Source organism: Schistocerca serialis, chromosome 6, assembly GCF_023864345.2.
Source record: "Schistocerca serialis cubense isolate TAMUIC-IGC-003099 chromosome 6, iqSchSeri2.2, whole genome shotgun sequence".
Taxonomy (NCBI): domain Eukaryota; kingdom Metazoa; phylum Arthropoda; class Insecta; order Orthoptera; family Acrididae; genus Schistocerca; species Schistocerca serialis.
In genome coordinates, this window is record NC_064643.1 from 553,615,329 (window position 1) to 553,759,507 (window position 144,179).

Consider the following 144,179-nt stretch of genomic DNA (forward strand, 5'->3'; position numbering starts at 1 on the left):
CCAGCGACTGCATCACACGCACTGAGAATGAAATGTGCTGAAGCTTCATCATTCATAAACCATATGTTTATTCTTATTTGGAGGGGCATATCTTCTAGTAGGTCTTGGAGCGTGTTGCGAATAAAGTTCCTGTAGACAGCACCTGCAACATGCGCTGAGAGAAAGTATGTCCCTGCCAGTCACCTACAATTCCAGCTCACACATTAATATTATACTGATGCTGATGTCCAACCTGTATTGTACCATTAGGATTGCAATTGTCCCATACAGTGAGGTGACAAAAGTCATGGTATAGCAATATGCACATATACGGATAGCAGTAGTATCGCATACACGAGTTATAAAAGGGCAGTGCATTGGCAGAGATGTCATTTGTACTAGTTGTTGTATGTGAAAAGGTTTACAATGTGATTATGGCCACGCTGTGGAAATTAAAAGACTTTAAATGTCGAATGGTAGTTCAAGTTAGACATATGGGACATTCCATTTCGGGAACTCAATATTCCAAGTACCCCAGTGTCAAGAGTGTGGAAAAAAGGCTAGATTTCAGGCATCAACTCTCACCACGGACAACACAGTGGCTGACGGCCTTCACTTAAAGACCAAGAGCGGCAAAATTTGTATAGAGTTGTCAGTGCTGACAGACAAGCAACACTGCGTGAAGTAACTGCAGAAATCGATGTGGGATGTACGACGAACGTGGCATGCAGTGCCTCTCCTGGGCTCGTGACCATATCGGTCAGACCGCGGACGACTGGAAAACCGTGGCATGGTCAGATACGTCCTGATTTCAGTTGGTAAGAGCTGATTATCGGGATTGAGTGGGTGCAGACCCCTGGAAAAGTGGACCCATGTTGTCAACAGGGCAGTGTACAAGCTGGCGGTGGCCACATGATGGTGTGGGCTGTGTTTACATGGAATGGACTGGGTCCTCTGGTCCAAATGAATCGATCACTGACTGGAAATCGTTGTGTTTTGCTACATGAAGATCATCTGCAGCAATTCATGGACTTCATGTTCTCAAACAACGGTGGAATTTGTGGATGATAATGCGCCATGTCACCGGGCCACAACTGTTCGTGATTGGTTTGAAGAACATTCAGGGTGTTTCACAATCCGAATTACAGAATTTTAGGGTTTTGTAGGGGAATTAGTAGATACAGCTTCAATGTCGTTGATGTCAAACACATGCTGCTCTCTTGCTAGTGGAGACGTAAGAAAACCACACATTTTTAGTAACAGGACCCAAAGTTTTAAAACTGAACTGAAAAGTATAATGCTTATATTCTGCTATATACCTGGCCATAGATGATGACTCACGGAAGAATGCATTAAATGTAAAGTTTGATCTGAATGGGAGACTAGATTCCATACAGGAAGTGGTCCTCATGAGATTGCTTTTGGAAGACTGCATGTCTTTAATGAATAGTTAAAGTACAGAAGATATTCTTTGGCCATCATAAGTATTCCTCTACTTCGCAAGCAGTAAGAAAATGAACCCAGTTTCACTGATCCAATACGTGAGACAAAACTAGAGTCTATAGCAAAAAGGAAATGATAAGACTGCCAAAACCAAATCCAACTACAGATAAGAGCATTTTGTCTGAACTAAATAAAGCCGAGTTTCACTGTCCGCCAAGTAGGAAGTTTCTCTGACATGAGTGTCTGTACCGCAGTTGATACTGACATCATTAATTGCGGGTACTCCCTCTGCAAAAATTAAACGAGTCCTAGAAAGAAGGGGCACACGGCACTCAGGAACAGGGCACAACAGCATTAGAGTTGCACCAGAGCTGCCTATGAAAGAAATGATTCTCAAGCCGTCACTCGATTTGACACTTCGATAAGGTGATGGGAAGCCTCTCTGTAACATTGCCAGTAGTTGATGGAAGTTAACGACTTTAACGTCCGGTCAGTGAGAATTTTCGGTCTTTTTATTCAGAACAAGCTGACAACCAAACCTTGATCCTATGAGAGGTGTCCATACTGGATTCGGACATGTGAAGTTGCAGTACTTTGATCAAAACCTTAAAGTTTTCAAGGCAACTTAATTAAATTTCGCACTGTTGTTAAGGTATGTTATATGGATACCCACATACGTTTTTCATGCTTATTGAAGTTGTAAGTTTTTAATTATAAACAAATGAATTTTTTTCAGCAAGGCGAGTACAAGTGTTCCTTTTTTGAAAAATCTGTCCGAACGAATTTAACGTATTTTTATACAAAGATTGACATACCATTGCTACAAATATCTGTGGACCAGAATAGTAATACCTTCTTTTGATACATTTTTTCTCCAAATTTCTGTGGAAAAAAAACAAATTTAGGGCTTTTCTCTTACATAAAGACCTTACTCTTACAGTAAATGAATTTTTTTTTCACAGAACGTTTCACAAGAGTATTGGCTAATTGCGTGCCAAATTTAAGTACTATAATGTCAGTAGTTGTAGGAAAAGATACATAAAGTTACCAAAATTTAAGTTAGGAAAAACCTGAATCGAAGATTTGACAGGGTTTGTTTTAGGTATTATCTTATCTGAGTGAACTAGTGCACACCATAAGCATGCTACTCCTCATACAAAGGCACTCTTTTCTTTGCTTGTCCTCTTATGTTAACCTGATTTTTAAACTGAGAAAGGCCGGCCACGGTGTCCGAGCGGTTCTAGGCGCTTCAGTCCGGAACCGCGCGATTGCTACGGTCGCAGGTTCGAATCCTGCCTCGGGCATGGATGTACGTGATGTCCTTAGGTTAGTTAGGTTTAAGTAGTTCTAAGTTCTAGGGGACTGATGACCTCAGATGTTAAGTCCCATAGAGCTCAGAGCCATTAAACTGAGAAACAATACTGTCAGCTGCATCAATTCTCCTTTATCGATTTCCTTCAATATCGTCAGTGTGAAAGCTCCTGGATCAACTCCTAGCCCCGTTAGAGTCCGTAGCCTGCCAAGATTAGAAGAGTTAAAAACTAAACAAGCATCGTACGCTGCAACTTCACCAGTAGTTGGGGAAACAAATTTTGTCTTGTGGAATGGTTTTCCTATCAGAGAATTGTAACTTTCACTAGAATTTTGAGTTTATCAAGAGCCCACATTTGGAGAAGTTCTGGATCTGCTAAACACCTAATGTTCCCCACATAGTGACTGCATGAAACTGGAAGGAAACACCGCACGAATAAATTATATGAGGAAAGACAGGAAAACAAGGGTTGTTGCCCTGTGCAAGCTTTTGTTAATTATTACTTTTATCACACTTAGGAGTGGGAATGAAACATAAAATTCAGGAATTGAAATTTCAATACCAGGTAGTTACTTAAAATAAAATAAAATTTCATTCATAATTTTGATCGCTTTCGCGTACGGAAGCAGTTGCACAATTTTCCTCGGTCAGTAACAGAGCTGAAATACAATAAAGTTTGTTCTGAAAAGTCGAAGAACATGGGACAGGTAAATTAGAGCCGCAACTCCTCTGGACAAGTGTATATAGGGATACTAGAGGGGACTTAGTAGATACAGTTCTTAATAAGGAACACTTTTCCAGAAATGTACCGCCTGTATGTAATATAATTTTTAAGGCCGGATCACTCTTGAGTCTCCCGTTTAACAGTTCGTGTGCAGCGGAGACAATAAGATCCGAGCTGAGTGCTCCACAGTAGTCCATCAAATGGAAGATGTTTCGAGTTGTCGTCGCCGGGTTCTCTCCTACGTAGACGGAGTACATCCTTTTCAAAGTCGAAAGTGTGGCGCGTTCGTAGAACACGACAATCAACCCTCCCAGCGAGACCTTGAGAGGTGGTGGTACAGATTGCTGTACACACCGGTACCTCTAATACCCAGTAGCACGTCCTCTTGCATTGATGCATGCCTGTATTCGTCGTGGCATACTATCCACAAGTTCATCAAGACACTGTTGGCCCAAATTGTCCCATTCCTCAATAACGATTCGGCGTAGAACCCTCAGAGTGGTTGGTGGGTCACGTCGTCCATAAATAGCCCTGTTCAATCTATCCCAGAAATGTTCGATAGGGTTCGTGCCTGGAGAACATGCTGGCCACTCTAGTCGAGCGATGTCGTTATCCTGAAGGAAGTCTTTCTCAAGATGTGCACGATGGGGGCGCGAATTGTCGTGCGTGAAGACGAATGCCTCACGAATATGCTGTCGATATGGTTGCACTATCGATCGGAGGATGGCCTTCACGTATCGTACAGCCGTTACGGCATCTTTCATGACCACCAGCGGCGTACGTCTGTCCCATATAACGCCAGCAGAGAATCTCCACCTTGCTGCACTCGCCGGACAGTGTGCCTAAAGCGTTCAGCCTGACCGGGTTGCCAACAAACACGTTTCCGATGATTGTCTGGTTGAAGGCATATGCGACACTCATCGGTGAAGACAAAGTGATGCTAATCCTGATCCGTCCATTCGGCATGTTGGGCCCATCTGTAACGCGCTGCATGGTGTCGTGGTTGCAAAGATGGACCTCGCCATGGACGTCGGGAGTGAAGTTGCTCATCATGCAGCCTATTACGCACAATTTGAGTCGTAACACAACGTCCTGTGGCTTCACGGAAAGCATTATTAAACGGTTGCGTTGCTGTCAGGGTTTCTCCGAGCCATAACCCGTAGGTAGCGGTCATCCACTGCAGTAGTAGCCCTTGGGCGGCCTGAGCGAGGCATGTCATCGACAGTTCCTCTCTGTATCTCCTCCATGTCCGAACAACGCTTTGGTTCACTCCCACCGGCCGGTGTGGCCGAGCAGTTCTAGACGCTTCAGTTTGGAACCGCGTGACCGCTACGGTCGCAGGTTCGAATCCTGCCTCGGGTATGGATGTGTGTGATGTCCTTAGGTTAGTTGGGTTTAAGTAGTTCTAATCTAGGGGACTGATAACCTCAGATTTTATATCCCATTGTGCTCAGAACCATTTGGTTTACTCCCAGACGCCTGGACACTTTCCTTGTCGAGAGCCCTTCCTGGCACAAAGGAACAATGCGGTCGCCATCGAACCGCGGTATTGACCGTCTAGACAAGGTTGAACTACAGACAACACGAGCCGTGTACCTCCTTCCTGGTGGAATGACTGGAACTGATCGGCTGTCGGAACCCCTCCGTCTAATAGGCGCTGTTCGTGCATGATTGCTTACATCTTTTGGTGGGTTTAGTGACATCTCTGAATAGTCTGTGTCTGTGATGCAGTATCCACAGTCAAAGTTTATCTTCTGGGGTTCTGGGAACTGGGGTGATGCAAAACTTTTTTTGATGTGTGTATGTGGTGTCATAGTTATTGACGATGATGTCTCCTTCTGAGTTTGTGTACGTACTATGAAAAGAGATATGTGTCAGTGATTTGATTTTCAAACTTATCTTACACCCATCGGTACATTTCTAGACATGAATTCTTTTCAGAACTTCATCTACTAAGATCCTCTGCAATCCCTAGAAAAATGTAATAGGAATTGTGACACACCGTGTATAAGCAAAAGTGTACGATATGAGCCAGATGTTTATTTGATCACATAGCACCCAACAGTTTCAACCTATACCCTTTGTTTCCCAATGTAGGTGATTGGACTACTTCTAGTAGCTGTGCAATTCATTCAGTAAAAGCAAAGCATAGATCCGCATTCTGGCCACAGACCGGCGGATCGGGATCAACCGACCGCCGTGTCATTCTCCGCCAATGACATTACTTGAATGTGGTAGAGGGAGGGGGGGGGGGGGGAGGTCATGAGGTCAACACACTTATCTCCCGATCGTAGGGTTTCTTGACCTTGGAGCATTGAAGCTGAGAGATGTACCTGTTGACGCTTCCTACTCCATTCGGTAGCACAGTCCATGCCCAAACTAACATAGGGAGTTCGAAACAGTACTTAGCATATGGTACAAGGTGTCCATTTGGGCATTGATGGTATTACAGAACGGAGTAGAAAGCGTGTAGTGTTTCAATTTTATTAACTGAAACACCGCCGTATTTCTCGCCTGAGCACCGCCAGGTAAGTAGAAGTTTTTATTTTGTAATAGTTATGTCGTATTTCTAATGTTGTACTAAAGCACTGTGTCTATTACATGTACAACACACATGTGACGATCTCCCGACATGGCCAACGTCCGGAAGACAAACAAAAAGACATTGTCATGGATTTCTGAAAGAGTAGTGTGTAAAAACGAAATGAATGTTTATTAAAATTGTAATGCTTCTGTATGAGAGCTCTAAGAGTGAACATTAAAGCTGTGTCAAGCTTATACGTTGTCGAGAACATTAGTTCTCATTGTGTGATTTATACGCTCAAGTAACTACTGCTCTGAATCTTAAAATTTATTCATGAAGGATTAGGAATTTATGTGCTGATTTTCTTATGCACTCGGCTCTTATGAATGAAATATAAGAAATAGTGAAGCTGATTAATGTATTATGACTGCTATAAATAAGTACCAACTACTTATAGCATTAACAGCTATTCAAGAAATAGCTTCGAACATTAGTGAAAAGTAAAATCTCTAGAAGTTATCGATATGGAAGACGACGTTTGTTTGTTTCTCAAATTCGAGGAATTTTTGACTGAACGTTTTAGAAGTTGCAAAGCTGGTGTCCATTCTCTTCGAACTGAGGGGAAAAAATGCTTCAAATGGCTCTAAGCACTATGGGACTTAACATCTGAGGTCAGCAGTCCCCTAGACTTAGAACTACTGAAACCTAACTAACCTAAGGACATAACACACATCCATGCCCGAGGCAGTAGCAGCAGCGCGGTTCCGGCCTGAAGCGCCTAGAACCGCTCGGCCACAGCGGCCGGCCGAACTTCGGGGAAAAGAGCTTACTATTGTATTGGAGCCGCGCGGAATTAGCCGAGCGGTCTCTGGCGCTGCAGTCATGGACCGTGCGGCTGGTCCCGGCGGAGGTTCGAGTCCTCCCTCGGGCATGGGTGTGTGTGTTTGTCCTTAGGATAATTTAGCTTAACTAGTGTGCAAGCTTAGGGACTGATGACCTTAGCAGTTATCTCCCGTAAGATTTCACACACACTTGAACATTTTTTATTGTATTTGAAGATTAAGAGGTGAATCCTGGTAAACACCAGAGAGATTAGAAACATAGAACACTATCATGAATGTGGTGTTGCTACGTGGCTACTCATGGTCAACCATCTAACTACTTTTAATTCAAGATTACTTATCCGTTCCCACTGAAGCAAGGAATTCGCAGTAACACCGCAAGCGACAAGATACTTCGTATTGATTCCACAGCTTCACTACGTTGTAGCAATTCATGCCTCTTAACATCATGCCTTATACTGTAGGTTTATACAACAGATCTGATTATGGGGTTCTCATGAAAGGCTTCAGAAAATGATACACAAAAAAAATTTAATGGCAATCAAGAAAAATGTATAATCATTCGTTATTTTGCTAGAAAACACGTCTGCTGAGTTCTGAACAACGGTTTATCTATGCCAATGTACGTTTAGAAGTCCCAGTTTCGTTATCAGTGCTTTAGTTCTTATGTAAAGTCCTTCATTGTCATTGCAACACGACAGAAATACGTATCGCGAATTTTGTTGGTTTCATTTGTTTACGATATAACAGCGAAGTGCCCCCCCCCCCCCCCACCCCTTACACACACACGTTGCTTATAATATCAACAAAGTTTCTGAAAATGACACTGCGTTATGCTGATATAACAAAGTAACACATGTGGTAGAAACTTCATAATTATTTGCCGATACGTGTTTCTGGGAGTATTAGCACCGCAGTGAAGCTCCTTATGTAACAACTGAAGCCCTGATTACGAAGCTTCGACTTCGAAATATATACTGTCAAGAATGTTGAAAAGGCAGGAGCAGGTTTTGATAAGTTTTCCATTCGTTTCATCGCCTTGGTTTTGCCTTTGGTTACCATGAAATTGCTGTTTACATCTGACCTAGCAGAATTCATCCACTTCAACACCGCGTTGATGTTAAATTTGTCGTTAATCTCATTCTTGCTTGTCTTTAGTATTTTCGTTTTTCTTTGGCTCACTCTAAATCCACGTTTTGTGCTCAGTAGATTGTTCATCTCATTCAACCGGTCTTGTTCACAGACGATAGCAAAGTCTTCAGTGAATCTCGTTCCACATTCTGCCTTTGCTTCATAGTGTTTTTATGGTGTAATTTGTGCAATCTGCAGTCAAAAGATCTGGTATAGATACAGGTGTCTGGTATTCTTTAGCAGCTGGTCACCGTCTTTTCGAATAAATTCGAGCTCACGCAGACGACTCTCTACCGATGATGCGGAAACGGACCACGGCTAACCCGAAAATTCCCCGCAGACAGACGGCGGGCGGCAGCCTCTTCCCTTCTTTTTTTTTTTGCCGAAGGTTATGGAGGCTCCATGGCCGAACGCAACTGACGCCAGCTCCGAAGCAGAGAAGACGCTTTTCGGTTTCCGCCATCTCCGCTTTAGGCCGTCCAGCGCCGCCGCTGTCGGTCCAGCCTCCCGCGAGAGGCGAAGCGTCCAGAAGCCGGTGACGTCAGCCGGCGGCATTCGAATCGCGCCAATCAGAGGTTCCGCTTGTATAAAGCTGGTGGGAGGCGGCCGCAGCCGGTCGCAAGGCGATGGCCATTGGGCGGCGCCGCAGTTGGCGGTTCGTCGCCTGTCCGCGCGTAGCAGTCTCCGGGCCCCGGGCCCCAGTCGGCGTTTGCGTCTCGTCTCGCCTCCGCACCGCACCGCTCTGTGCAGGTAAGACCCAGCTCCATTACATCACCCACCACTTAGCCTTTTTAGCGCGGTCTGCTCGAGCAGGGGGCAGTGAACTGCTGCGGCGTCGACGTCCGTCTTCTGTTACGTGTTGACCCACTACAACAGTGGTTACAGTAACTGGATCAACCCGTATATACTTCAGCATTAGCCACGTCTTCATTGCGAGAGACCTCGAGCAACGCGACATTATCAGATCTCTAGCACTTCTGATAATGTAAATTTGTCTGCTGCTACACCAGTGGACGCTAAGTAATTGCTCGATCGGTTAGGCTACGTAAGCATGGTGTCTTTATTCTGTTGCCACATAGTGGCAACGATCGCTTTTAACTGTGATTTCTCAAATTGGGTGCGGAATTAACAATTTTTGTCAGAATTTGATTGTGATGACATGACTTGCATCGTAGCCTGAGGCTTAGATTAGGTTGGAAGATGGCAATTTGATTGAGTGCTGGCGAAGTTATCGAATAAAGATGGTGATAAGAGGCTGATCTGTGTAGCAGACGGAGGTGTACCTTCTTTCCGTATTTAACGCACGTTTCATTATAAATAGAGCTGCGTGGTACAGTGAAATCTTTCATTACGTAAGATAAATCTCACTAATATTTCGACGCATATTATGTTCATATATCGTAGGTCACTAATGGAAATGTACTATGTAATTCTGAGTTTACAGAATAAATCTGACCTATGATGACTGAGGACTAGGCCTGTGTGTTTGACTGTCCAGACAATTCGCATGAAGTTATCTGCTCGTTCCAAAAACTAGGTGGCTTTATTTTTCGTTCGTAGAGAAGGGTTAGAGATATGTTCGCTTACGCATTCACTTAACTTCATATTCCGTGGCTATCTGGAGATAGTACCTTAAAGTACCGCGCCGCAACTATGAGGATCATAAAATGGGTTATTTGTCACTTGCTATTTCATCAGGAGATGCTCAGGGGAAAAGACTAACCTCCATACCAATGATAGGTCTTTATTTTTCGCAGACTCAGCTTAAAACCGATAGAAATACTTAAATGTTAACAGCGGTTTACTATGTGTGGTGACATTTCAACAGAACGGCTACGTAGCGTACCCTGAGGGCTAGATGAGGTTCTGAGTTGGAGAAGCGAGCAAATGTGAAGACAAAGTAAAGGTCGCTGTAATAAGTTCATCTGTAACGTCACTGAACTGCACAAGACACATCTTCGGTGTGTATTTTGCAGCATGTTATGGACACGTACAGTACTTAAACTATGAAAAATGCGCAATCTTTATGAAGTCTTACTGTGGAGTTGGAATGAACCATGAGTTTCCGATACAATATTTTTTTTTTCCTTTATAATTTCGGTTTATTTCCGCGACATTGGTTATGTTTTTGGGGGAGTAGTAGCATTTTTTACGAACTTACTGTTCACGGAATGAAGCTGCTTTAGATAATATTTGAAGAGCGTTGTCTGGGTCAATTCTGAGAATAGTAATAAATACCGTTGCGTATGTAACTCGTGAGTGGTGACAAGTTAGTGAGGAACATGTGCTGTTGGACTTCGTTCTCGAGCCGCTGCGTTTGACGGGTTACAGGACCAATTGGAAACAGTTTTCGTGGTCTTGATGCCACGTAGAGCAGTAGTCGACCTTTCCGCTGGCTATGATTTCCATGTAGGGCAATAGTAGGAATGTATCAGAAGGTAAAAGAAAAATGTCAAGCTCTGTGTTGGACATTAAGACCCACAACGGTGTGCTGATACTTTCGTGACCTTTCAATAATGTTTGACGTGTAGTCCTGGCGTAAGGTTCGAGGATGATTTCTGACAGCGTAATACGGGCCCTAGGAACAGGCAGGAAAGTGTAAAGAGTGTGGGAGTGCAGCGCCGCCATGTTTAAGAACCACCCGCGCGCCACCGGGCTTGCGTCTATCACTCCGGAATAAAATCGTTCCGGATGTACGAAATGACCCTCTACTGGAAGAAGCAATATGAGCGTTCCAGAATGAGTTTTCAGTCTGCTTTAGTATATGCTGATTTGAAACTTCATGGCAGGTTAAAGCTGTCGGACGGGGACTTGAACCTGGGGCAAGTGCGCTATGGCATGAATTTCAATCACGGCACTCCTGTACTTCCGCCGGTACCTCATTTCATAGTATCGAAACTTTAGTAAAGTTCTCTTGCATAAAGTTAGGAACTCCATCCTAGAAGAAAAGATGTTGTGGAGAGGTGGCGTAACTACAGCCTGAGGGATTGTTCCCAGAATGAATTTTCACTCTACAGAGGAGTGTGCTCTAATTTGAACAAAAGTATGTTTCAATTTGACGGGAAATTTCAATATTCTCGCTGCCGCTTTAGCTTTCCCAACGCACTGAAACGGAGGACGTTAGGGTTACTCATTGCACAACGTTGCTGAAAATTTTGCAATTTGAAAGATGGCCCATAATTAACATAAACCAAGCACACTTCTCAGTGTGGTTAGTGGGACCTAGCCACAGGTTAAACAGCTTGACTATTAGTTCTTTTCTGTTCTGTTACAAAAGATGTCACCTCTTGAGGGAACCATTCGTGCTTCAGTTCTGGGATCTGGAAGGAGCCTACCGTTTTTCATTCTATATCAAGTTGCCGCCTTTCGCTATTCGATGTATAGGAAGCAGGCGAAGCATTAAGCTCCATGATCGACCCAGAGTTTGAACGCAACTCCTCAGGAATACGAGGGTATGGGTTTGCGTTAGCCATCTCGCCGACTCGATTTTTTGAAATGTTTAACTGTTGCGGACAAAAATGTAAATATCGTTCCTAGTAGCAGGCAGTTGCTTAAATCAAAGGTATGATCAGGTACGGCGGTGCTTCCATAATCTTCCCAGTAAAGATAGAATGATGCACGGAAATTAATGCGGTCGGCTGCAATTCCACTTTTAACTCATCGCTAGACGAATTATTCTTACGAAGTCTAATAACGTGTAGAGGGCGTCAGAAGACTTGGAAAGGAATTCGTATTTCTCGAGTAAACGAGCATGAGCTATATTAAGCATCTAAAACTACGCGTTTCTCGCCCGCTTACATGATCACTTTTACCCGTCAGAGTATACAGTACAAAAAAACTATTTTACGTGCTTGTTCCCATAGCGCCGAAAATATACGTTCAAGAAACGTTGTGTTCTATATGTCTGTAACGGGCGGCAGTTTATGTAATCTTCTTGTCGATCTTGGAGTAATACTGACTACAGCACAAGGTAAGGTTTTTCTGTTGTGTTCAAGTCACTCGCGAACTGCAGAAAGCCATCAGAAACCCATTTATCTAGGCATCCTTTATTCTCTGGTATGGAAATCTGAATTTGTAGAGATCTGAAACGGTGTTGCATTTATCGGGGACCACTCCTACCAGTACGCATATTAAGTACTCATACTCTGTTCATAGCTCAGTTGACGTTATTTAGATTTGACATACAAAGTTGGTTTTCGGGAAGAAATTGCAATGAAACGATAAGCAGAGGAACGCCTGTTCAGTGTCTGTTAAAAAGACTGATCACTTGTATGCGTTGCGTGGCTTCATAGAATGTAGTCACTTTCAACTGTTTTATTGCGTTTACTTCTTTTAGTTGAACAAAAGTTTCGTTGCCTGTGTACACTAAATTTGAGTAACTTAGTCCTTCCCATTGTTTAAAGATATGAAATATTTTACTCCTTCCATGTAGTAACTTAGATGTAATTATATTCGTTGAAATGGTCATTTGTTCTTGACATTAATCACGCCAGCAGTAACATGAATAAAACATCACGTACTGCAAAAACTTTTATCGATTATGAACGTGGAACGCTGTGACTGATGGAAAAAGGTTTTCAGAAATCATTCCAACCACTCACGTTCTGGGATGGTGGAAACTTTTTTCCATGATCGGTCTCAAGTCGCCTAGAGACTCATCAGATGGTAGCCTATAGTTTTTAGATTTGTATTGTGGGGATCGATGAACGGCTCTGGCAAGATAGATACAAGAAAGCACCGAATGTGGCTAAGTATCTGGAATTATTCACATCATATCGACTTGGTTACGCCTGAACGGAACAATAAATTCTGCCGGCACAAAAGGCGACTGGTTGCAGTGATATCTGATAACCTTCATGTACTTTCGTTATATGTTGTCTTGGAAGGCAGCTGTATTTTTAGTTAGAACAAAAACAGGACGGTGATTTTTTGTTAACCGAAGAAAATTAACAAACTGCGCTAAGAATCTTAAGTTACACTGCTGCCTGTACATTAATACTTTTATCAACGTTTAGACGAAAGTGTCGCATTGTGTAACGTGTGTGGAGTAAGTTTAGAGGTGATTCAGTAAACCCAGATCGTGCGTCATTCTGGAGCGCGCTACATGTGTGTTTGACATGGTATACGTGGCAGTCTGGAATCCAGTGTAGGTGCAGCGCTGTGGAAGTCGTTCCTTCTCGGACAGCGCACTGATAAAGGGTGCAGTTACTCTTCAGTCTTAACAGGTACTGAGACACTTGTAACGACCCGCTAATGTCGGTCCATTTCCCACATGAAATGTGCAGAGCTCGCTGACCGGATGGCAACACAAAGCGAGTCTACGGTGACGGAAGTTCATTGGTAGTCCTGACGGAGTCATGTGAACAGCCATTTCAAGTTTCAACGGAATCGCTGGCAGAACTCTCCGGTCAGTTCACGCAGGTCGTCAATACGTGTTATACTGGCGGGCGTCCAGATCACGCCTGGGAAACGTGTCCAGTATGTGAAAAGTCTAGTTATGACTCAATGTCACTACCGATATGTTGAATCCCGATTACTTCCGGCGGCTGTACGGAATTTACCCCCAAGACAGCATTTCTTGCAGTGAGATACTAAAACGCAAGGAATAGTACCTTTCGGGTAGTTTTTACTGATAATATGCCGTCCTCTATAAATATTATGTTCAATGCTCTTCGGAGCTAGTATTAAGAGGACTACTTATTTTTGAGCGTAACTTCTGGCCCATGTTACCACCTAGCAGTGAATAAACGTCACTTATTTTACGAGAACAGCGTCTCTGATCAGATTAACGAACAAATGTATCATTAATGGTTACTTTCATCTGGCCTCAGTTTTCTTATTTTAACGAAACTTCCTGGCAGATTAAAACTGTGTGCCCGACCGAGACTCGAACTCGGGACCTTTGCCTTTCGCGGGCAAGTGCTCTACCATCTGAGCTACTGAAGCACGACTCACGCCCGGTACTCACAGCTTTACTTTCATATCAGCGCACACTCAGCTGCAGAGTGAAAATCTCATTCTTTCTTATTTTACTTTGGTAGGTCTTCCATACTGCAGTAGCACTTGAAGTGACAGTTTTAACAGTACTACACAATTTGTCGCTCAGATGGTTTAAAGTAATAAATGGATTACTGTCTTTTGCAGAAAGTAAACGCTCGTAAGAAGTCTTTCAACCCTTTTTCCTTAAATCGTAAGTTTTGTTGCGTAGTATAGGTACATACGTCGGGGAAATTGACGTGTAAGAGCAAATATAGGCAAAATGCAGGTAGCTGCCAACTGATTTCTTCGTTAATCTCGTCACTCTTTCCAGGTAAAACTTACCATTCGTTTTCGTTTACACATAAGTGGTAATGCAATAGATGTAACGTCCACGTTCTACCATGTGCAGTCATTCAGTATTTCACTCAAGTTCATTTTCAGGCTTCATTTTTAATTTTGTACATGTCCTCTGATTACTTACGGGTGGGTTTTGAGTGAGGGATAGTTCTGGTTCAGTAATTGTTTCGTATCCAGACAATTCTTGTGCCTTTTTACCTTGTTCGGTCATGTCAGCGTTGTTAATATATTTGTCTTTACCAAATGATGTATATTTGAATGTAGTCGACCCTTTTGTATATAGTTGTGCTACCCTCCTTTCGTTCTTGATCTACGTTGATGCTTGCTCTCCTCCACTGAGACTGGAAAGATTAATTCGGTACGTTCGTGTACGAATACGTGTGCAATTTGAGTTGTCGACTTTAAGATTACGGAAAAATTCTGGCTGGTCCATCAGGTTAGCGTGCATGCTCCAGATAGCATGGCGTCTAGAATGCACTAACAATTTCCGTGGCTCTTACGCTGCGTGCTGATGCTGACACTGTTGGTGTTGGTCGTAGCCAAATTGGTGATAGTATGCAGCAGCCAATGAGAATCTCTAAATCTACTTTTGTCGGTGGAAGATACGAATTACATTTGTTTTCGATATGAATATGAAAAACTGTGCTAGACCTGCAGTGTAGCTCGAGGTGGTGTTTAGAATGGGATGTGATAACTTGATTCAGTTTGGCGAAGCTAACGGATTGTAGCACAAAAATGTTGCCGTAATAGATGGATATCTAGCGCTGCCAGAGATATTCGTCCGTCATTTCATAATCCACAATGTCTTATTTCCGATTTTGTTGAAAATTCAGGCGATGTGGCTAAATTCTAACCTAACAGGCAGTAACCCCCCACCCGAAACATGGTGTATAAAACGCTTCAGAGGCTGATTGCTTTTGTGTTCAGTTAAGTTCTCTCATTATCAAATACTGGATGATTAGACCTACAATCAGTAATTTTCACGCAGTCCTGTTTTAAAGCTTTAACATCAGAATACGTCTTAATGATTAGATTAGGTGTGGTGTGCGTACTGTAAGACTTTCAGTAGACACACCATCAGATTTGACTTGTCGCTCTAACGAAGTGGGCGAGTGTCAGCAATATGTTATGTGGTCTTATCGTGGCGTGTTTATCTTCTGCCGTTAGGTCAGACGATAGAAATGCCACTTGCACGCTTAGACTAGCAGACTGACAGTGACCAACTTTAAACAGAACTTGATTAATTTTCAAAGACATTTATTAAAATAATAAGCATAAAAATAACTTAACTTGGTGCTGGATGCTATTTACAATTGACAATCTGAAGTTCCTTTGGTATTGGTACGTTAATCTTATTCTCACATATCTCTGATACTTGACAGTGTCTACACATTTCTCTTCATGGCTATGTGCAGGAATATGATAATCTTATTAGGCGCCGACTGAAACTTGACTATAGACTGACTAATCGGAGGTCTGTACACTCGTTATACCTCGCGTGTTCATGTATCACTGCGCGAGTGTGATCCACGAGGAGAAAAGGTTCTACGTTAGCAGCAATCTCATTGGCTGCGTTACATATTAATACGCGGATCGGCGGAAGCAGAATTTGGTCCGTCTCTAAGACAGCGCCATCTCGTAGTGCGGAGACGGACGAGCGCTGCGCCTGAGCTGTTGTGCTTAGCGGGGCGCGCTCTAGTGGGAAAGTTGTGTACGCGCTGACTACGCGGAACTATGTACACAACATTAGGATATAATTTTAAATTCGGTAATTATGAAATATTGAAAATATAACTTCAAAATTTTGTACTTAGCTGGGGGATGAAATATTCCTGTAGAAATATAATTATTTTGCTCTTGAAAGTCGTTACGTGGGCAACCTGCAATTTGGGTCGTGCATCGGTTAGCCGTTCAGCAATATAGATGCCAACTAACTTCACTTACCAGTCAGTTAACAACGATCATTGTGATTGGCTGCCGACAACCTGCTGAATGTGCGTCGTATTCAGTTCCCATCGTTCATCACTCGAACTGTCAAAAGTACCGGCAAGCAACGCAACTGCCACCTACACAAAGTGCACTTTCGGCTCGAGGTGCATGCCGAGGAGGCGGTGTGTGGGGTGGACTCAGGTGCCCGCCGTAGATTAGCCACTAGTTGCGTCTAGCTGTCCCCGCCATTGAATGCTAATTCCAGACTCAGACGCTTTGCGTAACGCAGCGAGACAGGGCGTCTTCCCCGCCGAAGGCGCAGACGCCGCCGCCGCCGTCGAAAGCGGGAGAAAGCTCATGAATAGCCGCCGAGCTTTATGTAAGGCGAGCCGAGAAAACTCGACCGACCCGGCTCTGCTGCTGGCGGTCGTACTGCCGCTTCGTTTCTCTCCGTTAATATCTGCCGCTGCCGGCTCCTCTAGTCCGAGGTGGTCAACATGTGACAGCTAGCTGACTAGACGGCTCCCGCCACAGCGCACCAATGGTGGCAAAGCTTCGCCGGCTCCTACTGTGTCGCCCCTTCTGCTGCGCCAACTATTACGCCTACTATATCTGTCTATAGCTACATTTGCATCCACTATGCTCTGCAAAGCACTGCGGAGTGAATGGAAGAATGTACTTTTACTTTACCAATTGCTAGAGCTTCTTTCCATTCCATTCACGAATAGAGCGCGCGAAAGATAAGTGTTTAGCATCCTATGTGCGACTTATAAATGTCCTTACAATCTCTTCGGGGCTGTACGTAAGAGTTGCGGTATATTCCTAGGGTCGCCATTTAAAGCCGGTTCGTAAATCTTGGCAAGGATTTTCTCTAGGTGGTTTTCATCTATCATCAAACGTCTGCCATTTCGGTTCATTCAGAATATCTCCGACGTCCACAGATCAAACAAAACTGTGATCGTTCTTGCTTACTCTTTTGTGTACGTTGAGTCTCTTCTTAATCCTTTCGGTAAGCATCCCACACACACAGAGCAGTATTCTAGGATGAATCGCACGAGTGATTGCTTAAAAATCTTCAGTGCGCTGATTAAACTGTCCTAGAACTCTACCACTGAACCGATGTCTGCTTCCTGCTTTACCTACCTATGTGATTGTTACATTTCATCCTGCTTCCTGCTATACCTATGTGACTGTTCCATTTCGTATCCCTACAAAATAACGCACATGTATCCCAGACGTGACTGGTTGGTACTGTAGTCACTGGATACGTTTGCTTTTTCTGTGTAGACTTCAGTTTTACATTTTTGAACATTCAAAGGAAGTAGCAGAGCTTAACCATTTTCACATCTTACCAAAATTCCACTGAACACTTGTGCAGCTTTTTCAGACTACTTCATTATACATAACTGTCATCTGCGAAAGTTTGAGCTTATTATCTGAAAGCTCATTAACATACAAGAAGTAGCCATTTCCGGACGCGAAATACCCTATTTAAAAAGTATTTTAAGTGTATTTGGGGAGATAGATACTTTGGACTTCATAGTTGTCACAAGTACTGAAAATACTCTCAAAAAGAAAAATTGTCCGAAGCTTCCACATAGCGAATGTAGTGCGATACGTGACTTGGGAAAGAGCCGTTGCCAATCAAGGTATTTTGGTAATAGATGAGAAAAAATACGTGTTTAACAGTTCCCAGATCAGAACGTCAAAGTAAGAGCTTTGCAGCAAGTTACAGTTAAGACACTTCTGAAAGAAATCAGTTTTTGAAGTGCCCATTTCTGTTCTATTAAGCTAGCACCACTGCAGGTTGCACGATTATCATTTTTGTGGTTAATAGTGAACCGCTTGACTGAGGACAGGGTGTCGTCAGAGTGAAAATATTACAACTGTGGCGAACTTCGTGTAGGCTATTCGCAGACGACGTGAAAAGTTTGGTCGACGTGACGCACCGAAGAGGTAGAATATGATGACTGACTGCTAAGTTTGAGAAATCCGGTTCGGTTCTAGGAATAAAACCCCCGACGTGTCCTCGTGTAAGTCGTTCTGCCGGAAACATCCTCATCGTGAGTGATAATGTTGGTGTTACTCCGGTGAAATCTGTTCGTAGACTTTATATATTCCCAGAACCAAGGTAAGACTAAAGGTTTAAAATTCAATCTTCAGCTGGTCGTTAGATTTCACCTATCGCTTCTTCCACCCCTCTCGACGATTTATATATGTGAAAAAAAAAAAAAAATTGTATCGTGGTTCTGAGCCCACGTTGAACTGTTCGTCACTCCATACCTGGCTGGGTAAATGTTTCCTGGTCGGAGGAAGGTAATCCCATTTAACCCGCAAACGGGCAATGCCTAGGAAAGCACTGCTGTTCAAACCAGCCTAGGTCCTGATTTGATTCACAGAGAGTTGCCTAATCTGGATTCTCGGTCAACCAAAACAGAACCACTGTGGCATGTATTTGGTAAAAGAATTGCTATAACGTGCGTTTAAGGCTGTACGCACTCTGTGATTGAGTAACCTGAAGTTGAGCATCTGACACCGGTTCAACTTATTACTAGGTAAATAACTTTTTGTACATTTCTCGTTATGGAACTACACGTACTAGGTGCAGAAACTTGTACTGTCATCAGTTTCAATGTGAAGGTACGATAGTTGTACCCAATAACCATAATGGTAGATGTGCAGGGATGTTACTGTCATATTGGACGAATTGTGTGCGGTACTAGATTGTGGCTTGTCGGACTACGCGGTCTGAAACAGTCCGGACAGCAAAATAAGTAGCAATTGTGTTCTAAACGTCAAAATATCTTTCCATGCTACAGAGCGCCGGTTAAACAAAACAGTTTACGTGCCTTAAATATGATTTATGTACGAAACCAGCCAGGCAACAAAATACTTTTCTTGCATCAGGACCTTACAAAATAAGGTACCTACATGGCAGCGACTTCTTGCTCTAGCTCGTCCAGCCACACGTAACATAGTTACTGAAGGACGATGCAGGTTTTTCATAAACAGCTTGTCAAATATAGTTCACACTACACATTTTGATGCAACATACTGCGGGCATAGTACCCTCCCCAGGCGTTCGGGAAGAATGGGTATTGTATCGCCGTAGCAGAGGGAAGATTTGCTTTCATCGCGTTCTTTTGTGTTCTACTTATTAGTGAAAATGACTAAAATTTCGATCAAATTAGTGTAATAAGTATCCAACAATCGTAAATTCGATGACTCGTGTAATAGATGATAAGCTTACCCCAGTTTCCAAATAAGACAAAGTGAGGGCAGAAGTACTGAGAGATTAGAGCGAAACGGTGAAGAAATTCTTTTTGCGTAAGCGGTAGAATCAGTTTCAGCCTTTCCTCTAAGTCAGACTGCTTTGATGCGGCGAACCACGACTTCCCGAAGTTCTTGAATATTTGAGTATATTCCAATCTTTTCCTGTTTTTTACCATCTGTAGGCACCTCTAAAATCATGGAAGTTACTCTGTTGCCTTAACACATTTTTAGTATCCTCTTCCTTCCTATCAGTGTTTTGCACACATTCCTCTCCTCACTGGTTCTGTGGAGGACATTTATAATTTTCAATATGCTTCCTTAACACCGTGTCTCAAATGCAGAAATTTTATTCTTTTCTCGTTTCCCACCATCCATAATTCACTTCTATACATGCAATCAGACTTTCATCCACCATTAAGAGTAGATAACTTGGGCCCAAATAATATTCTTACTCATTTTTCGCAGTAAATTTCGTTTCGGCAAATAATTTGACTCAGTAGGCTTTCTGCTTCGGGACAAAGTGTCAACATTCTTTCGGGATGTAGGTCTGGAAACAAAACTCGTATTTTGATTAATAAAACTCACCTTCATTTCGTCTTTTTTTCTTGGTCCAGTTCGTTGCTATGCAACATTGAACAACAATTTTGTCGTTTTTTTGCATATGTCACCCTACAGACTTGCACGCAGTGGCAGATTAAAGCTGCTCTAAAACAGATTACGACTAAAGGGGAGCAAGAAGTCGAATGTCTGATTTACTTAGATTGCGTTCTTGAGTTAAGGGGAGGTTTACTATCTTTGGCCCGAAAAAAGCATGTTCTTCGAATTTTTTCTCGGTATGTTATAGATAGCAATGTCAAATTTGGTCAATGTTTATTTCCTGCACAAACTCCAAATTTTTCGAACTGAAATGTCGAAGAACAAAGGCGGAATTGCCGTTCGGAACGAAACGAAATTTTAAAGTAGACGTTCACGCGCGGTATGTCACAGATCAGCTGGCAGGTCTGAAATCAAAATTGAGTTTACGTTAGCAAAGTATGATTCTTTAGGAGTTGTACCTCGCTTAAGTTATTTGGACCATAGAAAAATAAATGGCGGCCATTTGAAAAATAGGGTTTTTCACGATTTTTCGACTTCGTCGGCTAAGTAAAAATATTTATAATTGATGGATCGGAGTAAGTGGTACAACTCCTAGACAACTTAGTTTTCTTCGTCGGAAACAAAGAATCATGCCAACCGGTTCAGTAGTCATTTCGAGAAAAACGTTTGAAGTTTTGACTACATATAAATGCAATATTACGCAACTTAGTCCAATCTGCTATTCCGGGTCCATAAACTAGTCCCTCTTCCTCATAGAGGGCGTTCTGCTCGATCTGGGCCATCCTGCGCTGCTCCAGAGCCGCTCGTACGACTGGCGACAAGCTGTTTTCGGCCGCTTGAATCCGGTGGTCGTCCGAATGCTTGGCGAACTGCGTCGAATAGTTTACCAGGGTGACGTCCATCGTTGTCATGGTCTTCATAATTGCTGAATACCCTTCGTTGAAGCTGCTTACTGCCAGGAAAGTCGCAATCTCCAGTCTTTGCACAAGAATGCAAATGCTTGCGGGCCAACTTCCAAACACACGCGTTCAAACTTTCATTTGAATTTTGTATGTTTACTCCCAAGCACCGGTACAATAAATCGTCCTTAGAAAGAAAAAACCGGTACGTGAAAAAAGCCGATTTCAGGCAGGTGCATTTTTTGTTCAACCGCAAATAACATTTCCGTTCCGTATTCGGAAAAAGTTACAGGGGTGGATTCCAAACACTTGTATGGATCCAAAAGTGCAATTTAAAAACAATCGATTTTTTGAACCAATACACTAAACCTCCCCTTAAACTCTTGCTAATCACAATCTTCGGAAAAAGGAAACCGAAGGAAGGAGAAGATTCATTTACCTTGTTCCACGTGATCTTAGGCTGTAGTTACTCACTCTCAAACATTTATTGAATAATCAGCATTTCAGTTCCTAGCTACTATGGAGGCAGAAAAGGATAAGAATTAAAAATTATGAAAGTAGGCAAAATATGTGAAAACCTTATCATGCGTCTTAGATGCACAGATACACAGAAAATAAAGTACAAAACTGGAAGATGGAAGACGGCATCAGATCGGTCGAAAGAGTATGAGCGAAATGTGTTGCTAATAGCGCTTGCCTGCTGAAGTCCGTCGCATCCCTCCGGCTAGTTACAGTTCGCCAGCCGACAAACAGGCTGTTGCTCAACTGGGCAGCAGCTGGCCTTTCGGGCCGTCGGCGGAATTCCTTCACGCCGGTTGCCCAAGCCGAAGACCAGAGGTGTTCCCCGCTGGGATACGCGGAGCCACCCGGCGGGGCCCTCTATTTCGGTCTCGCGTAACTGAATTGCAATCCTGATTCTGCACAGTTTCCCTGGCTGCGTTCCGTTCTGGTCCCCTGCTGTACCGACGAGGGGATTTCGCTTTCCACCGTAATGGACGAAAGGAAACGAACAAAGTGACTTCGGCGACTCCTTGGATGTCGAATTCATTGCAGCGTCGTAACATTCCACAGGTCCAATTCCTAAGGTGAAAAGGTTTGGCTTGTTTTTCCTACGATATTTGGAGTGTCCGTCGGCTAGATCGAAATGTCACTAGAGACTGAAAGCAATAAAGGATTGGATCTGAGAATTGGTCGTTCCACGTGTCTATAATAGCATTTAATGTTGACAGGAACAAGTGATCATCGAAGGCCACGAATTGTCGGTCACTCCAGCGAACAGGCTCAAAATAAGCTTACGCTTTTCTGTTCTCGCGCGGCGAACAGGCTCAAAATAAGCTTACGCTTTTTTGTTCTCGCGCGATATTGCAGAAGTTTTAATTCTTTCACATTGGTTGCTTACACCATACAATACAAAGAATAAATTTTTCCATGATGAACACGTACACTGTGCAGCTGTGCAGTTTGCGATTGCCCCAGAGATCCCAGATATTGAGCAGTTTCAGTAACAAGACTATGCAGAGTGGTATTCGAACTCTGGCTTACGCCGTTGTTTCAGCATCATGTAATCCCATTATCACGTAGTCAGAAACTTTCAATTTTCTTGTTCGCACCCCACCTCCTCCAGGGTTGGGCAACCAGCGGTACAAATACTGTGCTCTTCAACCGAAAAATGTAAAATATACGTAAAGACGAAATACAGAATTAAATGGCGAATCATTTACAAACGTTTTTAAAGTTTCGTTGATGGTAGTTGCAAAAATTAAACATTTTATCTTCCTTCTAATTCACACTAAATAGTAAAATAAAGCAAAAATTTATTTGAAACACGTTGCAGACTGTATTTTCACTAAAAAGGTGAAGGATCTGCACTGGAGGACCTTCTGCGGAGAGCACGTTGTGTGTTCCGTAGAGCTGTAGGCTATGGGTGCAAGTGGGTTGTAGGATGTGGGCATAGACATGCGTTGCGTTGTTTCTTGCGGAGATGAAGGTAAGGGCTAGGATGTATTGGGAGAAAACAGGAAGGTGGTTGTTCTGGGTTGTGGACAGGGCCGTAGTCTGAAGACTAAAGATGATGTGGAAAGCTGAGAGGCAAGAGGGGAGGGGACACTCTGATGTATGTGATGGGCGAAGAGGAGTTAGAAATAAAATTAAATCAAAACTAAACTCCGCCCGAATAGGCCATGAAGGCGCAACGGTACCGACCGGCCGCCATGTCACCCTCAGCTCTCAGGCGTCAATGGATGCTGATATGGAGCGGCATGTGGTCAGTACACCGCTCTCCCCGAAGTATGTCAGTTTACGAGACCGGAGCTCACTCAAGTAGCTTCTCAGTTTGCCTCACAAAGGCTAAGTGCACTCCGCTTGCCAACAGCGCTCGGCAGAGCAATGGTCACCCATCCAAGTGCTATCCCAGCACGAAAGCGCTTAACTTCGGTGATAGGACGGGAACCGGTTTTACCACTGAGGCAAGGCCGTTGGTAGGAATTAGTTTATAGGAGTGGGAAATTCGGGATGGACTTCATTATTCGTCATAGTGAGCCAGTTTGTTGGGGGTGAGATATCGATATTACACCGATGTAGATTTCGTGGTATGTATAGATGCCATAGCGTACAAAGATTCGAATTAGAGGAGAAACAATAGGATTGTTGGAATAAAGTTCACGACTGTAAGATACACGGATGTGTTCAGGAAGGTGGGAGTGTTTGGTGGTAAAGCATCCATGCACTGTGGGGAAAATTAACGTATTTTGAAAGTGAGATGGAGAGCTCAGCTTTACAGTATTTAGAGGAACTGGTATATCTTTGCAGTGGACATCTTTCCAACATTGCTGTAGGAAGGGACACAGTGGACCAAGGTATTGCAGGAGATTTTTCTATTTACTGTTTCTTTGTCCTTCAAGAAATTTCAAGTTATCTCGAGATCGTCGGTAAATATCAAGGAAGATACGTGATCAAATGAGCGCATACCGTTTGACAAATCCAGAAGCGATAAGTCCCACTAGTAACACAGCAAAGATCAGCAAAGCGACAAATCTTGACCGAAGCAGATAAAATGGGTAACTGAACTATATTTGGGGCACGGCCAGTAGGAAAATTTCCTGGATGCACGCAACGAACTTAATCACACCTTGTATTCGCTGTCTGCATACCGGTCTTAAAAGGAATTGGAGGCACGCGTGATTGCAGGTCTTGTGACCGTGGCAGACAATGGATGGCTGATGCACCTCAATTATCGGGCTGGCACGGAGATTTTCAGGGGCTACGGTGTCAAAGTTGCAGCCAGAGATTCCTGGATAGAACGCACCCCCTGAAATGATTACCAACTCACGTAGTCTGCGTCTTCGGCGCACAGCGGTTGGCGAACGCGAGAGCAGGCCTCAGCCAGTCCAGAGGAGAGTCGTCGTCCCGTCAGAACCTGCCCCATGGCAGGCAGGTAGGCAAACCCGTTCCGCCTCCATCTGCTGCTGCCGCCTGTCCGGGCTCGCATGGAGTGGCCTGGACCCCGTGTTAGCCAAGCCGCTACCTGTCCCGCAGCTGCGCTATACAGGATATTTCAGGAGAAGTAGTACAGGCACCAATGCGCAGAGCTCGCGGCCGAAAGAAGCTTTAGCATGTCTCTACGTAACATAGCCCGATGAAACTTGGACCTTACATAGAAAAACATGTACAGAACGTAACTGGAAGAAATACGCAGGGATACGAACCGATATGACGCTTTTAGTCAAAGAATAATTACGCTTAAGTCACCGCAATTCATTTTGTCCTGGACAATACAAATTGCGAGACTAGGTTCTTAACACTTCCGCTGTTAGACTCGCTTTCTGCATTCCGTACTGAGGGCGGCTTTTGTTACGGCTGTACTGCTCGCTAAATGCTTGTACCTGTGTTGCCGACGAGAGGGCGTTCTGATTGATATTAAATACTTCCCATCAGATAGTAAGAAAACCACTAAGTGAAAAATTAATTTTTGTACTCTAACTGAATTTTTACTTATTGGCTGCTGCATCAAATTAATACTTCTTGCAATGTTTTACTTAGTTTGCAGAGGTGAAAAAGCATGACGTGGAATTTGTGCATGATTTTAGTTCATGAACTGCACTTAATGAAATTAAGATATCGAAATTTTATTTAAAATTGAGAACAGAATGATCTGTTCGTTCTCGAGTTTGAACGCTTCCATTAAGTCCTGCAGCATCCTGAATCATATAGCAATCGTCATACCTCACGGGCGATTAGACATAGAAACGAGGTTTCTTGAGAATACCACGTAATGAGGCACATTTTGTATGATAAATATTCTAAACTTTTTTATTCCCAGAAGCATGCCAGTAACTAGTCCGCAGCAGTTGGAGTTCAGTAGGGGTCCGACAGCCGATAAGTTAGTCATTCCACCAGGTAGGACGTACACGACTCGTGTTTGTATTTCAACCATGCCTAGACGGTCAATACCGCTGTTCGATCGCTTCCGCATTGTTACTTTGTGCCAGGAAGGGCTCTCAACAAGGGAAGTGTCCAGGCGTCTCGGAGTGAACCAAAGCGATGTTGTTCGGACATGGAGGAGATACAGAGAGACAGGAACTGTCGATGACATGCCTTGCTCTGGCCGCCTTTACTACTGCAGTGGATGGCCGCTACTTACGCATTATGGCTCGGAGGAGCCCTGACATAAACTCCACCATGTTGAATAATGCTTCGTGTAGCCACCGAACGTCGTGTTACAACTCAAACTGTGCGCAATAGGCTGCATGATGCGCAACTTCATTCCCGACGTCCATGGCGAGGTCCATCTTTGCGACCACGACACCATGCAGCGTGATACATATGGGCCCAACAACACGCCGAATGGACCGCTCAGGATTGACATCACGTTCTCTTCACCTGTGTCACATATGCCTTCAACCAGACAATTTTCGGAGACGTATATGAAGGCAACCAGGTCAGGCTGAACGCCTTAGACACTGTCCGGCGAGTGCAGTAAGTCGGTTCCCTGCTGTTTAGGGGTGGCATTATGTGGGGCCGACGTTCGCCGCTGGTGGTCATGGAAAGCGCTGTGTACGATACATGAATGCTATCCTCCGACCAATGGTGCAACCATATTGGCAGCACATTGGCGACGCATGCCTCTTCGTGGACGACAGTTCGCGTCCCCATCGTGTACATCTTATGAAAGACTTCCTTCAGGATGACATCGCTCGACTAGTGGCCAGCATGTTCTCCAGACATCGGCCTCATCGAACATACCTGGGATAGATTGAAAAGGACTGTTTATTAACGACGTGACTCACCAACTACTCTGAAGGGTCTAAGCCGAACCGCCATTGGGGAGTGGGACAATCTGGACCTTGAACTTTTGGATAGTATTCCACGACGAATACAGGCATGCATCAATGCAAGAGGACGTGCTACTGGGTATTAGAGGTACCGGTGTGTACAGAAATCTGTACCACCAGCTCTGAAGGTCTCGCTGTATGGTGGTACAAAATGCAATAAAATGGGCGGAAATGCTTGTTGATCTCTCTTGCAATTTTCTGTACGGGTTCCGGAACTCTCAGAACCGAGGTGATGCGAAACTGTTTGATGTGTGTAATTATTTCGAGTAAAAGTGTCATTTATTAGTCTCATTGCGTATTTCTTTGTTACCTTCTATACTACGATGTATCAGTTGTCATTCCAGCATGGCAGGCCTATTTACAAATGCTGAGTAAGACTGTATGGTATTCGCGTAGGTGTTTCGTTTGGGACTGGGAATATGAAAGTGCGTAACCGTACAGTTGCAATGGCCTCAAGGTCGTGGAGTCCCACCGCTCTGCGTTTAGAAGCGTGGCTCACGCAACAGGTGATGGGTCAGGGTCCGCTGCAGCGGGGGAGGGAAGTGTGTGTGTGTGTGTGTGTGTGTGTGTGTGTGTGTGTGTGTGTGTGTGTATTAGCGGACAGGTGGCCTCGTCACACGATGTCGGCGTTGCAGCCGGCGTCGTGTTTCAGGGCAGCCCCACCATACCGCAGCAGAGGGGCAAAGCTTGCCGGCACCGCTAGGGCTTCCCTCGGGCGGGGTCTGGTTACCTGTCGCTCGCCGCCTAGACCGCGGCCGCGACAAAACAGAGGCTTGATTAGCTCCGTGCCTCATCCACAGTCTATGCAGCCACTCTTAGCATTTCACAGACATTAGTTTCAAACAAGGTTTCCGTCGACTGAAGTTAGCCAAATGACGCTGGCTGTCTCATATTGACCGCACCAAATCTTTCTGTCCAAAAGCAAATAAAAAATTTATCGAGCGAATGTTCATTGTTAAAGATTAGCCAACATGATTTTCTTGTAAACTTGGTCTTCACGAAAATATGAAGTACACTGTCTTTCAAACACCCTGTATATTTTAATCGTTAATCCACTTTTCTCCTCAAGACATACATTAAAAATGTGTCAGTGTGGTATAAAAGTAAACATGTTATTAAAAAGTAGCAGAAAAATATCGTTCTTGTACTAGAACACAGTAAAAGTGCCCTGCGTATTGCAGCTAGCCCACTTGATCTGGTTACCAGTAAACAAACAGAAACACTAGGTAACACCCCTCACTGTCAATCTTCAGTTGAAAGTTTGAGAGTACGAGGAAATTTGACCACAACTTTTTTCTACGCTTACGTTTTACTTATTGTGCATGGCCTCCTGAGAAATAATCTCCACAGTTGACACATCGCTCTGAACGCTGTTTCCACTTCCGGAACCAATCTTGGTACGGCTGTAGTTAGATCGCGCGAAGCGCCATCTACCACTTTTCTTTTATCTCGGTCCTTTCAACAGGGCTAACAACTTTGGAAAGAAGTCCGCAGGGGCCAGGTCTGGAGAGTACGGAGGATGAGGCAGCACAGTGGTTTTATTTCTTGCGCGATACACACAAACAGCCATTAAGGTTGGGGTGCGTTACCTTGATGCAAGAGCCATTTCAGGCCGTTCCCTTTTCATAGGATTTAGTAACTGACCCAACCGAATTCTGCAGTCTCTCGGACTGTCCTGCATTGGCATGCACAATTTCGTTGGCGTTCCTGTCCTGAGCGTCGTAGGTAGACGCCGATGGGCGTGCTGAACTAGGGTCATTTTAAACTTCCGCCCGGCCATTTTTAAACCGTGTAACACCGAGCATGGCTTACGCCCTGTCCACCGTAGGCTTCCTGCATCATTTGCTGTGTCTCTGTAAAGATTTTGCAGACGCGTTGCTCGTTCATCTCGAAATTGGCAAATTGTGGGGCACAAATTTCTACTCAGTGCAACACTGAACAGTAACTGACATAAAACAATGAAACTTGTGGCAGTTACACATTCAACACGGGCCTGTGCAAGAATGCTAACCGCATTTCGCTCCAACACACCATTAGCGCCAAATTACAAATGTTCTGGAGTTTTTTGAAACACACACCAACGGATAGAAGGTAGAAACGTTACCTAAGGAGAACGTAATTTAAAACAGTAATTGCAACGTTTTCTGATTTACAAGAAGAGTGCACGTAGTATAGGGTGACCAAATTATTTTCGGTGAAAACCGGGACACATTCACCCGGGTGCCAATGGACACCTCATTCCACATGTACCCAGGTTTCTTAATTTTAAATATTAATGTTTTGTTGATACATTTTGTTAACCAGATTATTATAACTAATAAAACGATACAAAAGATTGATATAATGTAGATTGTATAATTGACATTTAATAAACGTATACAGTAATAAAGAAATGTATTAAAATTTTACAAAATTTTACAGCCATTCAACTTTTAATCAATTAATATTAACATGAGCTTTAATATTACTGAGTACTTGTAGATGGAATTGACTGCCTTTGGAGAAAAGGGTATTTTTCACTGCCTCCAGCCTTCTTGATCATGTTTTTGTTCTTTGAGACACAGTGATAAAACTCGGCACAATCCATTTTGTAGTTGTACAAGATCTGCAGGATTGCTTCAAGACAGTCCACCTCCATTCTGTTTCTTTCATCAGTCCACTGGATATTCATGAACGAAAATATTCTTTCCACATTGGCATTATTGGCTGGGATTGCAAATAAATACCTTGCAATTATTACCAACTCAGAATAATGCTGAAGACAGTCATAGCTTTAAAAAAAAAAAACTCACCCACTTCTCATGACATCCCAATGTTTTTTTCATCATTCCACTTCTGAAGACTCAACAAAATTTGTCAGTATGCCGAACTGATCAAAGAGAATGGAATCATCGATTTCAATCTCTTTACTCTTCAAATAAGAAACTGTCTCTTCAACACTTTCCTATTTTGGCATTCTCTTCAGTAACATCCAATCAAACACCGGCGATGAGGGTAAATATGAGGCGCTCCACTTGCTCAGATATTCTACACAATTGTCATAAAACTTCTCAAGATCAAACATTTCGATAGTATTTATACAAACTCTTGAAATTTCGTCAGATGTTTCATTAGGTAGGTAACTCACTTTCAAAAGTTTGGTCTGAATTCCCTGATTAATATCGAAAAACTGAACAATAAATGGAAATATTTTATGATTGCTGGCATCAGTGGATATCCCGTAGAAAGATGATTTCTTGATGTATTCAAGGCTTTCCTTTACACTCTGGGGAGCAATAGCTCCTCTCACTAAGGCTGACACTTTAGTTCTTGCTGAACTAAACTTTTTTGCAATGGAAGAATCATCAAACATAATGCTGCTAAGCTTATTAGTACAATCACTAGATCTATAAGTTTGGTGATGTTTTACCGTGTGGTAAGCTAGTGTAAGCTCGGCTGCTCGAACTTTCGCCTCTTCACTTGACTGATGTTTCACAAAATAATTTGTAGAGTTTTACTGCAGCTCGGAGCACTGTATCTGTTAATGTTTCTTTGACCTGATGTGATCAACTATGTCGGAACGTCCATCATGACTTATACTAATAAAACAGCTACATACGGAACACTCTGCTTCGTAATCAAAACGACCTTTCTCAATGAAATTCCATTCTTTGGAATAAGTCACTGAACTTGCAGGCACGTTTCGGCATTGCGTTTCACAGTACTGCAGGAGTAACACCACTAATATGAGAAAAAACTATTACAGTTTGTCTGACAAAACATCAACTACTACACTGTTCTGACAATGAATGTGAGTAAGTGGCGCGACAATCGGTTTCATAGCTCTGTTATAATAATACAACTTACTACATGTTGGCCAAAGTACCGCTCAAGTAAATTATTGCCTGAGTGTATCAATACTGATACTGTGATTACTAGTATGGGACAATGGACGTTTTAGACAAATGAGCTTAAATATATTAATTTCTTGTGTTGTATTTCCTTTAATATAGCGAAATCCCAAAAATCTGAGAGTTTCACGAAATGTATTTAAAAACTGAATTCCGGGACTTTCGAGCGTCCCGAAACAAATTTTCGGGACACCGGAACACAGGGATGAAAACCGGGACAATCCCGGTTTTCCGGAACGTTTGGTCACCCTAACGTAGTACAGTATTGTAGTACTTCCAAACGTTATGTAGCTTTCTACTTTGTCTTCGTTAGTGTACTTCGTACTCGCACAAACCTCCAACCGAAGACTGTTGACTCACTTTCATTGTTTCCATTTGTTTCTCACTGTCAAATGGAAGAGTTAAATTACTCTCGGTATCTCTACTGTGTACTAGTAGTGAAGTGTCTGTTTTCTGTTTTAATGAAGTAATGTGAAAGTGAATGCTACCTTGCGATATTTTTCAGAGGCCTTGAGACGAGGAAGTGGAATAACGAATCAAAAATACGCGGCGCTATGTGAAAGGCCGTACTGCGATTCATATCTTCGAAGAGAACGGTTACGAGAAAGGCAATCACGTTGGTTAAGTCCCTTGGTAACTAAACATAATTTTCTTGATATATTTATTTTGCATGTAGACAGTTATTTGGAGTGGTAAAGTTAAATGATACCACCTGTGTAGACCGTACTCAACATTTTACGCACTTTAAGTAATGCAGCAGATTAGACGTTATGGTAACTGCCTCAGTGGATGCAGTATCTAGGAACACAGTAAGCGCCACCATCTCCTAGCCATGGTCAGCTTTCGTGTCTTGGAGAAGCTGCTTCAGTTGAGAAGCGTCTCTCGCCAGTGTTACAACAAAGGAAAGGTCGCTGGCGTTGCTGCTGGATCAAAGCATGACTCAGACACGGTGACCACTCACCTGTGGTGCGGCATCAGCTTGTTAGTGCGTTGTACGGTCGTAACTGGTGGAAAAGTGACAGCCTAACGCGCTTCATTGTTAACTCGCAAGCGCACCAAGTTTCTATATTGTTTACTCGATAATATTAATCTCGTAAATTAGTGATCTGTAAACGTAAGTCATCCACTAAATGGCAACAGGCGTCTTACAAACTTATTCATTGTTTGACTTCAAAAGGCCATGTACAAAATATTGAGTCCATTATTGGGATTTGGAGTAGCCGTAAGGAAAAATTATGCTGCAGACTGGTGTAGCTATACAGCCGTCATACTAGAAGGAACGAACGTGTCCTATCTATGTACTGCATCTACCATTACTAATGCCTAATAGTAATTATCGTAGTTGCAGGACAGTGCATGGCACATGACTCGTCATTCTACCGAAAAAATTAAGCACTGATGACATCTGTCGTAACTTCCAAACAGTTTCTGAGCACCCGACGTTAAATATTTTTACAGCAACTTAATACTTTTAACAGTCGTGTGGGCATTCGTATAGAGAAGTGCAGGGCAATTCTTTAATAGCAGTCGTGAACTTTCGGAAAGAGTGAAAAGACGAGGGCGATTCTAAATTTCTCTTAAACCATTTAGTAGTCACGAAACGTTCAGCGTTCTGTAACATATTTTGCGACAAGAAATGGAACTGGATTATCCTTAGTGATATTTCCTAAACTAACGTTACTTTTTGGAGCAAAGGTATTTTTGAAGTATATTCATAATGTTTAATCTCAAGCTACGACAGTCTTTAGTGAGACACTATCTGTGCTGTACACTGATCATTATGGTCAGCAATAGTAAGTTTTGGGTCAGATCCTCTGAATTAATAATGTTCCTCGCACACTGAAAGGCCATCAGAAAGTTCTGTACATTCCTACAGAATTTTCGTGCAGCGAGATCTATCGGATCGGAATTACAGCTCTGCCGTTCCAGTACGGGGTTATGAGAGCGTTTTTAGGTAACATTTTCCAATGGAGAATGATGGGAAAGCCGCATACCAACGTGGAGCTCTTCAGACAGCCCTTTCATTTGGAGTAAGGCACAGAAAAGCTACCTTCAAAACGCTGATGTCTGTTGGATAATGTTCGATCCAGCAGTCACACTCAAGACTGCAGATTGGCTAAGGAAAAGTACCGACAAGCAAGCAAAGTGCTATATTGTGGCCCTAAGGGGCTAATCGGTACCGACCAATGGCAGTGTCAGCCCCGCAATTGGCAGCACTGGATACGGTATAGAGGGGCGTAGGGTCACCACATCGCTCTCATGGCCGTAGCCGGCTTTCTTGACCTTGTAGCCGCCTGCTTCTCATTCAAGGAGCAGGTCAGTTGGCTTCGCGAGACTGAATGCACCCTGGTCCAGTCCTCCCATTGCCATAACCCAGACAGCATCGGGAATCGAACCCAGGCGCTCCGTATGGCAAGCACGTTGATCACTCGGTTATGGAGACGAACTAAGGTACCCACTGGGTGCACATAACGAGTGCAGTCCCCATATAAGCTGCTGAGCCCTTACGGGATATGCCAGTCAGCAGTCCTTTCCTTTTCAACAAATAGATACGAAAGCCACCTCCACTCTTCACATCACTGTAGCATGTGAAATACGTACTGGCGTCGCGTAGGTGACGGTGTTGAGTTCAGGGCAGTTGTAAAAGTGTAACAGAGATCAAAGTAAGGCACGGAAGTGCTGCTACAGTGCTTCATTTTCTTTTATAGTGACGACGACCAGATACCCAATAGTATCAAATGCTCCACTCCATGAGACTGCAGATGGATATGGAACTTAAACTGGACATCGTACACGATACTGTGATCAGTCTATTCCCCATTTTACTGAATCTGCATATAAGGCAAGAAATAAAGAAAACCAAACGGAAATTAAGAATATGAATTAAAGTTCAGCGAGGAGAAATAAAAACTTTGTTAACCAGTGACTCTGTAATTCTGCTGGAGAGCAAAGAACTTATCAGTTGAGAGTGAGTAGATTTGAAAATAAGATGGATATCAACAAAAGTAAAAACGCATTGTAACAGAATTAAATTGTATATTAGAAAATGACAAATTTCGTACACAACTAGCTATTTTGGGAGAAAAATAAGTAATGGTGACAAAAATAAGGAAGATATAAAAACGAAAGTTTGCAGCTGCAGAAGAGGCTTTTCTTGAAAAGTGTTAACATCGAATATAAACGTATGTTAGGAAATACCTTCTGAAGCCGTTTGTCTGGAGTGTAACCTTGTAAAGAAGTGAAAGGTAGCGATGAACAGTGCAGAGTAAAAGCTTTCGAAATGTGGTGTTACAGATCAACGCTGAAGGCTAAGTGGATAGAGTAAGTCATGAAAAGGTACGGAATCGGACAGGGGAAAGTAAATTCATGGCACAATTTGACCAGAGGAGAATCAGTTGATAGGACATAAACTGAGACGTCAAGGAATCGTCAATTTGCTAACAGCGGCTTGATGGGGGTAAAAATGTTAGGAGGCAGGGTCAGGTGGATACAGGATGTAGTGATGAAAGGGACACATTTACGTGATAAAGTAGCGTGAGGAGTCTTCGGTCTGACGATCACAAATGATGTGGACCAAGCGAGGTGGCGCAGTGGTTAGTTGCTCGCATTCGGGAGGACGGCGGTTCAAACCCGCGTCCGGACATCCTGATTTAAGTTTCCCATGATTTCCCTAAATTACTTGAGGCAAATGACGGCATGGTCACTTTGAAATGACACATCCGATTTCCCCATCCTTCCATAATCCGATGGAACCGATGGCTGACCTCGCTGTTCGGTCCTTTCTCCCATACTAACCAACCAACCGATGATCTGGAACTCTTGTCAGCACCTCCCCTCATGCAGACCAAAAGCTAGTGATGATAAGTTTTTCCCGTCGACTAGTTTCCGAACCAGGCACCTGTGGAGCTGAGCAATACTCGTGCGTATTGCGCTATCCCAAGCGTTCGTAAGACTCCAACGGAGCTTCCTTCAGAGGCACTGGGCGTGCGCACCCAGCAGCGGTTGTGCCGGATTTCTTGCCGTGTGGTTGTCGCCGCAGCTATTAATAAACAGCCTGGCGGTTTGTCGGGCGCTTCTGGAACTGATGGCCGGCGCATTCCGAGACATACGGCTCCCCTCCCCCCTCCCCAATGCGCTTTCCACCTCGCGTAGCGTCGCGCCTCGCACGTAATTTGGCTCAGCCTGGCGGAACCACCGCCGAGTTCCCGGTGCGCGCCCGGCCGTTACCTGTTCACTAGTCTCCACTTAGCGCCTTCACACAGCTGTCTAGCTCTCCCGTCACACCACTGGGAAAGATACGCCGACTACAGCACAAGACACAAGTGCGCAGCCCATCGTGTCGAATACTGTACGTTCTGGCGCTATCGGAGAGTATCAGTAGCTTGCATTCCTAAACAGGCGACCCAGCTTCTCACGTATAGCACTAAAGATCTACGGCCATACGACTTATCTGGTGTAATAGCGGCAAAATAGATAAAGAAACCTTCCGGGTGAATCAGCGTATCTATTAGTCAAAACCATATCAAAATCTCTACAGTAATTCCTGAGATTAGCTGTCACACAAATGGGGGGGGGGGGGGGGGGGGAGGGAGGAGGGAGGGAGGGAGGAATGGGACTTTAATGTATGTATAGGTTCACAGCGATGTTGACACTGTGTACACTTCCATCGAGGCATCTCGTATAATCTCCTAATGTTACATCCGCATTCCAATTATGTAATTTATTTACTTAGGCTTTTGTCTCACCTGTTATAATCAGGAATTTGAGACACATCTTACATCTGGTCAGACATCTTTGTTAGTCAACATTACAATTAGGATAGTGCAGGAGCAATAGATGGTGGTGACGAAGCAGAAAAGTAGAAGATACAGGAATATACGAAATTTCGGTCTTTTTAATGTATTAAGCAGTTTAGCCACTATATCCCTGTAGAATGAAGTAATATCTAGCAGAAACGTGTGGCAACAGTGCAAAAGGAATCTGTTAGAAACTGGACTAGTCAAGAAAAGAGCGAGAAATGATGCGGTAGATGTGAGATGGAATGAAGAAAGGAAAAATACACAGGTATGAAAAAGCAGTTTTTCTTCAATGGAACATACTGGTTTCCTGTTAAACAGAAAGAAAAATCAGGAACATTGAGAGAGAAAAGCTCTATATTGACAGCAGATTAAGCTCTAGTCTCCTCTTGAAGGCGGAGTGGTTTTAAATAAGACGCAGGTTACAGGGTAATTCTCCGAAAAGATTCGAATGGTCGAAGTGCGTCTGTTTAAATTACTAGCACTATTTGAGCCAAATGGCTGGATTGCACCCGCCAGCAGTACAGCGATAGGAGCCTAGAACTGTTGGTTCCCAGCAAGTTTCCACTTACGCTGCACAGAACATTATATCCATAAATTTTCAAGTAGGGTGCTTCTCCAAGGGGCGAAAATTTTTCCTGTTCAAAGAAAACAAATACCTGACTCAAATAGGTCAAGTACGGGTTGTTGGCGTCTCTAGAAACATTAGAATCGTGGCATACATGAATTACATAAATGGTTTGCTTGATTTGTAAGATTTCAACCCAGTATTCTGAGTTAAGTATTGAAAACTGCAAAACACCGTTTTGCGTAGCTCCTGCATAGCAAATACAAAGCGATACGAAGCATCTAAAAGATTTGCTGCCTAGCGAGGTTTTTTGGAACCGCCGAAGCAAAAAGTTAGTTCAGTAACTACCCAGCTATGACGTGGTAAATTTGAAACTGATTCCCAAATGGGAAAATTTCATCCTCCAGAAAAACATCGGTAGCGCGAGCGGATCACAAAAATTTTACATTAGTTTTTGTAAGAGACTATTGTCACGCAGTACGGAACGATGATAGCTGACTGTTTACGATAATTGTCGTGACAATGTGGAACTCTACACCTTAAACGTCAAATGAATAAACTAAATTTGATTAGCTGTATTAAATTTTCTTATTGTTTAAGGCACATATCGAAGATGGGCAACACTTTCATAGATAGCTGGCTGCCAGGACCTGCGTTTTTCAGCAACGGACTGGCTTATCAATAGTTAAGTCCCAAAAGCGGCCAATATTTCAGTTCTATGCGTTCCTCTATTAACTCCCCGAACACCTTGCTGTGAACAGCGCTGGACTATAGCACACTGGAAAATTAAAGCAACAAACCGCTATTTTCCCGTGTTGTCTAATTCACGGTATAATCTCACAGAATTTCAACAGACGTTCATGAAATCGTGTTCAGGGAAGACGGCATTCTGGTTAATGACATCAAAGATGTCAGGAACCTGTCAAACGGGGTAGTGTTTGCTGGGTAGTTCCATATCCACAGTCGGTATGTACAGTCACAGATGGCGCAGTATGTCAGAAAGAAGACGCATATCAGAATCTCTGCGGTGGAGGACCATAAGAAGAATGGAAGCACGACAGTCGCAAACTGATGTTGCCTGAAGACTTAATGTGACTCGCCCTGTTTTCTCAGATGCAGCGACAATTTATACGGAGCGGAACAGTATCCCGAAAACACCAGGGCATGGCCAACCACGTGTGGTATCAGAGGACCGTTATTTGACCGTAAGGGCACGACGCTACCGCCTTAGTACTGCGCGTCAACTGTCATCCGACCTCGCAGCATCCACTGGACGTGTTGTATCGAGACAGTGTACAGAAGACTTCGGCAGAGAATCCTGTATTGTAGGATACCTTCTGTGTGTCTCTCTGATACGTCCTCACAAAAGGGAACGTCTAGAGTGGATTCATAAACAGGCCACCTGGTCGGGCGAATAGTGGGGCAATGTTCTTTTCGGAGACGAGTCCCGATTTCGTCTGGAGATTCTCGACGCATTCGCATCTGGAGGGAACGTGGAACACGATTTCGAAATCCAAACATTGCGGAAAGATACAGCTATCGACGACGATCCTTATTAGTGAGGCAGGGATTATGTTGACTAAACTCATCACATTTTCATGAAATTGTACGGGTGAGTTGGCAAGGTTTAACTGCTGTCAGGTATCGAGATACCTTGGGCCCTCGTGTGCGGTTTTTGTGAGGTGGTGGGGGCGTACACTTCGTACTGATTGACGATAAAGCTCGACCTCATAGAGCACGGGTGATTGATGTTTTCTTGGAAAAGGGAGATAGTGCATACATGGCGTGGCCTGTTTGCTCTCCCGATCTGAATCCCAAAGAGTATGTCCGGGATGCCCTACGAAGACAAGTTGCATCACGTCAGCATCCACCAACCACTCTGAGAGTTGCGAGGAGCTCTGCAGGAAGAATGGGTGTTACTGCCTCAAGACGTTGACATCATTCACAGCATGTCCAGTTTTTGTCAAGTTTGTATTGCTGCCAGAGATGGTAACACCCTAGGCTGAGCTCATAACCAGTTGTCGGAATGTATGTGCAAATACGCAAAGTTGGATAAAACGGAGAACGTTCTTGTCTACCGTTATGCATCTTGCAGTTGTTTACGTTCTGTATTCTTTACGCTGTATTTTCTTTACTGTCATCTGTTTATACTGTTTCGTGGAAGAATAAACGCAACCTTGCAATATTTCTGTTCTTTGCTTTAATTTTGTGTAAATGCTCTCCCTCTACCCCTCATGCTACACAAAAGTATAGACATAAAAGTAATCCGGCGACTTAGTCTGGATATGGTAGTATCACACCTTCTTGACACACTGAAAGGGAAGATTTTGGTGTATGTTCCAGACGACATTTAAGACAGAGCATTTGCTCGGAATTCAAAGGGAAATCCGATGTAGCCTATTAAAAGGAAATTCTTGGCGTTTACCTTAGTCGATTTAGCGAAGCTACATAATACATATGGGTTGTTGAGTAGGTGTTTGAACCGTGGTCATTACGGTGGATGTCCAGTGCCCTAATCAGTCCGTCAACTTTTTCTCTTCCTTATTTTCTTTCCTAAGGCAGGATTGGTTGTTTGGGATACACCATGTTGTAAACGTCGGTACTTTCAGCCAAATCGAAGTAATTTGAGTTTCAAATTGGGAATATATTTCTCGACTGCTTCATTTAATTTTCAATCGACAAACAGACGGTAAGAATTCACAGCGCTTCGGACAAGACATAATTCGTGGCCACTCCACTGTCTCCTCTCTGGACCTCAGAGCGGGAAGAAGGGAGGCGAAGAGTCCGTGACGATGTCCAGCTAGTGTGACTGTAATGGGCTGTATGTACATGCAGCGGCAGCTGCAGAGGTGTTCTGCTTTCTCGGGGAAAGAAGCTGCCGTCGTATTGGCTTTCTCCTGGCCTTTCCCTTCCTTCTCCGTCCAGACACATGGCGCCCAGTTCGTCGATACCAGCCCACAATTAAGTCCAACTGGTGTGCTCAGATCTGGTGCAGTTCAGAACCTAGCCACTGTTGTCTGCGCCATGTCAGCTCTGTCGGCATAACTCAGATGTCAGAATGTACAAAGCAAATGTTACACACAGGTAAGTACATTTATTTCGGTACTGGGATATTAAACTTCGATCTCTGTTGAATGCCACACTCTTGAAACTTGCCTTCTCTTTACGTTCGCTAGACCTGAGTGGCTGTTAGCCGTCTTCACATGGTATGTGAACGTGGACGTGGATCAGGACGAAAAATGTGACGTCCCAACGGGAAATTTCACGTTTCTAAGCATTTACGTGCATAAAAATCGAAGTGCACTTTGAAAATTCATAGAATTTCACAAGGCGACTTCCATTACATGACTGAAGACAGCAACCAGGGATAAATTCTAACTTAGGGATAGGACTAAAGTTTTTATTTCAATAGAAACCTTTTGGTTTCTCAATATCATCTCCTATTCATGCACATACAGCCTTGCGGACTTTCACAGTTACGTTTAGGATCAATGTTGCCCTCTGCTGGAAGTACGACAAACTTTGAGACGGTAGTCAGTCTCGTCACATTCTTCTGAGAACGTATCGGGGGTACTATATTAGTGCTCTTGCTGCGCAGCGTCGTAGTTGAAAATTGTTGGATGAGGCGTCACGTATACGGTATCTTAAAAATTGCATCCTGTGATGTCACGTGACCTCGGATGCCAATGGTGCCTATCAATCCTTGAGGCAACTCAGTGTTCAGAAACGCTCATACATCCAGACGCAAGTGAGGTTTTGCCGCGTCCTACTAGAAAAATGAAATTTTCGGCATGTTCTCGCAATGGTGGAAGGCGAGATACCCATTAGATCCAGTGAACTAGCGAGATTTCTAAAGCTACCTGACAGAACTCTAACGGTAATCACGTCAGTCAGTAGCTTAAAATTACACTGCTGGCCACCGTAAATGCAACACCAAGAAAGACAAGAGGTAGCACAACAAAGTTTATTTTGTAGATAACATGTTGACCAAGTATCAAATGATTACGTTTACAGACGTCTGTTACATGTGGTTCCTGCCAGAATCAGTAGCCAGAGTAGCCGCCATTGTTGATCACCGCTGCCACACGTCTCGGCATTGAGTCAGAGACGTTGGATGTGATCCTGGGGTACAGCAGCCCAAGCAGCTTCCACACGTTGCCAAAGATCATCTGGTGTGGCAGCTGGGGATGTAATCTGGGTCACTCGTTGAGCAACCATGGACCACATGTTTTCTATCGGCGAAAGATCCGGAGAGCGAGCCGGCCAGGGAAGCAATTCAATCTGGTTATTGACGAAGAACCTTTGGACAATGCGTGCCACGTGTGGTCGCGCATTATCCTGTTGAAATATGGCTGTGGCCGAGCCCTGAAGGTAAGGAAGGACAACTGGCTCCAGCACCTTGGATATGTAGCGCCGGCTATTTAAAGTACCGGCAATGCGTACTAGAGGCGTGCGAGAGTAATATCCAATACCGCCCCATACCATAATACCCGGTGCAAGACCAGTGTGGCGGTGCATAATGCAGCTGTCCAGCATCCTGTCTCCACAGTGTCTCCACACTCGAATCCGACCATCGTGGTGCTGCAGACAGAAGCGTGCCTCGTCAGTAAAGACAACGTCATTCCATTCTGCCGTCCACATCCGTCTGTCATCACACCATTTGCGACGGAGACGTCTGTGGTTCTGCGTCAATGGTAGACGAAGCAATGGACGTCTTGCGGACAGACCACTCTGCTGTAAACGGCGTCGAATGGTACGCGCAGACACTGGATGATGCGTTACAGACGCATTGTGCTGTGCTATGGTTCGGGATGTCACCGAGCGGTCCGTCACTGCCATGCGCACAATTTACCTATCAGTGTACGTGCAGTGGTGCACCGAGGTGAATGCGATCGACCACGTCGGTCCGTCGTACCCTCCTGCATCCAACGGTCACATATCCGCATTACAGTTGTTTGGTTTCGTCCAACACGACTAGCGATTTCTCTGTATGATGATCCACAATCTCGGTAAGCCACTATCCTTCCTCTGTCGAACTCGGATACTTCATCAAACGATATTCGCTGTTGTCTACGAGGCATAACTGATCGTCTTGTGAAACAACCACAAGGTAAACACACGTGCCGAACGTACACTCGTCGAAATAGCCAAGCCTTAAATGGCGCTATGAGGTGGCGCCACAGGCGCATGTGATGTGCGTCTGCGCTGAAATTCTAATCAGTTGCATATCTCATCGCTGCAAACCCATGGTGTAAATTTCACTTGATTCGGATGCTTCCTTCAGGGTGTTGCATTTACGGTGGCCAGCAGTGTAGTACCAAGGTAAACCTCTGGTTCCGATTCGTAAGTTCAGATTAGTTTCTATCACGATATAGTCTAGTGATAACGTTAACCTCCTTCGAACGCCACCCTGTAAGACCCGTCGTATTTCAGCTACGTGCTTCGGAACTCGAACCCGTGAGATACCTGGTCGGTTTCTACGTCACAATCGCGAAATTGGTGTCTCGGTTATAGAACCTCGTAGAGTCATCAACAATCACAAATTTCTTAGTTTCTCATTTGATTAGGCGAGCGTCATTTTACGCCAGTAGCTGTTCTGTAGCAATATCTGATAGTTCCGTCAGAGCCAAGAGTACTGTGATGATGCCAGAGCCGACGTATTTTCATCCTGGGGAAAGGTTTTGCGGTATTTCGACCTTTACATCGTTGAACTCGTTTGCTAATACACTGAAGGACTTAGTAGAGAGCCAGTTGTAGGTTAAATGGATATTGGCAGCGTAATTTTTAGTCCAGTGGTGGGACCTTGGAATCAGGTGATTTGGTTTGCTGCTGGGCAATGAGCAGTTGTCAGTAGACTAATGTCTAGGTAATACGATAAGGGTGACACTGTCATGTAAGCATAGGGAACAAAGAGTACCCCACTCGAACACCGTGTAGCAGCGCATAGAGACATAATGTCCTCAATTCCCGAGGAAGAGTGCAAAAAAGTTACTCCGTAGAGCTGTCAAATTATGGGGCTGATGGCTGCTGCGTATGTGTGCAATGTTGTGAATATGGCTGTAGACATCCAGGAAGGTGGGAGTGTGTACATCCTTATTATGAATATGTTGAAGAGACTATACTTGGTCGTAGAGAATGTCAAAATAAACATCCTGGTTCACATTGACGGTAACCTTAATGAGTGGGTCCAGGTCGTGGTACGGCAAGAACGCCAAACATCACAGAACCACCTCTAGCCTGATTTCCCCCCCCCCCCCCCCCCTACACATACTGCGTATTAAGTCTCGCTGGGCCATCGGTTAGACGCTTTTCATAATATGAAGACACAAATTCGAGACTCGTCGGACAACTGTAGACCCCTCCAATTCAGCTAAAATACCGCTCCTGTGCTTGACACATTGAAGATGTTAATCTTCATGCGATGCAGAATGTACCCCAATCCACGTGACCATGCGGTAGATACTAGACTCCACGTGTTCATGAACCGGAACTCTACAGCAGCAATTACTGTCGGATTTGATACTGATATTTGACAGGACACTATTCTCTGGTCCCTGTCGGCTAGGATATTCTTAAGACCACTATTCTGATGCAACGTTACGTGGCTGCACCATTATTAGGTGCTTTGGGCAGTCAGCTTTGATACGCGAACAAACCGGGGGCCTCACTGGTAATGGGCAAGTCCAAACACGATTCTCCTTTCTGCCCCGTAGTAATTTATACACGTCGACCCCAGTTACGGCGCTGATTACATAAAACTTCGGTGGCCCGCGGACACACACTACTTCAGTGATGAGACTTCAGTCAGCAGTGGGTCAGATGACTGCGTGGTACGATCTACAGCGCTCTAAAGCGACCAGTGGTCTTGTAAGGGGGCCGATTTTTTGCCAATAAGCTTAAGTTAGAATTTCCGTGAAAAGAATTTGACTCCGTAGAATTATTGCTCTATCAACGATGTAGCGCGATCGTGTGCTTAGCGCACATCTACAAAGAACTGCAAAACAATATGGACGTGCATTCAGACATCCTGCGGATTCAACTCTTACGTCTACTGAAAGTGCAGCAGCAATTAGTTGTGTACCGGCTGGTTAAAATGTATTTTACATATATTAGCACTGTCCGATGTAACACTGTCGAAGTGTAAAACCACATTATTCTCGTTCCACAGAAGGCGGGAAAAGGAAGCAGTGAAACAGTGTAACACGTGTATTGCTATAGCGCTAAAGTTACTTTCCACAGAATATCTTACAAAATTTGACATTGTCAAATTGGAAAACGCGGAGTATTTTGAAAAATAATTTTCATTTCGCGGGCAAGTGCTCTACCAACTGAGCTGCCGAAGCACGACTCACGCCCGGTACTCACAGCTTTACTTCTGCCAGTACATCGTCTCCTACCTTCCAAACTTTACAGAAGCTCTCCTGCGAGAGAGCTTCTGTAAAGTTTGGAAGGTAGGAGTCGAGGTACTGGCAGAAGTAAAGCTGTGAGTACCGGGCGTGAGTCGTGCTTCGGCAGCTCAGTTGGTAGAGCACTTGCCCGCGAAAGGCAAAGGTCCCGAGTTCGAATCTCGGTCGGGCACACAGTTTTAATCTGCCAGGAAGTTTCATATCAGCGCACACTCCGCTGCAGAGTGAAAATCTCATTCTGGAATAATTTTCATAATTATCTTGATTGCCTGATTCGACTCGCAGCAGTCGTTACCAGAACCTGGGTCGTGTTACGAAAGTAAAGTCAGTCACCTAATGCCAGTCTTGAAATTTCATTTGATCTAGATGAGAGCTAATTGACCGTGGTGAGACTTGTCTTGTAACTATTCTATGTTCCATAAATCCTGTAAACTGAACCAATGACAAGACTAGAATGCTTTTTGTAACTCGTGTATACGTGATGATCTGAACAAAGCAAGTTGTGGTAATTCGGAAAACGCTGTATGATAAATGAACCGCCCAAACTTACTATAACTGTATTTTTAACTAACTTCGATAAAATGAATTGTCAAACCAGTAAACAAGCTGTTCTGTGAAACTGAAACTGTTGTGCGGTAGAATTAGTGCTACAATGCGTAACGGCGCAATACGGACTTGCAATTACAACACACAAGCTAACTGGATAAAATTTGTACATAAATTACTAAACGAATTTTGAAACAATAAATCACCAAAGTGTTTCCACAAAAATCTCCTATGACATTATATACTCAATCTGACCAAGTAAACTCCGAACACTGAATATTACACACGCAGGGAGCAGTGCACTGTCAAATCACTCTACGTGTGGAATGAAATTTGAAATGACCTTTACCGAAACAGAACCCGATGATAATTTCTAAAATCAACACTTGACGTAGAATATCACTGTATTCTAACTGTAATGTAACTGTCCCTAACAATATTTTATGGCTTACCTGTGGCAATGAGAAGTTGATACAGTTCGAAGTCATGGACATAAAACATGCATCGCAGCAGTAAGCAAGCTAAAAGGAAAGAAAAGCTTTGTGCAATGCAAGGACAAGCAACTATCATAAGCAGCTCAAACTTCAGTCACTGTGTTCCTTAAAGTGCAATGCGGCGAGACAGTCAGAAAATATTAAATTCTTCTGAGAGAGAACGATGGAATTTCAACTTGCCAAATTACGGAAACTTAATTTACCCTTAAACTATATCACGAAAACTGATAATCATTTTTCAACGATCACAACGATCTTTACAAAAATTGTCCTTTGTATCATTAATTTCATGGCAACTAAATTGCTGAAAATAGTAGAGGAGTGGTAAAACATAGTGCACGCCATGTGAACTGTTAACTTATCCTCGTGTGAACAATGGACTAACCGAAACAGAGAATTTCATTAAAACCTTCCGTTATTCAAACACAACTATGGGCAAGAAAGCAATGCAGTAACATTCTCATCTTCCCTTGTGAATTATGATTTCGTAAAGATAAATTAGACAATTCGTGCTTCTGTATCTTCGCGCTCTGCAACCTATGTCCACCCGCTCACAGGGGAAACCCCCCATCGTCATCCACCTCAGATTTAATGGTAAGATGGCCCAGTGGATAGCCCGACGAAAACTGAACAGAGCAAGCATAAAAAAAGAAAATGTAATGAACTGCGAAAAAGAAGCAAAACAGCGAAAGGTCAAAGCTCGAAAGTGCGACATCTAACGAATTTGAACAGCAACGGCGTTGTGGTAGTGTAGTCAAGGTATTGAACTGAAAAGCGGGCGATCAGTGTTCAAATCTCCCTCGTGCTCCATATTTTTCACAAAATTATGAACTTTACTTTACGTTATTGACGTGTATGTTCTTCTATAGTCTTGGCAGTTGTATTTTTCACTGGTTGTACGAGAATGAGTCGTGTGGTAAGAATACACTACCGTAAATGTGGTGAATAGTGAGAGCAGGCGAGATGCCGCGTAGACCTCTCTCAGCAATGAGAAAAACAAACGGGTGTGAACCATGTTACAATGGAATTAGTAAAAACTTCCAAAACAGAATGCAAGAGTCATGTGGTACTTGGGTAGAGACAGAGGTGTGGACGTCTGGACGTCGCTTCCTTACACCTCAACTGTTGCAAACGGACGTTGCAGGCACAAATCTGAATACAACAGACACGTAAATGATGGGACGGGCAGTTTATAATTTCGTGGGGAAAAAAATGGGGCACGAAGGAGATTCGAACACGGATCCTCCCCTTCGCCGTCAACGACCGTGACCACATGACGACGCCGTTGCTACTGAAATTTGCTAGATGTTGCACATCTTGCACCCTTCACTGTTTCTATTTTGCTTTTTTCACAGTTCAATACACCTTCCTGTTTCCATGCTTGACGTATGTTCAGTTTTTGACGGCAATCCACTGGGCCCATCTACCACTAAATCTGAGGGTCGTGCGATGGGAGTTTCCCTTATCAGTAGCATAGCAAACACTTCTATCTCCTCTTAGAATCCCCACAGCGACGACAGCGCTACTGGCAAAGATCACTTTTAATTAAAACTTTTGTGGAGTAATACATAGACTATCGAAAAAGTTACAAAAATGTTTAGTGTGCAAATATGAAATGTGACACAGTGAAAATGTAAAGCTCACATCACTTGCCCTTAAAACAAAAAATGAAACCTTAAAATCTTAGCAACACTGTACTAGTTCCGGTAATAACTCAAGATTCGCAGACGACTATGTTGCAAGCCCATTCAGTGCGATCAAGACAATTGTTAATAAGAGTTTACAAAAGCACGTATTCCAAGTGGTACGAAATGGAATACCACTGCATAACTTCTAAATCCAGAACACTAATCTACTAGTTAAGTGCGGGATTGCGCGTTTTTCCATCCACATATGACCCTTGTGTGTCACTTAGATTATGTAGGCTGCACGACAATGTGACGCAATCACACATTAAGAATACTTTCTTTCTGGTGATGGCCTGATGTCGAGACTATAAAGTTTATGAAATGAAGTGTTTCCTGGACTATGAACTGAGTGTTCTTAAAGATCCTTGGGCTTAAATTAATACTTGATGGCGAATATCAGATGTTTACGACGCGGAAAATTCCAGATACGTTTCGTAACACGCGGAAATTATGCCTCGGGGAAGTAGGCTAAGACGTCACATGCTTCGCCGGATGCTACTGAATAATGCCGCGCCAATGAATAAATTCTGCGTTACGTTAGCAGGTGGAGGCCGTCTGGAAAGGTGCCGGTTGTTTAGCTATACGCGGCCTTTTGTGTCACCTCCTGAGAATATTCGTCAGCTGTGTCAGAAACAATTGCTGTTTCTCGTAGATTAAGAAATCCGAAGAAATGTTATCTTAGCCTTATTTGATCGTGAGTCTTCCAGGGCTCAGTTACTGCAAGAGTGTCTTAATAACAAAGCATCTCACAAGAACGATGTACAAAAAATTGAAAAGAAAATTGATACGTTACATTGGTGTGGCACCAGGAAAAGTAGCTATAGGTACCTCTGCCGTTGCACTTGATAGTGTGACACGTTCATAGGATGTTTTCGATCTACAAAATTGTGAAAGATGTTTCACACTCTGAAAAATAAGTATAAGCTGCATGGAAAGACAAACAACACATAACCGAGAGGTAAGAGGTAGTAATGTGAATGGAAGACAATGACTCGGATTAAAAACGTAACACACAGCTGCAGTCTTTCACCCCCCTTTCGATTAATCCATACACCGAAAAAGCAATGGCTAACATTAAAAGGTACAAAAGGGTTTGAAATTCAAAGGAAAAGGATATAAGCATTCGCTGCTGACATTCCTATCTTCAGTGAGAGATCAGTTATGGACGTGTTGGATGGAATTAAGTGTAATCAACACACAATGGTTTAGTCTAAATTGAAGAAAGACGAAATTAACTATTAGTAGCAGAAATGATTGGCAATTATCAGAACTGGTGACCACAAAGTAGAAAAAAATTCTGCTACCTTAGAAGGAAAACATGAATGAATCGAGGACGTTAAAAGCAGACTAACAGAGGGTCTTTGCCTGGCTTAGCGTCAAACAGAGGTCTTAATCTGAGGGAGGAAATATTTGATAACGCAAATTTGCAGCACAGCTTTGCATGGACGTGAATTATGGACTTCCCTCGTGGACTAGTGTGCTTAGCGCCGCTACCTCTAGTTCACGGAGTCCCTGGTTCGCTTCCCGGCCAAGTTGGTTATTTTTCTTCGCTGGGGGACTAGATGTTAAGCACAACATAATTTAATCTCATATACATCAGACGTGGAACTCGCCGAAGTGGAGTCAAACTTGCACGGACGGAAAAATCCAGACGGGGTCTCACACGTACGATCGTATCATTGACTGCCGCGAAGCCGGAAAAGAGAATCGAAGCGTCTGAAAGATGGCGCTATTTAGATGGCGCTAATTCTAAAGATGAACACTAATGGCCTCTGTCATTTTACCTGTCTCAGAGAAAAGCAACTCTAATCATTTACGTACCTGCTGGTTGTGTGTACATGTACGAAGTTACATTTACATCTGCCCACGTATTAGGTGCTTAACTTTGTTAGGTAGCGTAATAATCACTGATATTTTCAATGGTAGCTTGAAGTACATGGCATTCGTGTGTGAATTATCTAAAAAAAATTCTGTAGCACCCAACGTACGGTTTCACGCCCGGTGTTCACTTCAGTTACAACAGAGGCCGTGACCTAGGTATAAAATTACCCCCAGACGTTTCTTCTGACTGCCGCAGACATTAGAGTTAAAACTATCGCCGAAGATCTCTTTCGCAGTCCAAAAGCTATAATTGAAGTTAACTGAAATTTCTATGTAATATAACGTTTTCCTTCAATGCGATGACCATTTTCATCAGGATTTGAATACAGAGGAAAACAAAGTACAAAATCTCATGCAAATTAGAGGCGTGCACGGGCATCACAATCGGTGGCGCAGTATCCGCTGAAGACAGCAATAGTGTTTGGAATCCCTGCCTGGTAAGTTTGTTTTGAAAGGTCCTGTTGTCATTTTAGATTCTAAATACTGTTACAGCATAACACTTCACAAAGACTTCTGGTGGCAGAGTTGCCATTCACGTACTAAGAGTCAATGAGCGGCAATAAGGGACAGTAATATACTCGTGCATGTACGATACGGAGGCTTGTCGGACGGTTTACGGTTTCCTGCTGCTGGAGGGAAGACTCTGTGCCAGACGCGCCTTGTCCAGCTGGTGGCAGCTACCACTTTCCAGAGTCCGTGCCAGACGGAGCTTTCTCAATTGCCTCCCGGCTGGAGAAAGGAGCTGCTCCAGCGAGAGCTCTTTCCGTGTCCACCGGTTCGCCCGACAGACGATGGAAAATCACTTCCGTATTATTAAAGTGATCGATGCGATGTCTTTCACCGAGGAAAAGTTACCTGACGGGAGCTTCGTTTCGGAGACGACCATCCAGAACTGAATTTTCTGCATAAACTGTGGCGTCCGCTTTCTCAGAATTTGTATTTTATTTGAAACGTCCCCTCAGAAAAATTAATGAATTACTGTTCTGATAAACCTCTTACATTATTTGATATTCCAACAGCTGAGCAAAACTGAACGTACTCAAACATATCTCTCTTTACTTAGTCTGATCATCACTAAACTGACACAATATTTTTATCGCAACGCAATCTCTTTCAATAATCCCTACAAAAGAATGGCCCTGACTAACAATAACCTATACCTTTCATGAATCACCTCACAAAAATCTTCGTCACTCGAACTACTGCAATACAGCGAGCGCCAATACTGCCAGCGAAGTAAAAGATTCAAACTACTGAAGGCACTAACTACTGATAGGCATGCATAGCAAATGAAAGATTTTGATAGTCAAACAATGTATTTACCTTAATAGTGTTCAAAAGTCATAATATATATATCAGTTCATGACATCCAGTCTTACAAATTGACTGTCTCTGATGGACACACGTCCAGATCATCCGCTCTCAAAATTCCACCATATCTCTCCCCACATCCACCACTGCTGGCGGCTCACCTCCAACTGCCCAACGCTACGCGCTGTTAACTGCCAACTGCCCAACACTACAGTAGCAAATTCCAACAATGCAAACCAGCCACAGTCTTCACACAGCACAGTCAGTGATTTTCATACAGAGCGCTACGTGGCGTTACCAACATAAAAACCTAAACAGCCTACTTATTTCATGGAAATAATTTTTTCTTTTTTTATACGATGGACCACGCTTTCAGCACAAGCGCACACGTTCCGACGCCTTTGAACAGAGCCGAGCGTGGTTAACAAAATCGCGGAAAAGAATACTATCTACTGTGCATAAGCCACTTTAAAGCGTGTGGCGAGATAGTACTTCCAGCAACACTATCCCTCTCGTCTCTTCCAAAATAAGACAGGTCCGTGCACCAAAATACTCAAAATATCTCTTAACAACGAAAATTTTGGCGGAGCTAAGATTAACGCTGTTCAAAAATCTGACAAATTTATTCTTGACACTGAAAGTAGATTTGGGCAGTAAAACACAATAGTCGAATAGAGGATATGGAAAGTAAACTGGCAGTATCGAGAAAATATTTCACGAAAAACGACACACATTTTGTCTCAGAAGAAGGGAATAGAAGCCTTCGGAACATAGCGTTCCAGCAGTTTTCTGCAACTTAGAAGTTCTATTAATAAAGAGATACTGAATCTACCTGAGGTCGAAAGAGTTTTATGGAACAACTTGGCTTACAGCAGTGATCGGGTGACAACACATCTTGCGGGCTCAGGGAATCGTAACTCGGTGGTGGATGCGTGGAGAATAAAGATTCTAGAGGGGAGCAGCTTACATGTGTAGCACATCTACAGAAGAAAGGTAACGTTTGAAACTAGGTGAGCCGTCTCGTTACTCTACGGGAGCTAGTGCACTGACGCCCAATCCTTTTTGGCAGCCGGTCATTTGAGTGTCGTTCCTTCATCTCATAAGACTCAGTATGCGTTTTAAAAAATGGAAAGCTAGAAATACTGTACCCAATAAGAACTTATCCAGGGTTTGAGGTAGATGTCGAATGAGTGGAGGTTGAGGGCAGGGAGATACGGGGCCTTCTGACGGTGCTGGGGAAGGGGGGGGGGGGCGGTGAAGAGGTGATAGTTTCGGGATTTCACAGCAAATAGTTCTGTATACACTTTTTTCTTTTTCTTTTTTTTTGTGTCATCAGTCTACTGACTGCTGTGATGCGGCCCGCCACAAATTCCTTTCCTGTGCTAACCTCTTTATCTCAGAGTAGCACTTGCAACCTACGTCCTCAATTATTTGCTTGACGTATTCCAATCTCTGTCTTCCTCTACAGTTTTTGCCCTCTACAGCTCCCTCTAGTACCATGGAAGTCATTCCCTCATGTCTTAACAGATGTCCTATCATCCTGTCCCTTCTCCTTATCAGTGTTTTCCACATATTCCTTTCCTCTCCGATTCTGCGTAGAACCTCCTCATTCCTTACCTTATCAGTCCACCTAATTTTCAACATTCGTCTATAGCACCACATCTCAAATGCTTCGATTCTCTTCTGTTCCGGTTTTCCCACAGTCCATGTTTCACTACCGTACAATGCTGTACTCCAGACGTACATCCTCAGAAATTTCTTCCTCAAATTAGGGCCGGTATTTGATATTAGTAGACTTCTCTTGGCCAGAAATGCCTTTTTTGCCATAGCGAGTCTGCTTTTGATGTCGTCCTTGCTTCGTCCGTCATTGGTTATTTTACTGCCTAGGTAGCAGAATTCCTTAACTTCATTGACTTCGTGACCATCAATCCTGATGTTAAGTTTCTCGCTGTTCTCATTTCCAATACTTCTCATTACCTTGGCTTTCTCCGATTTACTCTCAAACCATACTGTGTACTCATTAGACTGTTCATTCCGTTCAGCAGATCATTTAATTCTTCACTTTCACTCAGGATAGCAGTGTCATCAGCGAATCGTATCATTGATATCCTTTCACCTTGTATTTTAATTCCACTCCTGAACCTTTTATTTCCATAATTGCTTCCTCGATGTACAGATTGAAGAGTAGGGGCGAAAGGCTACAGCCTTGTCTTACACCCTTCTTAATACGAGCACTTCGTTCTTGATCGTCCACTCTTATTACTCCCTCTTGGTTGTTGTACATATTGTATATGACCCGTCTCTCCCTATAGCTTACCCCCTACTTTTTTCGGAATCTCGAACAGCTTGCACCATTTTATATTGTCGAACGCTTTTTCCAGGTCGACAAATGCTATGAAAGTGTCTTGATTTTTCTTTAGCCTTGCTTCCATTATTAGCCGTAACGTCAGAATTGCCTCTCTCGTCCCTTTACATTTCCTAAAGCCAAACTGATCGTCACCTAGCGCATTCTCAATTTTCTTTTCCATTCTTCTGTATATTATTCTTGTAAGCAGCTTCGATGCATGAGCTGTTAAGCTGATTGTGCGATAATTCTCGCACTTGTCAGCTCTTGCCGTCTTCGGAATTGTGTGGATGATGCTTTTCCGAAAGTCAGATGGTATATCGCCAGACTCGTATATTCCACACACCAACGTGAATAGTCGTTTTGTTGCCACTTCCCCCAATGATTTTAGAAATTCTGATGGAATGTTATCTATCCCTTCTGCCTTATTTGACCGTAAGTCCTCGAAAGCTCTTTTAAATTCCGATTCTAATACTGGATACCCTATCTCTTCTAAATCGACTCCTGTTTCTTCTTCTATCACGTCAGGCAAATCTTCACCCTCATAGAGGCTCTCAATGTATTCTTTCCACCTATCTGCTCTCTCCTCTGCATTTAACAGTGGAATTCCCGTTGCACTCTTAATGTTACCACCATTGCTTTTAATGTCACCAAAGGTAGTTTTGACTTTCCTGTATGCTGAGTCTGTCCTTCCGACAATCATATCTTTTTCGATGTCTTCATTTTTCCTGCAGCCATTTCGTCTTAGCTTCCCTGCACTTCCTATTTATTTCATTTCTCAGCGACTTGTATTTCTGTATTCCTGATTTTCCCGGAACATGTTTGTACTTACTTTCATCAGTTGTATACACTTAGTACTGCTCATTGTCCATAACATTTTCCACCTGACACTGAATTAATTTCTCTATACGTGGAAGCAGCTGCGTCTCCTTATACGTACGTCTGTGGTAGACAAACCATTTTTTAGAACATTCCATAAAAATAGAACAATTATTAACGGAAAGCCATGAAATGCTTCTAATGAAATTTCTCTCGTGGCACGTATTTCGTTCCAATAAAGTGCATATTGATGTTTTAAGAACTGAAAAATTTAGGCCTTTTCAGGGACCAGAAATATTAGAAATTCGACCTGATGAAATTGGTGAAACGAACGGAAGCAGCATCAACGAAAGGATTCCAGGCGGACGGACAGCTATTTGTCTTGTTCAAAGGATTAACAGCTCTTCCTCAAAAACTCGAAAGCTGAAGTGGAAAATGTGGACATTTTCTTGCAAAAAAATGCTGACTACCACGTCTGAAAGAAAGGTCAAGTGTATATGTAGGTGTCTGTATATAAAGATGATATTCGTTTTTCAAAATATTAACCGTGGCTGACCTCCTTCCGACAACGACGAGCTGAGGAAGTAGCCCTTACACGGCTTAGAATAGGACATTGTCCGTTGACACATGGTTTTCTGTTACGTTGTGAGGAGCCACCAACGTGTCAGACATGTGGGACACAGCTGTCGATACGACATACTGTATTTTAACTGAGTTTGTTTTATATGCGTGTTTGAGGGAAGATTTCAGTTTCCCACCAGACCTGCCCCCTCTTTTAACTAATAATGAGGCGAGTGTCGCTAGAGTTCTACGCTTTTGTGTGATGTCTTGACTTCTTCCCAAAATATTGGGATTGAGGTCTTAATGTGCTGTACAGTGGTTTGGTCACCCATTATTTGTAAGTAGTCACGCAGCCGCCGTTACTTATTTTTACCTGTTTTGTACTGCTATTTTATTTTTAGTTTTATCTACCTGTTTTGACGTGTTGTGTCCAATCTTGCAATTTGAACATTACAAATTCTCGCAAAGATCGGCTCTGAATTGATCTTTTGGGAAAGGGCGCTGATAACCTTATTGTTGTGCGCCCTAAAACACTCATCATCTTCATCTTAAAATTGAGCAGTTTCCCTCTGTGAAAAGCTTTACTGCAGTCGATATAATATTAATAAGGTCAGGCAAACGTTCTATATCTCAGCGATAGCTTTTAATTTATATTTAGCTGACATTGTGAGCTAAGGAACAGTAACATAAAATTTCATACGGGACATTCTCAAAGGAAGAAATTCTATTAATGTAGTTGCCTACAGACTATAGCTTACAGAAACCGCTGGATGAATTGCATCAAATAGAAATGAAGCATAACTTAAGGCTCGCGACTTAGATTTACATTCGTATTAGAAAGCTAATAAGCCCCCAAATACCTTATTCTTGGGCAGTGACACAATATCAGAGCGAAGTTGATATTGGAAAAAACATGGATTCAATGTGATGTATGGCACCATCAAAGGATTCTCAGGGGAAAGATACGAAATGAAGCAGTACCAAAATTCTGTACAGTGGTGACAGTTCTCCGTGGACTACATGGAACTGAAAAGTGGGCTATGAACTCCAAAACACGCAGGATATCCAAAGCAATCGAGCTGAGATTACTTTGAACAATCTAGTGAATAACAAAGAGATTAATTAAAAATTGGTCATGCGGAACATCATGGGCATTTACAAGTTAAGATTAAGGAATATAAAAAAGATGGCAAGAACATTGAGAACCTGTCGTGAACGTATTTGAAAATAACTGCTGCAGTACATCCCGAAACTACTAGCAGTAGACAGAGGAAGATTTGAAATTGAGCAAAACATGCAAACGTAATGAAGGAACAACTGTGCCGAAGAAGAAACAGTGGAACTGGAACGAGGAATGTCGTCACCCGATAAAGGGAGATAGAAACGGGAACGAGATTGGCCTGAAGGGGAACGGTGAACCAACCGGTCCTTCGAAGTAGCTCTGTCCTACTGGTCAGTATAGTGAACCGTTCCTTTGGAACATTTCTTTTGTAAACGGCCTACTACTACGGTCAAGTGCCTGTGTGTAGTATGGTTGCTTGTGACTATGGTAAACAAGAATCGAGACATCCATGATTTCATTCTGACCAGGGACGGGAGAAAGATACCGGTATTGTAGTTATGAATATCCGGTATTTTTAAGTTTTTGGTCTCTGATAACAGGTACTTTCAGATCTTACTAATAACGGGGTAAACACCGGTATCAGTTTGCGATAGCAGCAGTACTAAATTTTTTGGTTTTCGAAAACTTTTTAAACGCGTAATGTGTGTTCGTAAAATTTCCATTAGTTTTTATGTTTTATTATAGAACCTTTAATAACAACGGCAACTGTTAGAAACGGACAAGAAACGCAAAGAATCGACACATAACTGCAAAGACAACAACATTGTACTTGATGGCACGAGGCGTGGCCTATTACACGGTATTTGGGGGGGGGGGGGGGCGGCGTGCGTTGTGCAAGACACGGTCTATACTGCAGTTTCTCGCTGTTGCCATCGGACATCAGTAATATTACGAAATGGCACCGTCCGTTATTGATGGAAGTATTTTACGAAGCGCAATAGCAATGAAGTACAATGTTAAATTTGCTTCAAAAGATTAAAAACTGGACGTGGCACAATGAACTCGCTCCAGGAGAACACATTTACAACGTTTCTTGAAATAGAAGGTAGTTTTGATACACGTATGTTACTGATGTGCTATTAACTTGGGATATTAAGTGAACCCTTAATTGTCGGCCGAGGTGGCAGAGCGGTTCTAGGCGCTACAGTCTGGAACCGCGAGACCGCTACGGTCGCAGGTTCGAATCCTGCCTTGGGCGTAGATGTGTGTGATGTCTTTAGGTTAGTTAGGTTTAAGTAGTTCTAAGTTCTAGGGGACTGATGATCTTAGAAGTAAGTCCCATAGTCGTCAGAGCCATTTGAACCATTTTGAATCCTTAATTATGTGGTTGCTTAGCGGTGAAATATACCTCTCAGAAGTGATTATGCAGGGAAGTAAACACGTGCCCCTCCGCAGTCTTCGCTGGAGAAAGATTTCGCTGCAGCCTCAACTCAAATCGATCGTGATCTGCTACACCTTCGCCTTCATTACAACTTTCCAGTGTGTGTTCGCAGTCTACGTTTATTACTGGATGTAATCGCAACAAAAAACCGGAAATCGGTTATTTCAGATGATTACTTTGAGCGGTTTAACGGCCTTGCCGTAGTGGATACACCGGTTCCCGTGAGATCACCGAAGTTAAGCGCTGTCGGGCGTGGTCGGCACTTGGATGGGTGACCATCCAGGCCGCCATGCGCTGTTGCCATTTTTTCGGGGTGCACTCAGCCTCGTGATGCCAATTGAGGAGCTACTCGACCGAATAGTAGCGGCTTCGGTCAAGAATACCATCATAACGACCGGGAGAGCGGTGTGCTGACCGCAGGCCCCTCCTATCCGCATCCTCCTCGGAGGATGACACGACGGTCGGATGGTCCCGATGGACCACTTGTGGCCTGTAGGCAGTGGTTTTAACAAGTTATACTGGAACCGAAAGGAATCGGTGTAAGTTTGCAGCAGTAACCAACATCCCCAATTCCGACTCATACAGAAAAGTCACAAAATTGAGACCTTTCTCGGGATGCCTTAAAGAGTCGCGATTGGATTGGATGGGTAGGCACGTTGACGGAGTGGTAAGGTATGCGAAGCGATGCACGTGGGGGCGTAGAGTTGGGAAGTTGGCTACGACGGCGTGACGCCTGGGCGTGGTGGGCGGCAGGTACGCTGCGTGGCGTGGCTCGGCGTTCCCACGACGTGGGAGTGCAGGACGGTACGGCCTGAGGCGCTGTCTGAGTCAGGGCGGCGGGCCGAGGCGTGGGAGCCGGCCTGTGGCTGCGTCTGCAGCCGCCGTCTGCACGGCGTCTGCGCGTGACCCGCCCGTGCCGCAACCCGCTCCAGGGTCGCCCATCACCGACCGGAATAGAACACAAATGAACAGAGCGCGCAGGTGCTGCAGCTCCTCCGTCCTGTCGAACGCCAGAGTAGTAGGGATGATAGGTCTCAATACAACAGCCTCCCTAGACAGCGCTGTTCACTTCGCAGGAACAGCGGTCGCCTACCCACACATTTTCTTTGAGCGTTGCTATACCACCAGTACACTAAGACCACCTACCTAATACCCGTTACGTCCACATTTGTGATGGGTAACACAGGCGATGGTATGGAAGCAATGAGGCCTTAGTAGGTCGCTGGAGGGAGTTGGCACAACATCTGCACACCCAAGTCCCTTACTCCGGGGATGGGGGCTATGAGCACTGACGCAACGTTCAATCACATGCCAGATCGGGTTCAGATCTGGCGAGTTGTGGGGCCAGCACATCAATTGGAACTCACCACGGTGTTCCTCGAACCACTCCGTCATATTACTAGTCTCGTGACATGACATACACTACTGGCCATTAAAATTGCTACACTACGGAGATGACGTGCTACAAACGCGAAATTTAACCAACAGGAAAAAGATGCTGTGATATGCCAATGATCAGCTTTTAAGAGCACTCAAACAAGGTTGGCGACGGTGGCGACACCTACGACGTGCTGACACCAGTTGACCGGCGTTGCCTGCTTAAGCGTTGTTGTGATGCCTCGTGTAAGGAGGAGAAATGCGTACCACCACGTTTCCGACTTTGATAAAGGTCGGATTGTAGCCTGTCGCGATTGCGGTCTATCGTATCGCGACATTGCTGCTAGCGTTGGTCGAGATCCAATAACTTTTAGCAGAATATGGAATCGGTGGGTTCAGCAGGGTAATACGGAACGCCGTGCTGGATCCGAACGGCCTCGTATCACTAGCACTCGAGATGGCAGGCATCTTATCCGCATGGCTGTAACGGATCGTGCAGCCACGTCTCGATCCCTGAGTCAACAGATAGGGACGTTTGCAAGACGACCACCATCTGCACGAACAGTTCTACGACGTTTGCAGCAGCATGGACTATCAGCTCGGAGACCATAGCTGCGGTTACCCTTGACGCTGCATCACAGACAGGAGCGCCTGCGATGGTATACTCAAAGACGAACCTGGGTGCAAAAGTGTCAGCGCGCAATTTTTTCGGATGAATCCAGGTTCTGTTTACAGCATCATGATGGTCGCATCCGTGTTTCACGACATCGCCGTGAACGCTCATTGGAAGTGTGTATTAGTCATCGCCATACTGGCGTATCACCCGGCGTGATGGTATGGGGTGCCATTGGTTACACGTCTCGACCACCTCTTGTTCGCATTGACAGCACTTCGAACAGTGGGCGTTACATTTCAGATGTTACGACCCGTACCTCTACCCTTCATTCGATCTCTGTGAAACTGAAGGTTCTTAAATATGCAAGGGGGGAGATATCGGGAGATACTCAGTAGTAGCATATGAGACAGTGTACCAGCCAAAAGTGTATCCGCAGAAAACTTTGCGTTGATTTTCGTATTACTTATCCTGAATGTTCAGCCATTGTACTGTTCACCATGGATGGCACAGACAAAATAAATTACGTTAAAAGACGGTTTGAGTATAGGTCAGAAGCAGAATCATGGCCTCGTGTCGCGTTCACCAGTTGCCAGTCATAACAGGATAGGCGTCAGGAAAGGGTATTCGGGAACCAACATTGCCTTAATCATTATATAAAATCCTGAAGCCGTACAGAAACGGAAAAATGTAAGATGACTGATAACTGATGGTAGATGACGTTTGAAACCTGATACCTTAGTGCATTCTTTTCACGCTATTTCAGGACGTAATTTGCGTTACCCAGTCCGTCTGCGAATCTTGAATACAAAATACCTTTTGAGTCAAATTTGGTTGCTCTCATTCTTATAACTACGTCGCGGCCCTTCCTCTTCACCTACATCCCCATGATAGGCGTTGAACATGGGAGTCGACTCAGATACCTAAAAAGGCCACACGATTAGGTATCGCATTCTTCGGACTCTAGAGGTGGTGACGAACAGGCAAGAATTCCTACTTTCTTTAAACTGCTCACAGTTCTGCCTTGTATTATTTATATTTATATAATTTATATTCATGAGCACCAGATTTTTAAGAAAAATAAAAGCTGGTGGCTTTTTCGACTAAAGGAAATTCGGAAACAGCATTTGTGACACCTGTTTTCTTTTCAGTTTCAGGAATCTGACAGCGGGAAGTCGCCGAAACAAGAACGCGTTCGCTCCACGGACAGTTCCAGGCTGCGGCAGATGTAAGTAAAAACATTTGTGCGTATAAATTAGGCAAATGAAAACGGCACACTCCGCTGCAAATCGACCTGACCCCGCTACCTCCCCTTAACTTCCGTGCCTGGCAGTTCCTTATGTAGATGCTTCCGCAGTGATTTCCGAATTCATGAATACACTGTCCGCATCTTTAAAGGGTGGCTAATCATTTGAGCATAGCGGTATTGACGTGCGACTCGCTAAAGGTTGGGCTAATGAACTGCCTCAGGTAGCAGACGATGTTAAACAGCTGTTGATGAGGCAAACAGTTATGACCTTCACTGGTGGTAAAAATTTTTCGGCTGCGATATGACACTTCGACCCCATGATGTAGAAATAAGCAGGATAAACTTTCGCTTCGCTAAAATTTTCTCTCAACGATTTAAAGCCATACTTGCTGTTGCACGACCGTAACTGTTAGTTGAAATTCATAAACACGTTTCTCAGAGACCGCTACCACCAAAAGTTTCTTAATTTAAAAAAATTTAACATCGCAACGTGTTTCGATATAACCTCATTATGGAAAAAGAAATAAAAAAGCGTTTGATACAGACACAGTAGTTTCATACCTTGATGTGCTGCGTACCGCCTGCCGAGAAACCTTTGACCCATGAGAGATCGTTTACTTGATGTATTGGTCTGTTGCTAACATCAAAAACTTAATCATTCTCCTTTAATCTGAGGTTGCTTTCGTTGTCTTCAGATACCACAGCAGTGGAAGAGAGTGATATGCAGGTGAACAAAATTACTTCATGCGTTAGCAAAAGACTAAGAAATAAACTGTTTCAAGCACAAGCAGACCACTGCACATTCAAAGACACCTAACTAGCACCTAAGAATCTGTCTGTCCCTATAATCTTTTTCAGTATTGCCATTTCTACTCCATGTTATACGTCGAAATACGTTGCAATATTTTGCTAAGGCCTGTGACTAGTTCACAAAATTTTCCTCTGTTTTGTTAGCTAATTTAGCCAACAAAGCTCGTCAGTGCTTTCTCGAATGTTCGGCAAGTACGCCAAAGCTTTAAAGGCAGATCGGGATAAAAACCTTTTGGAACGAAAGTAACATCACATTTTTTCACCACTCGACTACACTAAAAGCGAGTGGAGTTTTTTCATAATCCTAAACCGCCTTGAAATGTTTTTATCACGAAATGTAGAATGTAACAGTTCCGTCCGCATGTCTCCGAGAACAAATCTGAACACCATTTTTTGTTTCCAGCCTTTTTGTCGGATATAATACACATCTCTCTCCTAAATCGGCAATCTCTTCTCAAATCTGCAACCTCCACACATTGTTTCTGCTTCCTGGATACTTGGAAAAGATACTGTTAAAAGGATTGTACTTGAGTTTGTGTAAGCTATATAAATTTTATGACTACACTACTACATTGAGCAAAATCAGATGAAAGTGCGAACGCTCTTCTGCCTTGCATCCACTCGCTACGTCTACTACCGAAACAAGGAACTAAACTTTGTTATCCTTTCGCCTTCGGCAGCGTATCCTGTGTTCTGAAGATGACAGTATATCTTCTCTGAAACTAGTGATCAGGATATATATCAACAGCGATCTCACAGATAAAACTTCTATTTTAGCTTTTTTTATGTTGATACAGAGATTGCCCTGCTTCTGATAATGTCACATAGCTGCATAGTCTACTTTTGACCCATTTGAAAACACGAGTACTAATCTAAGAAATACTACTCAGAGAATGTATCCATGTGCTCCATCTCTTTCTTCTGCTACTTCGTTACACTGTCGGTGGCGAAGTGACAAACCAGATAAACATAGATAACAGATAATGACTCATCTTTTCATTGCACGAAAATGTCAGAATACCCATTGGTTTCGCTAAACTTACAGCTATACAGTGTAACAGGGGATGAGTGTCTCCCACATATTCGCCTTGAGAGCAAAGGGAGTATATCTGCCACAACTCACATTCTAGATCTCTCTCCGTCACATTCCATTCACTTTGATCCTATCTCATTCAATAAAATTCCTCCAGTCACCGTTAAGTGATGGTACTTCTTGTGTCTAGACAAGACAGCCTAGACACAATGAGAGGAAGCAGAAAGGCACGCGCTAAGTTAAAGCAGGAGGGCGTGAGATCTGAAACAGAATAAGTAATGAATGTTATAAAGAAAAGTACGTAGCTTCTGGAATACTTAACTTTAATCCATCCTTTTGGTACATCTGGAGATTGTGGCGATACAAGTGAGACTCTTTAGATACATGCAATGTTACCAATGGCGCCTTGCTAGGTCGTAGTCATTGACTTAGCTGAAGGCTATTCTATCTGCTCTGCAAATGAGCGAGGCTTCGTCAGTGTGCATCGCTAGCTACGTCGTCCGTACAACTGGGGCGAGTGCTAGTCCGTATCTCGAGACCTGCCTTGTGGTGGCGCTCGGTCTGCGATCACACAGTGGCGACACGCGGGTCCGATATGTTCTAATGGACCGCGGCCGATTTAAAACTACCACCTAGCAAGTGTGGTGTCTGGCGGTGACACCACAGTACTCATGTAGACCTTAGTTCAGGTGTCATACTGTTTAATCTCTAAGCAACGAGAAGGGGCTCCTAATGAGCAAGTTTCAGGTTTGTATCGATGTAAAACCATCCCAGCCATTGAGAGCGGGTTCTGTTGCTAGCTATCCCTAATGACATGCGCTTCAATAGTATTTACTCCAACGAACGGTAATAATCTTCCCAACGTCGATTAAACTGCGGCTGTAAGTTGTGTAGCACTGTTTTTATTGCTACTGCAACGCCTGTTCTGAGTGGATTGCTGCAGCTCATGGTGGTTTCATTTGCTTTAAACTCCACTGGCCAACTGGCAGCGTGGTAGGCGGACCCATCACCAATCGTCTTCCAACTAAAAGATCACCGAAGATTACTGCACCAGATGTCAAATTGGATAAAGTCAGACTTCACCGTGAAATGTGCAGGAAAATACTCCGCCTGATTTGATTTCCACAATGCCCTAGTCCACAATGCACTTTGACGTGGGAACAGGAGCCAACGTGATCGAACTGTGGTGGGAAACAAGTTACTGTGACTGCGAGGAATTCGAAGCAGCTTTAGTTCGCCAACGTGGAATACCCTATAGGATACCACAGAAGCCCACAACAGCAATGCTACGACCTTCTGGTGTGCCCCAACCAGGGACGAGACGCCAACATTGCGGCTATGTTGTTTCGCTTACTTTTGACCACCTTGGCTGCTTCTGCAGCTATGAGGCGCATCCAGAAAGTTAAGTTTCCCTATTTTTAATAGTAAATACAACATCGTTACATGAAAAACTAGTGGCAACAGGTACAGCAATTTTTGAGCTACACTCATGCTCATAAATTAAGGATAATTGCAGAATGTGGTGCCACACAACGTGGCACTACACGAAACTGGCGCTAATAGCATACGCACATAGGGAACACACGACACGGATCTGCAAGTCCACAGTATTGGTGATAAGTTGAGAAAACCGTCCCGAAACACATGTGCATCAAAACGCCACTGTTTCCTGCGCATGTACCCCGCCATCAGTATGGGGTATGATCACCATGCACACGTACACAGGCCGCACAACAGGTTAGCATACTCTGGATCAGGTGGTCGAGCAGCTGCTGGGGTATAGCCACCCATTCTTGCACCAGTGCCTGTCGGAGCTCCTGAAATGAAATGTCGTAGGGGTCGAAGACGTTTAGCGATATGTTGACCGAGAGCATCCCAGACGTGCTCGATGGAGTTTAGGTCTGGAGAACAGGCAGCCCACTCCAGTCACCTGATATTTTCTGTTTCAAGGTACTCCTCCACGATGACAGCTCGGTGGGGAAGTGCTTTATCATCCACCAGGAGGAAGGTGAGACGCACTGCACCCCTGAAAAGGGGGCAATACTGGTGCAAAATGACGTCCCGATACACCTGACCTGTTACAGTTCCTCTATCAAAGACATGCAGGGGTGAACGTGCACCAATCATAACCTCACCCGACACCATCAAACCATGACCTCCGTACAGGTCCCTTTCAAGGACATTGAGTTAGTATCTGCTTCCTGGTTTACGCCAGATGAAAACCCTAAGAGAATCACTGTACAGACTATACCTGGACTCGTCCGTGAACATAACCTGGGACCACTGTTCCATGACCATGTACTGTGTTCTTGACACCAGGCTTTACGGGCTCTCATGTGACCAGGGGTCAGTGGAATGCACCTTGCAGGTACCCGGGCGAATAAATCGTGTCTGTTCAGTCGTCTGTAGACTGTGTATGGAGACAACTGTTCCAGTAGTTGCAGTAAGGTCCTGAGCAAGGCTACCTGCAGTAATCCGTGACCGTCTGCGGGCACTGATGGTGATATATCGGGCTTCTTGTGGTGTTGTACATTGTGGACGTCCCGTACTGTAGACCCCGGGCACGTTTCCTGTCTGCTGGAATCATTGTCATACTCTTGAGATCACACTTTGTGGCACACGGAGGGCCTGTGCTACGATCTTCTGTGTTTGACGAACCTCCAGTTGCCCTAGTATTCTACCCATCATAACGTCATCAATGCGTTCTTTGAGCCATTTTCAACACAGTCACCATTAACACGTCTGAAAACGTCTGCACCCACACCTGTGCGCATGTGGACTGCAGCCAGCGCCACCGTGCGACGACCGCAGGTCAAATGCACCGCATGGTCATACCCCGAGTTGATTTAAACCCGCAAACCGCCCACCAGAGCGTTGTTTCACCATGTATCAGCATTATCCTTAATTTATGAGCATGAGTGTATTTTGTCAGTCACTAAAATAATTGGCACTTATATCGTGGGCTCAACTTTGGTATTCCTGTGCCGTAGAAGTCTGCCGCCTGAGTGTGGAACGCGCGTGTGACAGTCGTCTTCAGTTCCTCATAGTTCTCAGAACGCTGGCCGGAGGACAGGAATTTGAGTTCCTATAAAAGATTAAATCGCTGGGAGTAAGATAAAGACTGTATGCTGGACGATTACAGTTCCCAGCCGAACTTCTGCAAAACAGGTGCTGTGCACCGAGCCGTATGGGGAGCAGCATCGTCATGGAACAGCACAACGCCTGCAGTAAGCAGCCTCCTGGTCTGAATGGCAAGTTGCAGTTACCGCTTTGTTCCACAGTAACGGTCAGCATTCACTGTTTCACCTCTGGGTAAGAAGTCAAAGAGCAGAATGTCCTTCCTTTTCCAGAACACCGTGTAAATCACTTTTTGTACTGACGCAGTCTGTTTGAATTTCGTCTCAACTGGAGACCCACTGTTACGTCAATGCATTGACTGCTGCTTGGTGTCCTGGGCCCGTGACGACCCTGTAGAGGAACTTGTCGCTGTCATAATACCGAGGCAGAAATGGCAGTGCTGCTCCATAGTGTTTAGTTCTATGCTGTGGTGTCGGGTTTTTTGGTACCCACCTGGCACGCAATTTGCTGAACAGCAGGTGCTTAGTGACAATTTAATGCAGCAAGGATCACGATATCCGTGGAAAATGCCTGCTGAGCTCCTCAATCGTAAAGACGGATGGCCAGGATGCAATGGCGCACCAGTTCAACCAGGTAATCATTGATGAGGGACGGACACCCACTGCGCTATTCATCGCGGACGCTTTGACAACCTCCAGAAGAAAAACCTACACCAGCGACGCAGCATCTGTTGGCTCGTGATGTTCTCCCTATAGATCTGACGGAGCTGACGATGAATTTCGTTGGTGACTGTTTTGTGCGTTACGGAACCTTATCACTGACTGAACCTGGCAAACGGCGGGAGAACGAATGAGACGCCGTTTCGGGTCACTGCTGCCGCAGTACTGGCACCAGACGATACCTGTCTGGCCAGCACTTGTTACTTCATAGATCTGTTGTATGCCTACTTTAAAGGAAATACAGGAAAACTTATTTTCGGGATGCGCCTCATATATTAATTGTTGAAGCCATCTGCTGCGTCATTTGCACCATCACGCCAAACATTCGTTCAAACATGGAGGTGACTGTGACGACCAAGCTGAACATATCAGTTCTCGTGACATCGGCAGGCCTGTTGGATGACAGAGATGTAGCCATGCTATGCTGCTGTGACGGAGAGAGTCTGATGGCTGAACGAAGACATTATCCATAAAGTTGAGACAATCCCCTCCACATTCATGACCTCACATCCTCAAACGTCGAAAGCAAGAGTGTCGCTGCGTGCTGTGACTACAGCCAAGAACACGAAGACAGCCAATTGAAAAGGGCTAGCAGCTATAGCGAGGTGGCTCACCGCAGGGTGCGAGTACTACTGGTTATGAAATTTCCTGGCAGATCAAAACTGTGTGCTGGACCGAGACTCGAACTCGGGACCTTTGCCTTTCGCGGTAGAGCACTTGCCCGCGAAAGGCAAAAGTCCCGAGTTCGAGTCTCGGTCCGGCACACAGTTTTGATCTGCCAGGAAGTTTCATATCAGCGCACACTCCGCTGCAGAGTGTGCATTCTGCAAACGGTCAGATTTTTATCTGTCTTCACTTCAGAGTTGGCTTATATTCTATTCAGTCTTCACAAAAGCCCCATTTTTCCTTTCTTTTAGGGTCTTTCCTAGAGGTATGTAGGTTAACCATCCATTTCTTGTGCCCCAATTCTTTCAATATCCTTCCACTTTATCCCATTTCCAATACTTCAATGCAAGATAAATCTTTTCCCTTACTTCAGAATCTTCCATTTCAGCTGACTGTATCCTTCTTTGCTCTTTATTGCCCAAGTCTCACTTTCGTATTTGTGCACAGGTATTGCCATTATTTTTGTACAGTTTTGTCTGTATCTTACCGGTTTTCTTCGATCATGTATTGCGTATATTGCCACATAGTTTGAAACTTTACTTACTGCACACACAACTTTCACAACTTACGTGACATCTCAAGAGATGAAATTGCAACAGATTTTTTGTTTATCGTTATTTTAGAGCGCACTTGGTAGTTGCCTTTAAAACACAACTAGTTTTATTAGCTGATATTTCAAAGCTCTCCTGGTCAGTGCAATCGATGTAGAGCAAATTGAAATCTTTCTCAGACTTCTTGCTGATGAACCAAATTTTAAACAGTACAGTATTTAAGTGTTTCTAAGAATTACTTACGTTCGTAGATTAATTTGTTTCCATTGTTAGCGTCAGTCGGTTAGGGACTGCGCCCGTATCGTACTCCTGTTTATTGCTATTGGTCCCGTTTCTCTCTCTCTCTCTCTCTCTCTCTCTCTCTCTCTCTCTCTCTCTGTGTGTGTGTGTGTCTGTAGCAATAAAAATTTCGTTAAATTAAACTTCCTGTCGCCTGTAATAAATGTTATGGATGACCACGTCTTTCCAGTATGTTTACAGCAAATACATTTTCATTCTGTCTAAGCCTTTAACAACTTACAAATGCGAGTCTCCAGATTATGTTCCCGTGTGTTTTCAGTTACCTGAACACTCTAGTATTTTCACTGCACCATCATCCTTTTAGAAAACAATTCTGTTCCTCCATTAAGATGTCGTCGGCTATTCTTTTCAATGTACTAGTTACTCGTGACGGTAATTTATAGGCAGTGTTCAGATGAACTCTTCTGTAGTTTTCACTAGCATTTATAGTTCCTTTTTAACAGATTGATATTACTTCCGCCACTCTGAGTCTCTCATCATTTTCCATTTCCAGCATTCATTTAATAAATTCAACAGCCTCGGTTATACCATTAAATCCCATATTTAATAAGGTAGGCATTGATACAATCAGGTCCTGTGCGTTTCTGTTAATCTCCTTTGTTTCTGGTAGTCTATATTCCAATACATGACCTCTGCAATATTTTTCCTCCACAGGTCGTTAAAGTGGAAACTATTCCCTGTCTTCAAACATATTCCTTCTGTCAATTCTAGTTTGCAGAGAACCCAGTTCTTCTCTAACACCACTCCTCGCACACGGGGTTTCTTGTCCTGTTTTCCTGAAGTCTGATTCATTTTGGTTCAACGCTGTTCTCAACAGAACTCCTACCCTAAATTAGTCCCCATGTTCGTTACCAGCAGACTACTTCTGACTAGGGGTGCTCTGTTTGCCTGTGATAGTATACTGCTTATTTTCCTCATTTCTTCGAATGTTAAGAGTTATTTTGTTTCTAAGTTAGAATTCCGTCACTTCAATCAGTATATGGTAACAGAGTTTAAAATTAGTCTGTAATGCTTCTTCTTTGGTTTACTCTTAAAGCATATTATGTGCTTAGCACCCAGTTCAGTCTTGAATTCCTGTAATTCATCCTCACTATCTAAGGAAATTGCACAATCAGGAGTGAACTTTAACGTCAATGTCCCTTCTCATTGAATTTCAATATAATTGTCTTCATTGCATCTTCGGTATGTTCGTTGATCAATAAAAATGCAGGTTTGCCTTACGAACTTTGTAAGCAAAGCACATCTCTTCGTCCTCCGTTCTAGTTCTTCGCTCTTCTCATAGGCCAACATATTTTGTATTTGACCAGCTTTCCCTTCAGTCGCTTATTACACGTGGTATACCCTTGTGTGCAATCTGTCCAGGTAGTGTATTATGTCCTTGCCCAGTCGTAAACAGGAATATATGTTGTTGTTGTTGTTGTTGTTGTTGTTGTTGTTGTTGTTGTTGTTGTGGTCTTCAGTCCAGAGAACGGTTTGATGCAGCTCTCCATGCTACTCTATCCTGTCCAAGGTTCACCACCTCCCAGTACCTACTGCAACCTACATCCTTCTGAACCTGTTTAGTGTATTCATCTCTTGGTCTTCCTCTACGATTTTTACCTTCCACGCTGCCCTCCAATACTTAACTGGTGACCCCCTGATGCCTCAGAATATGCCCTACCAACCGATCCCTTCTTCTAGTCAAGTTGTGCCACAAATTTCTCTTCTCTCCAATTCTATTCAATACCTCCTCATTATTTGTTATGTACCCATCTAATCTTCAGCATTCTTCTGTAGCACCACATTTCGAAAGCCTCTATTCTCTTCTTAGCTCAAGGGATGTCAATTCCCCAGACGCTAGACATGCTTCCAACATGACCGAGTGTAAGGCACGGAAATAGTTTTCAGCGCATGCGCGCTGCTGAAGTGATGGAACATTGTTACATCAGAACTTCAGTCTGTACACACTGTTTCAACATAGTGTTTTTTGCTAAAAAGAATTCAGTGGCAGTGACACCTGCTGTCTGCCAGGATCAGCAGCGAGATACTTGTTATTCGGATTTGGCCGCCACTGCAGGCTGCGGCGCCTCCACGCTGCAAGTGTGAGTGCGTAGTAGGCGAAGTACATGCTGCGGCCGTCCTTGAACCGCGGACCGGTGTGGTTTCTGGGAAAGCGGAGCGCGCATGCGCCGGGCTGCGCGCCTGCGCAGTAGCGCCCACGCAGCGCAGCTCAGCATCCGGGCCACGCGGACGCCGCGTGCTGCCGACTGGTCTGGTTTGATCCGTTCTGAAGTCACGACTGCAGACAGCTTCGTTTGATCCGTCTGGACGTAGAAGACTCGTCAGCAACAATGCTCTAACAGCAAGACGCCGCTCGGAGAACTAGAAACGGTCTCCAGAGGCGGTACAAGAATTCTGTAAAGCGACATGTTGTGACAGCTGTGTCGCGGAGATGCCAATCAGACTTGGGTATTGTCGAAACCGGTGTAGTTTCCTCATGCTTGGCAATTCCGCTTTCTGCAACCTTCTTTTTTGTAATGACTACGCCTGCAGGGATCAAAAATAGTCTGAAAGATACTGTCGAACCTCCCCTTAGAAAAATTAATGAATTACTGTGCTGATAAACCTCTTACGTTATTTGATTTTCAAACAGCTGAACAGAACTCAACGTACTCAGACATTTCTCTCTTTACTTATTCTGATCAACACTAAATCGACACACAATAGTTTTATCGCAACGCAATGTGACTTTCAATAATCCCTACAAAAGAATGGCCCTGACTAACAGTAACCTATACCTTTCATGAATCACTTACCTCACAAAAATCTTCGTTACTCGAACTACTGCAATACAGCGAGCGCCAATACTGCCAGCGAAATAAAAGATTCAAACTACTGAAGGCACTAACTACTGATAGGCATACATAGCAAATGAAAGATTTTGATAGAGAACAAACAATGTGTTTACTTTAATAGTGTTCAAAAGTCATATGTATATATACAATCAGTTCATGACATCCAGTCTTACAAATTGACTGTCTCTGATGGACACACGTCCAGATCATCCGCTCTCAAAATTCCCCCATCTCTCCCCCCACATCCACCACTGCTGGCGGCTCACCTCAAACTGCGCAACGTTACGCACTGTTCACATCCAACTGCCCAACACAACAACAGCCAATATTCCAACAATTCCAACCAGCTACAGACTGCACACAACACAGCCAGTGATTTTCATACAGAGCGCTACGTGGCGTTACCAACATAAGAACCTAAACAGCCTACTTACAACCGATAAAGACAAAATCCATTTCCTGCCAAAGCTGTTATTGAATGAACAATCATGGTCGACTCCAGGAGCGATGACCAGATGTGAACACAGGAATGCCTTCACAACTAAAGGTCAAAAGAGGCTGAATGGAAAATTGCCAAGAATGGAGGCTGATCATGTGGTCGACACATGTTGCGGTTCTCTACGTCGGTTATTTGCCGGATGCCGTACTCTACAGGTTTTATCGTCTACAGCCCACTCTGATACCGTTGAAGTTATTCCTAGATGACTTAACAGACCACTTCCCTTCTTGTCAGTTTTTCCATATATTCATTTCCTCTCCCCGATTCTGCAGAGAAGTTACTCATCCCTCACTTTATCAGACCACCTGATTTTCAACATTCCCTTGTAGCATCACATCTCAAATGCTTCTGTTCGTTTTCGCACTCTTTCATTACCATACAATGCTGTACTCCAGACTTACATTCTCAGAAATTTCTTTCTCAATTTAAGGCCATTGTTTGATACTAGTAGACCCCCTTGACCAGGAATGCCGTTTTGCCAGCGGTAGTCTGCTTCTCATGTCGCCACTGCTCCGTCCGTCACGGGTTATTTGTCATCGGATATTGTCAAAATTACGCTTACAATCACTACTTCAGCTAGTCACTAGCGAGCATTCCTGCTATCGCACTGCCTGTCTCCGTATGGTGCTGCAAAGAATTTTCGTTACCAATGTTTCGTGGACAAGTTGCCGGTTCAGTCTCGTGGATCGTGTATTGTACAGTCACTTCTTTGCTTTTTTCTCATCCAAATAATTCTGGGTCACGAAGGTGACTGATACTCCCAAGTGCAAGGTTGTTTCATATCTACATTCCTAGCTCCGCAAACCAAGTTGTGTTGGAGCGTACTTTATGTAGTGTCACTTTCTACCGTTGCTCCAGTCGCGAATGGCGTGCGGGAAGAAAGATTGTTGGTAACAGTCTGTGTGAGTTAAAATTTCTAATTCTACGCTCCTGGTCTTACCGTACTGATACACAACGCCTGTCTTGTGCGCGCGCGCGCGCGCGCGCGCACACACACACGCACACACACACACACACACACACACACACACACACACACACAAAATTTGCTTTTGCTGCAGCAACCGGTAACTAGACATGTTGCTCTTCATTGGATCTTCTTGCCTTTTGGATTCTAGAACAACGAGCAACACTAAAGTATCTCCTGAACCAGGGTCTTGCAAGACACCTCTTCCGTGATTCTACGGATTCTTCCAATGAAACTTTCTGCCTGGGAAATTAGTTTTAGGTGCTCCTTGCATTTTAAATAGCTCCGTATGCATACTCACAGATATGTAAGGGATGTTACAGATTGGAGACAGTTCCGCAATCTTGTACTCTTACAATGCTGGGTATATCCGCGTTTTTATACGTGGTACGCACCATTTGTGTTAAGCTGCAGGTTCTGAACCAAGCGTTAGTCCCTCTCTTTCGATAGCTTTCTAGCTTGTCACTCTCCTATGCACAGAAGAACCTTTTCAAACGTATGTAACTGTCCGTCTTGATCGCTAATTGTGTATGTATATATATCTACGTTTCGGTCACAGCAATCATTAGAATTTGTCAGACAAAATAAAAGAGAAGTAATATTGGTACAATAATATGCAGTATATAAAGGTAATGAGGACATAGCACAATTAAAAAAGTTCGATGTACTGCATTTCGTCAGTTACACACACTTGGACCATGACTGGTGCTGTTCAGTTGAGGCAGCCTGGCTTAAACAGCACAGAGGCCGTTGCGTGGATTTAAAAGCAATAAGACGTGTCAATGTTAATCACAAAGCATATTAATTCCGTGAAAGTAGAAAATAGCGAACTGGAGTCACACTAAAATTCAAAACTTCTACAAATTCAGCAGTCACCATATCGAAAATCTCTAAAAATAGAGAATAGGACTTGTAACATAAAAATCCAAATTCTTCGCATAAGCATACAGTTGTTTCGTAAAAATTAATGTGTAATAATTAAAATTAACGATTTGTATTAAAACTTCTATCGTCTAGCTATAACATTACACAAGGTAGAGCTTAACGTAACTTTACTGTAAGATACGTAAGAATGTATATCAACTTTTTATTTTAGTACGTTTATGTAATGACTGTGCGCTCAATTTGTAGGCGTTATTTTGAATTTTAGGGTGATAGTTCCAATTGCTTATTTCTACTTCTATAAAATGACTTTATGCTTTATTCGTAACTAATATTTACAAGTGTCCAATGCCGCCTGCCTGTCAGAATGTTATTTAAGGTTGCCTCGTTGAACAGGACTGGTCATGATGAAAGTGTAAGTCGGACGACGCAGTTCGCAATGTATCGAGAGTTTAAAGTGTGGTACTTCTTCGTTCTGCTGCTGTACGCTGTATCGTTGTAATTATAGAAATATTGCTCCTATTTTGTTCTACGAGGGCTGGAACTTTAATAGTGGCAACTATTTATATACAGCTCGTACAAAATAGATACGTGTTTCAAAGTTTTACTGACTTCAAAGTAGTCACCTGTATTGTGTATAACCCGTTGCCAGCGATGTGGAAGTCGTAGGATACTCTAAGCAGTGCCAGTTGTGTTGACAGTTCGAGCGGCGCGGTCTATTGCCCGACGAATTTGTAGCAGTTCTGAAGCGGATGCTATGAAGTGTTTCCTTCAGTTCAGTAATAGAGTTGAACTCAAGAGGGCTTAAGTCGGGGGAGTGCAGTAGGTGATATAGCACTTAGCAGCCCACCAGTCAAACAAATCAACAGCTTGCACTGTACGTGCTTGAGCACTGTCCTGCAAAATGATATTCAGGTCCTGGAGAAAGTATCATCACTTCTTTCTCTAAGCTGGTCGTAGGTTGTTCCAAAAATGAACAGCATAGAGACAGAAGTCATGACAATTTCTGCAGGACCTGACCATTTTGTACGACAGTGCTCAAGCACGTACAGTGCAAGCTGTTGCTGATTTGTTTGACTGATGGGGCTGGTAGGTGCTTAAGCCTTCGTGAGTTCAACTCGATTTCTAAACTGAAGGAAACACTTCACGGCATTCACTTCAGAACTGCTACAAATTCGTCGGGCAATAGACCGCACCGCTCGAACTGTCAACACAACTGGCACTGCTAAGAATATCTTAAGACTTCCACATCGCTGACAACGGGTTATGCACAATGCTGGTGACTACTTTGAAGGTCAGTAAAACTTTGAAACACGTATGTATTTTGTACTAGCTGTAAATGAAGTTGCCACTATTAAAGTTCCAACGGTCGTATTTGACAGATTGTGGTTATGGCTGTGACTGGAACGTGATGAAGTGTATTCAAAAAAAGATAAAATAGCAACGAAGACGGGCAGTTACATTAACTACTAATAATGATTGAGGACACGTATAATGATTTGTCATTTATACGCAGTCTTTTTTGTTGCAAATATCTGTGGCCATAATTCATTTTAAAACTGCCCATCGTCCTCAGGATTAAGAATGCAGTGCGGTTACTTCTTGGTCGCTCGGTAGAGGTCATACGAGACACTCTTATGATAAATGACTATAGGCAGCCACATCTACTTGCCAGGTGTTATTTCACAACGAAATCGCTTTTACCTTGAAATACGCAAATGGGCGTGTCAAAAATAACGAATGTTACTGACAATTCGCAATTACTCCGTGGACTCTGCTGTACGTCGCTTCGAAGACTAAGAATAAAAGACGAGCAGTGGCAGTTTCCTTGTGGACAGGAGGAGCTGATTCAGCCCGTTGCTTAACGATGGCACCGGTTCCTGCCACGAGGCGTATGAATCGCTTTCACTCCACCCAGTCGGCAGCACTCGTAAACAAATTCAGGGACACAGAAGGCACGAGGCAACAGCTACTGCAACGGCAGCGTCTAATATTCTCTCTCTCTCTCTCTCTCTCTCTCTCTCTCTCTCTCTCTCTCTCTCTCTCTCTCTCCCCCACCCATCACCCATTCTCTCTTCCAAAATGTGGATTAAACATGTGTAAATTAACCGTTGTGCAGGACGCTACAGAGCAAATGAATTAGACTTCGTCAAGGTTAGTACAAAGTCGTGAGGTGCTGTTGACACAACCCAGCGTCTATTTTTTCGACGTGCAGTGATCCATATACTAAAAGATTTACATAGTCTGGACATTAGAACTGTAAGATAGTCATTGAGGGGTATTCAAACGGTAAAAGACCAGTTAAACAGAATGGATTGTCCTGAAAAGAGATAAGGTTAACGTCAACAAAAGTAAAGAAGGTAATAGAATGCAGTCGATTAAAATATGGGAATGCAGAGGAAATTAGATTTGGAAGTGACACACCAAAAGTAGTAGTTTCATTTGGTTCAGTTCCCCCCCCCCCCCGCCCCCCCCCCCTTAGTAAGCTGCCAGCAACTTCAAAGAAGTTTTCTCCATTACGGTGTTTAGTTTGGTCGTGACAGTTTTCCTTTTTATTGAAAGTATCAGGATACCTATGTTCCAGAGGGGTCATGTTGCTCATTGTATAGAAAACATGACTATTTGTTCAGAGTTAGAATTGTGTGTGTGTGTGTGTGTGTGTGTGTGTGTGTGTGTGTGTGTGTGTGTTTCCCAGAATGGCGAACCACCAACGCCAAGTTCTTCTCGTGGTCGGAATGTGGTCTGCAAAGTCGCCAGTAGCAAAATTAAACATTGGACTGGGCAGAAAGCCGGAAGTTGTGGGTGCGTAAATTCAGAAGTGATATAAAAAGCTGTGTGAAGGAATATCAAAGAAAATAACTACTGACTTTACTATTCTCCGCAAAAGTTAGGTAACATTACACGACCTGTGGGAATGATCTTCCGAACATAGAATATAGACAGATTAAATCTGAGGATAATATTGAGGAGTAACGTAAATTTGTTTAGCTACAAATTGAACATCAAAATCGCTGATCGCGCTGTAGCCACACACGCAGTAGCCACAGTACAAGAACTTTCCTACACCGGAAACAAAACACATGACGAAGCAAGTAGTAGTTCGGAAGCAGTTCAACACATCGAGATAGAGCATCCCTCGTCAAAAGCTGTCTACCATAATCAAAGGTTTGGAGAAAAGTTTTTGAGACTGAACCTCTGGAGCACAGGATTCTACGAAACTAAGGGTAGATTGATAAAAAACTGGCTAATCAGAGGATCGAATCACCAGAGACGCGGTGTTAAAGGTTACTGAAAATGAGGTAATAAACGTGGAGATTCGTCTACCTGGGGAGAAACAGCAAAGCTCTAGGAGAGGGGGTAAGTCGATAAGAGCATGTGGTAGGTGATTACAGAATAGCCTCGAGCGGGATAGAGGCACTATAAGAGGAGAAAAATGTAGGTGAAGGAAGAGATTAGGATGTTTCCGACGGTTGAATGATGTTCACGTGAACTCTAAAGATGAGAGGAAATCGTGCTGGAGCGCATTAAACCAGAGAGCAGAGGCGGGCGTGCGGGGGAGAATTTCAGTAACTGCTAGCTTGCACTTGCAGCTCGTGAACTGTCGTAATCGCGTGGGGACGCTGTTATGGCGAGACACGATGTAGTTAAGTTGCCCCATTTGACGCTGCGGCGAGTGTAACGGGGCGTCGTTCCAAGAGAACAAGCGTATTCTGTGTGTCGTGGAGTTTCTCCGGAAATGCCTGCCCCTAGCAGCGTTGGGTTTTGCCAGCCAGTGTCGGCCGGCTGTCCCGGTGGCTTGCTGTTAGCTGGTGTTCGAGGAAAACGCAAGGCGTGCCGTACGCTGGGGTAGGCACCTTGCCAGAAGTTCGCCTTGACCGCGCCAGCCGCCGCAAACGGCAGTCGCATGAATAACGTACAGCACTTGATGCTCGCGTGATAGTTAGCTTTCTTTCTACCCTCTACCACACTCTCCCACTATATCATTCTGTATTATCTAGAACGAAAACTTCATTAACTAAACGGTCTTATTGTCAGAAAACACACACTAAAGAAATGTTATAGTGAAGAATACTTTCGACATCACCAATGTGCTCCCTGTCTGCTTCACACGTCTCGTTCCAGCGGTTGCCTACCCTGGTAACGGACGACGAGCACTACACCGGGCCACTGCAATTGCTTCTCTCTCCCTCTCCGAAGACTCACTGCCTTTCATAACATAATAGTTTCCTTTATTCCCCCCATAATAGGCACTACAGTGGCGTATCCTCAACATATGTAAACTAATAAGAGTGTCACCGCTACATGTTCTACGCGCTCCCCAGAATGCACGCTACAAGCAGACGCGACAGAAAGACTCCATTGGCTAGAGCGTCACTTGGTACACTCCACCCAGCCACTGCGCATTAAAGCACCTCCTGCCTACTTACGAGCACACCTCTGTAGCTCAGAATAGTCAACAGAAAGGAAATCAGGGAGGCCGCTACAGGTTAAACGCGAAGCGGCAACTGCTTACTACTACAGCTCTAAATTGACTTCCGTATGAAAAGGAAGCAATCCAACCGATTAAGACTTTCGCGAAAGGAAACGTTAATGAGTTGTGACAAATTAACTTACTACAAAAGCTTTTAAATACGTTACTGCTCACATTTGAAGCTGTAATCTGCCACACTCTAGCTTCAGATGACAATGAAGCTCATTTCCATCGTAAATCTCCCCCCCCCCCCCCTTTGCAGCAATTTTTAAGTCGTAATTTTTATTTCTGGGACTTGCACTCCATTGCCATAGGACACTGAAGGAAAGGGAAGCTTTCAGCGACTGGCATATTGCGAAATGTGAAGTACCAGGTAGTATTAAGTAGTGCGGCTACTCGAGGTTCAGTGTGCGCTGCAAAACGTGGTAGATATTCTAAAGCGTTAACGCGGAACAGGTTTACGCTGAAAAAATTAGTTCAAATTTTAGCCACCAGGTGCAAATCTGGTACTGTGAATCAGACATTTACAGAAATGACTCCCGATGTAACAGGTTAGGAATGGAACGTGGGCAGAAAGGTTAAAAAATTATTAAGTGCCGCTTACACGATTTGTTCAATGCGAGAGCCGGAGACGGACGAAAAGCTGCACAGCGCCATATTTGCACCTTGTGGCCAAATCTGGAACTAATTTTTTCCAGCTTAAATCGGTTCCGCATTAATGCATTAGAAAATTTGTTTCGCTGCCAAACGATGATTACAATCTACACTGGACGTTCCTGCGTAGCTGCAGTTTTGTGAGCACACAGTACGTTTGCTGTTTCCTAGCTCGGAAGCCTGCTTTATTTGTAGTAGTGGAGAGGAATGTGCCATAAACTTATCAGACACCATAACTTCACAACATTGTGCACGAGAGGCACCACCCACTGTCAAAGCGACGCCAGTCACGTCTTTCGAGGCGCCGAGTAAGAGTCGTTGCAAGCCTTCCAAAGCGGTGGCCGTGTCGCCGCGTTTTACTGCCACACTGTCGGCGAGTTGCAACGCTAACTAGACAGTTCAGCTGCATCTATTCCCCGAGCTTCTACGCCTCCAAAACGTCTCATGGTTTACACAATAGGGAAAGCTGTAAATCTGTTAAGTGTGGTCGAATTGCAGGGTAGCAATAAGTCTTACAGACTTCTTTGCCCCCTCCCCCCCCCCCCCCAATCAATTGCGTCAATGTTTTCGGAAGTTATGTCTAAAGTATACATTGCAAAAGGTGCCAAAGTGCACCTTAAGTAACAAAATAAACATGAAGATCTGACTTTACCAAGAAAACATCTAGTAAAGTACTTGGTAGCAACTGATATTCATGATACATTTTGTGCCATTATTTCATTCAATAGTGGAACTTTGGCTAGGAGGTGAAACCTGTTGTGGTTTTCAGTCCTGAGATTGGTTTGATGCAGCTCTCCATGCTACTCTATCCTGTGCAAGCTTCATCTCCCAGTACTTACTGCAACCTACATCCTTCTGAATATGCTTAGTGTATTCATCTCTTGGTCTCCCTCTACGATTTTTATCCTCCACGCTGCCCTCCAATGCTAAATTTGTGATCCCTTGATGCCTCAGAACATGTCCTACGAACCGGTCCCTTCTTCTTGTCAAGTTGTGCCACAAACTCCCCTTCTCCCCAATTCTATTCAATACCTCCTCATTAGTTATGTGATCTACCCATCTAATCTTCAGCATTCTTCTGTAGCACCACATTTCGAAAGCTTCTATTCTCGTCTTGTCCAAACTATTTATCGTCCATTTTTCACTTCCATACATGGCTACACTCCATACAAATACTTTCAGAAACGACTTCCTGACACTTAAATCTATACTCGATGTTAACAAATTTCTCTTCTTCAGAAACGCTAGTCTACATTTTATATCCTCTCTACTTCGACCATCATCAGTTATTTTGCTCCCCAAATAGCAAAACCCATTTGCTACTTTAAGTATCTCATTTCTTAACCTAATACCGAGGACAACGTATCGCAGCAGTACATGGGAATTGTTCTTACAAGCATTTGGAAACCACTTCTTTCCGGAATGAATTAAATTCCTTAATTCTTGTAATGAATCTCAACCTGTCATCTGCTTTCACTAGTTTGTTTTGTACGATTATTCCACTTCAGGCCGTTTCGGATAGTTACTGCTTGTGTTTTTACGATTCTTAGTTTCCCTTCATTCTTTGCAAATAGCGTAATCAGTAGTGGATGTCTTCGCCTATTCAGGCGCAAAATTTTTCCACTGTGCCGGTTTTTTCTGTCGTATTCATGTATGGAGCGCGGAAAGAGTGATTGTTTGAATGCCTCTGTACATACTGTAATTAATCTTGTCCTCACGATCCCTATGGAAGAGATACATAGGGCTTTGTAGTATGTTCCTATACCCCGTTTAAATCCGTTTTAGGGAACTTCGTTACCCGACCTTCTCGGGGTAGGTCGCCTAACTTAGTGTGCCAGTTCAGTTCGTTAACATTCTTGCAGCCCTTATGTGTAGACGTTCAATATACGATGTTACTCCTATGTGGTACGGGTCTCTCAATCTTCAGCTGTATCTCAGTACAGGTAGCACGAGTGATTTGTAACCAATCTCTCTTGTAGACTGATGCACTGGCCTGACATTCAGCCAATAAGTAGTCCGCTACGTGCTTTACCTACGACTCGGCGTAAGTGATCATTTTCACGTCCCTATCAGGTTTTACACTCGAGTATTAATAAGGGTTACGATCCCATCTCTGTCTCACTGATATCGTATTCATAGGATAGCATATTTTTTGTTTTGTGAAGTGCACAATTACATTTTCGAACATTTAAAGCGAGTTTTCAAATATTGCGCCATTTCGAAATTTCATCAGTCTGAATAAACATTAGTGCAGCTTCTAAGAGTTTGTACTTGATTGTAGATAGCTCCATCTGCAAAAAGTCTGAGGCTACTACTATTTTTGTGTGCTGCGTCATTAATATACAACAGGAAAAGCAAGACACACCCAACACACTTCTGGGGTACACCTGAAGTTAGTTCCCCATCTGTCGAGAATTCTCAATCAGAGATAAGCATGCTGCGCCCTCCCTACTTCCAGAGTTAACTGCCACTCCCTGCAACAATAAGTGATTCTCCGCGCGTCTTCCCGCATTTCGCTGCACTCTTCAGACGTACCTACCTTCCTGCAGTCAATAGCATCGTTCGTGGACATCCTCTTGAAGCTTGCGGCGATACCCCTTAACGATTTATATACATTGTAAACAGTACGGTACAGTATACTCTTGAGGTATTCCCTGAATTATACATCTTCAGATTTCGTCCCTTAACAACGTATTTGACTTCCATTTGCTAGAATGTCCTCAGTTCAGCCGCTGTACAGATACCCGGTAAACTCATATTTTGTTCATTAAAGGGATCCGAAGTCAGGGAAGGGGGCATCGACCTGTACGCCTTTGTCTATGGCCCTCTAAATTTTATGGCCGTACACATAGTTACGATGGACGTTTGCCGTACTCGGTATTTTCTTCAACAAAAAGCTGCCATGTGTAGTGAAGTGAGACTACTAAAGATTCATGAAATGTGACGGAGGAGAGGTGTCCCTATGCGCAAGAGAACTTCGTTGCAAGATAAGTTGCTCCCTAAAGAACGTTTCACCCTCGCACTCAACAGCCGCTGCAGTGAGTTCTCGGAATTCTGGGTGCCTCTGGACATCCCTCAAGAGCTGACGCCGCGTGATCTCGCCACCACCTCCTTCCCGCCCCCCTCCTCCACCCGGTCCCCACCATCCCCTCCCCCTACTCCCCACTGCTCCGTGCACCGCAGGAGGACTGCAAAGTCACGCACTACCTGACGGGGCCCTTAATTCCTTGCCCTCTGCGTCTTCAACTTCCTAATGAAGCCCTTTTTATAGCTCGTGTAATTCTAGTACAGTCCACACGTCGGTACTCCCAACAACTAAATTCTTTCAAATACTCTACCAGGAATCCATCGGACCATTAAAAACTAAATGACCATCTGAAATGTTGGGTAGTCTCGTCATTATATAACAGCCTGGACACACATTACCTTTAGAGTAAACCTTCCCTCCAACTTACCCATAGCAGCAGTACTGGCGTGCCAATTTCTATTGAGCAGAGCTCGAGCCGACTGCTTCACGGATGACTACAAAGTACGTAACTGGATGTTTCTAACTTACTGTGGTATTCCTGTAAGTAAGAGTACTGAATCGATTTCTTCGCTGTTTAACAGAAGGCTAAGTAGTTATGAACATGTTCAACTTGGTGATTGTTGAGAGCTGTCCAATTCTAGTTTTGCAGAGCTATGGTTTCTCCCAGTTATTAGCAGAGAAAGCAAGCATCATCGTGACTACGGAACTTGCACTCATATTATATTCTGTTGAAATTTACTTGAGAACTGACACTTCGGCACGAACACGTGAAATCGCGGAGCAGTTTCCACTTCATGCACAGCACATGTGCGTACGCCATCTAGTCTCCATGTATTCAGACAGAACTGCCACCAGGTTTCCTCGAAGAGCTGTACTGTGTTTGAATTTCAGTGTTACGCGTGGTAGCAAATTAAGTCAATACATGCAATGTTTACGAAAATGCATTTCCTGATACCGAATTTTCTACATGCGGGAACTTTATTTATATCGGATTACATATTACGTGAACCAAATCGTAACGCATTATTTCCAGCTGCCCCAAACCAGAACTCTGTCAACACGAGATAATTTAGAGATGCGTAATGTTCCAGTCACTTGCCAAAAGCTGTCACCATAGTGGTTTCATTACGAAACATAAATGGCTAGGTTCATAATTGCCCTGTTATTACTTCCTCTGATCACTTTGTACGTATTCGTGACATGTAAATGTTTCTATTTAGTCATCACAGGTGCCTAAACTGACACACGGTTATTTTATTTCCTCTCTGTCGGAAGTTATTTTCGCTGCGCTCTCATGTTACGGTAGTGAATTCCGTGCTTTTCTCTCTTCTGTCGTTACCTTGAAACTTCAATTTTTCATATCCCACTGCAAATGTTCCATGACTTAAATATCCAAGTCTTTCTTCACAACAGGATCAGGATTCTGCTAATGAAACAAATTCACGTTTTACAATACGTGGACAGCGAAGCAGTGTACATTGTGAATAAATAACATAAATTAAAATAGCTTTCAGTAAACGACTTTAGTCGGCAAGCTCTATAGAAGGATAAAAACATTGCTCTTGACGTTATTTGATACTAAGATCCGTTAAAAAGGCCCTATGTATTATCTTCTAAATATTGTTTGTATATGCTTTCTCTAACAAATGTTGTTTTGAAATGTTTGGGCCTCACATTCACTATTAACTTGCAATAGCTTGTGTCGCAAACTTCATAAAAAACATCAATCATGGAGTTTGCATTGGCCATCAGTAACCTTTATCTTAGCAAGTTCCTTATTTCTGATATCATATTCAGACTATTTCTGTCACGGATAGTATTTCATAAACTCGCTTTCACCATTCAGTATTTGGTTGAGTTGCCGTTGTGCTAAAGTTTCTCGCAATATATCACCATCATTTGACGCTGATGTCTCCTGCCGTTCCGTTGTGTTGCCATTTAGTATGAATCGGCCGGTAGGGAGGGAGGAAATGCATGAAACATCCTCTCCCATGTTATCAAACGGTGTGCCTAGGATATTAAAGATCTAAAAGTAAAATATTAAGTGGTGCTTGATAATAGTGTAACGCAGCTTTGTTTTCAAAATTTCTATTCGAATTTATAAATGATATTATAATTATATATTTTAATTCATCTGTAATTATTCCTCTTAACCCATTACATCAATTACTGCCAGAGTTGAAGTGTTTTGCGCCTACATACAGATAAAAATTACACATGCAATTTTGAATATCGTTGATAAAAATTTTGTAGCATTTTACATCTTTCCGGTAGGACTCTATAAAGCAGTTTTGTAGTCAGGATCTTAGTTTTCCTTAAGACTTGGCTTTTAACTTCTGTCTTGTTTCGTTCGCTAAGTCCTAAGGACATTTCGGCTCAAGACATGACGGCAACTTCTTGAGAGAAAGTTAAGAGTGAATGCACCAGGCCTGAAGCCCGAACACTAATACATAGGCTTACTCTGTTTCAGTTATTAATAATTACAGCACATACAACTGCACATGACGGAAACTTTGTTCTGGGGCAACCTTTCCAAATATGAGCATGCACAGGCTCTTTTGGATTGAGAGTTTAAAGCTTTGCAATGAAGACACTTCCTTAGGTCAGCATTTGCCAGGAACCCAAACATAGGCTTGATACATAGAGAAATGCATTTCTTGTGCGCGTAGGAATTGTTACTCCACACGCAGTTGCAAGAGGGGGCACAGCCGAAAGACATCAAACATATTTTGTCGTCACTTCATATACGATTTAGAAAATGCAACTTGGGAAATAGTTGTCAAAAAACGTTACTGCTGAATGCAAACTAGTAATGGAAATTTTGTCGCTATTGCACACATCTCACCCTCGCCCCATGAGGCATCCTGAGTGGAATTAATAGTTAGTAATTTGTCCTGCCGAAATGATTTTTCTCTCGTCTGGTCGTAGGCTAGAGGTCACACTGTCACTACACTCATATTCTCATAGAGACGTTCTCGTGTTGTAGGTACCCTATTTCATTATATAAATGCTGTGAAAGAATCCAAAAGTCTGCTCGCATTCATCTGTCAAAGCTGGTAGTGAACAATAATACCAAACATCTTTCATATACCTCTAAAGCTTTCATTGTAGTCTTCATGTGATCTAAGTATAAAAACTATCTCTCACTTCGTTTTTTGTACTCCTTCGGTTTATACGAGTATTCAGCCGTTCCCAATTCGTCTTGTCTGCGTTGTGGTGACGACAGCTTTGCCTTCGTAACTGATTTTTTTATGCCTACATTCATACTTGCTCTGTTAAGTTCATTCATTCGTTGGAGAACTTTTTCTGCACCAGAAACAAACAGCATAGTGTCTTCATGGGGCTTATGTCTCCTGTATTAAGACTTTGTGCTTAGTTTTCCCAGTTCGTGCATCGTAAAATTTGTTACAGGTGTGCTAGTTTTGGAGGTGCGGACTGCAACAACATAGCCACTCAGGCACTCTCGTCTGGCAAGTTAAAATTGCTAGCAAATATTTCGCAAGCTCACATGATGTAAGAGGATTACATAACGAAATAAACTGTGTGCTTCCCGATCACGTGAAGCCTCGTCAACCGCTTAGCGTCCCAGACGTTCGCCTAACCATTCCTGTTTAGGCAGCCCGCCGCACACATACAGCCGAACCTAGCGACAACTCTCATGGTGGCAAACTTTATCTCATTTCGACGCCTCGTCGTTTGTAAGGTGAGAAAAGGACAAATCGGATAACTTCAGAGCGTTTCAAAATTCCCTGTATCAAAGCTGTGGTAAACAGGTTTAAAACATTGAGGACAACCATAATAACATCGTGCGAGACAGTGCAGCGCTTTAGACACTGGACGTCCGGCTCTAACTTTGATTTCTGTAGCAAGTCTAATCCACGTCGAATTTCCTGAGTTACACGTATTCGTTTCGGCTACTGCTTCACAAAACAGCGTGAAGTCGACGGTAGGAGCCCTTATTTCTGTTTATATTTATCATCCAGCCACGAGCAGTTGTAGTAGCAAGGATGGTAAATATTTTTGTGGTTTCATGCCTCTAAAGAAGATTAAACGAAGAGCGACACGTTTCGTCACGGGATCGTTTAGAAAGCGCTAGAGCATTTCGGAAATGTTAGGAAACTTCAGCGAAAAACTGCACAAGAGATGCCTTGTGCATCTCCGAGAAATTTTACCACTTTAGAAACGGGCCCGATAATCACTCGTTCACTCACTTGGCTACAGACGTCATCTCTCAAGATCTGTGTGTTCTGAAACGTCATAATTTTGCAGTCAGTTTAAGCAGTATATGTAAAAGCTGTCTGAAAATGTGAGGCTAATAGTTGGTAGTAAAGTAATAAAACGTCATCTGTAAATTGAAGGGAATCACTGCTTTCAGCTGCAGCGGAACACTAAGCTGAATCAGCAGCGACTTGCGAAAATGTGTACCGGATCGGAATTGAACCCGGTATCTCATCACTGGGCAGGTGCTGTAACCACTGCGCCATCTGGACACTGTTACCGCAACTGCACAGATTTTCTCAGTACGCCTCACGTGCGATCCACACTCCCATCGAGCGCCATGTATCCGCAGTCCCTGTTTACTACACTCCAGCTCGCTACTCAGATTCCCACGGGAGGTTGGACGTATCCGTGCATTCGCACTTCTATGATCATATAAAAAAATATCAGCCTGCGAGGCTTTGACTCTGTCTCGAAAGTGTTAAAAACGCTTTTCAGGAAGTTAAGCAAGATATTACTTGCTCCAATGTATGTTTCACGAAATGTCTACGAGAAAATCAGAAATCACATCTCATGCGGAGAGTCGTTCTCGCCACGCACAATTAGCGTCTGGGACAGGTAGGAGGAAAAGGGATAGTGGTTACCGTCCGCCACAGAGCAGAATGTGGTTAACGGAGTGTAGACGCGCTAGACTCGTGTAGCCATCCGGTCATCCTGACTCATATTTTCTACAAATTCCATTATTCTCACATGGCTAAATAGTCTCTAATGACCTTGTCACCGTGATATTTCTCATGGATTCTTAAAAGTCGAGTAACAACTGCACTGCTTTGTTGTATTAATTTTTGTTTATATAAATTTCCTTCGAATACCAGTCTATACAGTAGCAAGCAGAGAATATGCTCATGAAGACCAGGCAGTAACTTTTCTTCTCTCGCGTATTGTTCAGTGTTGGGATAATGGTACACGGAGTACACTCCGACTGCTCTCATCTCTTTGGCTTTTGTCCATGATTTTTACTGCAGCTGAAGACGCAATGATAGTGCCAGCCGATTCACGCTTGTGACTTGTGCGTTAGAACACGATGGGCTTCTTAACCCAGCTCACTACACATCAATCGAAGCATACGCGAATTCGCGTCGAAGAAACAGCTTACATGAAGAAACAAGCGGTCTTGGTTGCTGTGTTAAATTTATTTCCCAGTGATACGTTTCACCTTTATTTAGGCGTCTTCGGATTGGTTGATATTTGTTAGCGATTCATATATATGGGATTCTGCGTGTAAAATGTCTCAGTAAGCAAATCTTCGGAAACACTCCGCGGTGTCCTTATTAAGACATCTGGCGCAGTCCAATGCAAACCATTATGGGCATCTGGTTTTCATTGCCTGTGGCACTAATCTTGTCGACAGTCCCCTCGCAGATGCTGGGATTTCCCTCTATAAATACGACAGCCAACTCCTGGTTTCTTATGCAATCTCCATTCGACGATTTCCTGACCATCCGGCGTACCGCGCCCATTCTGCAAACGAGGCACGTCTCCCTCCTGATATTTGCTCTCGGGTGGGACTGCCGGCTGGAATACGCCTCACTTCCTTCTGTCGTGATCATTTCCACTCACTGGAAAGTGCCCCGTGTATTTCCAACTCCCCACTCCCCTCCCCCGCCTTTGGATGGTGCCTCGACCACGGATTAGGAACCACCTATTCCAGGGTCTTGTCACCTCCATGATATTCCGCTGTCTTGAACGTTCCATCCTTGAGTTTGAGGTAGCTATTATTCTACACCGATGGTTCTAAAACGATACATAGGGCGGCATACTCTTTGACGTCTCCTACGGGCATGAAACACCATTTACTGTCGGTGTGATGTAGCGTGTTCACAGCAGACCTGCTAGCCATTAACAGTGCCTTCCATTTCTCAGGCCTCCGTCCAAAATGTTTTAATATGTACCGATTCAGTGAGTAGCTTGCAGGCTATAGACCGATGCTACTCTAGTCATCCTTTGGTCTCTGCTATCCATGACCACTTCTCTGCCCTTGACCGTGCCGCCTGCTCCGTTACTTTCAAAATGGTTCAAATGGCTCTGAGCACCATAGGACTTATCATCTGAGGTCATCAGTTACCTATAACTTAGAACTACTTAAACCTAACTAACATAACGGCATCACACACATCCATGCCCGAGACAGGATTTGAACCCGCGACCGTAGCAGTAGGGCGGTTCCGGATCCGTTACCTTCCTCTGGGCTCAGTCACGTGGGCATCCCAGGCAATGAAATGGCTGACCGTTTGCTAGAGGCAGGTTTTTACCCTCCCCCCCCCCCCCATTCCCTTCTACAATTCCAGGTGCCGACCTGTGGATACACATTAAATCTCTTTGCGTAAAAGTGTAATGACATCTGGTGCGCTACCGCTCTCAGTAATAAACTCTGCACCAACAAGACTACTGCAGTTTGGCGCTCTTCCTTCCGCTCCTCTCTGATGGAGCCCACAGTCTTATGCTGTCTATGCATCGATCATGCAAGACTCAAGCATTGTTTGCTCTTGCGTAACGAACCCCTCCCCCCCTCCAAATGTGGCTGTGGACCCAGACTGACAGTGTTCCATATCTTGGTGGAATGTCCTTTTTTGGCCGTTCGTTCTAGGTATAGCCTTCCAGATTCATTGTATTCAAGGTCAGCAGACGATTCACGGATGATTGACCTAGTCCTCAGCTTCCTATGTGAAAGTGGTTTCTGTTTTCAGTTACTAGGTTTTGCTTCACTCCTGGAGCAGGGGTGGGGTGAGTGTGGTTGGGGCTTCTCTTGGTGTTTTCTAGGTCTGTAACCCATGACCACTCCTCCGTAAAAAGATTGCTCTTCTGTTTTTCCAGTTAGATTTTGCCTACGCTTTTGTGCCTTCTACTGCGTGTTTTAACTTCCTCGCTTTATAGTTAGACCCCTGAGTGGATGCGCCGACTTTGAGGAACCCTATCTTATACAAGTAACATTTAAATCGCTGGACGGATGACAGCGCCGTTTCGTCTCATAATTCTCCTCAGTCCAATGCAATCCAAACGGGATCAGGCCTGCAGTAAAGTTTATCATAAACATGCCGGAGATGAACTGGATATTATGGTTGCTACAGTCGTTGGCAATTACCTGCTGAAACTTGTGTAGTAATTTTTGTAATAATTTTACATCCAGACTAAATTTCTTACGGAACATCGGGCTGCACTCCCACTAGCAGAGCGCCACGTCTGTAGCTACGACCAGTGGAACGGACGGGCCGCTTGCTGTGGAATGTAATCGCTGGCACGCCGGTTTCAACACGGGAGAAATTCAGTTTGCGAGCGCAGCGCGCGGGGATGTAACGGAGCGCTTCGGGAAAGTTTCGGACTTGCTCAAGAACTTCGCTTTCGGGTGTGTAGCGGCGAAAAGTCAGTGCACGGCCACGGCAATGGCGCGGCCGGTCGCGCGCTCCAGCGCGTGCTAGGGAATCCAATCTAGTTGGATGGGACACTCACATATTTACGGCGTCGCTGGTGAACTGTCGTGGGCGTGTTAAGATTGCTGTCAATAGGGTTACTCCGACAGTGCTGCACACCAGTGAAGCAACTTCTTCAGGCTGTCGACTACGGTGGAAGTTCATGTGAGTAGCCACACCAGTATTCCGTGCAAACTAATACGTTCTTCTTACAACGCATCGCCTAAAAGATTTTGCATAATCGTTGGTTGTAAATAATGGTTTGATGTATGAACTTCTAAAAATCCACCGCCTCTTCGGTTGCAAATTAAGGCTATAGAAAGTTATTTGAGTATCTTCAGCTCACTTTCGGGTAGCCAAGGGAGGTTAAAAGATTGGACAAAAGTGCCTAGTGCTTGTCTCACGTCCTCCATTCGCTTAAAATCCTGTTTGACCATCTGTCACATTTATTCAAATTTATAAAACGTGTATATTCTCTCATCCAGGACAAGTACAGATTTGAGGAGCCTGAAATCCCAACTGTAACAGTTCGAAATAGTGTTTGCGCTCTTCACTATTCTTAAAGCACTCTGAATTATTCCTAAATGATATTTTTCTTGTCCAAATATTTCCCTTGAAATCCACGTAATTTAAACATGAAATATAGCAAATCATGGTTTCGTACTTATCACACACTACTGTTAACCTTAATTATGACTCCCTCCCCCTTAACCGCAATTCTTCTTTAATACCTTCGTATTTCAATCTCAATTTCAAAATTTGTGTTCCTGATTATACAGCTATACTAAAATACAAATTCTCTCCTGTAACTACGTTAGTCAACGATTCGAATATGTCACGAAAATAAATATTCACTTTACTTACATTCAGATGCTTCAGAAGACGTCTACAGCAGTTGTTAAGACTAAAACTTCTTTTGTAAAAATGTTCAATATTAAATAGTCCAGGAGTCTTCAGAACCACTACTTCAAAGATTGAATCATGTACACTTCCGTAAAACTGATCTCCACAGAACGCCTCACAAAAGCCAGACTGTCCGCTGTTATGTTCAGATCTTCAATCTTTAAGAAACTGTAAGAATCGTTGGTTGATTCATAAATATTCCGTTGCTAAAAGTGGTCTGAAAATGTGACTCTCGGCACCCGTTATGTGTTGCTGTTTCAGGAACACGGCTAGTGTACTAAAAATACGGGAAGTTATTTTACCCTTTTATTTCCTTTCTTGCCAACCCTATCGTTTTCAGCGGCCTTAGAAACAAACTAACGCATATTCCTTGCTTCCTTCAGAGTTACGGGTCTGCAATCATGTAAGACTGCTGACAATAGTTTTGGTGATAAAGTATCCTACAAACATATCAACTTACTACTATTGTAGAAATGCAGTGTCTCACCTCCCCCCCCCCCCCCCCCCCACCACTTTCCATTCCCTATTTGAGAAATGGCTGTTCTGCAGATTTCTCTCCAGCCAAATTGCAGTGTGTAGGGAATCTTGTAAGGACGTTCTCAGTTGGGTATAGTGGAGAGTAAGTAACTGACAATCGAGAGGAACTTCCTGATAATGCTATGGTACTGGAAAACCGGTTCGTTAATTTGCTGTAGGCAAAGTCCTATCAGAGGCAAAAATGCAGACACAGTACGTAGAAGTGTCAGTAGAATTAGGGAGCCACTGGTTAGACCATACCTGGCTCAAAATAACAATGCGATTGATGTAGGAATACATCTGAGGACAGAAAGGGCCAATGCTGTAGTTCCGCTAATTACACGCAACTGTAATATGACTGCCGCTGCAATGGCCGTGTAGTTCAGCGCAAAATTCATTCACACGCTCCGCTGTTAACGTATATTACTAAGTTCCCTTCAAAGGTCACACCAGGGATATCAACTTCCTGTACTGTATCGTATACAGTTTCACATTCGGTCGCGTAAATTAAATATGCCTCTCAGAGAAGTAAAGAAATAATTGTTACTATCTCTTGATCCATTATGGATATGGGACAGAGGCTGGTCAAATACTTAACAATCAAATTGGCCGTACAGCCGTGCAATAGAGATATTTTGTTTCCGCTACCAGTTTCGGCAATACATTACGGCATCTTCAGGTCCCATATGTACCTCTCAGTAATAGTAGATACTGGCTTACTGGGGCCACATGTTCTGAATGTCGTGAATTAGAAGCTGAAGTGCTTGCTTCTAAGTTGCAGTAAAGTCTTCGAAGGAAGCACTTGAGCTTCGAATTCACGACATCCAGAAACAAGGCCCCAGTATGTCAACATGGATTATTTTTGAGAGGTGCATACGGGGCCTGAATATGGCATAATAAACCCCGAAACTTCTAGCGAAAATATCTCCATTGCATAACTATTTATTGAATTTCATTGTTAAATGTTACCGGTAGCATCTACCATTCGGAATTACCATAACAGGCAGGTGGAGTAAGATGGCAGCTGAACAGAACGGTGTGGCTACGCCCGTATTCTGGGTGGTTGGTGCTGTTAGGTGCCTTGTAAACTACTACTGTTAGTCAAGTTGTTGCTGTTCTGATCCTGCTACAGAAGTAGTGAGGCTAGTAGCACCCGTCTAACGCAAGAAGAAACAGTCAATGTGATTTCCGTGCGCCGCGGAGGGGTGGTTGAAGAACGAAAATAAGGCTCACGTACAAGAAAGACAGGCTCACAACCACTCTGGAACGTTTACCTGCTCAACACATGACTTCAACCTACTAAAACTGCCCTTACCGCTAGTATCCCGGCTGTGCAACAGACCTGTGATTTTTCTCTTACCACTCCCCAAATCACGTCATAAGTCTTATTGTAGTTTAAAACTGAAAAGTGCTATAACATGTTTTAGAGAGGTATATCATGTTGAATACCCTTACGGAAAAATGTTCATAGAAACGAAAGTGTGTAATCAGCTTCACTTGCAAGTACTTCTCTTAAGAGAATCTATAATTTAAGGGTAACGTTCAAGCATTGTTCGAAACACATTTTAATAAGTGTAATCTATCCGTTTCACCATTTGTGTCATCCGCTGATTGTTGACGAGGAATATTTGCCTGTCTTTGTCTTGCCACTGTTTATAATGGAATCAGAGATACTATCTAGCCAGTTGTAAGTTCTCAACTTAATTACATAAACGTAAATATTAAGGTGAGCCGATACAAGAGTTGAAACGAGAATTAAAACTGTAGCACGTACTTGAGATCGCCAGCAGCTGTGGCCGAGCGCTTCTAGGCGCTCCAGTCCGGAACTGCGCTGCTGCTACGGTCGCAGGTTCGAATCCAGCCTCGGGCATGGATGTGTGTGATGTCCTTAGGTTAGTTAGGTTTAAGTAGTTGTAAGTTCTAGGGGACTGATGACCTCCGATGTAAAGTCCTATAGCGCTTAGAGCCGCGCTTGGTATCCTCGAAAGCTCAGAGCATCTGTAAGCTGCGGTGATTATGCAGAGACTTGCACGTGATTAGCTTGGGGACCTAAAACAAAATGGTTCTCGGACACCTCACTAAAACATAATTCGAACAGTAAGTGGGCAGATAACTATAGGGCGTTTATACTGATCTAGAGTGTAAGCGTTACGACAGTTTTACGTTAAACAACTAGTCCGAAATCACACCAGGATTGTTCAATATGTTGCAATACGTTTTTGGCGGATGCAGCAGCTGCATACGCTTGGCAACGCGGCGCTGCGCCGCTGCGTCATTTCGAAACGACTTTGGTTCGTTGATCTTGCGTCAGCCTTGAACATTCTCCTTTCGTACTGTCGTCATACACGGCGAGTACCGAGTCACCCGCCGCGGTTTTTTTTTTCTTCGATCGCGCGCAGCAGTGGCTTCATCTCTCCATCGCCGTTGTCTATTCTGGAACCTGTTTCCTGTAATTTGCCGCTCTGAGCGGGAGAAAAAAGATCACTGCTTCACTTACGCCGTGGAAGCTTCATACATGAAAAATGAAAGATAGGACTGGAATCTGTAAAGGCGCCCTGCGTAACTGCGATAGAAGACGAGAAAAAATACAAAACAGCTTCCTGCACATCTTGGAAGAGGACTGGCATACAAGCCAGCATCTGAAGTTTGAGAAAGATCAAAAACAGAATTAGATAGAGCATTTTTTAGCCAAGTGAATTTGCGCGTCAGGACATACTGTACAGCTATTAGGTACATACACTACTGGCCATTAAAATTGCTACATCAAGAAGAAATTCAGATAACGAGTATTCATTGGACAAATATATTATACTAGAACTGACATGTGATTACATTTTCACGCAATTTGGGTGCATAGATCCTGCGAAATCAGCACCCAGAACAACCACCTCTGGCCATAGTAACGGCCTTGATGCGCCTGGGCATCGAGTCAAACAGATCTTGGATGGCGTGTACAGGTACAGCTGCCAATGCAGCTTCAACACGATATCACAGTTCATCAAGAGTAGTGCCTGGCGTATTGTGACGAGCCAGTTGCTCGGCCACTATTGACCAAGCGTTTTCAGTTGGTGAGAGATCTGGAGAATGTGCTGGCCAGGGCAGCAGTCGAACATTTTCTGTATCCAGAAAGGCCCGTACAGGACCTGCAACATGCGGTCGTGTATTATCCTGCTGAAATGTAGGGTTTCGCAGGGATCGAATGAAGGGTGGAGCCACGAGTCGTAACACACCTGAAACGTAACGTCCACTGTTGAAAGTGCGGTCAATGCGAACAAGAGGTGACAGACGTGTAACCAATGGCACCCCATACCATCACGCGGGCTGATATGCCAGTATGGCGATGACGAATACACGCTTCCAATGTGCGTTCACCGCTATGTCGCCAAACACGCATGCGACCCTCATGATGCTGTAAACAGAACCTGGATTCACCCGAAAAATGACTTTTTGTCATTCGTGGACCCAGGCTCGTCGTTGAGTACACCATCGCAGGTGCTCCTGTCTGTGATGCAGCTTCAAGGGTAACCGCAGCGTTGGTCTCAGAGCTGATAGTCCATGCTGCTACAAACGTCGTCGAACTGTTCGTGCAGATGGTTGTTGTCTTGCAAACGTCCCCATCTGTTGACTCGGGGATTGAGACGTGGCTGCACGATCCGTTACAGCCATGCGGATAAGATGCCTGTCATATCGACTGCTAGTGATACGAGGCCGTTCGGATCCTGCACGGCGTTCCGTATTACCCTCCTGAACCCACGTATTCCATATTCTGCTAACAGTCATTGGATCTCGACCAACGCGAGCCGTAATGTCGCGATACGATGAACCGCAATCGCGATAGGCTACAATCCGACCTTTATCAAAGTCGGAAACGTGATGGTACGCATTTCTCCTCCTTGCACGACGCATCACGACGTCGTTTCACCAGACAACGCCGGTCTACTGCTGTTTGTGTATGAGAAATTGGTTGGAAACTTTCATGTCGGAACATTGTAGGTGTCGCCACCTGCGCCAACCTTGTGTGATTGCTCTGAAAAGCTAATCATTTGCATATCACAGCATCTTCTTCCTGTCGTTTAAATTTCACGTCTGTAGCACATCATCTTCGTGGTGTAGCAATTTTAATGGCCAGTAGTGTATTATCATTGAGCCATGTTGATTCACTCTTTCCGTGTTTTCCCCAGTTCGCCTAAAGCGAATGTCGGACTGTTTCTTTCAGTATATCACGATCGATTCCATTCACCACACTGGTTAAGTCCGTTTCTGTTGCCGAAGGAGGGAGCCCAGTGCTTAGCACAATGAACCGTGGACTCGCAATGGGCATGGAGCGGAGTTGTTGGTAAGTTGTACCACTTTTCGACCAACAACGCTACTAAGTTTTTTACCGTGGTTTATGTAAAACGCTTAAGCCAAATGTGAGGAAGGTGTCTTAGAAAAGAGCCGGCCAAGTTCCTTGCCAAAAGAGTTTCTCCTCCGTTCCTAATTATGCCGTCGACGGGGCGTTCATGCCTAATTCTTGTTTCTTCCTCCCATGGAAGTTGGTTGCGTATTAAAGAACACTCCTTTCATTCAGAGTCAGTGCTGTACACGTCCTGCTTATGACGTACCATGCCTAAAAGAACTGTGTGTCTCCGCTTGATTCTATTTTGACTCAAACAGCTGCTTCTGCCGCTGCTTGTAATTTACCGCCCATCTTGGCATGTGTAGGTTGTGAATGGGTGTAGTGCTGCAGTCGGAGACCGCCACACTTCGAGTGAAGCGCAGGTGTTATGGTTGCTTACTACGAAACGTTTAGCACATTTGTTCTTCCCAAAAGACTCTAGGCAGAGACATTCCTTTAGCAACCTATGCTTATCCCGTCATTCGAAATTTGAAGTTCCGTTCCGTATGGTCCAGTGTGAATAGGCATTTATGATCGCAAGGAACGCCAGGTTATTTCTGGGGCTTTTAACCGAAGGTTACTAAACCCTCGTAAAAATTAAGACTGCAGTAGGTTGTAAAACAGGACATACAGTGCTTAATTTGGTATGTAACATACCACTGGAGATCCAATAAACGTAATTAATGGATAACCTGTAAACTAAGACTTAGTTTGAATGAAATATGCAGTACTAAACTTTACAAAGGTTCCGTCCCTTCCGTCTCCCCCCCCCCCCCCCAGCTTTAGTGTTCTGTGGTTAACTTTTTGTTTTTGGAAGCGTTAACTGTCCCCTCAGATTAAGAGTGCGTGACATGAGAGGCCTAGATGGGACACCCAAGGAAGAGAAGATGAAGGAAGGTATTGTCCTAGCCTGGGCCTGTATGTATTATGCGCCACACGCCCTAAGTTTCTTCCGCCTCCAGCTGGCGCTGTGAATAGCTGAAAACGGGCTTCCTCAAAGCCAACCAGCTATGTGACGCTAGCTTTGTTCAGGAATGGGAGGGCGACGTTAACTTGTGGAATGTGGCTACTTCGCCAGTTACATCCACATCTATAAGAACTCGTATCCATATTTTTGCCTTAATGGTCTCGGAATTAAGACACCGTGATACACAACACCGCTCTTGAAGCGTCTGCCAATGGAGTTGGGTGGGCATTTCGGTGACTCGTGTTTACTAAATGAACCAGCAAGACGAAACCTGCTGCTTTCTTCAAAGAAAAAAAAATCATCTCTATCCTCTACCAGTCCTTCCTGGTAACGGTTCCAGTCTGAGGAGCAATACTAGTGTCCAACGAGGGTTTTGTAAGCTACCGCCTTTGTTGAAGGGCTACACATCGTGAGCATACTTCCAGTGAATCTCTCAATGTGCCTTTCGTACTATTAGTTTTATGTAATTGTTCCTCTTTGAATCGGTCCGTACGCGTACTCTCAGGTATTTTAGAGCTGTGACTGCTTCCACTAACTGTTCTGCAATCGCATTGTTATCCGATAAGATATTTCTGTTTATCTATACTGTGTTTCATTTGTTGAGTCAACTGACAATTCCTGTGAGAGTGTCGATCCTCCTGCAAGTCGTCCTGCATTTCGCTGAAACTGTTCATCGTTCAGACTTCTCTATATACATAGTGCTTATAGTTAAACTTCCCCCACTTGAGACAGTGTAGACGGAAAACTATATGCGGTAGTGGTACCAAACTTCATCTGAACGACTTTCAGGTTGTGGGCTAAACGATGTTAGCGTTGTTGGTAGTATTAGTTTCATGACTTGCCGCTAGGCGCCGGTACTTCTACGGCGAAGGAGGACTGAATCACAAGCATCTGGACAAGGTGAGCTGTACTTTCAACACTACTTTATCAAAACAGTGACAGCACTGCTACTCTTCTCTAGTATCGACGTATTAAATGAATACGGAGAGGTCCTTTTTCTACACTGCAATTGAGCATGATTCGAAATTTTGGATTGTCGGGCGAATTGCGCCACAAAATGTTGAAGTTGCTGTTGCCACGGCTGCGAATGCTGGGTGCAAAGTGCAATTGTTATGCAGCGCACGAGCTCCATAAGACAGATAAGCACTCTACGGTGTAACTTTCGAAAAGTGCTGTGAACAGATATGAAATAGCATGCCTAATGCAGCTTCATGCTGTCGTGGAAGCAAGATGGTCATCGAATTCAGTAACATTTGTAACCTGCAACATAAACATGATACGCCTCAAGTGGCAGACTCTGCAAGAGGGGCGCTCAGCATCGCGTTGTAGCTTGCTGTCCAGGTTTCGAGAGGGTGCGTTTCTGGATGAGGTATCGAATATATTGCTTTCCCCTACTTATACCTCCCGAGGAGATCACGAATATAAAATCAGAGAGATTCGAGCGCGCACGGAGACTTTCCGGCAGTCGTTCTTCCCGCGAACCAGACGCGACTGAAACAGGAAAGGGAGGCAATGACAGTGGCACGTGAAGTGCCCTCCGCCACACATTGTTGGGTGGCTTGCGGAGTATAAATGTAGATGTAGATACGGTATAAACAAATGTTGCCATCTCATGCGGATTAAAATTTCTTTCAGTGGTTTATTCGTTATTTTTCTGCCGCATGTCCTTGCATATATTTTGACAAAGTTTCATTTTCCTAGATCACTTGTTTTTTCATGGGGCGCTATTAGGTAGCAGTTAAATTACAACCACCCTGCATAATAAGATTAGCCGCGAACAGCCTGATGTATAGTAAATCAGACATTTTTTACTCTGTCATTAATTGCAAACAGTTTGCTGATGTACAGTATACAAAATGGTACATCTTTCCTGTTGTGGGTACTTAGTTAAAATGGAGGTAGTGCTTATCTGCACTAAACGCAGACTCATGATCATAAAGAAAAATCATTGCTTCTTCTAGAAATGTTGTTGATCAAAGAACGTCTAGGGATGTAGAGAATAGAATACTGATATGGAATCTTTTTCCCTGCCTCAGCTTTCTATTTTTAAAATAGTAGCACGATCAGGGAGGTGTATCATTAACGTTCTTCAGAATACGAAGATGGTTTGGGTATTTGGTGATGTCCTGGTTTGTTGTTGACCATCGCACCTTCATTGTCACTATTTGGGATGACGCTCATTTTAGAAGTGCTATAGATTCCTACGATGTTAATAAGAACGTATATAAAATATTAACTTCCCCAAAAGTATTCAGAGCATAGCGCAGTATTCAAAAAATTGTATATCCGAAATATACCGTACGGGAATCCTGAAGAATACCTCACTTCTCTCACGCAGTTAAGAACAACAATAGTAACAAACATTGACAACGTCATGATTTACACACAGCCTGAGAACTACAGCTATGTGAGAACGTAAATGAGGGAATGGTATTTCTTTGTCGTTTCCACCTATTTTGGAACGTAGATCTTTTTCACTTTTTGTTCTTATTGGATGGTTGCGTTACTGCCATCCCTTACTAGACTCCCTGTTTGTCGGATGTGCATGTGGACATGTTAGATTTCTTGGTGACAGCAGTTATAGTCAAATAACGAATGTGTATCTTCACATAGCACATTTTTAGCTGTCATGTAAGAGCATCTACATAGGCGGCCCCTCACTCAAGCAACTGAAAAGTTCCCTATTCTAACTGTAGCTTCTAATTTATAAAAATCTGAGATCTCCGATAGTTAGCACAGAAATTTGAAAGTTATATGTAAAAATATAAACGCTGCTACTGAAATGTGTACCTTTTGTCGGGATAGGGGAGGAGGGAGGTAGTTAGTTGTTCTGACCCCTCTTAGATCTGCACTTGATCATATTACCTCACTTTCATCTCGCACTAGGATAACAGAGAACTAGGGAAGGTTACGGCTCGCACAGAGGCATATGCAGGAATCATTTTCCGCTCGCCGGCGTTACCTTGTGGTACAGGGAAGGAAATCAGTACCGATGGTACCCGAAATCCCCACCACGCATTCTGCAGGCAGTTACAGAGTACGTATGTGGAAGAGGACTTAGGCAAGAAATGCACGAGCGTGTGCGTGTGTCCGTTGTTCCGGATCGCTCGGGCGTGTGGCGCAGCGCGAGATGAAGCCGTGCTGGATGCAGCGGCGGCGGCAGCGGCGTAGCCTTGGCTGCGACCAGAACCGGTTGCGCTGTGTCCAGGTATGTGGCCGGCCGTACAGGCGCGCTCACGCAGCCTGCAGCCCCGCACACAAAGGACCGGGCCACTCCACACACCACCACACAGCCCAGCACCAGCAGCCTCGCCCAGCAATCACACCCACACTTTCTCGTCTACCGAAACAGGCTGTTCTTGACTGTGTGTCTTCTCCCAAGTCTTCTGAGAGTACGTCCAAACAGTGCATCGTTTCCCGTGAATTAGCGAATATGCATTAAAGCCAGAGATGCATTACAATACAGATTAATGCTATTGTCTAAAACTGACATGGGGAGACCGTGGCTGTGTAAAATTAATTCTTGCAAAGAAGAAAACAGCAACCGGCCACTATTAATACTGCTATTTAATTAGGTAAATAGCGCCGTTACCGGTTTCGAACTGGCAAGTTCATCAGGCGGCTGTTATCATGATTTTCAAGATACACTTTACGTTATCGTCCGTTTTCGGTGAAAGTGAAGTGAAAATAACTCAAGTGAAAATAACTAACCTCCAAACATCGTTTGGAGGTTAGTTATTTCCACTTGGGGCGCTTCTAACACTGTTTTCTACCGTAGGGCAACAACACACCAAAAATACTTCGCCACAGTTAAATAATAAAAATCGAAAACGGACGATAATGTAAAGTGTATCTTGAAAATCATGTGAACAGCCGTCTGATGAACTTGCCAGTTCGAAACCGGTAGCGGCGCTATTTACCAAAATAAATAGCTGTATTAATAGTGGCTGGTTGCTGTTTTCTTCTTTGTAAGAATTAACCTACATTAACAATACAGGCTATTCGACAGTGATATAAAGCAAGTACAACAACCTTCCGTCAACTCTTTCCACAGTCAAAGGAACGGAAAGTTTTCCAGGAGGGTAATGATAAAGTGTGTTGCGGAGTTCGTGGAGGTATGTGCCATCTATGCAACTAAATGAAGGCAGTTTATTGCCATACGCGTTTCGCTTCGTTTACTTAGGAAGCATCATCAGTGGCCTGAAATACGTGTTTCCTTTTATACATACAATAAACTTATTATGTGGTAGATATAATATGCTGCTATATTACATTTTGTCGTTCTTTTTTTTAGGTTAGAAGAGACTTTCGTAGCACAAGCTCCGTAATGTGAACTTCTCGTTCGGTGTTATTTACGATTTCCAGAGCGGTTCTCATGTGTGTGACCCTGGAGATGTATTCGTTAGTTTCCACACTCCAGCTGGCAGATTTCTGGCGTTCTTTCGCCCACGTTTGTCACATAGCATGTATAACTTGCACATAACTCCCTGATCACGCTAGCCACCTAAACAATAACAAACGGAAATGTAACCAGGATTAATTATTTATCTCCTTCATATATATATATATATATATATATATATATATATATATATATCTCAAACCACTACTAGACACACAAAAGTTCGCAACACCACACACCGAAAACACATATTGACCACAAAATGGAAAGAGCAAATAATACATGCAATGTGACAAATGTGGGTGAAAGAGGGCCAGAAATCGGCCAGCTAGTGTGGAAACTAGCAAATAGCTATCCACACACATAACAGCGCTGGAAATCGTAAGCTGTGCTACAAAAGTTGCTTCTAACCTAAGAAAACACTACTACAACACGGGAGAATGTAATACAGTAGCATATTATGTGTACCACGTAATACGTTTATTGTATGTATAAAAGGAAACGTATATTACAGGCCACTAGTGATGCTTAGCAAATAAAATAAGCGAAGCGCTTGTGGCACTCATTTAGTTGCATAGACGGTACATACCTTCACGAATTTAGAGCAACTAAGGGAAAGGCGCAACACCGAAAAAATGATGTAATACCAACATATAAAGTTACACTGTGTGATTAAAAGTATCCGGAAATCCGACTTAAAATGACTTAAAAGTTCGTGGTGCTCGCCATTGGTAATACTGGAAATTCAATATGCTGTTGGCGGTAGATCTCCCACAAATAAGGAAAACGGCGAGAAATAGTTAATTCTACCTAACAACAAACGCTGAGAAAGTTGATCGTCGCACTTACAGCCATCCAGTTACGGATTTAAGCAACTGCGTGCTTCTGTTAACAAGATTTCCTTCGAAGTGTGATTCTTAAAAGATACAAAAAGTCCGAAGAAATATTACTCGAGACTAAGAATATAACAAAGCTATTCTGTCAAGAGCTCTTCTGTCTTGCCACGGAAAATTTATGCTGTAATGAGTTAATCGTTTTCAGTTTTTATACGTGCAAAACTATTTCTCGTTCACTCCTATACCCTGGAATTGTGAATGGCGTTAGGATTTATTATAACTACTCCAATACCACCTTTATTGATGCAGTCATATTCGTCCGCCTGTACAGATAACTGCGTAGGCGTGAATAGACATTTGTTTCTGACCTTCGTCTCAAGGCGTATAACACGTCTCACCGTAATGGTGAAACTGTCATTGTCCGCAGTTCACTCGATCGTAAACACATGAGTAATACCGTCAGGAATGTAGTGCCGCTACGCGCCCCCCTTTGCAGCGCAGCAGGAACTACATAAACAGGCTGCCACAGTGTGTGTGCATTTCCCCGCGGTCGCTTGCTGCGTGACATATTGGCATATATGGTACTATGGTAAGGACACACATTCAACGTCACATTTCATTATATAACTGGCTGCAGAATTATGGAGTGGTGTAAAGAGTAAAAATTACTAACGTAGCCACCGCATCCCGACTAACCCATAGTTTTTTTATGCGGACATCACCATGTTGTGTTTGTGGAATCTTGGAGACAGTAGCTCGCGTCCTTGTGGAATTCCACCTCCTCCTGGTTCCTCGTGCCAAACGCTATCTTTTAGATTCTTTGCCTCTAATGTTAGCGGACTACGTATGGACAGTTTGACTGATTCTTGGTTTCCTCCGAGAAGTCGTTGCTATTCTCAAACATATCGATTGAAACTGCTTCCGGGGTGGGGTCGGGGTGGTTACGATTGCGGGAAACCTAACCTCCGCCAGCAGCGCTCATCGTGTCCCCCCCCTCCCCCCCCTCTCTCTCTCTCTCTCTCTCTCTCTCTCTCTCTCTCTCTCTCTCTCTCTCTCTCTCTCTCTCTCTCTCCCCTTTTAATTACTTTCACTTGCTGCACACAGTTTCTAAGTGTTTTTTCTGTTCCCATCTTTAACTCCTCGTGAAATACAGAAGTGAAAACTGAGCAAAGATCATCTCATCAAACAAATTTTAATATTCTGATGCATTTGCATAAAATCCGATAACGTAAATGTACACGTACGTACGTGTGTGTGTGTGTGTGTGTGTGTGTGTGTGTGTGTGTGTGTGTACACTGTAGTGGCGGCACAGTGCAGTGCCTACACCGGAAAAAGTAGTTGAATACTGCCAACTTGACCAGGGAGTTGGAACTGACCCTCCTGCGTCGTTTTAGGTGGAAAGGCGGGGGAAGTTCTGGGTATTACGGTTGGACATCCTGCAGTGGCGTCAGATTAGCACTCTCAGGGAGATCATTGTCTCCCTCCACGGAAGCAAGTTTGAGAAGCGAGTTTGAACTCAACGACTCATCTTTTTATTTTCAAGACACACCATCTTGAGACTGTTCTGCAACGGGGGACGGACAGGCAGTCGGAAACATAGCGAGGACTTCATGTAACAATGCAGCTGATAGGCAAGCCTGCAAGTAGTTGCCGTATTTGACTACCAAAAGGCACCTGCATAATGTCAATATGCTCTAGATGTCACTCAGAACAATGTTTTGAACAGTTGATAGCATTACGTAAAAAATAAATGAACTCAAACGTGGGTAAATTGATCATATGGTGGGTGCTTCCTTAACGAACATCGACGAAGTATTCGGTGCTTCATCAGCTACCATATCGAAGATCTATACTGCATACAGGGAAAGAGGAGAATCATCTAGGTCGTAACACGAAAGTGTGTTTAGCTGATAATAACACAGTAATTTGAGAATTTTGACTAAAAATAAGACGACAGCTGCAAAAGTCTCTGAATGTCGCACTCGCGAACCTTGTCGGCGCAAAAAACACGTAGAGACCTCCATAAACTGGAAACTGTACGACGAGCTAGTGGCCGAAACCTGTCAGTTTACAAATCTATCTTGTGCAACGTAAGAATCTAATTCGGATTCAGAAACCGCTCATCAGTGAAGGGAATACCCGTAACAGGAAAAGCGGTTCCGAAGCTGTAACGCTTGGACTACGGAGCAGTGGAAGAATGTCATTTGGTTGGATGAGTCCTGCTTCGCAATGTTTCCATGTGGCCGAGTTTACGTCCGAAGAGCGACAGACGTCGGGGTTCGATGGTATATGGAGCAATTTCGTCGTATTCCATGGGCGCTATTGGTTGCTGCATAAGGTCGTATTACTGTCGAGGATTATGTGGCCTTTTTTGACTAAAAGGCTATTCCACGGTACAATATTTGCTCCCCAATAGTGTTGCCTTCCAAGACACCAGCGCCTCACTTCACACAGCTTGCATAGCTGCTGGCTTTGTGAGCGCTAGGATAAATTGTTGCGTCTCCCCTGGCCACCAGACAACGATATTATTAAACGTGGTCTTACTTCCGAAAGAAGGGTGCCTGATCGCTGTCTATCTCTATTAATGTTACCTGAACATGATACTACTTTTCAAGAAAAAATATATAATATTCCCTTGAAAACCATTCACCACTTGCCAGTTCCGAAATGGCTGGGAGGCGTTTTGAATGCCAACGCTTCTCTTACAGTCCTAGGCATAGTAATGTTTCTTATGTTTCGTAATTTAGGTACACACCTGTACTCACAGAAACATAAAAATTGTGTAGACTTCCCACCTGTGTGCCTTTCCTTTGGAAACACGTCGGTCGCTTCAGAATAGCTAGGAAATTATATGAAAGGGTGAAATTCTCCTATAGAATTTACTAGCTCATTAATTACGCATGCAATAAGCCGGTGATTGCAGTAATTTGGTTTGTCAGCTCATTTAAAATTAGAATCTGCACTTGAATTTGAAGTAAAATATTTTGTAAGACTGAATGATATGGTCGTTGGGTCTCTGAGGTCACGTCTGGTTGTGCCTGAGAATTCTGACGTCAGTGGTATGTCCAATATCTTGCATGATGCAACGGTATCGTAATGCCATTTTTCAACAGGACAATGTTTGTCAAAACATTTCACGTGTATCAAAGAACTCTCAACGTGATATAGAACTCTCATGATTAAAAAAATCTGCAGAACTGTCCCCGACAAAAAATACGTTGGATCTGCTCGTACGTAAACTGCTCCAGGACATGAACATTTGTGGCTTGCCTCAGGAGCGAAGTGTGTCCTCGACACACTCTCCAGCCGAATCAGTGCATGCATCGGGGCCTGAGGGGGTGAACGTTATAGTGATAAGTATATACGTACTGTAAAGTTCTTTGTAAATTTGATCCGATTTTGTAATCACAAAAATAACATTACATATCATCTGAACCCATTGTTTGGTTTCATCTGCTCCTGGATTTTTCAGAGGCACTTTATTTACGGTGTAACATTTGATGATGATGATGATGATGATGATGATGATGATGATGATGATGATGATGATGGTCTCTTTTCAGTGGTTTATTTCTAAAAGGTTTTTCATAGAAGCATACTTATATTTATTTTTCATCTGTTTCAGGATGCAGCCACCGGTAACAACCACAGAAACATGCAAGTCTTTGACCTTTGGATAATTGCAGACTACAGCAGATGTAAGTAGAAACATACCGAGCGTCTGAATTAGGCAAATGGATACGGCATATTGTGTGTCGTATTTTGTCTAGATTGTACTAAGCATATATTGCGCTACGGAAAGACCGCCTTTACATGGGCTGCCGCATCAGGTATCGCAATCATAGGAACATCATTTCAATTTACCGTTTCCAACCACCACATCTGGGTGGTCAAGTAATCACTCGAACATCGATTCTGGAAATAAGGGTATCGCTGTCGGATTTCAGCCCCCACTCGAATTTGTCTATGGAAACGATCAGCCGCATTAGAGGTTGATTCAGGTTACTACTTGCTGGACGAAGTGATTTTTGTTTTAGACTTGAGTGCAGTACTGAATATTCATTTGAGATCTATAAGAAAATGGCAGTCCCTTTTAAAAGTCAACGGTGACTAAATCAGAACAGCTGATGGGCACTGACGTACGAAATATCGGCCTCGTAAAACAGATAAGCGCAACATGTAAGCACGAAAGCAAGAGGCGATTTCCGAAATTCGTCATTCGTCTATCTAAAGCTGTCGCATGAAACTGTAGTCGCCGTTAAATTGTGAAACAGTTAGAACGTTGGATGGGGAATTGAAATTCGCACACTGTACTCGGTCACAGATACGCCTTGAAGATGAAGATGTCTGTACGGTCAACAGGCAAAACGTCTGAAACTGAAGTACTGCTGTCCCGAATGCACTCTGGAAGTATCGTGGAATACGTGAATCGTGTGTTGCCGCTGGAGCGCGCTGCGGTCGTATGGGAGTATCCGTGCAAGTAAAGGACGAACAAGCCAAATCGTTTCTGAGCAGGATGGTGGACACCACCACTAAGTAAGCACGTTTGAATACTACGTCCCGTTGAAGATAGTGTATATTCTCAGTGTACCTCCTTGGCTGACCGGAACCATCAACCTGTTTACCTCCCTACCCCACTCCTCCATCTGTTTGCGGGCGATGGAACAGCAACTGACTGTTTCTTAATGGGAAGTAGATATTGTAGCAAACTTCAGAGCACCTCAGCATTCGGTGTCAGGGCCTTACAGCACTGGTAAGCCACGACAGCTCTCCTGGCAAGACTGCTTTCTGCTGGTACAGCCCCCAGCAGAGTCGCCACAATAGTTCCTTCAGTTCGCGCTCAGTACTGAAATGAAAGTAAAAGAGCCAATAGCCGCGCTTTGTGTGTACGTCGAAATAAGAGAGCGCAGAGAAAAATTGCAGTTACATTCATTCGTAGCAAATCGTGACGCTAGTTTTTTCACACACTGTATAATTAAGACATTGGTGATAAAATTTTCAGATTCGTGTGTGCAGAATGTTCATTCGAAGAGTAAGTGGAGATATGCCGAGATGAAATGAATGAAAAGGGCACTATTTTTGGAAAGCTATCTCGCCAAAAGATCATCTTCGTGACATTAATCTAACTTTCTGTCGAATTAGAAGCTAATTATTTCTTGCTGCTTTAGTTGTAACTGAAACGTACATATAAGTTATTTTCCGTTATTATTTAAAAGTATTATATGTAAAAGCAAATTCAGTGTAACAAACAAATATCGCAGACAAAATGTAAGAAACCAGCCTCGTTTCTTAAATTGCGCGAGACATTTCGGATCCACTAGCATTATTTGCTGCAGCAAGAGATTTAGCTGTGCCGTTTCGGTCGGGGATAGATCACAGATAGTAATGTGACTCGTCGGCGTTGTAAGTTTCTTCTGATGGGAATGGAGCATCAGCAGCAGGCTGTGAGGAAATCGGAAGATCCACAATTCTTACGTTCTCAAACGAGCTGGTGTCGTAAAGTGCGATAGTACGGGGTGTTCAAAAAGTCTCTCCGCAGAGTGCCTTATGATTGTTGGCCGCGCGTGCCTTACGCCGCAGTGAATATACTGTAATGAAACCCACTGAAAGAAAAGTTAAATTACTAAATATTCATTTTTACTTACAAATTTTCACATTTCATATTGAGTGTTCTCCGCCCCCCCCCCCCCCCCCCTCGTTCTTGAATACACAACTCAATTCATCTAATCATGTTTCCAAACACAAACTGTAACATATCTTCTTTAACAGAAGCGGTGAAAGTGGATATTACAGTTTTCAATTCATCGATGGATTTTTGATGATTTTTTATAGACAGTTGCTTTCGCTGCATCCTAGAAGTGGTGTTAGGTCAGGCGATCGTGGAGGCCAAAGTCCCTGTGAAATGATGCAATGACCAAAAACATCAGCAAGCAGTGACATTGAAACGCGAGCTGTATGCGCGGTTGCACCATCTTGTTGAAAGTAACCGTTCAGTATTTCACTTAACACAGGTTCTCCTATGAATGGGTACAGAATATCACTGCAGTATCTTTGTGCGTTTGTTTCGTTGCTAAATATGGGACCCACAATCAGACGCCTAGAAATTGCAATCCAAACTCCTATTTTCACATAATGAAGTGGTTCCTCATGAATACACAATAGATTTGAGAGTTAATGTACCCGGCTAAATGAAAACACGCCTCATCAGTGAAAAACCGTTTCATTAAGAATATCCATTCCATTTTGTCGAACGAAATTTTTGAAACATTGACAATAATGCAGTCTCTTGCCATGATCAGTATTTTTCAGTTCTTGCAAAACTATCACTTCGTATGGGAAAAAGTTCCAGTTTTTTCCTTAAATCTGTGTGGGCCGTTCCGACACTAACATCGATTTCCAGCGCGAGTTTTCTTACTGACTTGTTCGGACTCATGGACATTTTATCGGAAATGTTGAGTAGTTTATCCTGAGACAAAACCCCAGGACGACCCCTTCTCGGAGCATCTGTCGCTGAACCCGTACTTCGAAATTTGTTAATCAAATCTCGCACAGTATTGGAATGTGGGAGTGTCTCCGCTAAAACTGAATTAAATGTTTCACGAACTGAAACTCTGTGTTTACCGCCAGCTTTGAACACCTATTCGACTAAAAACACAAGTTCTTAAATGTTTAGAATTTTAACAGTGACAAAAATGAAACACACGAACACGTAACGACACACACCGATACTACTGACGCTGGCTGAGATAAACGAAACAGTGGAATGTTGGAGAGTCCACTTGAAGGGAAGTAAATCACACTGTACGCGCGTCTAACAATCATACGCCCCTGCGCAGAGACTTTTTGAACACCCCTTATAAGTAGTTCGTATGTAACTGAAACGTGGAGAGGCGCATTCTTCAAATTAGGCTTCATTCTTTCAGTTCATGGTTCTGAGAAGAAGTATCCCTCATTTCTGGTCTCATCTGAATCTCGCAGCTAAAAGATTCGGTGTCAGAACTACCCATAGCACGCACTTCGAATTCGGAACAAACTACGTACGGGTGAGCGACAAGTAGTCTATGGCAGTTCTGTCGTCGTGCTGGTGCGTTTCGATGACAGTCCATTGGTATTCAGGCAGATGCCATGTGTGGCAGGCTCCATAGAGTTCCATACGTTGCCTGGCGTCTGCGAGGAGAGATGGCCGTGGGATCCCAGTGTGGTAGGGCCGTCAGGGTTTTAGGGAAGGGAGAACCTCTAGCTATGGCGTATACACGGAGTTGCCTCGAAATTCTCCTCTCGTTTCACTCGAATGTCCAGTGAAACGAGGGACTGACAAGCTCTTTAATCCATTTAAACTCAAAGGAAGTACCATCACCTCCCGTGTGATGGTTGCTGAAGGCTGGAGTTGAGCGGTGCGATGGAGCGATTGTGGCATCTTGCCGAGCCGGCTCGCCCGTTAGCGATTAACGTCTTCGCCTCGGCTGGCGCACGCCGCTCACGTTCGAATTGCAACCGTCGCTCTGATGACGTCACGCGACCACACAGATGTGTAGCGAGTGGGCGCCACGCTACACGTCGGCAGAGGATCGGCGGAGGGCCACGCCCAGCCCTGGGCTGGTCTCCGCGTAATGGCGGAGACGGCGCCGTGGTGAAATGTCATGAATTTTAAGTGGGCGTTAAGCCGGAACAGCCCTACCCCGTGATTCCCCTTACCCATTCGGCTCAAGTGGGAAAAGTAGTGGCCCGGTGAGGGGGGAGAGGACTTTCTTGGAAACGCTCTTCTCAGTACAGCGCAGCAGGTAAAAAAAAAGGGTTCGTCTGGTCTGATGGTGTTAGCTGCATCGTCCCTCTATACCTGCGCTACCTGTTGTGGCTCGGGAAGAGAGGAAATTCCGGGCGGTCACGAAATCGTGCGTAGCCTCTTCCCTTCTCTACAGATCTTGTCGTCCCGTAAGGCCCATCTTTTCTGGGAACGATATTCGTTAAATTTTGTTGCCCAAGCCAATGATCTGTTTCCCCGTGTTGGACTGTTGGTTTCTACTCCTGGTAGACTAGATTCTTGCCTATACTGCTTCTGTTCAGAGGAAGTCTACAACAGACCACTTCCAGACTTTCGTAGGACTAGTTCCCTAGCAGCCAACGGGTACTGTGTAAAGAGCACCAATCACCCGTGATGGCGTTACAGTCGTTAGACATAGATTCAAATGAAGTCCATTTCCATTATAGAGACAGTTATTAATGGCGTAAATATTTCCCCACACACAAAATAAGAGCGGAAATTAATGGTACATTGCCCAGAGCTAATCATTTAATAAATGGAGCACCAGGCAATAACAGAATAGGCAGCAGAGTTTGCACTTACGGCAGCCACAGACTGGATATATTGTTCTGAAAACATAAGACCGCTTTAGCTGTAGGTATTTACAGGAATGTCCAGTTTAGCAGCATTTTGGCTGCATCATCAAGCGCAATGAAATAGTGATGTCCCAATCGAGGAAAGAGAATGGGATCATCCAGCGTTCATAGTCAGCACTATTTCGCTATGTAGTGGATGTCAGTCATCAAATAACATACAACGCCGCCGTGATACAAAAACACAGTATTTGGTAAGTTGGGGGAGGGCAGGAAAAAGCATATACCGCGTATTATCTACGTGATAACGTGCAGGTAACTGTCCCTTATTTATCCACAGCAAGCTCGTGCACTGGATTGCGTGCTAATAGACTGAGTCTAGCTCTCACTTGATTTTACTGACCGTGATTATGCCGCTGAAATGCTGAGAAACCGGTCGTGCCTATAAAGGATTTACAACCAATGCGGTCTTATCTTTCCAAAATAACAGAATAAGCAATTCTTTAAGAAATATCACATTGGGTAGTATGGCACTATTTTCAAAGAACCATTTTGTTTGGTTAGAACGAAATAACGAAAATGCAGCAATTTTTAATTATATAAGTGAGACATTCCATAAACGTGCTACTCGTCTTATTATTGCCACTGGTCATAATTGTACACAACCTTTAAACATACAGATGAAGGTAATTTGCAATAGGCAAAGTTATTTTGCAGTAGCGGTAGGGTAACTTCGCAACACAGTCTCGTTCACCCTACAGTATCACTCATCTTCAGAAATTAAATGTTCACAAAACACGTGCACAGCTTCCTTAGTCGGATGTTTCGGCAGCTGTCATGTTAGTGTATCAAGAAAACACAGCGTTGTCCACTATTTACCTGTTCTTTCTTCACATCAGTTACGTGTGTGAAATACTTGCCTCCAATAATATATGCTACAAACGCCTTGCAGAAATGTGTAGAACTGACGTAAGAACAATGTTGACATTCGCTCAAATGAATAATCAAAGATAGTCTGACTGTCGTTAACTGTTAAGTGTTGACTCCTAAGGTCCCAGTCGTCATATAGTTCACGAAATAAACTAAATTATTTACGTATCACAATTGGTCTCATCGTATCTATTGTGTGTAAATATACAGTGCTTGCTTATTGCAGACCTAAGATGGATTCACAACTATGAAGGAAACCACCATTCTTGCTTCCACCGTGAAACGTGCTATACAACAGTAACTTGTTTTGTTAGCGCATAATTTTGTTCGCGGGAGAGCGCAGCTGTAGTGCTGTTCGAGAATACATTTTCATGCCATCTGTTGGCAGAGCCAGGAAACACTACATTGAATGGGATAATCGCAACTAGCTTCTAACAAAATACTGGGAAATTACCTATACTGAGAAATTACCTTACTTTAACCTACACTCCTGGAAATGGAAAAAAAAACACACTGACACCGGTGTGTCAGACCCACCATACTTGCTCCGGACACTGCGAGAGGGCTGTACAAGCAATGATCACACGCACGGCACAGCGGACACACCAGGAACCGCGGTGTTGGCCGTCGAATGGCGCTAGCTGCGCAGCATTTGTGCACCGCCGCCGTCAGTGTCAGCCAGTTTGCCGTGGCATACGGAGCTCCATCGCAGTCTTTAACACTGGTAGCATGCCGCGACAGCGTGGACGTGAACCGTATGTGCAGTTGACGGACTTTGAGCGAGGGCGTATAGTGGGCATGCGGGAGGCCGGGTGGACGTACCGCCCAATTGCTCAACACGTGGGGCGTGAGGTCTCCACAGTACATCGATGTTGTCGCCAGTGGTCGGCGGAAGGTGCACGTGCCCGTCGACCTGGGACCGGACCGCAGCGACGCACGGATGCACGCCAAGACCGTAGGATCCTACGCAGTGCCGTAGGGGACCGCACCGCCACTTCCCAGCAAATTAGGGACACTGTTGCTCCTGGGGTATCGGCGAGGACCATTCGCAACCGCCTCCATGAAGCTGGGCTACGGTCCCGCACACCGTTAGGCCGTCTTCCGCTCACGCCCCAACATCGTGCAGCCCGCCTCCAGTGGTGTCGCGACAGGCGTGAATGGAGGGACGAATGGAGACGTGTCGTCCTCAGCGATGAGAGTCGCTTCTGCCTTGGTGCCAATGATGGTCGTATGCGTGTTTGGCGCCGTGCAGGTGAGCGCCACAATCAGGACTGCATACGACCAAGGCACACAGGGCCAACACCCGGCATCATGGTGTGGGGAGCGATCTCCTACACTGGCCGTACACCACTGGTGATCGTCGAGGGGACACTGAATAGTGCACGGTACATCCAAACCGTCATCGAACCCATCGTTCTACCATTCCTAGATCGGCAAGGGAACTTGCTTTTCCAACAGGACAATGCACGTCCGCATGTATCCCGTGCCACCCAACGTGCTCTAGAAGGTGTACGTCAACTACCCTGGCCAGCAAGATCTCCGGATCTGTCCCCCATTGAGCATGTTTGGGACTGGATGAAGCGTCGTCTCACGCGGTCTGCACGTCCAGCACGAACGCTGGTCAAACTGAGGCGCCAGGTGGAAATAGCATGGCAAGCCGTTCCACAGGACTACATCCAGCATCTCTACGATCGTCTCCATGGGAGAATAGCAGCCTGCATTGCTGCGAAAGGTGGATATACACTGTACTAGTGCCGACATTGTGCATGCTCTGTTGCCTGTGTCTATGTGCCTGTGGTTCTGTCAGTGTGATCATGTGATGTATCTGACCCCAGGAATGTGTCAATAAAGTTTCCCCTTCCTGGGACAATGAATTCACGGTGTTCTTATTTCAATTTCCAGGAGTGTATATTACTAAATTTGATTCGGCCTCTGCGACAGAAATTGGCACTAAGCAATAAAGAGAATAAAGATAATGGAATAGTCAGGTCCCTTGACCATAGAACGTTACTGTCGGGCGACCAACTCAATACAGAACAATCAATGAATAATCACATAAGTTCACTACCAATGAGATGATGCTGCTGAACACATCCACTTCACTGTAGACGATACCCCCATTACACTATTCTCAAACACAGTGTGTACAGTAACAACATACCCCCTTTTCTCCGTATGTGGTTAGTGTTGTCTCCGTCCGCGGTTACCAGAAACACACACCGACCACTCTCCAGGCAGGTCACGTCCACGACAGCTTGGCCACGCCCCGCGCAGACCAATCTCTCCACGGACTGCCCTGCTTCACGAAACACCAGGTCGCAGCTGAGTCCGTCTTGGCTGTTGGCCACCAAACATGTCCGCTTAGCTGTGTGCCTCCAGCTTGGCTCGAAAGGCGCTGGTACGGGCTTCGACGTCCGTGCACAGAGCGCCGTCTAATAGGCCTTGCTGTGGATGATCCGCAACCACCTCGAAGCTTGCGACGGGAAGTTGAAAAATGACACTTGCGTATAAATAAAAACACGAAAAATTACTAGTTGCTTGGTGACCCATCGTAAAAACTTGTATTTAACAGTCTTAAAGTAAGGAATCGTTCTCTGAGGTATAGACATGAAGCTGAAATTTACTTTAAAATAGTTCAGTAATTGTTTTCAAGTTATGAACATGACATTCAGCAACCGTATGTGTTTCAGTGGAGCAAGAACACCGCCGGCCGGTTGCAAATGATTGTTTAATACATTTAGCCACGTTGCGACATCTAAGGATATCATCAGAATGAAAATTTAAAAGCCATATAAAATACACAGAAAAATAAATTCGACAGAAACATTAAGCTACAGTGACTGCTGCATTTCAGTGGTCCCGTAGCAAAAGCTGTAGCCTTCCGAACAGCTTCATTTAAGCAGAGCGTTTTATTGTGCAGTCAGACTTTGCTCCTGTGCTCAACGCCTGTGTTGCTGTGTTGCCTGCCTCACAGGCGCCTAGCCTCTCGCCAGGCGAGAAAGAGAACTGTGTGTCGTGTCTGTCTGCAAATCGTATGTATTCGTTACTGAGTAATGAATATCGCATAAGACTATAACTATCGACTTGGCATTCTTTGAAACTTTCTATTTCTTGGACGTCGTCTTACCGCATGTAGATACGTGCGTGGCTCGTTCGTACTCCCCCAGTTCGTCTCGGAAGACGGTTCGCGTTATTTGTGACCGACTTGGGTCAAGTCGATAGTTTCCGGTAAGGGCATTAACGGACACATGTAAAAGAATGTGTGTAAATTGACGAGCGAGCAGCGCTTGTGGTGTGGGAAGTGGTCTTCCCCGGAAGAGCTCTTTACTTGTCGTGCAGGTTGATTAAGAATTAAAGTGCGTTTGCGTTATTTATCCCGTATATTCGCGAATTTAGTGCAAAATACTCTCCCAAACGTACCAGACCACTGCGTTGCGATATTCGAAAGGAGAGCTGCGGATGGGCCGATACATTGCCAAACATGTAGGTGCTCCTGGGTGCAATGGATATTCGCCTCCTCGCTTGTCTGTTGCAAACACTCTAGCCCATTCTGGTGTTCGTGATGCGCTTCTTTCCTCTCTCGCCATGTCGCAGCTCTTCACCAGAAAGATGGCGTAATACAGTTTGCTGTTTGCATTTCATGTCACAAGGCATTATTCGAAAGTTAAGTTATACAGCTATAAAAGTAGAAATTGAAGCCCTAAATTTAGCATGTATCAAGGATGTTGTAATGCTATGGGTGCCACTAACAAAAAAATTATACATAAACCGTGAATCATCGGGATAACTATGGCTCAGCGCACGCAAACCGAGGAAAATTATTTGGAAATAACTTTCGCATCAGTTAATTTTCTAAAAAAAATCGATCACTGATCTAAAATTTTAATGTATCCTCGCAATAGAATTACAGGCACTGTTCAACGTAGTAGCAAACTTCGTTAAGTTTTGAAAACTGTCAGTGATAACTGCAATAGCCCTGGTCTGGTCCTGCTATAACAAAACAATGCAGAATGAATATAATGGAACGATTGACCGTATTGCAATGTCGGATTTGTCTAGACTCCTGAGTAAACTGCTGGTTGTGGATGCCCTGTCTCTTGTTGTTAGACAATTGTCCTGCGCCTGCTCCCCAGGTCTCCAGCGTGCATTATTCTCTGAAACGCCAAGCTGAATGCAGACTCGGACTATCTTTGTAGTAAAGATGCGACAAAAATCTAGATGTAACACTGCAAATAAAGATGAAATGTAACGAACATGTGAGGATGGTAATAGGGAAGGCAAATGGTAAACTTCGGTTTATTGTGTTTAAGGAAAGTTTGGCTCGTCTGTAATGGAGACCGCATAGAGGACACTAGTGCAATCCGTTCTTGAGTACTGCTCGACGTTGGGAATCTCCACCAGGTCTGATTAAATGGAGGCATCCAAGCAGTATAGGGGCAGACTCCTAGATTTGTTACCGGTTTGTTCGATCAACACACAAGTATTACATAGAAGCACTGGGAACTCAAATGGGAATCACTGGAGGAAAGAGGACGTTCTTTTCTATGAAAGCTATTGGGAAAATTTAGAGAGCTGGAATTTCAAGCTGATGGCAGAACGTTCCTACTGCCGCTAGCGTACATTTTGCATAAGGACCACGAACATGAGACATTAGGGTTCGTACGGAGGCATACGGTCACTTTTTCATAGCTCTGTGTGGGTGTGGAACGGGAAGGGAAATGAATATCAGTGTTGCACTGTTCCCAACGCCACGCACAACAGGTTGGCTCGTTGAGTACGTAGATCTAGATTTTACAAAACAGTCAATGAAAGGAATTTTTCCCATTTGTCACCCCATTTTCTCACCACTCAGCAACCGTTTATACTAATTTCGTTTATGCTTACAGATTTAATATTTTAGAGGAATAAGAGCCTTCTAATTTTCTGTTTTCCATGTTTCCTGTAGTTGCTTTAACTTCTTGGAGTTATGTACCGTCTATGCAACCAATGGAATGCAGTTTTTGTTGCCATCCGCGTTTCGCTTAGTTTATTTGGGAAGCATCAGTGGCCTGCAATACATGTAAAATATGGAAACATACAATAAACGTATTATGTAGTCGATATATGTATGGAGTTCTTTCACCCACACTTGTCACATCGGATCACTTGCACTCTCCATTTTGTGATCAGCATGAGTGTTTTCGGTGTGTAGTGTTGCGACAACACAAACAAAAGTAAATACACATCACAAACAAAAGAAAACAGTAGTTGGCAACACTACACACCGAAAACACACATGTTGATTTCAAAACGGAAAGTGCAAGAGATATGAAATGAGACAAGTGTGGGTGAAAGAACGCCAGAAATCGGCCAGCTGGTGTATGGAAACTGACGAATAAATCTCTAGGACCACACACAACAGCGCTGGAAATCGTTACACCAAACGATAAGTTCACATTGCGAACTTTGTGGTGCGAAAGTTGATTTTGACCTAAAAACAAGAGAAAAAGACAAAGGAAACACGTATTACAGGCCACTGATGATACTTCCCAGATAACCGAATCGAAAGGTGTACGGCAACAAACTGCCTTTAATTGGTTGCATAGACGGTACATACCTCCAAGAATTGCAATTTTCTATTTTGATTTTCGATGCTAGTATGTCAAGTGTCTCAATACTGGAGTTTCGCGTGAACCCCTAACAGCCGTCTACGCAAGCCTGCTCCGGCGGGAAGGTCGCAGGCCTCGTAGGGCGGTAACGCGAGCTGTCACCTCGCCCGGCTGGGTCTCTGCCCTGAAACGCGATAGCCCTGTGGCCCTAGAAGTGCCGAAAACCCGCTCTGGTTACTGTGAGGAAGCCGCTAGCCTCCCGCCTGCGTAACCCTCCCATCTCCCCCCCCCCCCCCTCGCCCTCTACCTAGCCTCCTCATCACCCATTCCCCCTCCTGTCATCAATTCGTCACCAGTCCACGACAAGACATTCTATGGTACAATAAGGAGAAGTTCGCTACATTCCACAGGCTATAAAGTTTTGACCCTGAACTGCAGGCGCGCAATCACGCCAATCCACAGCATTAATTTCTTCAAAGAAGCAATTTTGAGTTTTTCACACACATTAGCTGCCACTGCATCACGCCTGTGGGCATTTTCAAGCAATATTTAACTGGCCGCAATCCATGGTTACAATTTCACATTTGATGTGTAATAATTAATACAACGGGAAAAAGGCTTACCAATACGTAGGTCTATATGAGGACAAACTTTACACATTTCCAATTAGAACAACTTGGGCGTCACAGCCACTCAACTCTGTCAGCAAATAGACCTCGAACATATGCGTACGCCGTTGGCGTGGCTTTGTGGGCGCTACGAAGAGCCGGCTCCTAACACTTCGCTGTGCTGTATTTGTCATGACGGTCGACGTAAGCGGACCGTAACAACTGTAAAATTAGGCCAGAATCACTTTTTGAAATACGGCATCGACTTACATGATCATCTACATCGTGTGCATCGGAGAAAATTTTCGTATAAATTAATGAACGAAAATTTTTTTTGGCAAGACGGTGGAAAATATTCGAAAACACTGTGACATTAAATTTGTCACTCATTAGGATGTTCGAAGGGGGAGGGGTAAGAGAATTTGTCTACTTAAAATGTGGCTAAGCAATTAATTCTAAGTAGGCTACCATCTACCGCATAACATTTGTAATCAACGAAAACTGTGTGTGTGTGTGTGTGTGTGTGTGTGTGTGTGTGTGTGTGTGTGTGTGTGTGTACTGGACCTATCAAAAATTCACATGAGCCGTTTTCATTCAATTTTTTAAAGGTCATTTCGATGAACAACAGTTCATAGATAAAGGCGGTTTTATTTACTGGGTGAAGAACAGCGACCCATATGTGGTGATGACCTCTCGTCTGGATAAAAGTCTGATATCCCGTATGGCGTCAGAATGGTTGAAATGGCTCTAAGAACTATGGGGCTTAACATCTGAGGTCATCAGTCCCCTGAACTTAGAACTACTTAAACCTAACTAACCTAAGAACATCCTGCCCGAGGCAGGATTCGAACCTGCGACCGTAGCAGCAGCGCAGTTCCAGACCGAAGTGGCTAGACCTGCTCGGCCACAGCGGCCGGCTGGCGTCAAACCCGCTCAACCATTATGTTAATGAACTAGATAAAAAGCCAGCACGCACTTGTCTCCTCCTCAAAGGCCACCTTCAAGGACATCCTATTTTAAGAGCTATAGTTTTCCCTTTCTTCCACTTTTAATACAGTACGGTATCTGTACTAGTTGTGGAAAACGTATCGCTCAAAATATTTTAGCCCCACAGTTCTCCAAAACCTAAGCTGTTCATCCCCGAAGTCGGTTGCCGCCAATTTTTCAATTCTTTGTAAAGAATTCGTGACACATTTTTGCAGACAGTAATTATTTAACTAATGGCTCGGTAACATTGACACCTGTCAGCACATGCGTCACTTTAGAAATGGAATTGTTACATTCTCCTCGAAGCCTGGGGATGTTTCGTCAGTCACATATTTTACGCACTGTGTGGGATAATTTGGTAATTGTTACCCCCCCCCCCCCCCCCCAAGCTTTACACACGTCATTGTCAAGAACAGTGACGGAAGAGGCACTTAAGTGCTGATGAAAAGAAAAGATCCAGAGAGGTTTCTGGATACGTGTGCTGTCATTGAGCTACCAACAACTGGTTGCACTGAGTCGACCGAAGTTAAGGAATAGCGACACGCACATATACAGATGTGCGATAGTATCGCGTACACAAGATAGAAAAGAGCATTGCGTTGGCGGAGGTGTCATTTGTACTCAGGCGGTTCGCCACAGACGGCGCAGTGACTGATGGCCTTCACATAACGACCAAGAGCAGCGGTGTTTGTGTAGAATTGTCGGTGTTAACAGACAATAATCGCAGAAATCAACGTGGGACGTACGACGAACGCATCCATTAGGACAGTGTGGATAAATTAGACGTTAACGGGCTATGGCTGCAGATGATAGACGCAGTGCCTGCTGCGCCTCTGCAGGGTCTTCGGTCCATATCGCTTGGGCTCTGGTCAGATGAGTAAAAATTTCAATTGGTAAAAGCTGATGGTAGGATTCTAACGCGGTGCTGACCCCACGAAGCCGTCGGCCAAAGTAGAACTTTTCGAGACTTTCAGTAAAAGCGTTAAAATGGTACTTGTCTTCGATGGGTCATTAATCTACGTTTAATTTGGACTTCATACTGTAGATACTTTGTTTTTGGCATTACCAATACCATCCGCTGTAGTTAAGCTAGAGTGCACTAGGAAACGGTATCAAGTTTTGCGCCCAGCGAGAGTTTCACCAGGACGCGAAACATGACACATAGCCCATTTCCCACAAATTAAGATTAGTTGTAAGCTTCCTTGCTGGCTTGCGCGTCACCCCACTGCTAGGATGCTGCCCTGCAGGCAGCTTCGTATGTTTCGCGTGGTAATACCGGTGCTCTTTCCCTTTTCGGGTTTGCTGAGTGCTACCTGCACTGGGCACACATTAGTCCTATTGACGTTTGACGTGACAGCCTGAAAAGCGTGTTGTCTCAGACTTCAAGGAAACTATTAGGTGAAAAAAAATCACACACCTCATACTCTTTGTCAGCTCGTGATGGACTGCCAAACATTTCGTTAATGTTTATAGTTGCAATAGTTCAAAGTTAACCCACTGCACGAAATTAGAGTGGATTGCAGTGAAAGATAGGGGTCACTGTGTGTTTGGTGCATATTGTCATAGATTGCTGCTACGGAATATAGCTAACACCTTGCTGATCTTTAAACGTGGTAGGAACTCCATATGTACTCCAGTCTGGAGAACGTAGTGTATAGTACACTCAGTTCCGCTTGCGTGCGCAAATAAGGTGAGAACTAACTATTCATAACATTGCTCGTATCTCATAAATGGTTTGAGATGTCGAGCTAGGTTACGGCAAATTATAGCACTCAAAGGGAGCGTGTTTTGCCATATTTTTAACATTTGAATTTCCCTTATCTCCCATGATATAAGAGCTACCACTAATACTTTTATAGAATATAATAAATTGAGCTCTTGGTAGCTGATGAAACGAAAATGTCTGAGTATTTTGTAACAACATAAATGAAGGAATATATATACCGAGAATGACCTGCTTGCCATCAGTTCGTAGTTCAATAATACAGTTTCAGAATTACGTCGCAGTTTAAACTGCGTTAAAATGTTAGTGATACGAATCTTTGTGATCTGCAGTGTTTTGGCAAAAAATATTTTATCATGGCAGTAGAATTTTAGCTGTTTTTTACAACTCGTCACTGATGACATTTCTTTGGAGAACGTTTTGAGAACATTGAGGAAGATAAATTGACATTTCTACTGCAATTTCGGTGGAATCCCATACTCGAGTATATTTAACAATGAATCGCTGGCACTGAAAAGGCGCAAAGGATTTTATTTCTACATCTCAACGATGTGAGAAATAAGGAAACCATTCACAGCACAAAGTGCACCATCGTTTTCCTGCTATCGACAAGCAGTTACAAGCGGATCATAAAAACGATAAATCGTGTTTTTTTTCATTAGAACTAAGCTTTCTGTAATCACAGTAGTAGTAGTATTTTGTAGCTATGAAGATCTGATCACTCTGATCATTTGCAGAATCCTGTCAACTACCTGTCAAGGTTAAAACAAATATCTTTGACGAACTAAACGATATTTCAGATGAAAAAGTATAGTTAGCTTTGTATAGAGATAGGTCCCGAGATTGTATACTGTGAGCTGCAAATTCATATTTTTCAAATCATTCAGAAATAAAATCATTTGCCTAGATTGTCAATTTTTTTTAGAAATATTCTGAGGGTAGAAGATTCCATCAAAATTGCAACAGAACCGGTAATTTGTGTTCCCCCACAAGTTTTTTTTTTCTCCAGATAAGTTTAATCAATTATGAGTTTTGAATATTACCTAACTTCTCTTGGTCTCGTATTGCTTCTTTTGCCAAAACACGGCAGAATTCAGTTTCACTTGACATTCTAATGTAGTTGAAATTGCATCGCACTCGTCGGTCTGTTATTAAATTAGCAACAGAAAAAGCTCATTCTCGGTATAAAAATCAACGTGTAATTTCTTCACTTATTCTACAAAACTCTTCGCAATTTTCGTTTCACCAATTATCGATGCCTCTTAAGAAATTACACTAATCGACTGAAAAAATTTGTAGTTACTTCATCATGGCATTTTGAGTGCTATAAATTGCCAGAATATAGTTTTAATGTCTTTTGATTATTTCATTCAGTCTTTATCGTTTATGTGCGAGCAGAATAGAGCCGTACATCTTTGATTGGAGATTGGTATAGATCTCCTCCCGAGTTCAAAGAATAATTCAATGTGCCAGGTAAATTTTGTATGCAGCAATGTACGAGCTGATGTGTACCAAACACGTAGCGACCCTTATTTTTCATTGTAAACTATTAAAATTTCGTGCAGTTCAATAATTCCGAAGTATCGCAATGACTATACTACGTCTATGAACCAAATAAGTTTGTTCATGGCGGATGTGACGATAAGGTTATGAGATGTGAAAGAATCATTTTTTAGCAAGTAGTTCCCTTAAAATAGTTGGAGAATATTTCAGAGCACTCTGCATTCTGTCTCCTCGTCCCCACACATTGCTAGCAGTCAGTCAAGTGTAGTTCCAAGCAAATTTACGGCGAACCTCAACCTACCTACGGGATACAAATCCTGCTGCAACTCAGCCTGGGTGACACCACGGGCTGTGAATATTATTTGGTAAGTTTTACTGCGATCAAGCCTAATCACTACAGGATCTGTCAGATGTGTTGTGTTACCAGTCAGCTTCGCATGTCTTACATTATGAAAAAAAAATGAAAATAGTGGGAATATTAAAATAGTGTTTTTTGGGTCTTACTTGTAACAGACCTGTAATTCAGATCTGTAGCCATGGCTGATGAACAAATGTCTGTTAGACATGTATTGTAGGTTCATGAGCATTGAGAGAAAATGAGAACCTCTTCGAAGGACTTAAATATACGGTTCCACACAGGACGTGGCGCACGGCATTGTTTCTTAACATTCAGAAGCAGGTGCTATATACCAATGATCGCTGTGAGACAGTGATATTAACTCAAATATCCACAGAAGAGTTTCGAAACAACCATCTGATTTAATACTTGAAACTGTGGCAGAAGGATACCAATTGTATCTCCCTTTCCTGAGAGATAATCGTGATTTTGACAGAAATCTCTTAAAAATGTCAAATTTTGAAACAGCTCCACACTCACTCTTAAAAAAATAACAATGTAAAAGAACAGCAGACGGTAGTTCGATTTTCAAAATAAATGCATATTTCTATGTAGTATGTCTTCTCCTTGCTGGTTCCTTTCCTGGAAGTTTTTCTCTTTTTCTGCCATGCGACATAAATATTAAATATTACTTGTTTGACATATCAGGGTCCAGGGCTCTAAATTACAGAAAAAATTAAACGAAGCAATTAATGACCTTCAGGGCATGTTGTGTTTAAGTTAATAGTGCTTTAACGTTGGTAGTTTCTATCCTCAGTTCTGTGTTTGAGTGCAGAGTAATGTTACCTACGTGAAATACGGCGGTTTGTATGTTCACACCAATATTTCGTACTGGAAACAGCACCATGAGCTGCTAGCTTCGTTGTGCGTAGTGCTCCGGCTGTGACACTAACAAGTCTCAGGTCTCTTGTGACATGGATCCTTTGCTTACTTTGAGATGCACTTTCCTATAAATTGAAAAGTGCCTTGCTTACTGACGGCGCTAACCAGACAACGTGTTATTTCCACATTCCCTTTTTTCTAGTTGGTGTGCATTTTGATCGCAATGTGTGTGTTATCTAAAACTGTCGAGAAAACATGTTTGTAGACATAACTGGAGGGTACAAAAATGTGGTAAGACTCTCAAGCAGTCTAATACTTGACCTCGTGGATTAGATTCGCGATCCTCCCTAGTACTGGAACGACTAACAGCTTCTGTATACGATAGGTCTTACACCACTATATGTGAGCCATTTAGCTCATTTCTGATTATAGTAAGAACAGTTGGTGCTTCACGTTCGTGAACGGGATATGGACCATCATAGCGCTGTGGTTCTCTCTTGTTGTTGTTTCCCATATGACCTCAGGCACTGATGGTAATTACGTTTTCTCCATATTCTTTTACGTGTTTCTTCATATGGGTAAATATAGTCTTGATGGATCGTTACTTTTGGTAGCCATATTTCACAATGGAGAACATCATTGCTGCTGATGCTGTCGCAGATAGTGTCGGGGAGAAAATGCAAAGATTCTGACCGCCGCTTGCGGAACCTGTTACTGCAGGTCTATCGGGGGACTTAACTGTGCCGCCAGACACTGATAAACACAGGATTTGACGGACATAAAGTACTTTCGTGAATTTAAAACGTTCAAGGGTCAAGAGTAACGCGAAAACACTTTAAGTTCTCACGGGATCAGATAGAATTCATTAGCTTTAATTACACTTCGCAAAGTCTCTTTAGTCAACACGTCTTCAAACTACAGTTAAATGTATGACACCTGCAAGGATCAGTCACATGTGCACGCACTAAAGCTCAGCATCACTCGATTATCAGAATCTTAGGAAAAGGATGATTACAATTCCATGTTCTTCCACGGGAATGCACTTGGGAATTCTTGCACCCTCGTGAGCCACAGATATCAACGTACTGAAAGACCCTTGTTACCAGGAGGGCTGTGAACTGACTCCCAGATTTTGCAAGTCCCAAACTACTCTGGAAAAGTATTTAGTGGTTATTTATCGCAAGGAGACAGCTGTTTCAGCGGAACAACTATTAAAAATTTTCATAGTAAAAAAAATAGAGGTGAGAAGTTAATATCACATGAGCTAAATACATGAAGATTGATCATCAGGGTCTGTCAACGTTTGGTGCAGTATCAGAAGTATCAAACTAGTTGGCCCCTTATTTTTGCAAGGCATGTTGAACAGAGGAAGATACCGTAACTTATTCAAAGATGAGCTACAAATTTTGTTGGAATATATACCACCTCGTAGGGAGACAGAAAATTTGTTTTAAACACATTTGTTGTCCGGGACATTGCCGATCGCCCAATAAGCGTTAAATCGCGATTTCAGTGGTCGCTGAACCGGTAGAAGTAGGTCTGCCAGATCACCCGACCTTACATGCCCGGAGTTTGTGTACTGCGCTTATCATAAGGAAAATGTATGCGGAAATACGAACTATTGGGCAAACCATGATGGAACATATTACACTGAAGATTCAAAGAAACTGGTGCACCTGCCTAATATCGTGTAGGGCGCTTTTTTTTTTTTTTTGTTCAGAGGTGGAGCCCCTCCACGCCCACACCGGCATGATGGCCAACACAATAGGTCTACTGCCATCTCTGTATGAGGGTTAGTATTCATTAAAGTGAGGTGTCGCAGGATGTGGGTACTGCGATGTTTGCGTACGTCCGGTTAAGGTTAACCACTAATACGCACTCCTACGGGGATAGAGTGGGTCGAAGTCGAAGGAAGGGTAGCGGTTTGAAGGGCAGAGGAAAAAAAGTGCCAAGGCAAGAGCCAAGGGAAAAATACCTCTGCGATAGTTAGGTCGGGTGGTAAGAGCAGTAGCGGATGTCTTGCTGCCTGCGACAGGTCATGCAAGGATGGGTTCCCCCCTGCGGGTCCGGGGATTAGAATAGGCCCGCGGTATTCCTGCCTGTCGTAAGAGGCGACTAAAAGGAGTCTCAAATGTTTTGGCCTTAATGTGATGGTCCCCCTTGGGGTTTGACCTCCATTTTTCAACATTTTACAGAAGTACGAGCCTTTTGGGGAAGGACACCTTACATGGTGTACCACTGGTCCTAAGTGCACTAAGACCTTGGCACTCAGCATTGCACCGGCGTTGTCACCATACCCATTATTCCTCAAATTGGGCCTAAACGCCTGATGGGTTGTCCACGTTACGCCCATAGTGCCTCTCCATCTGCACCAGCGATCATGATGGACTTTCCATGGCACCAGAAATCCAGCACGGTAGCCAGCCCGTTGTGGTGGGGTCGTCATGTACCCTCTAGGTTGTAGCCCCCTGACAACACAGGGATCGTACTGCCGATACCTGAGCTGCACCCTCCCCACGTTGGCCAAGGAGTAGATGCCCGTCTCCTTGGGGCATCAGGACTCCCGGCAATGGTCATCCTGCCAGGTGGCCCTTGCTGCGGCTGGGTGGCGCCCGTGGGGAGAGCCCCTGGTCGGAGTGGGTGGTATCGGGGCGGACGTTTCGCACATGAAACGTCAGCATGTATCAGGTCGCTCTGCGGCCGAGTCTTCCAAAAGAAAAGGCACGGTTTCTAGTTCTGGTTCTCCTGCCCTTTCCCCCTTGGCCACTCCATGGGAGGAGGGACAGGCCCGCCGGCTTGGGGCGAAGTACTTCCCCCGCTATTTGGTCTGTTCTCGAACAGATGGGGGGACGTTCGCCACCTCCAAGCCCATGTTCTTTGTTCAACACATTGAGGACGTCTTCGGGGAAATCGAGGCTCTCAGCAAGATGAGATCGGGGTCCGTTCTTATCAAGACCACCTCTGCCACACAATCGGCGGCACTCCAGGCGTGCGACCGCCTAGGGGACATCCCAGTCTCCATTGTCCCACATCTGGCACTCAATAGGACGCAGGGGGTCATTTTTCATCGTGACCTCCTGCTACAATCTGATGAGGAGCTCAGGGCCAACCTGGAGCGCCGCGGCGTGCATTTCGTCCGGCGAGTCCAGCGCGGCCCCAAGGACCGTCGCATCGACACCGGGGCCTTTATCCTCGCCTTCGAGGGGGACGTTCTCCCGGAGAAGGTAAAGGTGATGTGCTACCGGTGCGACGTGCGACCTTACGTCCCGCCTCCTATGCGCTGTTTTAGGTGTTTGCGCTTTGGGCACATGTCGTCCCGGTGTGAGGCTGAGCCCCTTTGTGGCGACTGTGGACGTCCTCTTCGTGAGGAACATACTTGCACCCCACCACCTCGGTGCCCTAATTGTCCTGGCGTCCACTCGCCTAGGTCCCCGGACTGCCCCGCCTATCAGAAGGAGAAAAAGATACAGGAACTCAAAACTTTGGATCGGCTCTCTTATTCTGAGGCCAGGAAGAAGTATGACCGCCTTCATCCCGTGTCACTGGCCACTTCGTTTGCCTCCGTTGTGTCCACTCCTTCCGCTGTATCCTCACCTCTATCCTGTCCCCCCTCCGCCTCCTCTGCCCGTCAGGGGGCTCTGCCTCCGCCTCCCAAATCCCTCCCTTCCAAATCCTCCTCCCCCGCGGCCCCCACCCCCCCTGCCCCAGGGGCCACCCTTCCTCCTCCTCCTCCCCCCACGCCACCTGAGAAGCGATCCTCTTCTCAGGCGTCCATCGGGGAAACGTTCCGGACCCCGGCTTCCGAGGTCCGGCGTTCCAAAACGGACCCCGCGCGTGAGGACCTTCTTCGGGTCCAGCCCACCATCCCTGTACCTCCTCGGCCTTCCAAGAAGGCCTCCAAGAAGAAATCTCTATCCCCCTCTCCACCCCGGCGCGTTTCATCTGACGCTTCATCCGTGAGTCGCTGCTCCCGGCCGTCCTCAGTTTCGCCAGGACGCTCTGCTGCCAGGCGTTCCGCCGGCCTTTTGTCGGCAAATGATGCGGCCCCTCCTACACAATCAGGGACAGCGGCCGCAGCTGGCGACGAGTCGATGGAACCGGATCCGCCTGCCGTCAGTTGTAGCGTTGTTGCCTCGCAACCTGGCCCTCCGCGGCCATAGAGGTGACCAGCTCTTCCCCGTCTCGTTCCCCCAACTTTTTGACTAGCAATGGCGTTGTTTCATTGGAACATAAGGGGTATTCGATCTAATCGGGAGGAATTACAACTGCTCCTCCGCCTGCACTGTCCGCTCGTCCTTGGTCTCCAGGAAACCAAGTTGCGCCCGACTGACCGTATTGCCTTTTCCCACTATACCTCGGAGCGGTATGACCTCGCCCCTGTGGACGGTATCCCAGCTCATGGTGGGGTCATGTTGCTCGTTCGGGACGATGTATATTACCATCCCATCCCATTGACCACCCCACTCCAAGCAATAGCTATCCGCATTACTCTTTCTGCTTTTACTTTCTCCGTTTGTACCGTCTACACTCCACCGTCATCTGCTGTTAGTCGGGCTGACCTGATGCACCTGATCGATCAGCTTCCCCCGCCGTTCTTATTGTTTGGCGACTTCAATGCCCATCATCCCCTTTGGGGCTCTCCTGCATCCTGTCAAAGAGGCTCACTCTTGGCGGATGTCTTCAACCATCTCAATCTTGTCTGCCTCAATACCGGCGCCCCGACTTTCCTCTCGGACTCTACTCATACCTACTCCCACTTGGACCTCTCGATCTGTTCTACCACTCTTGCCCGTCGGTTCGAGTGGTATGTCCTTTCTGACACCTATTCGAGCGACCACTTCCCCTGTGTCGTTCGTCTCCTGCACCACACCCCATCCCCACGTCCTTCGCGCTGGAACATACTGAAAGCTGACTGGGGACTTTACTCCTCCCTGGCGACCTTTCCGGACCGCGATTTTTCCAGTTGTGACAGTCAGGTCGAATACCTCACGGCTGTTATCATCAATGCTGCCGAACGTTCCATACCTCGTACTACTTCTTCTTCCCGTCGCGTTTCCGTCCCCTGGTGGAACGAGGCTTGTAGGGACGCTATCCGTGCTCGACGACGTGCTTTACGCACCTTTCGCCGCCATCCTACGTTGGCGACTTGTATTGAATACAAACGACTCCGAGCGCAATGCCGTAGAGTCATCAAAGACAGCAAAAAAGCTTGCTGGGCCTCTTTCACGAGCTCCTTTACCAGTTTTACTCCCTCTTCCGTAGTTTGGGGTAGCCTGCGCCGGCTGTCGGGCATTAAGGCCCACTCCTCGGTACCTGGCCTGACCTCAGGTAATGAGGTCCTTGTTGATCCTGTGGCTGTCTCCAACGCCTTTGGCCGCTTTTTCGCGGAGGTTTCAAGCTCCGCCCATTACCATCCTGCCTTCCTTCCCAGGAAAGAGGCAGACGAGGCTCGGCGACCTTCCTTCCACTCGCTGAATCTGGAGACTTACAATGCCCCCTTTACCATGCGGGAACTCGAACGTGCGCTTGCACTGTCCCGGTCCTCTGCTCCGGGGCCAGATGCCATTCACGTTCAGATGCTGGCCCACCTTTCTCCGGCGGGCAAAAGCTTCCTTCTTCGTACCTACAATCGCGTCTGGACCGAAGGTCAGGTCCCCATGCGTTGGCGTGACGCCGTTGTTGTTCCTATACCCAAACCCGGGAAGGATAGACACCTTCCTTCTAGTTACCGCCCCATTTCTCTTACAAGCTGTGTCTGTAAGGTGATGGAGCGCATGGTTAATGCTCGGTTAGTTTGGATTCTTGAATCTCGACGACTACTTACTAATGTCCAATGCGGCTTTCGTCGCCGCCGCTCCGCTGTTGACCACCTTGTGACCTTGTCGACATTCATCATGAACAACTTTTTGCGAAGGCGCCAAACGGTCGCCGTGTTCTTCGACTTGGAGAAGGCTTATGATACCTGTTGGAGAGGAGGTATCCTCCGCACTATGCACAAGTGGGGCCTACGCGGTCGTCTGCCCCTTTTTATTGATTCCTTTTTAACGGATCGAAAGTTTAGGGTACGTGTGGGTTCCGTATTGTCCGACGTCTTCCTCCAGGAGAACGGAGTGCCTCAGGGCTCCGTCTTGAGCGTAGCCCTTTTTGCCATCGCGATCAATCCAATTATGGATTGCATTCCACCTAATGTCTCCGGCTCTCTCTTTGTCGATGACTTCGCGATCTACTGCAGTGCCCAGAGAACATGCCTCCTGGAGCGCTGCCTCCAGCGTTGTCTAGACAGCCTCTACTCATGGAGCGTGGCAAATGGCTTCCGGTTCTCTGAAGAGAAGACGGTTTGTATCAACTTTTGGCGATATAAAGCGTTCCTTCCGCCATCCTTACATCTTGGTCCCGTTGTTCTCCCATTCGTGGACACAACTAAGTTTCTAGGGCTCACGTTGGACCGGAAACTGTGTTGGTCTCCACATGTCTCTTATTTGGCGGCCCGTTGTACACGTTCCCTTAATGTCCTCAGAGTTCTTAGCGGTTCATCTTGGGGAGCGGATCGCACTGTCCTGCTTCGCTTGTATCGGTCCATAGTCCGATCGAAGCTGGATTATGGGAGCTTCGTCTACTCGTCCGCTCGGCCATCCCTCTTACGCCGGCTCAACTCCATCCACCATCGGGGGATACGTCTTGCGACCGGAGCCTTCTACACTAGTCCTGTCGAGAGTCTTTACGCTGAAGCTGCCGAGTTACCGTTGACCTACCGGCGCGACATACTGCTGTGTCGGTATGCCTGCCGGCTGTTGTCTATGCCCGACCACCCCTCTTACAAGTCCTTCTTCGCTGATTCTCTCGACCGTCAGTACGGGTTATATGTGTCTGCCCTGCTGCCCCCCGGAGTCCGCTTCCGTCGCCTGCTTCGACAATTGGATTTTGCCCTCCCTACCACCTTCAGAGAGGGTGAGAGCCCGACACCACCTTGGCTCCAGGCTCCGGTTCGTATTTATCTCGACCTCAGCTCACTCCCGAAGGAGGGTACTCCGGCTGCTGTGTATTGCTCACGGTTTGTCGAACTTCGTGCTCGACTTGCTGGTCACACCTTTATTTACACCGATGGCTCCAAAACTGACGATGGTGTCGGCTGTGCCTTTGTCGTCGGGACCGCCACCTTTAAATACCGGCTCCTTGACCAATGTTCCAGCTTTACGGCCGAGCTTTTTGCTCTCCATCAGGCCATTCAGTATGCCCGCCGCCACCGCCATTCATCGTATGTCCTCTGCACTGACTCACTCAGTGCTCTTCAGAGCCTTGGGGCTCCCTATCCGGTCCATCCCTTGATTCACCGAATACAGCAGTCCCTCCATAGTTTCGCTGATAATGGCGGTTCTGTCAGCCTTCTGTGGGTCCCCGGACATGTGGGAGTGCCTGGGAATGAGGCTGCGGATGCTGCAGCCAAGGCTGCAGTCCTCCAGCCTCGCCCAGCCTCCCATTGTGTCCCGTCATCTGACGTTTGTGGGGATGTCTGTAAGAGGCTTGTGTCCTTGTGGTGGGATGCTTGGTCATCCCTCCAAGGAAACAAGCTCCGGGCAGTAAAACCGCTCCCAACTGCTTGGACAACTTCCTCCCGACCATCTCGGCGCGAGGAGGTCCTTCTGACCAGGTTGCGGATTGGGCATTGCCGGTTTAACCACCGCTACCTGCTCTCTGGTGACCAAGCCCCACAGTGCCCTTGTGGTCAGGCATTAACGGTGCGCCATGTTTTATTGTCGTGTCCCCGTTTTAGTCAATTTCGTGTTGTCCTGTCCCTGCCATCTACCTTACCGGATGTTTTAGCCGATGACGCTCGAGCAGCTGCTCGTCTTCTGCGTTTTATAACTTTAACTGGCTTGACCAAAGACATTTAACCTTTTACTTATTTCATCTGCATCTTTGTCCGGTCCTTTTGATGTCCCCCCATCCCCTTGAGTTTTAGCAGGTTCCTTGTGCTCTGACACCAGTGACTGGGCGCTAATGACCTCAGCAGTTGAGCGCCCTTAAACCCTACCAAAAAAAAAAAAAAAAAAAGGATGGGTTAAGTTAGAAGTGGATATCATGCAAGCGGATAACGTGTCATGCCATATGTTCGTCATAAGAGATCAGTCTGTGATAGTGCTGCATCACGGTGTGTTGTGGTTTACGCTGTGAGTGCCAACTTCCGCGCTGCGTCAGTGACGACTTGGGGGGGGGGGGGGGGGGGGTAGCCCGTTTTGACAGCGGTATCAGCTGAAAACAACTTTATAATTTGGTACGACGCGTATTTTTTTCGAGAGACTTATTTGTCCAAAGTAAAAACAAATATCTTTTGTATTGATAGTATTAAAGATAATCTGTGACGTGTGATTTTTGAGAGATTAATAATTCAGGTTTGTTAAAACAATATTGGGAAACGTCGGGATATTAGCCAGTCGTTGGGATGGCCAATGTGACTGCTTGATTTATTGGGTGAAGATCTGTATCTAAGAGAGGTGGTGATGTACTAATCTGAGGCATTCGACATGTACGGTGCTATCATAATTTTAGCAACTTCGTAGGTGAGAAAGCAGCAAAATGTAATTGTATCCTGTGTGTTAAAGGCATGAAGGGACCATATAAAACTTAAACATGAAGATAGTCCATACCTTTTGCGATTAAGCTATGCTGTCCACCGACTGCTGTAAACAGGTACGGACAGTTGCTCATGCATATTCGGTGCCTCCCAATTGCACCTCACAGCAAACCTTGAACGTAGCGCATTCGGTACATTTATTACTAGATAGTTGGGCAGTTAAGAGGGTATATGGTGGGAAGGTGAGAGGCAGCAAACCACGAAACGCTGCAGTCAATTATCCTCTTCTGCATATGCTTTGTACGCCCTGTATATTTAATACAGCTTTCTCAATAAAGCGCACATATGTTGATAGGGGTGTCAATCTCGTAATGATCTTTATGGGCGATGAGAAAGAAAAGTACAGAGTTTAACACAGACAAGTTAAAGCTACAGTGTTCTGTGTACAAATTCTTCAAAAGGGGCTGCGAAGCAGAATGCGGGTCTCCTTGTAGTGGCTGCCCAGTTACTCTGAACTGCCTGGCGAAAGAAACTAAAAAACGTAGTAAGAGACTGCTGCCTACAGATAGTCAGAACGAAGGCAGGCAGAGAGCGAACAGGCTGCCATTCTTTCTATACTCGAATAGTGAACTTATTTCCGCTTTCTACCCCTTAAAACAGTCTGTGCATCTTTTAAGTTTATATTTTTATATGGGTGTAAGTTACTGACCACACTTTCTAATATTTATATTCAAATTGTTGAACAATGGAAAACTGATAACCAGGCGTTGAAATAAGACTACATAACTGGAAAACATAACGTTTGCTGACGACCAAATAATTTTAAAGATAATAGATGTCTGCAAAGGGCAATACGTTCTCTAGGCCAGATATGCGAGGACTAAAATTTTAATGTTCCTCACAGAACGACCAAAATCGTGATCATCAAAGTAAACGACCCCGTAAAGTTCAGAATAGTACAAAACGGCCATGTTTTAGAGTAACACTGCCATTTTAACCACTTAGAGTGCACCGTAAGCTTGAAAACGACAGACAAATTAAATGTACGTCAGTTAGCGTGTGGTACAACAGAGGACACTTGGAAACAAAATACGGAAATAAATAAAAATAAAATTTTGTTTAATAATGGCCACACTTATTTTGACAAACGGCTTAGAGTAGTAGACAATACAAAAGCAATACGAAAAGTGTATGCAGGACACTTAAATGAAAACAAAGTCGCAGGAAAGATTGCAATTTGCGGGATCAAGTAAGTGAGACACATGAGAAGAGGTGAAAATTTATTCGGTTAACGAATTAATTTAATAAACTGAAAACGCTAATTTCTCGATGTTTTAATTCACGGGCACTACTTTACTTTTCTGAGTGTTAGTTCAGACAGTCCACAGTGACTTGGGGAGGGACGGGAGCAGTTAGTTGTCGAGGTTGTGGCTCAAATACCACAGAAACGCCCTTGGGCGTCCGCCAGTTTCCGGGTAGAGACCTCAGTGTACATACTTTACTCATTCACTTAACAGTTTCATCTTTGTAAGTCTCCCTTGTTTCAACACTCTAAACTAATCCATTGATACAGTTGGCTGAATACTGTCTCTTCTGTATCAGTCCTTTTGGCCTGATGTCCTCGGAATATGTCCAGTGATACCGGACACCTGAAAATCCGATCTGCAGGTGGCTGGACTTAGATTTCTCTCCAGGGCACCTCCTGATACTTGTTGGTGCCATTCGACGTCCGCAGTAAGAGAGCACCTCCATCCAAGCGTACTAAATGGCGCTGATTTTTTCTTTGGTTATCTAGCTGTATGAGTGCATGTGACTGTCATAAAGCTAGGTTACCGAAGTTAAGAACAGCACCTGTTCATCGATGGTTGCTACAGGAGCTAATGGAGTGTTAGTGTTGTTTCGAGGGACCAACAGTTACTGCGGTAAGTATATAGTTTCTAGTGTATATGACATAAGTGTGTCAGTTTCCGGAGAAAACTGAAGATGTCTTCAAGTAGCCAACTGGTAATTTTTCATGTTTCTGTGTTAAACTTTCAACAATGGAGACCGCTCCCCCAAAAGATAACAATACTTAAGTACCTCTTAGACGTACTCAAATATAATATAACGTGGCTGATACAGGATCTCGTTACTGGACGACATTTAAGTTTTGGAGCGCATCTTAACGACATAATCGTTCACTTGTTGCGCCCAGGTGTAAGGAGTTTACAGGAAACCAGCGCAATCTTACACAGATGTGCTTCTTGCATCACGTCAGGCATCACAAAAAGTTTATATCGTTGTCATAATCATACGGTATCCACATAGCATGCTGAATGTACCTGCACAAATACTGTCGGCACATGACGTCATAAACGCTGAGATGGGTGAAAAAATTAATCATGCATGAAGCTTTAATACATTCATTCTTTACTACTAATACATTCATAGAGCTGACTCAACTTGAGGATGTCCCTGACACTTGGCAGAGCCTTTGGCAGCTTTCAACTGCGAATCGAAAACTATTGCAGACGAAACGAATGTCTGTAGCGTTCTGAACAGGCGTTGTCGTAGAGACGCTTACAAAATCGTGTTGTAGACGCGCGAAGCAGATGCATCCACCTGCCTAGATTTGTACTAGAAATAATATTGAAGATATTCTTCCGATTGTTAGTCGTGTGATTACTGCCACACCAGGTTTCGGGACCACATTATCCGAACAAGGACACCAGATAAAACAATCCTCCTTATACAGACATGAAGATTAGACTTCCTGAGTTATAACCTACCTTAAAATTTTTTGTACCATTAGGCCTCGTCCCAACTTAAAAGCAAGTTGCACACGTGTATTGTCAACTGAAACCATAAAACATCCAGAGGTACAGTTGCAAACTGAAAGCCGCTGCTATCACCTACCAACGATGATATTTACTTAAAGCCCAAAACCCAGCACTAACGATACTGTTGTCATACAAACTTCGAGAAATGCCGGTCTGATCCAAGCCCATTCTAACTTAAAACTACCTCTACACTGCATTCTGGACGGAAACAGGATGCGAGAATCCTGTCACTTGTTCAAATATGTAGGTGGCTGCTTCTTAACGAGGTCATCGCTAAAGTGTGCCTAGAAATGTCCTGTAGACACTTCCGTCGTCTCACAGAAAACGCCAACGCACTCCTCTTTAAAGTCACAATAAGTCTTCACCTGTAAATTTTAATAGCAGCCACCCTTTTTATTCAACGTACAGCACCCTCAAGCTTTCCTTTACATCCCCTGATGAGTGCTGCTCATTCTTCAGATGCTTTGCTACAGCGGACGAACCGTTCTCTCTTATTATGCTCTTTAACTTTGAAAGTCCGTCCTGTCTGCCCCACATATCTCGCTTCACAATCCTGATATGATAGACTCCCGATTTCCTCATGCAGTTCTCATCTGTGTCGATCTTATGCCTCAGCCTCTGTCTTAATTTGTTTTCCACCTTTAAAGAAATTTTAACCCCCTCGCTAATTTGAGAGATGGTTCCCCAATACGGCAAGACTATTTATCTGGATTTTTGTCATTTTGCAGGTTACAATGCCTGACTGCTACAGCCAACCGATTTATCAAACCCGCGGCAAAAACATTTTCTACCGCTATTTGTCTAAGGGTTTTCATATCCTCATTCTTGTTTTTCGGGTTTATAGGTATGGAATTAGTCATGTGCACCATATTTTTGATAAACTCAAATACTATTGTGGTAGTGGCATGAATATTTATCAATAACCGTCGCTGTGAACCTAACAATTCCTATCTCGAGCTTATTATTATTGTCTACCCTCAGGACCATGTAATTAGACTCATGCTCATCTGTTAAAACTGTCTTTACGCAGCCGGCCGGAGTGGCCGAGCGGTTCTAGGCGCTACAGTCTGGAATCGCGCGACCGCTACGTCGCAGGTTCGAATCCTGCCTCGGTCATGGATGTGTGTGATGTCCTTAGGTTAGTTAGGTTTAAGTAGTTCTACGTTCTAGGAGACTGATGACCTCAGAAGTCCCATAGTGTTCAGAGCCATTTGAACCAGCCATTTGTCTTTACGCATCTTACTAAAGTCATTCATCAACTCGTTTATTACTTCCTCGGACCACTGAACTTCTACGAAAATATCATCCATGTCCTTTGTACATCCGTATTTCCCACATTAAAAATATGGTTGGGATTGTTATTCCAATTATGACACTTAAATAGCAATTACGCTCATTATTCTCACAATGTAATTTTTATGTAATTAAAAGTTTAAAAAATCGTTAAATATCAAGATCTGGTCATATGCTCGGAAACGCTGTTATCTGATGGTCTGGTGACGACGAGACTAAGAGTAAGACGAATCTATGTGTTATAGGATCGTTAGCCGAAGTCAAGAGATTTTTACGTACTTCTCCTGCAGACAGTTCAGCTTTTTAGTGCTGAAAACGTAATTACAACTTTCAGGTAACAATAAAAAGGAATTACGTGAACAGTGATAGCAGAAACCTAGCGAAAGTTGATACATTTCTGTTCCGCTCATTTAGAGCGGCGACAGGTGCAACAATGGACACCCATTTTTTTTTTCCCCTGCTCCCTGCAACATCTTAATCCTCGCTCCAAACTAAGGAATTGTAGAACTTTTGCAAATGGGTCCGTGTATAACAACTAGTGTCGACTATGCTAAGAGTTGTGACCCAAAACACAAATTATTCTTGGCAAAACTTAGCGCTGATTTTTCTTTTAGAAAACAGCAGAGATGATGCCTCCTCCACTTGTTCGGTGGCGTAACGTATAGCGCATCCTACTGCAGATTAAGAGATAACATGTTAGTCCTGGAAAGGTCATATGTTTCTAAAAGTTTGACACGAAATACGAAAATTGCTTTAACAAGAACTAATAGAGCAGTGGTTTGGCTTGTCGAATGTCACATATAGCTTCACATTAGTCTGTCTGAAAAATAGAGGATAAATGCATTTACTTTGCGAACAAACAGTTCACTTTTTGGAGATCATTACTAGAAATGTAGATATCATACGCCCCCAGTACAACGAGGTGTACGTGTGTGGGTCTACTAACATTAACGTCTGAAGCATACTTAGTTCATCTTTATGAAAGATGATAAAACTGCAGAACTTTATATACAATGATACTGGTTGGACAGTAAGAAGATAAAAATATTGTTTCTGGTAAAGTAAAAGGTGTGTGGTAACATTAACTGAAACATACCTTTTTGAACGTGACGTGTGTGAACAGCGACTGCAAATGTAAGCTCTTGTAAACAGCACGGTAAACACACCGGTGTGCTGAAGTTTTGTAACGGCGATTTGATTTTCATATGAGGGGACTGTCGAGTCGTTTTTAAGATAAGTTAAAATGTCCTTTCGGGCTAGATTCGAACCATCGATCTATGGACATCATCTAAAATTAACGGTATACCGCTTTAACAAGTTCTTAATTTTGTTCGTTATTGTTCGTTGCATTTGGTCGGGGCACACGTCACATGACACCCATTCATGTTTATCGTAGATGCTTTCACTCGGTTCGTTTTTTTATTACAAAGAGCATCCAGCGCTCTGACCGAATACGCTGAGCTAGTGTCGGCGACAACTGAGTTACCGAATAATTCAGGTGTAATTGGTAAAACGACACTTTTCACTAGGAATTTAATTTCGTTGAATGGCGTTATCCTTCGTTGTAACAGTAAGAGAGCATATCTCGGAGGCAAGTTAATGTTAAGTTTGCAACACATGTTTAATTAAGTTAGAAGTGAGCTTGTGCGTAGACATCGTGTGCAACATCTTACGCATCTTCTCATTCTCTGGAACACTCAAACAAATTTTGATGGGGGTTTTTGTAGATCTATTTGTACTGAATGGTACAACACATGTAACACTTTCTCAGAAACGTAAGTTCCAAAACAAGACGTCACTGTAAAAAAGCGTTATGACAGTAGGAGCAGAAAGCTAGATAGTGACGTCACAGTGCTGCGGGCCTGGGTCTATCGTCTGTATTCTCTCGTTCACTTATGGAAAGTCCACCTACCTCGATATGCTTCTTTCCGACGTCCCTTCACTCTGTAGTGGCAGATACGTGCTAGCCATTGTAAAGCAGCGTTGATGAAACCTACCACACAGAGGCCGCGTAACTAGAGTAGAACGTCAGTTCCTGAAATTTGATTTTCAAAAAATCGGGCTTTTGGATGATGCACTTGCAGAAAGCATTTAAAATTAGACTGAATCTGCTTTTTATTCATATGAAAACACATGAAATTGCTATCAAGACCGTATTTAATATGGTAATGCTCGTATCATTCAGAGTTCATTGTCTGTATGTCTGTACAACATAGTTTTACTAGAAAAGCAGCCAGAATTTTTGTAAGTCCGACCCGACTAATTTTCCCGTTCTGCCACGTACCGACTCACAACTATTCGCGAGTTATTCGGTCGTTTCAGTGGTCTTATTCGAAAGAAGTGCTCGCCAAACTATTCCATACAGAGTACGAAACATGCCACGCGGAACTGTTACTACGACCAGAAAGTTCACAAGCTCATAACTTTATTTAGGAACGCCAAACTTTCATTAAAATCCATAATGAGATTTTCACTCTGCAGCGGAGTGTGCGCTGATATGAAACTTCCTGGCAGATTAAAACTGTGCGCCCGACCGAGACTCGAACTCGGGACCTTTGCCTTTGGCGGGCAAGTGCTCTACCAACTGAGCTACCGAAGCACGACTCACGCCCGGTCTCACAGCTTTACTTCTGCCAGTATCTCGTCTCCTACCTTCCAAACTTTACAGAAGCTCTCCTGCGAACATTTCATTAAAATGTTCGTAATTCCAATCGCTTCAGTCACGAGGTATTCGAACCGCAATTAACTATTCCTTCATTTTTCAGAGTAATTTTACGGAGCTATCTAACATGGTGTTATCCGTAGGCCGGTTAGCAAGCGACTGTCTCGAACTATTCTACTCAGTGCCCATTCCACTATATTCGCGCGGGAACAGCTTAATTCTGATTGGCTGTTGATCCAAACGACCAATCAGAATGTTCCTTCCAGATCATTCTCGCGACAAAACTTGCCTTATCCAATCAATAGTCTGATAGTAATAAACATCATTAAAACTTCAATTTCTAGTATATCGTTTAATCAAAATAAGCGAAGTACGAAATATTCTCCAAATTGATCAACTTATTCCGCCTCTAACTTTCATTCTAGCTGTTTTTATACAAAAGCAAGCTCACACAGTCATGAGTCATTTGAAACATGTTTGCACCATAACTTTCCCACAGTTTGTTCATACAACGTCTTATGAAAAGTGACATTAAGTTTTAACGATTGCCCACATACTCTCTCAATCCTTCTTACGCACTCACACAACAAAATACAATCAAATAATAATTTTGACCGATTTTTGTATTACGTAATGTCCAGTGACTAAAGTGAAAAAAATTCTAATTGAGTTTTATGCACTGGTTACTTTGTAATGGCCTCAAATGATGATGCGAGTCAATCTGTATTTGTTCCTACCATGGTTTTAAAGAAACAAGCATTGGTTTTAGGTCTTTCTGGTACTTTATTTCCGCCACTGTAATAAATAAAGACCTGAAATTTTGACAGCATCATTCCATTAATAACAAAAGGCTATGTACCAAATATGAACAAAATTGGATAACTAATATGGATTATTTAGATTCGTAGAGGGTATGAATCTCGTATCGATTGAATGTTACGCTATGCAGTTATCACGGCAGGCAGTCAGCTACGCTGTGAGCAAAGCGACAAAGAAAGTCATCCTGCAGCCACCGTACCAAACGGCTGCGTGCCTTACTGCAACGAATGTCATCTCGTAATAACTTGCTACGCTACAACAGGAATCATATGGCTCGAATGGACAGTTTTAGTGGGCTTCCAAATTATCTGCATTTCAGTTTTTATGAAAGAATACTGAAACTTAAGAGGATAAATAGCATGTTAGGAGCGTAAAATGACATAATTAATCATTTAAGACATTATCCACAGAATGGTCAAATACACTATATGCGTAGAAGTTGGCGTCACAGTGAGACAACGAACTGTTATAAATCAGTTACTGCAAGGACAACTCATAGCCAAACGTTCTTTAGCATGCATTCCACTTACATCAAACGGGCGCCATTCGCAACTTCGGTGGTGCCAAGCGAGAGCACGTTGTAGAGCAGGGTGGACATCTGTTGTCTTTTCTGATGAAAGATGGTTCTGCGTTGGTGCCGGCGATGGGCGTCTGTTGGTTAAAAGGCCATTCGAGGGCCTCAACAAACTTGTCTCCGTGCTACACACGCTGGACCTACACATGGAGTTGTGGCCTTGAGTGCAATTTCGTATCGCAGAATGGCCGGCCTATCGACCACTGTTTTGCCTTGAGACATTTTATTTGCAGCGTTTAGAACACTCTAAGACTGTATATAGTAACACCAGTTCCCATTTTATTCTTTCCAGTACCGCTAAAGTAGTATTCACAGGCAGGATTCATAGTATCTCACAAGGGAACTTCCCCATCGCATCCCCCCCCCCCTCCAAGATTTAGTTATAAGTTGGCACAATGGATGGATAGGCTTTGAAAAACTGAACACAGATCAATCGAGAAAACAGGAAGTTGTGTGGATGAAAAAATAAGCAAAATATACAAACTGAGTAGTCGATGCGCAACATAATCAACATCACAGGTACTTGTTAGCGCAGGAGCGCCGTGGTCCCGTGGTTAGCGTGAGCCGCTGCAGAACGAGGGTTCCTTGGTTCAATTCTACCCTCGAGTGAAAAGTTTAATTTTTAATTTTCAGACAATTATCAGAGTTCAGGCGCTCACACATAATCAACTTCGCTCTCCAAAACTCCAGGACATGTTCAGATTTGCTTGGACATACGCAGGATTTGACGGTCTACGCACGGAAAAATTTTAAAACGTTAAAAACATATGTTTTGACAGAGCACAGGGAAAACTGTGCGACTGTGAAACTGTTGCATTCATTTGTTGCAATTTATGTGACGAACTCTTATGTTTTCATCACTTTTTTGGGAGTGATTATCACATTCACAAGAAAACCTCAATCGGGCAAGGTAGAAAAATCTTTTTACCCATTCGCCAAGTGTACAAGTTAGGTGGGTCGATAACATATTCCTGTCATGTGACGCACATACCGTCAACAGTGTCATATAGAATATATCACACGTGTTTTCCTGTGGAGGAATCGGTTGACCTATGACCCTGCGATCAAATGTTTCCGGTTCCCATTGGAGAGGCACGTCCTTTCGTCTACTAATCGCACGGTTTTGCAGTGCGGTCGCAAAACACATACACTAAACTTATTACAGTGAACAGAGACGTCAATGAACGAACGGCAGATCATAACTTTGCGAAAATAAAGAAAGAAAAATTTTCGCTGAAGGGAAGACTTGAACCAAGGACCTCTCGTACCGCACTTGCTCACGCTATCCGTGGGACCACGGCGCTTTTAAGCTCGCGCTTTCCTGTGATGTTGCATATCTTCCAGATGGACTACTCAGTTTGTATATTTTGCTTCTTTTTTTCATAGTTCCACACAACTTCTTCCTGTTTTCTCGATTGATCTGTGTTCAGTTTTTCAAGGCCTATCCACTGTGCCAACTTATAACTAAATCTGAGGGGGATGCGATGGGGAGGTTCCCTTGTGAGAAGTCAATGTCTTTCAACGAAAGATTGTACATCTCTGATAGCATCCTTATGCCAGACACCGTTGCATAAAGTACAAAGTAAATATTCTGTGCGTGGTCTTCAGTATCCATAAGCTCTGGAGGACAAGATATAATACTAGACGAGCATTTCCACTGAGCCCAGTCTTGCAAGTACGAGGGTGAGTCAAATGAAGACCTTAAATACGTAATAACAAATCGGAATTTCGCGCCGTTATCCTGTAAGTTTTTAAGCGTGCAGAATGGCCTGTAGGTGGCAGCATAGTGCAGATGCACACATACTGTCGCAATATCAGTATATAGATGGCCGCCCCACTTGTGATTTGCACCAGGGAAGAACAGCGTTCCGTTATTCGGTTTTTGCGTAGTGAAGGTGTGAAACCTATTGAAATTCATTGACGAATGAGGGTGTAGTACGGTGATGCATGTTTGTCACAGCAGCAAGTCTACGAATGGAGTAGAAAGTGCGCAAATTGTGTGACTTCAGTGGAAGGTGCTCCTCGTCCAGGTCAGGCACAAAGAGTTGTGACTCCACAGAACATTGCAGCAGTTGAAGCCATAGTGAAGGGAAACCGCAGAGTGACACTGGATGACACTGCAGCATGTTTACAGATTAGTCATGGTTCAGCACACCACATTGTGCATGATGTGCTACGGTTTCACATAGTGTCTGCAAGATAGGTGCCACGGCAGCTGACTCCTGAAATGAGAGAACGACGTGTTGATGCTTGTGAAGAACTTCTTCGGCGCTTTGAACGAGGAGCTGATGGCTTCCTTGCAAGAATCGTTACTGGGGACGAAATCTGGGTTCACTTCCACTAACTGGGAACGAAGAGAGCGAGAAAGGAATGGCGCCATTCCTCATCACCAAAACCAAAGAAGTTTCGAACATAACCGTCAGCAGGGAAGGTTGTGCTGACGAAAAGGCGTCATTTTGGAGCATTACATGCCTAGAGGGACCACTGTCACCAGTACATCATACACAGATCTCCTAAAAAATCTGCGGTCTGCAATAAAATCAAAGCGACGTGGATTGCTGTCAGCAGGTGTCCTTTTGCAACATGAGAATGCAAGGCCCCACACTCCCCGTACAACAGTTGCTACAATCACAGACCTGCATTTTGAGTGTCTCCCTCATCCACCGTACTCACCAGATCTTGCCCCAAGTGGTTTCCATATGTTTGGACCACTGAAAGACGCAAGGGGAGGAAAATTCCGTTCTGATGAAGAGGTATACCAAGCGGTGCATGAGTGGTTGCGCGGACTACCAAAGGAACTTTTTTCCTAAAGGAATTTATGCTCTTTGTAAGCGCTGGAGGACTTGCATTGAACGTGGGGGAGATTATGTTGAAAAGTGATACATCTTTGTTCCACTTCTGCACAATAAATATTTTAAAAAATATTTGATGTTTTCATTTTACTCTCCCTCGTAGTTACGACGGACCAGTCGTAATAATTAGCTTCAGTTACTTCAGTTGTTAAGATATAATGGTCGATTCGATATCTGGTTGATAAAATGCCGTAATTTGACTGACAGACTTAAAGAAAAACTACTTTCATTCGACGTTGATGCATCCTTTAATAGACCTAAGAATGGTCACATAGCCTCCCCTGCACAAAACGTATGGCAGCATATGAACTACGTTAAGATATATTTTCCATTGGTAACTTCTACACCGTCAGAGAACTACCACTGCATTCGAAAGTTATGAATAATTCGTGACCACTTACTAGTTGTTGGATCATGAAAGAATACATGTTTTACGGAAAATGTCACAAATTGCCTACAGGCTGGCCAAAACAAAAATTTAACATTTGCTGACAGTCACCATAAGAAAACTGAATTAAAGTTGCAACTTTTCCTAATATAAGGCTATTTGCACAGAGTGATAGAGATGTATACACAAATACATCATAAGTGATGTTTTCTTTTCCAAAAACGCTTTTCTGGTTATTGCCAGTCTGTATTTTACAGCTTCTCTACTTCGGCCTTCTCAACTACCTCTTCCCTTTGAAGTCTTAAAACTACAGTCTAGTTTGTGCAAAAGTTGTAGATAATCTCGTGTCACTGTGTTAGCTCTGGTACCTCCAGAGCTTCTAAGAGCGTATGTCAGTCAAGATTATCAAAAGCTTTACCCAAATCTACAAATGCTACAAACTTAGGTTCGCGTTTCTTCAGTCTAAGTGGTAGGAGCAGTATTGCCATACATGTTCAATCATTACACAGGAATCAATCATTGTGCTCACTTTGGCCTGTAGAGCCCCTCCCCTGTACATATTCCTTACACCTTACAGCCTTCTCTTTGATTAGTTCTGATTTGCCGTTGAGCTCTTAATATTCGTACAGTTGCTTTTTTCCTCAAAGCTTGTTTTTTTAAATTTAATTTTGGCATCTACCTTTTCCAAGCGCAAACCCACAAAGCAAGAAAGGCTAGGAGGAAAATTAGAGACTGTTAGAACAATCCTGAATTATCCTCCTAGACATTCTTGATTTGCGATTTTGGATTTAGTGTCATTTTTTAGACATCTGTATTTGCTATGGCGCACTTAATTTGCTGCATTTTTATGCTTTCCTCTGTTGTCAATTAAATTAAAATAAATTAAATATATCATGTTATCGAAGGGTTTCTACTGTACCTTTTGTCCATTTACACAGTCTTCTACCTTCACTACTTGTTCTCTTATAGGTACTGCATCCTCTGTTTCACTCGTTGTCTAATAATCCCTCAAAGAGTGTCGACAATCTGTTTGTCTTATTCAGGTTCCATCCTCTCAGTTTGCTATCTTTTGTCATCTCTTTAGCTGTAAACTGCAGTTCATAACCAATAAATAATAGTCAGTCTCAGTCTGCGCCTGGAAATGTCTCCAGAGAAAAATCTGGTTTCGAAAACTGTATTCCATACGTGCATCTTTCTTTCATGATTCTTAAAGATAAGGCGATGACTAAATTGCACCACCGAGTGAGGTGGCGTAGTGGTTAGCACACTGGACTCGCATTGGGGAGGCCGATTGTTCAAACCCGTGTCAAGCCATCCTGATTTAGGTTTTCCGTGATTCCCATAAATCATTTCAGGCAAATTGTGGGATGGTTCCTTTGAAGGGGCACGGTTGACTTCCTTCCCCAACCTCTCCAAATCAGATGGGACTAAGGACCTTGCTGTTTCGTCCCTTCCCCCCAATCAACCAACCAACCAATTAAATGTTCTGTTCAAAATTCTACCAAGTGCCTGCTCCCTTCATTCCTTCCCCTGAGCACATATTACATTACCTCTTACTATCCCTGCTGCAGAATTATTCACATAAAATTTTTCTCTTAATTTTCTGAGTAATTAACTCACAGTACATTCTTTCAATCTGATAATTACCTGTGATGTTGTCAGGCCTGTTAACTTGTATCACTGATGGGTGGGTGTTGATTTACGTTTATCTTGCCTATGATAACGTTAATGGCAGTTCAGTAAAGGAGTTCTGTATTGTGATACTACTTCATAGATTGTTTCAATAGCTAACAGTCATAGTGTAGTTAAAATGTGTGATCTTCATATAGTAAATACTGAGAATCAACTGTCAGACTTTTCTGTTATAAAGAAATGCTGCCTGCGTGAAAGGTAATGCACTATCATTACAGTAAAGTACATGCAGGCACCGCAAATTGCAGTACTAAATGCTGTTGTGTGAGTCACAGCAAGATTTTGTTCTGGGGCGATATGTTTTCTAAGCGTTGTCGACTAAATAATAAGATAAAGAAAAATTATGAACGGTAATTCATCGATCTGAAATAAGAAAACAATAATGAAATGTGTGGAAGCATATACTCGTATCGTAAAGAAAATCAAAAATTGGAATCTGTTCCCCCAATTGTCTTTCTTTCGGGTAGGTTCACAGTGTAGCCGTGCAGTTAACCAAATGCACCGCGCTTTGCGGTGGTTTGTGCCCCATACCTCAGTGGCGGTCCGTCACTGGCCGCCGCGTTGTAATAGGAACTGCCCTTTCGGCGGCCGCAAGTGCTGGGAGGGCGCTCCGCCGACTGGACGAGCAACACTGCACTCCCCGCGGCAGAGTAATTTTTCCTTAACATCGCTCGAAAGAGGAAAAACAGTATGGCGACACGTGGTTATGCGTCTGGTGGCGATGGCGAGTGGTCCCGTATGTTAGAGTGCACAGGGCACTTGATATTGAGAACCTACTACATTGTGTACGGAGATAAAATTGTTCTTCCAGGGTTTGGAAGCAGTTTCACTGTAACATTATGACGTAGGGACATTATGTTGAATCAGGAGATGACTCTGTTACTTTCCACGTATTGTGATTTATGAGCAAGTGAAGTCATACACTTCGTAGTCCAATTAGTGAGACTGGTGTCAATGGCAGTTATTTACAGTTTTCAAGAAAGCCTTACCTGTTGTTTAAGGCATTATTTGCTGTTTTAGAATATCACTTGGTGCGGCACGTTGAGTTCCTCTTGGTAGGCAGTGTTCAGTTAATGTTCTTAAAAAAAGAAATCTTCAAACGTGTGCGAATTCCTAAGGGACCAAATTGCTTAGGTCATCGGTCCCTAGACTTACACACTACTTAAATTTAACGCTAACAACACCCACGCACGCACGCGCTCGCGCTCGACTCGACTCGAACCTCCGGCGGGAAGGGCCGAACAATCCGTGACATGGTGCCTCAAACACGCAACCACTCCGTGCAATGTTCTCCAGGTCCAGTCCTGGCTAAAATTCTTGGTATACAGCTAGGTTTTTTACTGGTAGAAACTTCATCTGTTACGGTTTACTAACTTCTGAGAGAGTTCTTTGACGCCGTTTTAATGATTCTGGCTTGTTGACTTCCAAACTATTGAGAAAGTACAAAGTTAATCTGGGGCCGCTCATCCTGGTAGAGAACTTGGGTTTAAGATCGTTTTAAGGGAGTAAAAACAGGCCGAACACGCCTACCGGTCACCATGTCATCCTTAGGCGTCACCGTATCTGGTTGCGGATACGGAGCGACTGCTCAGCTTATTGCGTGTGTGTGTGTGTGTGTGTGTGTGTGTGTGTGTGTGTGTGTGTGTGTGTGTGTGTGTGTGTGTGTGTAAGGACAGTATAATTAAAACGAGACAGATGAAACAATCGTCGAGGTTATTTAGAGAACGCTGGAGAAGTTAAGCTGGGAAGCTGTTACATATCCTCCATACAATCCCAATGTCTCCCCATGCTATTTCCATATTTTTTCTTTTTCTTAACTTGAAGAAAGATTCCTGCCCGCCCGATTTGTTTCGGGTTAAGAGGTGCTCGCTTAGGTACAGTCATGGTTCCGTGGGAGGCTGCAAACATCTTTCCACGAAGGCCTTACTGTCTTGTCTCTGTGGAATTCCATGAAGGCATTATTGTCTTGTATCTGTGGAATAGTGCGCCCGCGCGCGCATATATATATACACACACACACAGACAGACAGACAGACAGACAGACAGACAGAGAGAGAGAACGCAGAAATGACCCAACACGACGTGGCAAGAGCTCAGACTAATGTCTGAAGTAGTGCTGGAGGGAACTGACACCGTGAATCCTGCAGGGCTGTCCACAAATCCGTAGGAGTACGTGGGGCTGGAGATCGCTTCTGAACAGCACGTTGCAAGGCATCCCAGATATGCTCAATAATCATATCTGGGGAGTTCGGTGGTCAGTGGAAGTGCAAAAGTGTTCCTGGAATCATTCTGTGACATTCTTGAAGTGTGCGGTGTCGTACTATCCTGCTGGAATTCTCCAAGTCCGGCGGAATGCACAAAGGACATAAACGGATGCAAGTGATAAGACAGTGCTTATTACGTACGTGTCAGCTGCCAAGGGCGTATCTAGAGGTATCACTCCAACTGCACACGTCCCACACCCTTGCAGAGCCTCCACCAGCTTGAACACTCCCCTGCTGGCATGCAGGTTCCATCGATTCGTGAGTGTGTCTCCATACCTCTACACATCCATCCCATCGATACAATCTTGAACGAGATTCGTCCGGCAATGCAATATATTTTTCAGTCATCAACAGTCCAATGTTGTTGGTGTTGACGGCCCCAGGCGAGGCGTAAAGCTTTGTGTCGCGCAGTCATCAAGGGTAAACGAGTGGGCCTTCTGCTCCGAAAGCCCACATCGACGATGTTTCGTTGAATGGTTCGCACGCTGATGCTTGTTAATGGCCCAGCATTGAAATCTGCAGCAAAATGCGGAAGGGTTGCACTTCTGTCACCTTGAATGATTCTCTTCAGTCGTCGTTGGTCCCGTTTTTGCAGTATCTTTTTCCGGCCGCAGAGATGTCGGAGATTTGGTGTTTTATCGGGTTCCTGATATTCACGGTACACTCGTGAAATGGTCGTAACGGGAAAATCCTCACTTCATCGCTGTGCCCATCGCTCGTGCGCAGACTATAACACCACGTTGGAACTCAATTCTTGATAACCTGTCATTGTAGCAGCAGTAACCGACCCAACAACTGCTCCAGATA

At 44.0% G+C, this 144,179-nt stretch overlaps 1 long non-coding RNA gene and 1 other non-coding gene across 2 annotated transcripts; one reads left to right on the forward strand and one right to left on the reverse strand.

Annotated features, from left to right (window-relative positions):
• The first annotated feature begins 8,651 nt into the window (after window positions 1–8,651).
• Window positions 8,652–102,447, forward strand: LOC126484093 (uncharacterized). The gene is made up of 3 exons (XR_007587806.1): window positions 8,652–8,705; window positions 58,269–58,345; window positions 102,171–102,447. It is a non-coding gene; the product is annotated as an uncharacterized LOC126484093 (long non-coding RNA).
• Window positions 102,448–134,645: 32,198 nt separating this feature from the next.
• Window positions 134,646–134,720, reverse strand: Trnaw-cca (transfer RNA tryptophan (anticodon CCA)). The gene has a single exon. It is a non-coding gene; the product is annotated as a tRNA-Trp (tRNA).
• Between the last annotated feature and the right edge of the window lie 9,459 nt (window positions 134,721–144,179).